We start from the raw sequence: 144,179 nt of genomic DNA, 5'->3' as shown, positions 1-144,179 counted from the left end.
TTAAAAACCTTACATAGACAACACTTTGATGGTTGCCAGATGAGAGTGGGGTTGGGGTGTGTAAAAAAGGGAAAGGGATTAAGAAGTACAAATCGGTTGTTACATAGTAGTCATAGGGATATAGGGTATAGTATAAGGAAAAACTATGTATGGTGTCAGATGGGTACTAGATCTATCGGGATGATAGATGGGAGGGGGGTTGGGGACAGGGTGAAAAAGGTGAAAGAATTAAGAAATACAAATTGGTAGTTACAAAATAGTCATGGGGATGTAAAATATAGGGACTATAATCAATAATATGGTAATTGCTATGCATAGTGACAGGTGGGTACAAGTCAGAGGGATCATTTTGTAAATTGTGTAAATGTCTAACGACGATGTTGTACACCTAAAACTAATATGAAACACAGAATGTCGACTCTAATTGAAAATTTTAAAAAGGGGGAAAAGATCAAGAAAAATAAGAGGTTCAAAGTGGTGATGTAATATACAGCATAGGAAACATAGTCCATAATATTGTGGTAGCGTGGTATGGTGTCAGATGGTTGGTTGCTGGACTTATGGCAATCACTTCTTTAGGTATATAAATGTTGAGTGACTATACAGCTGAAACTAATATAATGTTGTATGATAGCTACATTTTAATAAAAATCTTTTAAAAAAATGTGCAAAGGACTTATTGAATAAACATTTTCCAAAGAAGACATACGAACTGAAAGTTTGTTACTATAATTCTAGGGGCCTAATATACAGGACAGTGACTGTAATTTACAATACTCTATTGTATACTTGAAAGTTACTAAGAGAAGATCTTAACTGTTCTCATCATAGCTAAAAGAAAATAATTGGAATTTTTAAGTGAAAATGTTAACTAACCTTATTGTGGTAGATATTTTGTAACATATGTGTATATCGAATCACCATGTTGTACACATTAATCATATAGGATGTTTATATAAGTTATATAGCAATAAACCTAGAGGAATAAACAGATCCAGTGGAAATTCTCTTTGTTCCCTGTTTTGGTGATTGTCAAAGCTCCTGTAAAACTCTTCCTTTAGTATGGGCCCCTGAATAGATGCAAAGCATCTCCATAACACATGTTTGATATGCAGTGCAAACAACAAACATCTTTATTGGATTAAGCCACTATGTTTCAGAAGTTATTTGCCACTAGGAGCAAATCACATATGTTAAGTCTGCATAGTACATACTGCTGAATAAGAGGACATAAATATGTTTCCTTTACTCTGGCCACAAATATTGAACCTTATTCAAATACTGTCTCAGTTTTCCCATCTGTAAAGTTGAAGCAATAACATCAATATTGCCTAATTCAAAGGTACACCATGAAACTCATATAGAGGTCTAAATGTTATTTTTTAAAATATGAAATCTATGAATGGAAAAGCATTTCCATCCTTTTTCTGATCACTGCTTTGTACTATCAGCTAATTATTTCTATAAATTCAGCTGTTTTTATTTTCATATTTATTCCTCTCCTGAAAGAGTATAGCTCTTTCAGGGCCAGACATTGTCACTGATAAAACATTCTTTTCAATATGTGTCCTTTTTGAGTTATTAAAAAATACTGATTATTTTTAAAGAAATAAATCACCAAATTTGAATTGGCATCTTCTCAGTAATTGGAAGGTAGCTTCAAGGTCCTGAAAGATGGCATTCATCATAAAAATTAACTTCTGAAATGAGCCTGTTGAAAACAACGTTCCAGAAAAGGCAAGAAAATGTCTAAGAACAATAATTCACCTAAAGAGAATAGACTTTTTTTAAAATAAGGAAGAAGAAAGGTAAAAAAAATGTAATTTACAAAGAAGTTTAATCCTTTGAAGGATAATTTAAATGTCTTTTCAGTTTAAAGGCTACATTCATGAAGCCATTAGCTTGTACTTCTAAACCCAATTATTTCCTTCCCTGGCCTTTGTTTTTCTTTATTGTTTCAGTGTATATCCTAGACTTGTAAACATTCTACAGTGAGCTTTTACAACTCCATGTCTGTCATACAAACAGAGTTCTCTTCTATACCTGACACTGCTGCCAACTGTGGAAATGAGGTAAGGGAAAGCTCAGCATAGAAAAAGGTAGAACAATCACCTGACCAGCTGGCCAGCGACCATGGTTCCCAAAGAGCCACTAAGGTGTACAGTAAGGAGAAACTGCTGTGGTTTTCCCGGTAGCAGGATGTTCTTTGTAATATGTTTTCAATTTAACCTGTTTATAACATATAAGACTTTTCACATATTAGTCAATGAAACATCAGCTGTATGATCTTATTGCCTCTCTTATGCTACTATTCCACTCTAGTTGCTCTGGCTTTTTTCACTGCAATTCCCTGTTTCAGGGGCACAAAGAGCTGTTTTAAATAAGAAGCACTATCCAGGTGCCAGACAGCATGCTGGTGCTACATAGCATTCATTCCATAGTGAAACTGCAAACCAATACCTTTCTCTACTAAATGGAACTGTATCTCCTACCCTACTTCATTACAGTAGATTTCCTTCATCATACCCACTGCTTTTCTGGCACCAGACATGAAGACTAGGGTTAAACTATCCCCACTAAAAACTATTGCTGGTGTCATTGTGCCAGACGCACCAGTCGGACCTCTCTTCCATCAGACTAAGTCGGAAGGCACATCTCCTAAGGCCCGTTTTAGATTTTTTTCTAGTTTTCCCTGGATTTTGTATTTCTGCATCATTTTTGTGGGCACCGTGTTAGATAAACCAGTTGATTGCTGCTACTCACGAATGAATTTCACAGCTCTTCATGCAGAGACTTGCTGTCTTTTCTTCATGACAGCCTCCATAATGAGAATGATATAGTTCAAAGAATCACAAAGAAATAGGGAATTAATAGTTTTGATTCAAGGTGAGACAAAAGTCATTGTGTTGTAGGGAATCTGTCTCGTTACTAAAACATAGCTCTATGAGTGATTTTCAACCAGCCTTCAGTGTAAATTACTGGTATACTGAGATCACTTCTATTGTTTTAAGTGTATTTTATAACCCTTTTTCCACAAATGGAGGTATTTCATAATGTTCACTTATTTTTTTTAATTTTAGCTTTATTGTGGTATAACTGACAAATAATAATGTTCATTTCTTTACACAACTTAAAAACATAATCTTCACTGTTCCATAATGTTAAAATAAAGACAAAGTAAGACTAGCCATCTTTCACCAAAGTTGAACACCAGAAAAGGTACTTGGGCATAGGCTAAATGATTGCAAAGCAATGTGCGTTTATCTGAGTGCAAAAGAGGGAGAAAAGTACCACACCACATCTGGAGACTGTTCCTCACCTAAGAACTCTGTGTTTTAAGAACAGAAAATCAAAATCAAACTGGCTTGAGCAAAAAAAGAATCCTTTGGTTAATATACATGGGTGATGCAGAAGTAGATAGAGCTTCAGATTTCGGTTAGACTCAGCAGCTCAAGGACATCATAAAGATACTCCCTTTTCCCCATTTCTGCATTGATTTCCTATGTGTCAACTTTATTCTAAGACTGTCTAAATCACTGCCACAGGTCCAAGATCCATATCCACATACCATACCATCCAGAAAGACAGAAATTTTGAACTGCAGCCAGCTCTTGTTCCCCAGTTACTCCTTCCATGTTTTCTTGGCCCAGATCCCCTGTTCTGAAACCAATTTAACTGACACAGGAGTATCTTGAAAAGGCAGACTGAAAAGTGAGCTTTCTGAAGCATTCATTATAGCAGGAGGGAGGAGTTTGCATGATGGGGTCAAACAGGGCCCATTTGTAGGTGGGGTGGAATCAGGGTGCCCTCCAGCCCACCATCAAGTCTTTGCTGCTATGCAACGGGGGATGGTGGGAAGGGAACATGAGACAATCACAAAATCCTAGCAATAACTAAAGCCATATCTTTCACCCTCGAATCCTTGCCTAGAACTGTTTTGGGTGAATCTGTTTGACCTAAAGTCTATGCAAATCCACCTTTGTCAGAGCTCTCTCAGAACTGAGATAAGTAAGCTCCTGTTCCATATTCAGGGTACTTTTGAATTTAATTCACAAATTAGCTTAAAATATTGTATTGCATTTAATGTACAAGGTCTCCTCAACACATCAACATGCACAAAACTCCCTGTTTGAGGAACTATCTTGAGCAACTGATTTGAGAAAAACTCAGGCATAAAAACTCAGGCATAATAGTATCTCTAGGATAAAAGCTTAAACTATGGTCTTACTTTTTAAAGAAAATGCCACTATCCAAGGAATTACATAAAAATATCTACATATCTGTACATATATTCATATATCTGCACTCACACAAACATAACATGTATATACATATATATACACATATATATGAATATATGTATATGTGGGTATGACAGTGTATGTACATATGTGTGTGCTAGTATAATTATATGTGCATATATAGATATATATATGCATATATATACATTTTAATCATCAGATATATTTGTCTTCATTTATAAAGAAACAGGAGGTAAATCTTAAAGTATTCTTTAACAATTGTGACTCTCAATAAATTCTTGTTTCCGTGTGGGTATCCATCAGAGATTATAAACTGAATTTGGCCCACAAAAATGTCTTATTTCATGCTTCTCTAGACAGGCATTCTCTCTCCAATTTAACCAAAGATCCCAACGCCCTGTCTTACACCCGGCTCAATTGACAATTTATTGTTAATCCAGCCTCTAAAGATACTAGAGTACACCCATTAGAGTTGTGATCAAGATGTGGTCTCACCCTGTCTTAATGTGAAATTTAAATTAATAATCAAGCAACTCCTTGGTAAGCAAGAAAAAAAATAATACCATAGAGTGTTTAGGGCAAAATGAGTTCAATTAAAGCTATCAGAGATTTTTGCTGTCACTCTATTTTTAATTTATTTATTTATTTATTTATTTATTTATTTATTTATTTATTTATTTATTTTTACAGATAGGGTCAAACAAAATTGAGTACATGATAACTTTAGCTATGCTAAGACAGTCACCCAATAACCTAGTTGTGGAAATTTGCCATTAGGTGTTTCTAGACTCTTCAGTCATAGATTATTACTTTAGTTCAGTTATTTCTATAGCTGACTGATCTCAGTTCTTTCATGATGATTGTGTCTAATTTCATTCTCAGAGGGAAACCTTAATTCTAAGAGCCCAGGTTACCTAACTGTTACCCCCGAGATACTCACTACAATTTTCACTCTGGGTGTTAAAGTCAAGATTCAAAAATATTGGTTCAGTATCACAACATGATATTAAATTGATATTGAATTATTTTCGCTCTTTTAAACATTTTCCTAGTTTTCTCTCTGTAGGGTTATGTTTTCTCTTTAGATGAAGTATAACACATTTTTAAAGCATACAATTTCCATATATCATACTCTGTCTGACAATCTTGACATTTAAACAACTAGTGTTGGGTTCATACAGCATTTGAATATAGCAGTATTTGCTATACTACATAAAGGAGGCTGACAAAGGGCAAAAATCTATACACCTTTATGAGTTAAGTGATAGCATAAAAGTTTTGTGAACCAAGAACGATTGAGCTATATTTCTTCAGACAATGCTCAACACTGTCTTGTTAAGCATTTTGTTCCCAGTACCTAGAACAATGTCCGGCACATACAAAGTGTTTGATATATATTATTGAATGAATTAACCACAAAAGTTGAAAAAGAAGCTCAGAGAAAACATATTCTCCTGCTTACTCAGCATGCACATAGACTTCTTGAAGATCATCTTACCCAAGGCAAAAATATACATACCAGGAAAACAATGAAGTAATAACTGATTCTCCATTTGAACAAGTGTTACTTCCAAATTACTATTTAATGACCAATACTACGTTTCAAAATTCGCAGGTAGAAACAATTGTTTTCTATCATTAGTCTTAAAGTTAGATATTTTCATTTAAGGAGTCCATATTGTTAGGAAATGTTTTGTGAACTTAACCAGTAAAGTAATATTTTGCTTCATAAAGAGTGTCTTCTTAAGAGGAGAGAGATCAGTGATGAAAGTAAAACATATTTGTAAAAGTAATATGGACACTGAAGTGTCACTAGGATTATTCATGCAGTTAAGCTCTTTAGGTTTACTCAGCTGTGGCATACGTTCTAGGAGAGGACATTTTACTTTACCTGTTTTAAGTATACTCTTAAACAAATGAAGAAATTAAAATCCAAGCTAATATTATTGGGTATTACATGTTTAGATTATTAAGACATGTGGATCATAGGTATGTTTCAATTCAAAATGATTATTAAAATGCAGTAAATCTTTTTCAGGGTGGTAAAAGTTAGTTGAACAATAATTGCTCTAGAACAACATGAAAAAATACATGATAGGCCATCACCAACACCACCTATAACTTTCCTGGGTATAAGTAATTTAGAATACAACTTTATTTTACTTATAATTCCAGCTCGAATCCAAGCATCTACTACCCCAAGCATCAATGCTCTTCAATATCTAATTTCACAGTTTTCTTAACACGTAGCTCATGTTATTTATTATAGTCAGAGGCATCCCAACACCTTTGTCTATCCTTGCTACCTTTTAAATGGTTTATCTGGCAAACCATCAATCACAAATCATGAAACATATTTTAACTCAAGTAAGATCAGTTAAGAAAGAAAACAAGGCTGTGTAGGCTAATTGGAAACATTACTCACATCAATAAGTGATAAATGCTTGTTCTGGGGAAGAATATTTTTCCCTCATTTCTGTCTGTAATGTACAATATGGACAAGACTAAAATCTCCAATCACCTTCTAACTTGAGGCCATAAAGATATTGATAAAAACAACTCAAAGTTTTGTGAAGATAAAAGTTTCAAAAACTCAATTTCAGGTTCAGAAGTTTGCTTAAACAAGTAGGAATATATATTTTGTTCATGACTTATTGTCTGTTTAAAACTGGGGGGGGGGAATGCACCATCAAATTATGCACATGTTTTGGTTGTGTAACAAATTCCTTGATAAATTGGCTTACTTGGCTTTACCCTGAATGATATGTGCTAAAAGTTTTCAATGATCTGATTTGATATTTAAACTATTCACATAAACTTTATTAATGATATTATATAATGTATAAGTCAGAATTTATTGATATTATGTATAGTATTTTCTGTGTCTTGTGGAGGATGTATTAAATATGTTCCAGTAAACATATTCTCAAAGTGGGAAAAGACAAAGTTTCTTTCATGAAATTTTAATTTAAGGAACATAGATGAGCTCACTTATTCCATGAGGTCAATTGCATTACCACAACTTTGGTAACCAACCAGGTGATGTTCATTTCACTTTACAGGTAATTTATTATAACTGCAGGACTGTCACAGTGATGGTTCACACAAATAATTTAACTTAGGTAAATACCATTTTCCAGTAATGATAGGATAAAACAAACTTTGGGAGCATTTATGAACAGTAACATCTCATTCTCAGTCCACATTTGCCAACTGATCTCTGTTGTTTGCAAATGAATTAACAATGGCTTGAAAAATCATTAGAGCCATCTGCTTTGATGGTAAGGAAAGACTGCTGTGATCATTTTATTATAGGAGCAGAGACTAGGGATTATTTTAGCACACTTTAAGCATCATTTACCCTAAATTTTACATACAATCTAAACAATATTACCAGTGTTATCCATTCTCTTTGAGGCTCCTTGTAAATCCGTTGACTAAGAAACCATTTTGCATAGATAACTGTGCAGTTTTTTAGAGATGTTGAACATGACAAATGTCTATTTTCCCCCCCATTAAAATCAATCATTATATCCTAAAACTAATATAATATTGTATGTCAACAGTAATTGAAAAATAAATTTTTAAAAACTAGAAAAGAATGAATCATTATGGTTATCAAAATGCTTGATTTTTCAGTGTGTTTTAATCCCTCAAGCAAGAATTGATGAAATAAATTAAAATCAGATTAACAAATTAGTTCCTTTGGCTGATTTTAGTCAGTGGATATATTGTTCATGTTCAATATATTTTCTTGTTTAAACAATTTATATGAATGGTATTTTCAATGACACCAAATCTGAATAGCAATTTTTTTCACTTTCTTGAAAAGTAACTATCTTTACTTTAATATAGATAGTTGATCCAGAACCATGTTTATAAAGTAACTTTTAGTATTTGCTTGTATTTGGCAGATATAAAAACAGAAGGGGAAGCATATGTACATACCCTGTTTCCCCAAAAATAAGACCTAGCCAGACCATCACCTCTAATGCGTCTTTTGGACATGGTCTTATATTATGTAAGACCGGGTCCCATATTATATTAAAACAAAACCGGGTCTTATATTAATTTTTGCTCCAAAAGACGCATTAGAGCTGATGGTTCTGCTAGGTCCTATTTTTGGGGAAGCACGGTACATACATACACACCTACACACATTAAACCTATTATTGTGTCTGTCTCTCAAGGATGCTTCCATTTTTCAATAGAAAGTAATGAGAAAGAAAGGAGAGAGGGAGAGTCTGGGTCATGGGGAGAAGACAGGAGAAGGAAAGAAAGTTTACTCATGCATATCTACAATGGAAATTTTCCAATAACCACCGAGTTTAAATAATATTTGAGACATGATATTAAATACATGTTTTACCACAAAATCTTTTTTTTTTTCTTTTTTTACGATGGTGGTGGTAGAGAGATGATTGTAAAGAAGAACCTGTCCATTTTTAAGTACACTTGAATTCAGTAGACATTAAACAAGTAAACATAAGGTCAATGGATGGATAGATACATTAAACTGTATCCTTTCTAAAGCTCAATTAAAAGTTAAAGGGGAGGGGCCAGCCCGGTGGCTCAGGCAGTTAGAGCTCCATGCTCCTACACCTAAGGCTGCCGGTTAGATTCCTACATGGGCCAGTGGGCTCTTAACCACAAGGTTGCCAGTTCAATTCCTGGAGTCCCACAAGGGATGGTGGGTTCCGCCCCCTGCAGCTAAGATTGAACACTGCACCTTGAACTGAGCTGCCTCCCGGATGGCTCAGTTGTTGGTTGGAGTGCCAGCTCTCAACCACAAGGTTGCAGGTTTGACTCCTGCAAGGGATGGTCGTCTGAGCCTCCTGCAATTAGCAACGGCAAGTGGACCTGGAGCTGAGCTGTGCCCTCCACAACTAAGATTGAAAGGACAACAACTTGACTTGGAATAAAGTCCTGGAAGCACACACTGTTCCCCGATAAAGTCCTGTTCCCCTTCCCCCACTAAAGGGGAAATTTTACTTATGTACTGAAAAAGAAGTCCTCGTCAAGCTTAGAAGTGTATTTTTTCTCTTCTGTGTTTGCAGTAAGAGGGATACAAATATATATTCTAAATCTATAAGATTAGCTGTTTGACTTTTTGAATCTGTGGGGTGAAAAATATGCTAAATATATCTTCACCATAATTGCATTCAAAATTGTCTTTATCAGTAGGACATAAAAAGGAATAAGCAGGTCGATTTCACAAGTTTCTCATAACCCTAAAGGTATGTAGCAAAATAACAGATGTACTTGCTTGTGACAGTGAATATAAAAGCATATATCCCTTAAAACTTAAGTTTGTGTATTCAAAATGGAATTTCACAACCTGGCAAGGGACTTTTTTTTAACATTATTGAGAAAACCAGCATTACTTCCTAGTGAAGGCTTAAGGCTGGTGGTAAATGCCTGGCCCCTTGTTCTGGTTGGAAAGAGTTGTAAGAGAACAAGAGAGCGGGCACAAGATGGAAACCACTGTCTTTTCACAACCTAATCTTGGAAGTAACACCCCATCAGTTCTGAGATATTCATTAGAAGCAAGTCACTAGTTCCTGCTCATACTCAAAGGGAAAAAATTACACAAGGGAGTAAATATCAGGAGATGGAGATCACTGGAGACCATCTTAGAGGCTGCCTACTCTAGTTCCTTAAACCATAGTCAGCCCCTTCTCCATTTGTTCATTCCAAGGTAAAACTCTTTTCTGAATTTCAATAACTTATTTTAAATTCAAACCTGATATCAATTAACCTATCCATAGACAAATGATTCCTTCATCCTTCCTATAGATGTTAGAAAAAGAATTCTTCTCTCACCTACCCTATAGGGTTACTGAAAATATTAACTATGAAAATGAACATAACATCTGCTACAGCACCTGTGATACACAGTAGTCCTTACTAGGCCAACTCTTTTTTTTCTTTTTTAATCAACATTGTTACTTAATATTAATTCCTAAACCTATTCTGGATCCCATTTCTATTAGTTCTTGCACCATCAACCATTCTTCTGTCTACTTTAACACCAGTTATAGAAAATTTTAAGTCACTATCATTTTATTTATTCATTTTATTTTCAAATATTCTTTCTCATGTCTTTCATCTTTAGCAGTAACTACCCAATCCATCCTCAAAATCCACTTTCCTATAGAATAATAGGAACAGCCAGACCTACATTCAGCTCTCATAGCACTCTAGTCCTCCATCCCCACTATGCTTCTCTGATAATGATTGAAGGGGATCTTCTAACTGCCTAAACCAATGATATTCAAAATATGGTACCTAGATCAACAGCATCAATACTACCTATGAACTTAGAAATGCACATTTGGGGGTCCTTCCATAGACCTACTGAAAATCTGGGGCTGAGGCCCAATAATATTTGCTTTAACAAGCCCATTCTGATGCCTGCTGGTTTGAGAACCATGGGCTTAGAACATAATAGAAGAACCAGAAGCCTACAGTAATAGACTCTCTTCAGTTTTTATCTAACTTTGTTTCTGCAGCTTTCAGAAACTCTTGAAAGTCTCATCACCCACCCTCCAAAACATTCTCTTCTCTTTCTACCTCTGATAATTCATTCTTAGTGTTCTTTTTATATTTGTCTTCCCCCACTTGTCGTAAGAATGTAAGACTCATCTTAACTTTTCTTGTTTTATATTTATACATAAAAGAAGTTAATTTTGCCCATCCTATCAATTTATACATGGAACAGCTAATAACTACCAAACTCTTACCCCTTGTGCAGTCAACTCTGAGAGTGGACTTACATTTCCAATATCCAAATCAAGGTCACTAAGTATATGTCTTCTGTAAGTTCCAAATCAACATGTCTAAAGCCGAAATAATCATTTATGTTCCCATATTTCCCAAATCTGTTCCTCTTATAGTCTTCTTTTTAATTTATTTTTTAAGTGTGTTTTTCCAGGACCCATCACCTCCAAGTCAAGGAGTTGTTTCAAACTAGTTGTGGAGGGGCCAGCTCATAGTGGCCCATGTGGGGATCAAACCAGCAATCTTGTTGTTCAGAGCACCGTGCCCTAACCAACTGAGCTAACAGGCCACCCTATAGTCTTTATCATAATAAAATGCAACATAATTTTTAGAGTATCACATTCACAAAGTTGGCATTCACTTTATAGTCTACCCTCCTCCCATACTTTCATATAATCAAGACATTTTTCTAGATTGTGTCTCTTGTTATCAGAACCCTAGTCTGGGTCTTTATTGCTATGCCTGTAACTGCAGGTTTTCTTATTCAATTCTTTGAAAAGTTTTTTGTTCTTTTTTAAATAACTAATATTTTATTAAATATAACTGTATTTTTTTAAAAGTGAGAACACTGCGGTTGTTTTAAATGTTTGTGAATCTCTTTAATGTCAAGCTTAACAAAAAACAACTGGATTCTCATATCTGCTCCTGCATTCACTGATATAATTTATCATATTGGTTGAAGTAAACAAAGAAAAGCCTTTTTCATACTAATATGTAACTGAAAGATGGAGGATTATTTTAATAACCTTTGCATACAATTGTGAATATTCTTTTTTGATATCATAGCAAAACTCAACAAGTAATAGTTTATTAATAATAGTTACAATGTGGTAACTGAATTTATATCAACAAACTTTCTGTAATGTGTTATATTAAAATCTATTTGGTTTCTCATGACTTTTGAATGTATGTTATCATGTAACATCATACATTGGCCATTTGGCAAATAATTAGTGAATTAGGCAGATCTTCCAAAATTGACCCAGTTTATTACATAATATTTGTTTTTAAATCACATTCATCAATATCACCGCTAACATCATCAGAAAAGCTTTAAGTATTGGAAAGTGGTAGATACAGATTTCTCCAAATTCTAATTATCTCAACACTTAAATTTTATCACCAATAACAAATACTGTCAGTCATTTCCCTTGAAGTGATAAGCTCACTTTCTTCATTTTCAAGAAAATTTGTCAGCTACCCAAGTTTGAACAGCCAGTTTTTGTCTGTCTGCCATTTTTTCTAGTAAAACCAATGCTCCTGAAAAAAGATGACATTCTAATAGAAACAAGGTAGCTATGATACCTAGTATTTACTAGGTGGTCTTTATGAGAATTTCTCATTTCTTCACACAGTATACTAAATAGACATGAAATCAGAGACTGAGATTTAATTAAAGTTATATTTTTATGGCTGCCCCCCCTCCCATGAATCATTGGTGGTAAAGAATGCTATGACTATTAATACTGTTTGGTGCCCAGGTCTTTAGTTGTGCTAAGACACTAGGAATTTTATCCACCATTGTTTTTGTATCATCAATGCAATTGTCAACCCAGTGAAAATAAGTGAATAACCCTACTACTCGTATTGACTTTGCAAACTTTCTGAAAGGATCTCAGGGACCCTAAGGACTCCACAGACAATGCTTTGAGAACAGCCAATCTAAGCATTCTGTCTGTAAACCTCATGCACCCTAATTTTACACTCACTATCCTCCCCCATTTGGAGAGCCATTATGGTCAAGTTTCCAGGTCTATGGTCTCTGAGGTAGGAATGCTGAGATTTGAATCTGACTGTGCCATCTATTAACATCTACTAGCTATGTAACTCTAGGCAATAAATGTTACCTATAATTATTATCCCAAGGGGTGGGGGGAATCAGCCTAGTAAACTGATCAAATAGGACTTAATCCAGGTGTGTCTGCTGGTACCTACATTTAAAATCTTACATTCTTTATGTGGCATTCAGTACTCCCCATAATCAGGTTCTTGTCTAGTTTCTCACTCTGCCTCCCTCTGGTCTCACTCTACTCTCAACCACACCTCAGGCGCCCCAGTACTAAACTGCATGTAGTCTTGCCATTTACAAACATAGCAGAAGATGTATTTCACATCTGTTTGACCTATGAATACTCTCTTCATGGTCTCTGTGTCTCCAATACTAATCCCAGTACTGGGGCCCCACACACTTTTATAAGAACATTAGTGCATTTTATTCCACTTAAATGTTTACATAACTTTCTTGTGGGAAGGTATCTTTATACAATGGAATGGGTGAAATAATAATTATTTTATAACTTTCAAAGACTTCAACACACAATGTAGTTTTAATTTAAAAGATATAAAAGGAAAGGATTTATTACAAAGCACTCGCATAAATATGTTGGCTTTCAAATGAAATTATAAGAAATTTTTTAGAAAGAGCTGCAAATTTCCTCCTATCTAGAGATCAGTAGGTAGTCTTAAATGAAATCTGGCTTAATCACCGTATCTGAAGCTGGCAAAACCAAACTAAATTACCAAGTATAAAGAAAAATATGTGATGTAGACGGTGAGGATATGGAAGGCACTAATTGAAGAACTAAACTTGTGTAGAACCCAGGATGATATTCGGGAACTAGGTAAGGGAGGTTCTCCAAATGTTAACAGTGGTTTCTTTCGTTGATAGCATATGCATGCATGATTTTTTTCACCATATTTTTCTTTTGACCCAAATTTTCTACATTGGAAAGGTCATAAATGTATAATTTGAAAAAAAAATGTTATTTCTTAAAATACTTGAGAAAAACAAAATAGAGTTGACCAATCACAGTAGATAAAGGTAAAGTTTAGTAAAGGAAAATAAATTCCAGAAAGGTTACTTGTTTAATCACAGGACTGCAAACCAAAACTATTTTGCGGAAAACCAAAGGCAGGAAGGTACGTTCAATGAAATTTAACATTGACTCTCACCTATCTTAAATACACACACACACACACACACTTTCAAGCTGCTGTAATACGTAGTCCTCAGGATATACAATCACTATCCTGTGTGTCACAACCATGCCTGGCCTCTGTTAACGTGTACAGTTGAGAGATCCTGTGTGTAAGATGATCCATGCAGTATGGGTAGAAAAAGTTAAAACATACATTTATATCTAGATTTCCTCAATAATGAGAAAGGTTTAATAAAGCACCTATTGTATAGATTTGCTGCAAACGACATACAAGTTAATTCATAAAAAGCACTTAGAATCATTGGGAAGAAAGTCCCTTGATCAATAAATGGTAATACTTATTATTGTAACTATTATTATTGCTGTTATTGATTTTTTTTAATTAGACATAAGTCGAGCTGTACCTATATTTACAGAATGGGACAGCAGTGATAACTACAGAAATAACGTATCTTGAATGCTCATATTCAGAAATATTTACTGATGGGTTTCACAATCAAAATATTAGCAATCATTGACATACAGAAAAAAGACGAAACTAAATCTCACCTCCACCAAAAGTCTGCCTAAATTCAGCCAAGGTGATATGGTCTTTCTATATCTGTGCAAAAGGAATTTCTCCTGCCTGGAATTCATTTCCACCTCTTCTTATCAGCTTAGTAAATTCTTTAATCCTCAATTTAACCATCTTTGTGAACTTTCCTTTCTATTTCTCCCTTTTGTCCCATTTCTCTCTTTATAAAAATATTTATATACTACACATATTTTATAACTCCTATCTGGTATTATAATTGATTATGAATTTGTTTTTCTTACTTAATCATAAACTCCTTGAGTATAGAAACTGCCTTAGTGAACTTTACCTCTATGGAGATTAACACATTTAACAATTGTTTGTGGAATGAATAGTGAATGATCTTCCTCTCTATCTTGATGCAGCAGTGGATCAATTTCTTTCCCCATAAAGTGGTATAGGAGAAGCAAAACACACAAAAGAATCTAGAATGAATAAATGTACCTATTATATTTAATATGTATATTATCTTTTATATACCATATAGTATCTATTTATGTATAAGTTATATATATTTACTCTTTAGTTGTTTTGTATTTTAATTGTTTGTATACATACATACACACACACACATGCGCGCAAAATCTCACAGATCTCTTTTTCTTAGATTATTAAAATCTGGTCAGAGATTGATTCCATGATATATATCTCCCTGGAGGTGAAGACCTTAAGTTTTCCCCTCACTTCTGACTTTGATGTTTGACCAAGATGCTCGAACTGCTAAACTGGCAAAGGTTGCTAGGAAGGCCAGATGGTGTGGGGGAATGGATATACTTTAGAGTCATAGAAAACCTCAGTTTGTACGCTGGCTCTGCTACTTGAGAAAAGTCTTTTTATACTTTATTTTATAATTTTATCAGTACATTAAAAGAAAATTATAAAGTTTAACCCTTTTTAGCTTGCCTTTTTTTTTTTTTTTTTAAGGAATGTAACATCCCAGACACACTCTCTGGCACACTGGCATAGATTAGTTTCCTTATACATGATAAATATCACTGACACCCATGTAACACAATCAGTCTCTCCAAAAATGGGGCTTGCATTTTTAAATTATGTTTTAATGTTAGATGATTACCTCATGTCTTTATTATAGTAAGTTCCTTGATGACAGACTCAATCTCTTCCTCCTCTTTATTATTGTTCCAATGCTAAGCCTGGGACAGAGTGCTTGCTGAATCAATATTTGTTCCTTGAATTGAACTGGGGGGAGGGAGGTATGAGTTTCCTCCAGTTTGGGTTATTTTCAATGTGTGCTAATGTAACTTAGAATCTGGATGATCCCTCCCTCAAATACAGTCTATGTACCCTTGCTCAGCTTGCCAGGCTGTGATCACCAGCCAATTTTCAGCTGCAAGACCACATTTTTTTTTATTCTGGGAAGTTATAAAAATAACAATTCTGCCATCACTTTCTAATTCACAAAGTGACTTTAGTCTCCTGCTTTCTAATTCCTTTCATTTCTCCTTTATGTGACTGCCAAAAGCCTTGGCCTTTTCTGGCCTTCCATATTTAATCAGAGTAACCAATGCTGATGATTTTTACAGAGAATTAAGTCTGATTTGTTTTGAAACATTTATTTATTCCATATGGCATTTAAAGTGACTGAATTATTTTTGGTGTTGGAATGAGTTTGCATGAACTAGATTCAAATGTGCCCCCCCCAAAAAAAAAATAAAGAAAAAAAGAAAAAAAAACATGCAAAGCAAGCGCTCATAAGTAGTTCTGAGGGGAAATAAAATCCTCTGTAAAAAGAATTAACATATAATGAAGGATCAGATCGGGAGTTTTGGCAAAATTATAAAGATAATTTGGCTAAAGCTAAGTCTCCAACATAAATCTTCTCAGTCTCAGGCCAAGGTTTGCTTCCACCTTCTAGTGAGCTCTGTGGATTTCCATCCTGCGAGCACCATGTCAGTGGCGTAGTGCAGTGTTCTGGTTTGGCTGACATTGGCAGTGACACTCTCTTAGCTCTGGGGGATAAGGGGAGAGGGCTAAGAAACCGAAGCCAGTCAGTGCAGTGTTATCATTCCTGCACAGGTTCAGGAGAGTCAAGGGTCCAGACCTAAGCCCCAGCACTGTGCAGTGACTGATGATTTGGTCAGATTGAGGGATGGGACCTACTTTTGTCTAATCAGTAATTTATTCAATAATTGGATAAAGATAAAAATCTATTATTCCAGATCTTATGGTTAGAGATTGCATACCAACACCACTGTGGCCATTTTCTTACCATGACTACACAAACAAAAAAAAGAGGGAGAAAATTAAAGAAATACAGAGTTCAAACCTCATCATCAAGCACTGTCTAAAATTCACTAACCTTGATGTGAACCAAAATATTGTCCATATTGTTTAAGTAATGTGAGTTGTTTTCGTTTCTTTCTTTCTTTCTTTATTTTTATTTTTTGCGTTTCAAAAATAACAAAATATCCTGACATGTATAAGCAGAGACACAGAAAATAAATACATCATTAGTAAATACTTGTGCCAGGGTTCTTCTGCTGGGGCTAGTCAAACATGGTGTGTATTATTTCTCACATTCCCTTATTGAAATAAAATTGCCCTCAACCCTTAACCATGCTCAAGGGGAAAGACTGTGTTGGGAAGACCACTGTTCCTAATGTATGTTGCAAAGTTGATGCTCATAAGCATTTTAAACTACTTAAATGCAGCACTGTCCTTTCCCTTCTTTCACAGTTAGAGGTGTGAGTCATGTTTCCTGTTAAGCCCAGAGACAGTGCCTCTGTTTGAGGTTTTATTATTTGGTAACAAAATGGAAAGCACACTGGTGCTGTGTCAGTGAGCTGGAAGCAATCAACTGTACTAGGCTTACACACATGAGAAATGCAAATATGTTCATTTGCAGGGATATGGGTTGGTGACTTGACTCAAACAGTTTTTACCCCCAGGAAAAAGGAAGTTAAACCACAGGCTTAATTCTTGACTAAATCTTGAGGCATTTAGAACCACAAATTAGAAAATTGAAACCAAAATGGACTCTGCCATTCCAAAACTGAAGCCCTAAGCTCTTACTTCAGAGGCTGGTAAACCCCACCATCTTCACTTGATTCTTACCCACTGGTTTACTTTTATGGCCTACTGCCAGACTGTCTAATGCAGAGCTATGCAACCATGACTTTCAGCGATGGAACCAGAGACTGGGTTGCAATTAGGCTTGAGAAAGCACCAGAAGCTTCCACTAATATTTAATTGCTGAATTTCTAGGGATAGCTACAGGAGGTCTTTGGGCTGTCTTGAGAGAAAAAAGCATAATAATAATAACCTGAAAACACACATCCTTCAGAGTTGGTGTAAGAGGCATTACTTAAAAAGTTAAAGGTAATTATACTCCAGTAGATATGATAATACAGAAAAGGTAGACAGGAGGTGCACTGTCATTCAAGATGACAAGGTTCTCAGCAAACAGTAGTTGAAAATGATGATACATTAAATGTACGTGTTCCCTGAATTCTTTCTGTAAATTCCTAATTTTATTCCACAAAGATTTTGCCAGTACAGTGAGGCATTTTTAAGAAAACTGAAACAATTTTTGAGCTCTGCTAAGTTGAAAATCTTATCAATAGTATGAGCAAAACAATCCAGAGAATAGAAGTTGCTTATGATTCATTTAAAAAATTAATAATTTTCAAGAGACCAGAAATTAACCCATACACATACGGTCAAATGATATTTGACAAGGGAGCCAAGAATACTCAAAGAAGAAGACAGTCTTTTCAATAAGTAGTGCTGAGAAAGTTGTCTTTTCACATGTAAGAGACTGAAACTAAATCCCTGTCTTACATCACTCACAAATATTAACATGAAATGGATTAAAGGCTTAAATACAAGACCTGAAACCACCAAACTCCTAGAAGAAAATTTAGGAACAAAGGTTTTGATGCTGATCTTGTCAATGAATTGTTGGATATGACACCTAAAGTACAAGCAGCAAAAGCGAAAAAAAAAAAAAAAAAAAAAAAAAAGGACTATATCAAACCGAAAATCTTCTGCATGGTTAAAGAAATGATCAATAACGTGAAAAGACAACCAACAGAAAACAGAATGGGAGAAAATATTTGCAAACCACATTATCTGATAAGGGGTTAATACCAAAATATATAAAGAACTCATACAACTCAAAAACAAAACAAAACAAACAAACAAAAATACAATTTTTTAAAATGGGCAAAGGACATGAATAGATATTTTAACAAAGAAGATATATTAATGGCCAACAGATTATGGAAAGGTGTTCAACATCACTAAACATTAGGGAAATGTACATCAAAACCGCAATGAGATATTACTTCATACCTGTTAAAATGGTTATTATCAATAACATAAGACTTAATGCTGGCAAGGATGTGGAGAAAAGGGAATCCTTATGTCCCGTTGGTGGGGTTATAAAGTGGTAAGCCTCTGTGGAAAACAGTATGGAGTTTCCTCAAAAAATTGAAAAAATAGAACTACCGTATAATCCAGTAATCCCACTTCTGGGAATAAGGAAACACTATATTGAAGAGCTATCTACACCCCCATATTCATTGCAGCATTATTTATATTAGCCAAGATATGGAAGCAACCTAAGTTTCTATCAACATATGAATGGATAAAAAAGGCGTGAGATATATATTGGAATATTATTCAACCATAAAAATCAAGAAATCCTGCCACTTCCTCCAACATGGATGGAACCCGAGAGCAGTATGCTAAGTGAAAACAGTCAGAAAGAGAAAGACAAGTACTCTATACTATTATTTATATGTAGACTCTAAAAAAAGAAACACATCAGATTTGTGGTTGGTGGCAGAAAGGGAAGAGGAAATTGGATCAAGGCAGTCTAAGGTACAAACTTCCAGTTATAAGAAAATTATTAATAAGTCATGGGGGTGTAATGTACAACATAATGATTAGAGTTAACATTTTTTAAATATACCATATAGCAGTGTTAAGAGTAAATCCTAAAGGGTTCTCATCACAAGGGGAAAAATATATATATATATTTTCTTCTTTTTTGTATTTATGTCAGATGATGGATATTAACTAAACTCATTGTGGTAATCATTTATAAATATATGGCAAATCATTATGCTATACATCTTAAAATTAGACAGTGCTATATGTCAATTATATCACAATAAAACTGGAAGTAAAATTAATAATTTGGAAAGAATGCGGTAGAGAAGTTAGGTAAATAATTTTGAGAACCTACAACCTATGAATCAGTTCACAAACTCTGGTTTATTTCATACTTACAATAAAAAATAAAATAAAAATTCCTACTAATCAGAATTCCAGATATGAAGCCTGTTACTCTGTGTTTCTACAAATGTCCTGAGGTATTCTAATGAGTATTTGGAAGGTGTGAAAGCAATGTGTATTTATATATTTCATTAATTCATTAACTCATTAATTCATTCATTAACATAGTTGCTATATAGAGCTATGGAGCTACAAAAGTGAGTGGAAAAAAATAAAAACCCTGAAATTTCTGTCTCAAGAAGCTCATCACCTAGCAGCAGAAGAAAGGCGTGGAACTGTGTGCCCCTCTTTTGTATTTGGAATGCAAATTGTGTGCCCCACTTGTCTGGTCTGGAATTTGACTTTCTCTTAGTTAAAACTAGTAAATTCGCCAGTTTATGCTTCAGAGATGCTGGCAGAAGATAGACTCCTGTTTAGAGACAAAGAACTTTACTGATCATGCATAGCATAGCACCCCATGAGCATCAACAAGGTTGTGTCATTTTCTATCACCTCCTACTCAAGTTCAACAGGGTGATGTGAAGGACCCAGACAGAAGTCTTTATGCTCAGTAGATTGTGTTACTGCAGAGGGATACTTGCATAGTAAGCATGAAGCAACACTGTCACAACACCAGGAAGGATCTGGAGTACAATACTGGAAATACCATTCATTGGTTACAGCACAAACTCCAATCTCTCTCCCTTCAATGTTCAACTATCTCCCTTTCCCATATCGAGGGCTCCCATGTTCTTATACTTTTCTGAGGCAAGGAAAGAATCCAGTCTGTCAAGGACATATCTCAGGAAAATGTGGTGCTGACTGTAGGGTAAAAATATGTGGGTCACAGCATATGCAGAATATAAAGCCCAGGAGCTAAGTCTTAATTCTGTGCTTGCAAAACTAACACATTAGCCACCATAGTAATATAGTAATATAGCTAATATAAATATTAGCAACCGATAATATCTTTTAATACGGTGTATTAACTATTTCAAAATATGCCTCTAACACATTTTAAAACAAAATGGTGGTACAAGGCATTCTATTCTAAACTGCCACAAATATCTGTGAAGCTTTGGAACTCTGAGGAACCTTGCAATGCCTGGTGGTCACAAATGTATCTAGCAAAGTATCAGCATGGGTGACAGAAACTTTAATAGTCCTTAGAAAACACCAAGAGGGAAGCACTAGCATCGTGTATAGATGTGAAAAGTAGAACGGCGGTGCTGGTAGTGCTTAACATCTTTAATTAGTCCTAGCAACAACCCTAATAGAGAAGGATTATTACTATGCCCATTTCACGCATGGGGAAAACTGAGGGTTGAACAGTGGCAATGCCTAGTCCAAGACCACAGAATTACTAGACAGAAGAAAAAGTATTTTAACCCAAGCAACTGAATTTCTAGAGCTGAGAATTTTCTAAAATGCATGTTAAAAACCGTTTAAGAGCAGAGGTCAGGGATCTTTTTCTGTAAAAGACCCAATAGTATTCTCAGCTTCGGGGGCTTGATGGTCTCCATCACAAGTATTTAACTTTGCCATTATAGTACAAAAACAGCCATAGACAATATGTATATAAATGGACATGGACGCGTTCCAATAAAAGCTTATTTTCAAAAACAAGAGTCAGCCGGATTTGGCCCACAGGCCATAGTTTGCTGACCCTTGACTCCTTAACTGCTGTGGCAAATGATTAGTTAGGTCATGAAAACATGGCACTTAAACCCACATCACCTCTTTCTCCTCCTTTACTCTTAAGCCCTGTGAAACTGTTCAATGTTAGTAATCAGCGCTGATTTGTTTCACTTAGTGAAACTAGCCCTCCTTGGTAACTGAACTAGAAACAGACCCTTGATGTGAATTTTCCATAATAAATCATTAATTTTTGCAACTCGTTGCTACACTTCTCCATCACCTGCATGCTGCTTGCTTGTATTTCCCTCATCATTTCCTCCACCTGTATTAGCCAATCTCCTCTTTCCCTTTTACTTCTAAGCTAACTCCTACTTATGTTTCTGAAATTTCAAAGTTGTTTGCTGAATTTTATATATATCTAAATATATGTTATTATATATATATACATATATATGTAAATATATATGTATATATATATATTAATCTGTGGTCTTTTTTTCCATTGGCTGTTCCTATTTCCCAAATACAGCTGTGATTGCAACACATTTGTTTATTCGTATAGCATATGTGTCTCTATGCACGCCACATAAATTCTATGAACGCTTCAAATGATTAGACGATTAGCACTGAGTGGGTACACTCTTAAACATTCAGTTATTCAAAAGTTTAATTATATTAATACAGCATAAAGACTGAGAAAGAAATACAAGATAAAACCAAAAGCATCTAAAGTGAAAGTAAATTGACCACATTCCTTAAGGAGCCTCTTTACTAGAGCAGAAAGAAACATAACTACATCCCCCAGTCTCTTATAAAATAAATTCAAAGAAAGACTGAAATGAAGATATTTGGAGAAATTTACTGAACTGCTTGTAGAATTTACTGCAGAGCTGACTTGTAAATTCAAGTCTGCTGATTCATCATCTAGGCTTCTTTCTACCTAGTTAGGACCTGAAATGGTAGAAAAAAAGTATTTCTAAAATGTTCTTCCTTCTGTTGATCTAACATTGCATCATTACTCCTGGTTCTAATTTCTCAGGCAGACTGACGGGGGCTTCTTCCCTCATCTACAAGTGTAACGGTCAGAGTTAGTTACATCTTTAAAGAAAGATCATTTTTCAATATTCTTATCAATTCAAGCATCACCTTCTCTTCTTTCTTGATGACTTTCACTTGCAAAAAAATCCCAGGACATGCTAAATCTGTCCTTTGTTAGTCTTCCGACCTACAATACGAGATAAATTTTCCTAAAACAGTTCTGAAAAACACCACTCTGCTGCTCACTCAAAAAACATCCAGAGGCTGCTCACTGCTTCCTCACACTGCAAGTACTTTCTAATCTTCAAATTTTGCTTAGTTTTTTCCTTCACCTAAAACCAAAGTAAAACAAATCCATCTCTTTCTCTCTTTGCCAATATTCTTGTCAATACCCTTGTATTAGTTTGCCAGTAGTGCCCTAACAAAGTACCACAGACTTGGTGGCTTAAACAAGAGAAGAGTATTGTCTCACAGTTCTGGAGGCTGGAAGTCTGACATCAAGGTTAGCAAATTTTCAGAAGTCTACAGGTATATCTCAGGGATATTGTGGGTTCTGCTCCAGACTACAGTAATAAAGCTACCGTGTTTCCCTAAAAATAAGACCGGGTCTTATATTAAGTTTTTTTTCTCCAAAAGACACATTAGGGATTATTTACAGAAGATGTCTTAATTTTTTCATGTACAACAATCTACACTTATTCAAATACAGTCATGTCATCTTCTGGAACACCATCATAACATACTAAATGCATCTGTCTGGCTGACAATCTTAACTGAAGCTTATTTTTCGGGTCGGTCTTATTTTCAGGGAAACAAGGTAGGATTGCAGGCAATAAAGCAAATCATAACCTTTTTGCTGGTGGAGGGTGTTGCCTTTAATTTGTAAAAAAACAACACCTGTGAAATGCAATAAAGTGAGGTGCAATAAAACGAGGTGTGACTATGTTTGGTTTCTTCTGAGGACTTTGAAGAACAATCTGTTCCAACCTCTCTCTTAGATCCTGGTGGTTTGCTGGCAATCTTTAGCATTCCTTGGCTGTGGCAGCATAAATCCAATTTTTACATGGTGTTCTCCCTGTGTCTCTTATGTCCAAATATTACCTTTTTATAAAGACACCAAACATATTAAAATAGGGTCCACCCTAATGACCTCACCTTAACTTGGCTATGGCCACAAAAACCCTATTTCTAAATAAGGTCACATTTTGAGGTAAGGGGGTTAGCACTTCAACATATGAATTTGAAGGGGAGACACAATTAAACCCATAACAACCCCATTTGTGTTATAAGGCCTTATACAAAAGCCATGTCCATTTAAACAATTCCCTACCTCCCGGCTGAGGGAATATTTTCCCACACTGAGCCCCTTAGTGACAATTCCCTCTCTCTACTTTCTGGCAAATTTCTTGATTTCTTGAAATCAGGGATTGTGTTTTTCCCAATTTGGTACTTTAGCCCTGAAGTCTATCATGCTGTTTAACATGTAGTAGCATTCCCCCAAACATGTTTGCTGAATCGAAAAGGAGGTTTCTACCCATTATGGTGACAGGAATTTTTATGTGGTTGAGATCCGGTAAGCATTCTCTATCCTCTATTTCACATTTACACAACAGTGCTGAGAGTCTCTAATAACCACTAATATTGTGGTTAAGAGGATGGACTAGGTTTAAATACTGATTTTGTCACTTATATCTGTATGTAACCTGATGATGTTACTTAACATTTTGCAAACTTCTCTCAGATTTCCTCATTTATAAAACATGACCAGTAATCCATACCTTGAAGGATTTGACTAAAAGATAATACATGCAACCTCCTAAGCAATGGTACCTAATAATATTGTTTGCTGTGCAGTACAACTATGAGCTTAAAGTGCTGACATGTTTTAAAGGCTTGCAAGAAGTTTTTCAAGAATTTAGCACAACTACAGATTACAGAGACGCCTCCAAACACACAGGGGAAACGTTTTTGAGCCAGATTCACAAAGAGGAAAACAAAGTAAGAGACACTTTGTATAACATTAAGGAAACAGTGGTCACCACTGGTCAAGGAGAACAGACAGTAATTGTGCTGAATAAAGTTATAGATCCTACCTTTGGCTTTTTAGTCATGCCACACAGCCAGAGAGCCGTTTTCAAATATCAAGGGCAATACAAACAGAGTTATTATCACTCACTCTTCAAAGCAGTGACCTTTACTTTGGGCTAGTTTCTTTGGCATGGGAGTTTGGCACGAAGCTACTAAAGCAACCTTAAATAGCAAAAATCTGTTCTTGTAACTACTCTCTCTTAATGGCAATTACAAAAACACAAAAAACACCTGACGTCAGGCTCAGAGGTAAAAATGCTTAAGATAACCCACCTGAGACTCCCAGGCAATCTATTTATCAAACGAGTTAAGTCACCTTCTGAGTAATTGCTATGGAGCTGTTTTAGCACAGCAGACAGGCACATTTTCTGTGGGTTGAGCGATTGATCACTAAGTTCTAGTCACAGGTGCCTCTTGCTTCTGGTGCCCTGAAACATGACAGCCTGTAGAAAGACTATTAAAATCACTTTGCTAACAAAGAAAAATCAATTATTCTCCACAAGGAGGTGCCCTTCGGCACAATCGATACACAATAGTACAATGCTGAGCTGTAAAGCCTGTGAACAGATTTAAGATTTTGATTAGGTAAAAGGTAAAAAAAGGTACCTATTTTTCATCGCTCTGATGGACTAAATGAGATAAAGATATAGTTTGCTGCAAGTTGAATTTGGTTTTCCTTCAGTAGATCAACTTGTTAAAAGGACAGTTTTGTGTGTGTGGTTTTTCTTTCCTTTCTGGCTTTTTTTTTTTTTTTTTTTTTTTAGTGTAATCCTTTATAAAGTATCATTTTACTTGTTTTCAGTTCCAGTATGTTGGGAGAGTCAGAGTTGGTCAGAGACATACTTATGAGACTAGTCAAAGAATAAAAATAAGGAGACATGTGGAAACTGACACCATCAATTCAATTGTTAAAAGCTCTATTTGAAAGTATATAATATTTGTGATTTTTCTGCTAAATATAAAAGATATGAGTTGAGATGTTGGTAAGGTCTTGGTACTTTGCACATTTTTCTACCAACAAATCAATAATCATTTGTCATTTACAGACATTTTTTAAGAGTAGAAAAATGGCATTTTCCTGGCATTTACAACCTCTATATTTTCGTAAAGCTTTACCTGTGTGCCAACAATCTTTGAAGCAAGTACAAAGCTCAAAATAAACTCTATTTGGTCTGTTCAGATAAGAGAAAAGCACACTCTCAGTAACAAAGAACTTTATGCTGAGAACATGAGTGCCTTTTTACCCAAACAAATGTTATTGTTGAATAAAGCAGACAAAACCCACTGAACAATTGTCAGAAATTTTTTATACTTAGCTAGAGTGTATATATGTTAAAGGATATGAAATTCAATGTCAAAAAATGTTAAAGGTCTTGATTTTATAAAATCAGCAACAAAATTCAGTATTTTATAGAAAATTATATTCATTGATTGAGCATAAAACAGAAATAAAGATATTTTGTAATTTACCTGGTGTTAGAAAGCACAAATTATTTAGAGGGTAAGTTTTGTTCAACATAGATCAGCTAAGTATCATATACTATAACTTCCAACCTCATGAGTTTGAATTTAAGCAGATTAATCTCTGGTTAATTTTGTACCTGTGTGGCTGTTTTAGCCACAGAAAAGTCAAGTAGGTTGCCAGAAAAAAAGCAATGTGGTTCTCAGTCTATACATTCAAAATAAAGATCTGGATGTTTGACAGGTAGTGTTAGGAAATGAGGCCAAAATTCCAAAACAGCAGAGCGCTGCAGAGTCAGAAAACCAGGAGAAGTCTATGAAAGTATTTGCTCTAACAGTCATATAGATACTGCTGCCAACTTTTCAACTGGAATGAATTAGACATACCTATGAATTATCCCTGATCTGAATCTCCAGAAGAGAGCTGTGTTTATCTCTGATCAGACACCCTCATTGTCCATATGCCTTAATAAATTCTAAAGGGAGTTCTTCAGACAGATGAAATTAATGTAAGAGGGAAGCGTACAGATGAAGGAAAAATGTTTGGAAGAACAATATATTTGGAAAGCTATAGGCAAACCTAAATGAATATTGACAATATAAAATATAATGTTTTAGGTTTAAAATATGTAGTGTTTTAAGATCATTATATTGTCTAGAAAATGGTAAAAGTATTCATTTACATTGGACTTTAATCAGTCAAGAAAAGAGTGTTGTAATCTCTAGGTTAGATGTTAACATGTCAAGAAATGTTGTAATGGTAAAAATAGTTTAAGAATGTATAACTGATGTGTACCCACCTAATGGAAATTTAATAATTTAATTTCAGCTAATGTGAAATTTAATAATTAAACACAAATAAAATTTGACTTAGAAGGAGAAAAGATACATAGAACAGATAGAAGAAATAGAAAACAAATTATAAGATTTAAACACCAGTATATAAGCAAATTCATTAAATGTAAATGAAATAAAATTACAATTAAAAATGAAGATTAAAATACTTTAAAAAAATAAACTCAAAAGCTTCTTGCAAGAGACATGCTTTCCATATCAATATTCAGCAAGTTAAAAATAGAATGATAAAATAATTATTGAACATCACTAAGAGAAAGCTTTTGAAACTATACTAATATCAGACAAAACAGACTCTAAGTCAAGATACGTTATGAAAGATCAAAGAAATATTTCACAATGATAAAAGGGTAAAACCACTTAATAAATATAATTTTAAATTTGCATACATGAATAGCATAGCCTCAAAATAAATAATGAAAATTTCACAGAGCAACAAGGAGAAATGGTTTCATAATTATATTAAAAGACTTTAAAATATGTTTCTCATTAACTGATAGGACAAGCAAATACATCAGTAAGAATATAGAAAAGTTGACTGGCATAATTAACCAACTTGACATAATTGACAAATATAGGATATCCAACCCAACAACTACAGAATATAAACTAATTTAAAATAAAAGTAAAGGGAATTTATTGGCTTCTTCTAATTTATGATAAAAGGGAAGTCTGTGCTTGTATCTTCAGGATTCAGATGTCATTGAACCTAGGGAGTTAAAAATAGCTTGTGAATTTTTTGCAATTTTTTTTTCCTAACTCAGTTCTGCTAAATTTCACGTGTTTGATCTCATTATCTCCTGCTGCAAATAAACTGCTTTTTTTGGACCCAAAAAATGGACCCAAGCTAGTCTAAATTTTTATTATTCTGGCATTGAAATTCCAAGGGCAAGAGACAATTATCCATAGTGGCACTTACTAAAAAGATTTGGAGAGTACTCTGACCTTGCTTTCATCCCATGATAATCCCTGAATTAAACATTGAGAACAGGAAGATGGGTCAAGCATCTGTAGCAGCCCCCATTAACATCCCATATAGCAGGAGAGAAGTTTGCCAAATACAAACATTTTGTATGACTGCATAAGAAGGTCTAAACTTCCATCTTCCAGTACTGTGAACACAAAACCCACCTTTGATGCTAGATCACAATAAAAAATTTACACAAGGGGTTATAATTGGTCTATTCTGCATCACAAATTCATCTTTTTTAGGGAATATTTTATTTTTTTATCTTTTGATTTTTTATATGGAAATTATTTCAAATTTTCGTAAGTTTGCAAAATACTTTAGAAAGTTTGTTTCTAAACCATCTCAAATATATTGTAAACACCATGGCCTTTACCCTTCTCAGCCCTCATTTCCTAAACACAAGGATTTTCTTTTATATATTATAGCACAATGATCAAAATCAGGAAATTTACTACCTATACAATACTATTATATAATGTACAGTTCATATTCAAATGTATCCAATTGTTTCAATGTATTTAACCTGTTTTCCAATGTTGGATATTTTGGTTCCTCTTTTCTTTCCATATTCATTTTCATCCTATACTTTTCTTACCTCTAATACCACAGTAGACTATCTTCTGTGTCTCTTTGGTCTTGTTGCTCTCTGCTACTTCCTTCTCTTGTTTCTTTCTGCTGCCTCCTTCTCTTGTCCCTTCTTTGTGTTGCCTACATCATATTCAAGCATGCAGTCTGCAGTTCCTCCTTTCTCCTGCTATACAATAGCTACATTACTATGCTTACTGCTTTCTGATGGTAATGGTTATGTACGGGACTGCAGGTACTTTGGGATTATATGATTCTATAAACATGAGATATTATTCATTCTAATTTTTTTTTTTTCAGCAGAAGTAGAAAGGAGAATGTTCCCAGGACTTCACCAATGTTCCTTCTAAGACCAGAGCATATTTACATCTTCCTGTAGCTAGAAAAAAGACAATTACTCTAATATTCCATAAACCAACCTGAACTTCCAGCCACTTACCTTAACTGAAAAACTCATTGATTTGTTTTTGCATGGTTACCTTTTATTCGGGAATATGGCTTTGTTATTTTCTCTATAATGACCTTGACATGATTTTTTCTGCTTGTTGATTAAACTTCAGCAAAAGTTAAAATAATGGCACAAAAGCATATCCTGTGACCGAGCAATTTCACTTCTAAGAATTTAACAACAACAAATAAAACTGTAAGATAAAACTACAAAGATAAATCCAGCTGGAATTTATAATAATGCAAAACAAACATAAAATCTAAAAGCAACTAAATATCCAAATTGGAAAACTGATTAAACCATAGAACATCTATACAATTATATTATATTACTTTTAAAAATTATTATGTACAATTGTACTCTAGAACACAGAATGTTGTCTGGTCAATAAATCAAGTTATAAATAATTATTGTAGAATTACTCCTAGATTAGGTAGCAAAAGTTGGGATTAGATGGATTTCTTATTCTGGAGACAAAAGGAAAACGGTGCCTAAAGCAAAAACTAGATATATTCTTTAAAAAAATGCTGTAGACAATTTGACAGTCATTCAGAGCTTCCCCATATTTAGCCTCTGTGCTGGTCACACAAAGGATTCAACCCAGAATCTTACTAAGCTCTATGGGAGGCCAGTCTCTCAACAGTGTGCACAGTTTATATTCTTCTTCTCTCACTCATCACTATTGGTTAATTCTCTTAGGTATCCAACCTAAGCATAGTGCTGAAACAAAAAGCACAACTCTCCTTTTCCCTTCCTCCAGCCCATAGGCAAAGTTGGGGTATATCTTATGTTAGAACTAGAATGACTGAGTCCTCTTGAAGCAGAAAACAATGGACATATGAGCTCTGCAGCTGGTTATCTTATTACAGGCAAGGTAAAGAAGAGCAAGTCAGGTCTGAAATACCCAATACAGTCCAGGATGATTCTGCACATGATTTTTACTTTTATCTTCTGCTTCTAGATGACAGAGACAGGGGTTAGTAACAGACTGGTTAGTGCCTTACTTGGACCATATACAGAGGTAAAGATTACCTCTAGACTGCCCAGCTCATTCATATCCCTGATCCTCCTCAAGTCTGTATACATAAGATATTTGGAATTCCATTGCCCCATTGTCCTCTTGCTGTATTTATCAAACTAGCAATAAAGCATGACTATTCATTGTTTGCTTAATATTGTATCAAAATATGTCTTGTAGAAGGTAAAATTTAAACAAGTTATTATATCAATTCCTTTGAGACACTAATACAGAATACAGATAGAACAAGCAGGGAGACATACTTGGAGGGTGAATTTCAAAAGATTTCCCCGCATACACGTTTGTAGGGTGACTCAGGGGACAAGCACAGGGAAAGAAAGAGTTGTTAGAGGATAATTGATGAGTTCTGTTTAGGACACATTAAATTTGAGAGACTTGGAGAATATCCAATTTGAGGTGTCCAACAATAAATTTGAAATTAGGATGTGAAGCTGGGTAAAGAATTCAATTTTCAGAATACATCAGAATAAGTGGTGTAGGCATCAATGTTTTCAAAGAGATAATCAAGAGAGAATATATGAACTGAGATTAGAAAAAGGCCAAAGATGGCCACTAGAGCAAGAACTCACACAGGGAACTCACAGGAGAAACAAAAACAGCAAGACAAAGCAATACCTGGTAGTCTCCTAAAGACAGAGGAAGTAGCCAAATGTTACAAAAAGATAGTATTTGTCTCCAGATCTCACACAAGCCAACGTAGAATCAAGTTTATGAAAATATTAGAAGGATTTTCATCATAACATGCCCTCTCCATGTACAGGAGAAATTGTGCCTTCCTTCCTGGAATATCTGGTGCATGACAAGAAGAACCTTCTAGTTTTCTTTGGTGTAGACTACGTACATGGGTTAGCTGTCCTCAAACTTTAGGTCCTGTTATGATCCCTCTCGTTCCACTAGTTCCTACTTACCTGGCTGATGGGTCTTGGCCAGTTACTGCTTTTGCTTCAACTGTTCCTGCTCAGGCGGCAATGGCAGCAGACCACAGTCTACCACTTACCCGATTTCTTTCAACATTTAATTTTTTAGATATCCTTTGTTTCTCAATGCTAATTTTTCTAATAGGCCCCAAGTGATGGAGGCCTGAGGTATTAAAGGGCTTTTTTTGCTCTTTTAACTTTCTATTTTCAATGTTTTGCTCTTTATGACCTATAATTGAATTGATACATTCAAAGACATTCTACGCAATAATGCATAAAGGGTCACCTTCATCAAATTGGAATCTCCAAAACCTCAACTCTGGAATTTTCTGTCACAACAATTTGGTGGCTCATAAGGTATAAAGACTTAAGGCACACCTCAAATCTCTGATCTTCAAACCCATGCAGTATTCTATAATGAACTGCAATACTGACTAGTCCATCTCGTCTCTTCTGTCATTCATAAATGAGCCAGGATGCTACTATTGAGCTGATCCTTGAGGAAAATTTAAAGGACCCTCCAGTCAGCTTATTTCAGATCTTGATATACTGACCTCACCAGCATCACTGGCAATGTACTTAAAATCAGTGTCTCCATACCAGCATACCTATGTTCTTACTCCAGACCACGGTTGCACTCAGAATCTTCCCACACACACGTTCTTTTTGGTTTATTTCTTTCTGTCATTCAAGAATGTCCGACTTTAAGATCCTTGGAAACAGATGTGATGATGATAACTGTAATCTCCACTGTCAATTTCCCTGTGATATTAACATAGAATAAAAGACAATAATAGTGGATGGAGGACAGGGCTAGGCATAAACCCATGGCCCTTCTTTTAGGCTCTCTCCCCAGAGGAACTCACAGTTCCTAGAAAATGAGTCTCCAGGGTCTAATTATCGTCTTCATCCATCTTTTGCCTCAACTAATTGCATCTTAATTGATCAGCTCATCTCCACATTTGATAGTCCCTAGTATATCCTACATACATCTACAAAAGAACATTTTTAAAACAAAAATATCAGTCTTCACACTTCTGCTTAATAGTTTTTAATGACTCACCTTAGCCAAAGCCGCATTTCTAAAACATGCTTTATATTAAGAATCACTTGAGCCTTTTAAATTTATTTTATAAATTAAATTGGCATACTGTGTAATTGACTTTTCTTTTAGTTTACAATTCTGTGAAATTTCATGCATGTTTACATACTGTGTTTTCCCAAAAATAAGACCTAGCCAATCAGCTCTAATGCATCTTTTGGAGCAAAAATTAATATAAGACTCGGTTTTATACATCATATTATATTAATTAATTATGTTATGTTATGTTATGTTAAATACCCAGTATTATAGTAAAATAAGACTGGTTCTTATATTAATTTTTGCTCCAAAAGATGCGTTAGAGCTGATTGTACAGTTAGGTCTTATTTTCGGGGAAACACGGTAGTAGTAGGCAGAATAGTACCATCCCCAAATTTACAGCCCACCCATATTTCCTTCTCTTGCCATGGAAGAATGTCACTCTCAGTTTCAGCCACTCTCAATAACCTCAACCCCAGACATAATTCCTCATATCTTCCATCACAAAAAAGTGGATCACCTATAGCAGAACCAGGTTAGGATTCCTGGACCCTATCCCGGTCAACTAAATCTGAAACTCAGGAATCTTTAAGGCAAAGCCCCTAATGATTCTGATGTTAAAGAACCCAGCTCTAGTAGAACAAAATGTGGAGTAGTGATGGTGTTCTTACAGATTGTAGGTGCACTAGAATCATCTTGGAATCTTTATCAGGATGAGCACGCTTCCAGTTTTTTTGTTTGTTTGTTTGTTTGTTTTTTCTGTTGTGTCATTGGGAGTTAGGGGAATGGGGTGCATGATTTAAGAAAGTTTCCAGAATATTCTGACAATCGCAGATTCTTTCTCTTTTTCCCTATATTCCTCTCACCTGCCAGTCACTATTATCTACCTGAAATTGTTCACCAAATTTATATGCTTGGGTCATACATTATTTCACCTATAAAGATGTCTTCATATCCACATTCAAGTAGATTAACTGCTCAGATAACTGTACTTCAATACTTATTAAATATTTATAATACAAAATTTCACTCACTGAATTATGTCAGTGATCTCTGTGTCTTTCTTGTGTACTGGACTGTGTGTTCCTCAAAAGAAGAAGCTGTATCTTCATTGTTTTTGTCATCTCCAGAGCCTGTTCAATAAATATGTTAAATTAATTAAGAATTACATGGTTTATAAACACGACAAAACAAATATCTCAGTAACAGTAATAGGGAAGTCAGTGAGACAATTTCTAGGTTGTAACTTTGACTCTCTTGTATCCAGAAACCTCTGTATGGCCTGATACAAAGCAGTTATGTTCTAAATTTTCTTAACTTTCTTATTATGAATGTCAATGGAGCTATGACCACCTCCTTTAAAGATGTCATTTCCACTATGAGAGACTTAATGATGAATTCCAATATTATTTTCCTTGAAATTCAGAGAGGATATTAAGGGCCAAAGCAGTTTGTTTATTCATATTAAGTTCCCCCCCTTGCAGAAAGATAACTATGTATCCCCACTCTGGAACTCAAGCATGGCCAGCTGACATTCTTGACCAACGACTATAAACAGAAATGCTAATGTCATGTCTGAGTAGAAGGTCTGAGAGCCAGCAGATGGTCGCCATGTTCTTTTTCCCCATGCCATAACAACCATCAATGTTCTGGCCTGAGATTACACCATCGTAAGGAAGTCTAGAGCAGAAATGTGGCTGACCCATAGTGGATATGTAGATATAAGGCTCCTGTGACTTTGGACTCTTTCTTGGACAACCATCAGCATCTTAGAATTCCCATGCAGGAGTGACAATAAACCTGAATGTGGAAAACTTAACTATTAAGCTGGTTATAGTGAGTGTGTTTAAATTTTTTTTGAGTGCTTCTGAGGTACAGGGTGAACTTAGGTTCACTTAGAAGTGTGTGTGTGTGTGTGTGTGTGTGTGTGTGTGTGTGTGTGTGTGTGTATTTAGGGGTTTAGCTGTTATACATCCTGGAAGATCTACTGGTATGTAATGCCAGCGGTCTACAGTACACATCCTGCAAACACAAGAGAGTCTCACTCAAGAATAGTTTGGCCCAAATGCCCACTGCTCTGGTAGAGAAACACTGGACCACAAAAACCACTTGAAAACATGCAGGTTAATTTAAAAAAGAAAGAAAGGAGAGATGGGGAATGTACAGATTTAATAGTTGTACTCATAATAAATATATGTAAAGTGTATATTAAGATTTGAATTTTTATTGAAATAAGTTATTGAATCTATTCAGAAAGTCATCACATTTTTAAATTTATGCCATATTCTTGAGTTCATTCTTTAATCAAAAGGTGAAATTTGAAGACTCTCAGATATACAGTATCTCCCCTTTCCAGGATTTTAATTTTTACTAATGTGAATATAAATTTATTCCTTCTCAGCCTTTCCAATTGAGTGTGTGGGGGGGGTTGCCCTTTAGAAAATATTGACTCTCTTTTGCTGCAGATGTTGTTCACCTGCAGACTACCTCTATTTTGTTCCTTTCCCTTTTAACAATGCTATACATATTTTGATGTTTCATCATGAGCTGATCCTGCCACTTCAGGATCTTTCTTTGTTGCTATGCTCTGATTTCCCTCTGTACCTTTTCGTTATTCCAGAAAAGCGTGTTTCCAAAAGGAATAAATTCAGTCTTCCAAAAGGGACCTTAGTGTATATTCAGCAACTGATGAATCTTTTTCAACCTCATCTAATAGGTCAAACATCCTGTTACATCGCGTGGGTGATACCTGACATTGTAAACTCACATGCAAGTTGCTGTTTGCTCTCAGTGTCACCTTGTTGTATCCAGCTGAATGTTTCTCTCCTTTCCAAGTTACTCTTGTGCTTTTCATTTGATATATGCATTTCTCAGTTGCACCCAGGCACTGCTATAATTTTACTGGCCTCACTGCTTTTAGTGGCACCTCCCCATTTAGTATGAACTATGAATTTCATTGGAATGCTTCTACTCTTTGCCATTTATTTAATTAGGTACCATATTTAACTTCCACCATGAGAGCTGTATCTAACATGAAGTCTACACCATCATATAATTCGTATCCTGAACACTAAAAAGTCAGGCCACTGAGAAAGCTTGTGCTATCTTCTTCATGAATCTTTAGTATAAAGCCAGGCAGATTGGATGACTTAAAGAATTGGCTCGTTCTGAGACACAGAAAAAGATCAAATAACAGCATCATGACAGAATCTTAGAGCATTAGTGAATTAAATAATCCAGTGATATAAGTAACTATTTTCAAAAGCATAAAAATGTTTGAGGCCAAATCTATTTTCTCCTTCCTCTAAATCTGAATTGATTGTATATAATGTCTGAAATCATGGGGTGCATTCTGAATCCTTTATTTCATTTCTTTTTATCAAATCTGAGAAAGCTGTGTGAATGTTAATATGTACTGAATAAATTCTGTGATCACTATAGCACCTTATAATGATGTGTTCCCAAGCTGCCATATCACGGTTGATTATTACTTCTTTCTCTTTGCAATCCTTCATTTAATTTCCATTCCTTACCCCAGTGTTAATATTCCTGACTATTTGAATTCATCTTAGAGTTCATGAGATACTGTATCAAATGTTTTGCTAAAATCCAAATGTATTACATCTCCCACATTGCATTCATCCACTAATCTTGTAATTCAATAAAAAAAGCAATCAGATTTGTTTGGCATGATTTGTTCTGTGTAAACCCATGCTGCTTATTGCTCAATGGTGCTTAAATGATAAGCAGTGCTCAATGCAAATTTTCTCATTTAACTTCCCATTTTAGCTCAGAAATGTCTACAGTGTTTTTCTTCATAGATCTTATCCTGCCACATAGCTCATTTCTAGGTCCTAAAAACCAGAAATCAGAAAGAACCTACTAGTTTTATCTTGGTACCATTTTTCTCTTTCTGCTTTTATATTACCCATTTCCCTCATTCATTATCCCTACATCTTAATTTAGAATTTTATTAAATTTATTATGTAAGTAATCCTTTTATTCCTATTTTACTATAACATCTTTTTAGGAAAAGTATTAATTGATGGTAGGGGCGCAAGAAGACTATAAGAATAAAATTTATTTCAAACATCTCTATTTAGAATATAGAGTGATGCCTCTGTTATATTTATGCAATGTCCTTATCCATATTATTCATGTAATGTAATAAAGATATAGTTGTAATTTATTGCTTAAGTCTGAATGTCACATGTAATGGATGCTAATCATTTCATTTTAACAGATTCTTTCACTTACACTTGACCATAATTTAAATTTATGTTATGGATTGAATTGTGTCCTCCCCCCCAAAGAAAAGGTACGTGGAGTCTTGAATACAGTATGTCAGAATGTAACTTTATTTGGAATTAGGGGCTTTACAGAGGTAAGATGACATGAAGTCATTAGAATAAGCTCTAATCCAATATTACTGGTTCCCTTCTGCAAAGAGAAACAAAACATAGAGGCAGATGCAGAAGGGATTGGATGTGAAGACATGAGAAAAATCCAACTATCCGCCAAGGAGAGAGGCCTGGAACAAATCCAGTGTTCGGAAGGTGCCAGCCCTGCCAACATCTTGATTTGGGACTTCTAGTCTCCAGAACGTGTGATCATAAATTCTGCTGTTCAAACCATGCTGTTTGTGTTACTTTGTTTCAGATGCCCTAGCAAACTAATACTTTGCCTATCCTATATGCATATATTGTCATATTGTTTTATTCTCATTATTCTTCTGATACTTTTCTAGAACTTGGGAAATATTACTGCTTTTATGCACATGTACCACATCAACAGGCTTTAAAGTCTCATAGGAATCAAAACCCTCTTATGGAAAATGGAAGAAAAAAAAGGGCATTCTATATTCAGGGTTTTTCCCATTCTGAAGATTGATAGTACTATTTTTAGGGACTTTGAGAAAAACTGGACACCAAGCAGGCAATTCTACTTCTTCTTAAGTTGCCAGTTACTTAAGGGAATTACTTCTCTTTCATTATGCAAGAGCTTGATGGGACTGTAAGAAAGACGCCATCCCCTTTACAGGCAAGGAGTGAGTACACAAACCAAGGGCAAACTCTTGGGTTCTCTCTCCTGGGTTCCAAATATTGGGTAAAGGGGTACAAGAAAAAGAGATCCAAGATGGCAGAGTAAATAAACTGTGGTTGCCTCATCCTGTGAACACATCAAAATTACAACTAAATTATACAAAAATCAACCAGGAGAACCATCTGAAGCCTAATTGAACAGAAGTTTTATAACTACGGATATAAAGAAGAAGCTACATCATGACTGGTACGAGGGGCAGAGACACGAAACAAGCTAATGCCATACCCACGTGTGGTGGTTAAAAATCAGGAGAGATATCTCGACCACAGAGATTCCTCATGAAGGAGCGAGGGACCCCAGCCCCACACGAGGCTTCCCAGCCCGAAATACTGGTGCCAGGAAGAGGAGCCAACAAAGCATCTGGCTGTGAAAAATAGTATGGATACCAACTGTCTGGGTGGGACAGAAGGCTGTGAAAAACCCAGATGTCCTATTAAGGGGCCTGTGCAGGCACTCACCCTGGGCTCCATTGGAGGAACGGTGACCCGGAGGGTGTCAGAGGCATATAAGGAGACACTGAGTAGTGTAACTTTGGGGTGAGGACTAGAAAGACAGTTGCCATTTTCCCTGTGAGGGGTCCTGTTCCGTGCAGCTGTCAGATGCGCACCATCTTTCCTGGGTTGAGTCCCTCCCCAATGCCTATGGCCAAATCTGAATCTGAATTGGTATGGTGAGCTGAGATTACTCAATCCTGGTGACTCACTTAGACTCCGTCACACCCAACTCCATACTGCAGAAGGCTTTATCAGGGACTGAACCTTATGGGTGCTGGCAGGTGACAGCAGGCCTCTTATGAAGCTACTCCAGATCCAGTATTGGTGGCAGCCATCCTTGGTTCAAAATGTGGCCTCTGCCATGTGACTCCAAGTACTGCACAGCCAGTGACAAACCATGGATTGCTTTGTTGCTCCTACCAGGTACTTCTCTGCCAGTTACAAGCAGTAGCTGACATGGGCCTGCACTGGAGCACCTCCCACAAGGCCGTAAAACCAACATACTTGGAGGTTGGCTTCAGATCACAGCAGAGCACCACCCAATTAGCCCCACAAGTGGCACACCCAAAGGGCCATCTCAACAGGCACCAGACTCAGTTGTGGCAAATCCCACTCCATGCAGTTACCCCCCAACACAGCAGCCTATAAACTGTGGATGTGGTCAAACCCCACAGCAAATCAGCCTGAGGGTCAATCCCACACACTGACATGCCAATAGCAACCAAGGCTCCAATGCAACAGAAGAACACATACAACCCACACAAAGGACACTCTTGCAGCACCCACTGCAGATGACCAGGGACACTGTGCCACTGAGCCCCACAGGGCATCTACTACATAATGCCATGTGGCCAAACTGGTGTTGTAGCCTATCTATTTAATATATAGAAGCAAACACAGAGAGGTAGCCAAAATGAGGAAACAAAGAAATATTTACCAAATGAAAGAACAGGATAAAACTCCAGAAAAAGAACTAAATAAAATGGAGGGAAGCAACATACCAGATACAGAGTTCAAAACACTGGTTATAAAGATGCTCAAGAAACTTAGTGAGAACTTCAACAGAGAGATAGAAAGCATAAAAAAAAAAAAAAAAACATCAGAAGTAAAGAATATAATAACTGAAATGAAAAATACACTAGAAGGAATTACAAGCAGACTAGATGAAGCAGAGGATCAAATCAACGATTTGAAAGACAAGGTACCAGACAACACACAACCAGAACAGCTAAAGGAAAATGAAGAATCGAAAAAAATGAGGATAAGAGACCTCTGGGACACATCAAACATAACAACATTTTCATCATAGGGATAACAGAAGGAGAAGAGAGAAAGCAAAAAATTGAGAATCTATTTGAAGAAATAATAAATGAAATGTTTCCTAACCTGAAAAAAAAAAAAAAAAAAAAAGACATACAAGCTCAGGAAGTGCAGAGAGTCCCAAACAAGATGAACCCAAACAGGCCCACACCAAGACACATTATAATTAAAATGGCAAAGGTTAAAGACAAACAGAGAATCCTAAATGCAGCAAAAGAAAAGCAATTACCTACAAGGGAGCTCCCATAAGACTGTCAGCTGATTTCTAAACAGAAATTTTGCAGGTCAGAAGGGATAGGCAGGAAATAGTCAAAGTGATGAAAAGAACGGACCTACAACCAAGATTACCTTACCTAGAAAGGGAATCATTTACAATCAAAGGAGAGATAAAGAGCTTCCCAGACAAGAAAAATCTCAAGGAGTTCATCAACATCAAACCATTATTACAAGAAATCTTAGAGGGACTTCTTTAAGATGGGAAAAAAAAAAAGTTTTTTTTTTAAATTAATAAAATGGCAATAACTATATATCTATCAATAATTACTTTCCATGTAAATGGATTAAATGCTTCAATCACAAACATAGGTTGGCTGAATGCATAACAAAACAAAAGCCTTACATATGCTGCCTACAAGAGACTTCAGATTGAAAGTCATACACAGACTGAAAGTAAAGGGATGGAAAATGTTATTTCATGGAAATGAAAACAAAACAACAATGAAATAAAACTAGGGTAGCAATACTTATAGCAGACAAAATAAACTTTAAAAAAAGACAAGAGACAAAGAAGGACCCAGTGTTCCCACTTTTGAGTATTTATCCAAAGAAACCCAAAACACTACTTCAAGTGGACATGTGCATCCATATGTTCATTGAAGCATTATTTACGGTGGCCAAGATGTGGAGGCAGCCTGGGTGTCCATTGGATGAATGGACAATGAGGAGGTGGTACATATATACAATGAAATATTATTCAGCCATGGCAGGGAATAGGTTCTTGCCATCTGTGGCAGCATGGATGGACCTGGAGGGTATTATGCTGAATGGAGCATGTCAGACAGACAAATATAGATGCAATGTGATTTTGCATATACATGGAATTTAAAGGAAAAAATAAACCAACAAATAAAACAGATACGAACTTATGGATACAGAGAATATTTTGATTGTTGCCAAGATGAGAGAAGGGTTGGAAGTGGGTAAAAAGGGGGAAGGGTTTAAGAAGTACAAATTGGTTGCTACACAGTAGTCATGGGGATGTAGGGTATAATACAGAAATATAGTCAATAATATTGTAATAACTATTTGGTGTCAGATGGGCACTAGATTTTTGGGGTGATAGATGGGAGGGATGTTGCGGGGCAGGGTGGAAAAGGTGAAAAGATTAAGAAGTACAAATTGGTGGTTATAAAATAGTCTTGGGGGTGTAAAGTAAAGCATAGGAAACTGTCAATAATATGATAATAACTATGTATAGTGCCAGGTGAGCAGTAGACAAGGGGCCACTTCTTCAATTTATACAAATGTCTAACCACTATGCTGTACACCTTACATTAATATAAAATAATATTGTCAACTGTAATTGAAAAATTAAAAGGTGGGCAGGAAGGTGAAGTGCAGTAAGTAATCCAAATTTCCAGGTATAAAACAAGTCATGGGGATGTAAGATAAAGAATGGGGAATGTAGTTAGTAATATTGTTGACACCATGGCACAATGTCAGATGGTTGCTGGACTTATCCTGGTGTCAACTTCTTTAGGTATATAGATATTGAATGACTGTGGTGTACACCTGAAAATGCTATAATGTATGTTATCTATATTTTTTAATACAAACCTAAAAAAGAGAGTTGAAAAAAAAAGAATGAAATATTTATTTCAGTAATACTGACCTGAATAAATTTATGATTATTTCCTGCTATTATGATTTTTTTAAGCTAAGTTCTTTGTTATTTCTATCAGTTTTACCATCTACACACTATTCTTCTGAAGCTCCTTTTTCAATTTAAAACAGGTAGTCATGGTGCATTCATTTTCATGAGGACATATCTATAGTTCATAAACCTTAAAATCTATCTAGTTCAGCCTCACCAAAAAACATACAGATGTCTATGTCCCTTATTTCTATATATCCCATCACTCCTTGACTGATATATAACATATAGAAATATAAAAATAAAATTTATGATAACTATTGTGGACCACAGCAGATATAGAGGTGGGGGGAAAGGTCAATTTTATCAGGTAGGGGGAAGTTTCAGGGATATCTCTCCTGGAGAGATAGTGTGGTGATTCAATCACAGAAAGTATTAGAGACTTTCTGATCTAGGGTGCAGGTAAAATGAATTTATTTTCCAAATTTGAAAGTAAAATTTGGCACTGTTAATAATATGCAAGAATAAAATTGGTGCACTCTCCCAGACACACAGAGACTATCTGGAGTACCAGGGTTGGTAACAACTCATGAGCTTCCTGCTACAAAATTGTCACTAAAATGGTCTATTGGATGGAATGGGTCAAGAATTAGAATAACTCAGAAGGATGCTGTACTCATCTCTATTGCCTTTTTAAAACATCATTGGTAGGTTGAGGACAGGGGGCCATTTGTTAGGGTGTGTACCAAGCCTAACTATAGCATCTATGAATGGGGCCCCTTGGCTTTGAAAATCTCCCAATCAGTTGGTTTCTGTTGCTTGGAACTATCAAAAACTCATATAATGACCCCTTCATAATACTGTGAGGAGTCCCAGTAAGTACGTGTACACAGCAAGTGCACACATTAAATGCTTTTAATCAAGATGCTCAGGATCATGGCAGTCCAGAAGATATTGACTTGACAGCCTGCCCTTCCTTGAATTTTAGTTAAATTTTCAACATCCTCCTGTATTATGGGCCACAAAAACTAACACTAAGTGATTCATTAAATGTTTCTCTTTATAGCAACAGGCATGATTGAACTTAAACAGCCATTATGTTTGAATAAAACTATCCCTTTTCCCCACTGTAACTAGCATTAAGGCCACTTTTTAACCATACTCCCTTTGCATAGATTCTGTGCACTAAAGGATAGAATGTTTCAGCCTAATTATTATAATATACCACATTGTATAGTTCTCCAAGTATGTGTTAGATTCACATGGGTTAGTCTTATTTAGTTTTAGGGCAGGGATCACTTTTTATAAATCTATCGTATCTTCCATAGACTCTACATATTGGGGGGGAGGAGGAATTTGGATGCAGAACATAGTACGTAATCAACTGATTCTAAAGCAGTGCTTAATACCAATTTGTAGAAAATTCATATTTGGGATTCTGAAGGATTAAATGAATAGATTTCCCAACATAAAAGAAATTGAAATGAATAATCCAAAGTCTGTTCTAATATGAATGATGCAATATTCACTCAATGAATCAATCAGTGTGCAGCATATTTCTTCTTTGGAATCTAAATTATCCAAATATTTATTTTCATATTTCTCTGTGTTTTGGTTGTAGAAACACTGCTTCAGCATTTGTACATAATCACAAATTTGAGTAAAAATAAACAGTATATTTTGGGGAAGAAGTCTTTTTTCAGTTGGTTCTATTTCATAATTTGCTTGATACTGAATTTCAGAGGTAAGCATGTGAAATAATTAAAATGGCAATTTTATGGGTTATTTGTAACTACCTATTTATACCTGCAAAATCAGCTCTTTGTGAAATAAACAAGTAAAAATCAACAAAACAAATTTGGAATGTATCACATTTGGGCCTGGTATTTTCTGAGGAAAAATTAAATATAATAATAGAGTCTTACCTAATCAGATGCTGCCTTTTCAATAATAAACCAAAAGTTTACTCTGTAAGTGAATGATTCTAAACAAGTCACCTTAATTTATGTGATTAGCACCATATTTCAAGAAACAGATCTTGAAAGGAACCTATAAGAGATCTGAAAAGTCACAGAAAAATATTCAATTTGTTTTAATTTAGCAAGTTCTCAGTGCTTAGACTAAAGATATGGTGAGGGGGTGGTGGAGAGATGCCCAATTTATCTTGATAGCCTAATTTCACATTAATTAAATACTGTTATTAAAGCTAGCATGTTTCTGATTGGGAATTTTTTTTCCTTAAAAAGTTATCTGAAATTATCACTGTCTTAAAGAGTTTAAGCGTAGCTTCAGTATTGTTGTGTTTTTATAATATGTTAACGAAATTTGTCAATTCAAATGAAAGAAACATGAGTGAAAAAGATCAAGTCAGTTTGACATGGCTTGTTTTAAGGAGCTGTTTTTATTTGTTAGCATACACTTAAGTAACTGAGTTATTTCCAAAACATCCAATATGTTGGTTATCTAAATGAAGTTTTTTTCCTGCAACAATCATTGGGGCTTTGTAGAAATAATGTTTATACATAATGTGCATTTTTCACTTCTTAAATAAAACTATGAAACTATAGGCCAACCATTAATAAAAAACTAATGCGAATTGTTAGAAAGCATAAAGTTGTGTTTTTTACATTTCTAATTCAAATATAAAACAAAGTATCTCCTGTAGTATTTTTAATAATAGTTAAAGCATTATTTGGAAATAGTGGTGATGGATGTACAACTTTGTGAATGTAATAGAAGCCACTGAATTGTAAAATTAAAAATGATTAAAATAGCAAGTTTTATGTTATATATATTTTACTACAATTTTTTAAATGGAAAAAATAGAGAATTCAATGTGTAAGAGTATTTTAAGTATAAAGTGAAATATTTCTGTCAGATTAAAAGGTAGGATAGAATTTTGCAGTTTAAAACATAGTGCCACATGCATTCTTATCTTCTCATTTTATCTCCCACCACATTTTTCTTCTGCCAATAAAATTCACTTTCTACAGGACAAATAGTTTTACTGGATACACAGAAAATTAAAAGGTATGTAAGAGGTTATAATCCCCTTTGCAGCAATGTGACTTTTTTTAAGTTAAGATTTTTTTATAAACTAGTTTCTATGCTTTCAGTTCTACCTTCCACTTCAAAAATCCAGTTGTTGTTTCTTCTGAATCATGTGACTTCAAATCTTTTAGGTTTTAAAGTTTTCTGGGGAAAAGTCATAAAAGCAGTGTTAATTTTCTGAAGAGTTTGATCAGTACATCTGTCTCTGGGGATCATTAAGCTCTATCCCTGTCCAATAGGAAAAAAAAAATCACTTTGATTTCTAAATGCTTGAAGACTCAAAATACATACATACATACATACATACATACATGCATGAATGCATACATACATACATAATTATGCCTTGTGTTGGTGTTGTTTAAATAGTACTTCATTTTTTTTCAGATTTTTCTGTAGACTATTCAAAAATTGTTAAAGAAATAAATTCTATGTAAGGATGTTTAAGGAAAATGTGAGTCACGGTTACCTACATTTTTTAATTATTAAAAATTTAAATCAAGAAAGGTGCTAGGTCCAGATTACACAAAGAAAGTAGAGCTTATGAGTTTGCTTGGGATCACATGACATCTTGACACAAAGTCACTTTGTTTTTACCATTAGCCTCAGCTTCTCAGACAAAGCCAATCAAGCAATGGAGGCCGTAATGTATGTCACGTTGACTGACTCATGGGAGTTACTGAAATAATTTCGATAGTGCCTTTACCAAAATTTCTTCCCAATACAGTTGCTGAAGGGAAAGTATTTAAGGGAAAAAAAGTATTTAAAGAGATTAGAACATAGACCTAGAAAAAGTTTTATCAGGTATCCTGGGATCTGTTACCAGAAAGAGAATCATACTTGATAATTGACAGAAAGAGTACAAAGACACTACTCAAGTGCCTTGGTCATAAATTAAATGATTAAGATGTTCCAGATGCTTAGTAGCAAGTCAAAACTTTAGACAACATTTATTGGTTTTAAAATGTGCCGTCTTCCAGAGTGATCACGATAGTCTAATATTTTCAGTTTCTGGGCTTTTATTTTAGATTTAAATTTTGAGCATATTTAATTTGCTATAATCACATAAATTTCATAGCATGTTTTCTCAATCCATAGTATTATTCTAATACATCCAAGCGAATTAAAAAATTTCTTTCTCAATAGAAACATCATTTTAGAATGGAAGTAAATATCAGTCGATATGCAAAAAAAATCAACTACCTTACATGTGAATTCATAAACCATAGCTGTTCTATATATATTTTTAATTGAACATTCTCAAATGATCAATATTTCTATAAAGGCATTCACTACTCTAATCAAATTATCTCTTCTTAAACTATATTTTTCCATAATTTCTTTTTATAAATCTTTCTAAACCAAATCTTATAAGTTTAAAAACAAAAAAACAACAACAAAAACCAGCCAAGCCCTGAAAGTACTAGCTGTGTTCAGCAAATTGGGCCAAATTCTTCAGTATCATGTCCAACATTGATAGCTTATGGAAACTTGGCTGTTAGACAATTCTTATCATAAATGCTCAATATGTCCATTTGCTTTAACGTCCTCCTATTACTTTTACCCAATTATTATTTTTTAATACGTCTATTTCTCCCCTGCCTCAGATCAAACTGCAAATGGAAAATATTTCGCACTCATTTATTTTTAAGTTTTAGGTGTTCTCTTTTAAGATACCAAGAAACATTCAGATGGCCTTCTCCTCTGTAATGTTTTGTCATTATAAATTCTGAAAATGCTGCCTTATAGACAAAGCAGCTCACTTTAGAAACTCCTATAATCTGGCCAAATGCTACAATATTGGGTAATAGATTTATTTCCTTGTCATATAAAGGTAAGTTGACTCATATTCTAGAATTGTTCTTCTGAGTAACAGACATATGCTACATATTATTACCTAATAGTAATCACTTGCAGATGTTCAGACGACATAGTAACAACTCACTAGCACCAAATTTATTTAAAAAAAAATATAATCAGTCTTAGACAACAGAATTAACTGTGCTACTACTCTGTAATTATCACACCTGTGTTTTTTCCCCTATTACATAATGTTTACATGAAGGGGGATTAAATAATCTAAAAACGTGATGGGATTACCAGATGCTTCGATGAAATAGATGAACTGTAATACAGAACGCGATCTGTACCATTTATGCAGAATAAAGCAGAGACTATCTCAATGGTAAACAATGTTCTTCCGTAATTTCTAGTCACAGTTTCATCCATAGAACTTTTTAATCCATAGGGAAGTCAATCAGTATCTTTACTACACAGTGTCTTCCTGTGTGGTAGGCTGAATAAAAGTAACTCCCCACCACCACCTCCATACTCATGTCCTGATCATGGGAACATACGGATATGGTATCTGGCAAAAGGGACTTAGATGGATGTGCTTAAGTTAAAGATCTTGAGAGGGGGAGATTGTCTTGGGTTATCTGGGTGGACCCTAAATGTAATCACAAGTGTCCATATAAGACACAGGCAGAGGGAGATTTTGCTACAGTAGAGGAGAAAGGGATGTGACCATTGAAGCAGAGATTTGAATGAAGCCAGGAGCCAGGAGTCGGGAATGTCAGCAGCCTCTAAAAGTGGAAGATGCTAGAGTGGGATTCTCTGCTGGAACCTCCAAAAGAATTAAGCCCAGCAGACACCTGATTTATTCCCTTTAGACTCATTTTGGACTGATGATCTCCAGAACTGTAAGAGGATAAATTTGTGTTACTTTAAGCTAATATGTGGTAATTTGTTACATCTACAGGAAACTAATACAGGCATACCTCAGAGGTATTGTGGGTTCCTTTCCAGACCACTGTTAATAAAGCGAGTATCTCAATAGTGAGGCATAATATTTTTGCTGATGGACTGTCTTGTCCTCAGTTTGTAAAAAAAAACACAACACCTTTGAAGCACAATCAAGTGGTGTACAATAAAACTGAGGTATGCTTGTACAATCTGTAAAAAGTTTCAGTTAAATGACCTCCAAGGTCCTTCTATGATTTGAGAAAACTGCTCTGCATTATCAGCATTGTGGATTTTAATTTTTAAGCATTTTTAATAGGCATAGCTTAAGAAAAAAACTATTTTTCATTTGTTATTTGGGATGTAAAATTGTTTGCTGTTATTTGTCAGTTGAGTATTAGTATGTCATCATTAAGAGGCAGTAAACACTAGGGGAGATATTTTAGTTACTCTTACCAAGTTGAAGAAAAAATGTTTAATTTTTAGTTTATTTCTATGTTTGAGTAGCCAATTCAGTTAGAAATTCAAAACACAAGAATGTTGCAGAAATCAGCTGCCAGATTTATTAATCTATCTGAAAATAGAAACACAACCAAACAAAAAGTAGAATAAAAATAGAACTTAAAGAAAAAAAAGAAAAACCAAAAAACTTCAGATCCATTTCCCAAGAGTGTATGATGCAATGTTTTAAACCTTCTGTATTGGAAATATCCTTAATGTTGGTCAATTACTTATTTTGTTCAGTGAGTCACTACCTTAAACAGCAAAATATATAGTTTGTCCTTAAATATTATATAATTAATAAGTTTCTCTTTTGAACCCTTAAGATAACTGATCGCTCAATTTTTCCCTACTGGCAAACTAGAAGTGTAATTTTAAAAATAAAAAAAGAGAAGGAAAAAGAAAAAGAAAAAGAAGAAGAAATAGAAAAGGAATACAATTTTCATTTAAATCATATTTTAAAGACCCACTTTCAATTTTTCCTTCAAAAAAAAAAAAAAGAATTCTCCTTCAATTTCTCCAAATATAACAATTTTCCTTTCAATAAAACTTTAGCTGACTATTTTAAAACCTGTTTTTTATTCTAAGTACTATAAATGCCTACATGAGCATAGTGGGGTGAAAAAATGTTCTGATTTTTAAGGCATACTTATTAGCCCACAATTGGGCCTAATGGTATATAATGTATGTGCAGAACAATCATTGAAATCAAAGTTTACACACATGTTGAAATTATAAAATTTTTGTAGCATTAAATGTGAATAATATCAATTACGATATGTGGATTTCCCAATAACTGTTCGATTTAGAGATGTGTGGGAACATGGGTGGCTGGAACATCTTTCAACAATCTTTCCTGTGCCCATCATGAAATGGCTTTCAGGGGTTGTTTTCAAATTTGTGTTTAAAATTTTTTTTTAACATTTTGCAATAAACTCTTAAAAAACTGCTGTTCCTCTGGAATACTGATGGACTGAACAAAATTCATTTTTGTTACTTGGGTTGGTTAGCAAGTTATTCAAGAGATACCATGACACCATTCACTTATGGTTTTCTCAACGTGAATGGAACAACATATCCTGCTTTTAAAATTTTCTCCAAATGCAAAACAAAAACAAAACAAAAACCTTTGAAACTTTAAATCTTTAAATCTTCTTTCAAACAATCCAATAACATTTACATGAGTGTCAAAACAAGATGATGGATTATCAGTGCCAGCACTATGTCATACAGCAACTTCCTCATATACTTTAACAGTTTGTAAATAATTTTCCATTTCACGAAAAGTTACAAAAGTTTCCACAGTTTCCTTAGCAAGCTGAAGCTTACTCTTCATTTGTCAGTGTGCATCAAAGCTGCTTACAGCATAGCATGGCATAAGCTATTTTTTAAGCAATAAATGGTTTGAGTCATCTATTTTGTCCTGAAATGCTATCTGTAGTTAACTGCATTGCTTATAAATGGTAATAGTAAATTCAGCATGAAAGAGAATATTACAGAAAAGACAGCAGCAGAAGCATTAGCATTATCTAATATTTATATATGTTATCAACATAACACAGCAGTAAAAGGTTTAAATGCATATCAGTGGGTACCATCTCTAAAAATTACTATAGTACCTATTTAAGTGTATTGGATATTTTTCTTAAGGAATGCTTGCTGTGTCTAGAACAGCATAATATGTGATTTAGTACAGTTAATTCTTATTGATTAAATAATGTTTTATGTGCTAAAGGAAGTGAAAAGACACGAATATTTTTTGCTTCATTGTGATCCCAGATTTAACATTTAAATGAAGGTCTCAAAGGACCATGATATATCTTTATTTAACAGAAATGGGCTTCAAACTTTTTAAATGATAGTATGATTTGTATCTAAACAGCAAGGTGGCACCAGATACATGTAATGCTACTGGCCTGTGACTCAGTTTGAAGCCAGAGTCCAAAATCGTGCCCCTCATTTACAGTTGTGTTGATTAGTCAACTTCAGAGAGAATTACCCATTTTATGGTTATCCTCTGTGAGTCATATATAAAGCAAAACAAACAAACAAACAGACAAAAAAACAGCAAATGCAATCTCTAAATACCTTTCTACAAGAGGTGCAAAAACAGTTATCTCTAACAATTAAACTGCCATTTACAGATTTCTTTGTACACCTTACACTCAGAAATGATAGGGGAAGATGCCCAAGGCAAATAGTCTCCAAGTGGATATTTACACAATGTGAATTAACTGTACCATAGATACCCAGAGACAATGAACATTTTGTTGTTGTTAGGAAATCAAATAAACATGATATAGCTTCATCATACTTAAAACCTGTAGGACCCCATCCCAAGCCTAAGTAAAAAGTAATCCCCGATGCCCCCCACCCATTATCTTCCTGTTACACAGAATAAATGTTTAGATTACTCCCACCCACCCTCAAATAAAGTGCGCAGTCCATGGCAGACCATAGAATAATGCAACAGGAAAAAGCCCCTTCTTGTGTATTATTATTTTAAAATAAAATACAAACAACAAAAATCAAAGATTCAATAGAATTCAGAGATTCTCTGCATCTTGCAAAAAGACGGCAAGAGCAAGGAGGCCCTGCTTGGCTGTCACTTGTGTTAATATACGTAGCCTTCGTTGTAGGGGTGGGGGTTGCAGCAACCCCCGTCAGGCATGTAGGCCATGCTTTCATCAAAGTGAGACAGCGGCACTGTGTCCTCTTCATTGATGTGACGTTCCATGTCTGTCTTCAGTAGCGGGCGCTGGTTATCTGGAAAGGCCATCGAGAAGAGGGCTTCTGGATCACACACAAATTTGTAGACATATCTCTCTCCAGCCACCTAATGAAAACATGGAAGAGAAAAACCCATCCTTACTTATGGAGCTGGATGTGAACTAGACTTACTATGGTGATCATTTAGAAATATTTACAAATATCGAATCATTATGTTGTACACCTGAGATAAACCTAATGTTGATTGTCAGTTATACCTCAAAAAACAAACAAACAAAATCCCACACATCTTCACCATCCCAGCTGGAGAAAGAAAGGGAAGGGAAAGAACAAAAACATGGTTTAATATACCAGAAAGGATGGATCAAAGAAAGAGCAACCAAGTATTCGCAGGTACACATAAAAGAAAATAAAGGTTTTACTTTGTGAAATAAACTATGGTTCAATTGAGGGAAGTGCATAACATTAGGTAATATTTACATTTATTCCAGATATAAGTAAAAAGAGTAGCAGTTTGCATGTTTTAATATAAAGGTAATCTTACATACACTGTTGGGAAAGGGAACAATGATTTCACGCACACATCTCACACTAAAAGTTTTTTTTTCTTGTTTTAAAAGGTAATATCTATACTTGTAAAATAACTGGAACTTTAAGGTATAGTGTCTCCTTTCTGATGTTACAGTTCTGAAATTGTAGAAAACTAAACTTCCAAACCGTAAAAGTAAAATGTGCTGTGTTCCTAATAAGACTAGACTAGTGATTCACAAATTCACAGGGTGAATTGTTGTTGTTTTTTCCCCTACTATGTATTTTCATTAAAAAAAAAAAAAGATGCATACCCTTATTTAAATGAAAGATGGATCAAGACGACAGCATTATCCTGGGTACATCACTTTTAAAAATGAAAGCAAGATGCATTAGACAGAAGTTAAGGATGTGTGTAAAGTGTCAAATTGAAGTAAGAGGTGTAAAAAAGTGAAAGGAATTTAAAGTACACAACGCATAGGGAGGAAAGGAGAAAAAGAAATGTGACAGTTACTTGAAATAAAGAAATGGCATAATTTGTAGGGAACGACATGTTCCAGACTTAAATTTTGAAGAGTAATGCTTCTCTAGGAAGTTATAAACAATTGAGTGAAACAAAGATGGTCCCCCTTCGGCCCACCGCCATTAATAAACAACTCCGAGGTTCTCAAAACCGGGGAGGAAGGAGGTGTAAGGATGAATACGATTCTTTGTATTAACTTTGATAGTAACTTTTTGTGTGTATCTAGAGTTTAGTAATTTTAGAAAGGTGAAAATTAATCCTATCCATCAAATAGGCACTGCTAGTTGCTTTTTGATGTGGGGAATAATGAGTTCATGGTTTACTAACTATCTGTATATGTTTGGGGAAAAAAAGAAACAATTCCCAAAGAGCACTGCTGTTCTGGACTCAGATTTACAATATTTTTTGCTCTGGGTTTTTAACCCTGTAAGAGGAACCAATTTAGAGAATCCAAACAATATTAATACTCTTAGGTTTGGAAAACAGTCAATACTTAGTTTTTATGAATTTGGCTATGTTTCTTAAACTGCCCTCAGTTCCCCCTTTCTAAAAGTAAAATGGAGATTGGAATGGCTCCTTGGAAAGAAAGTCTGTTGTAACATTGAGATAGCAGTCCCTGGCATACTGCGTAGCAAACAGGGGACTGGCATAAATGTATTCACTTTAATCCTTTATAAAAAGCAAATTAAGTTCATAAAAGTGAAATTGTGAAATTACCATAAAAATAAAAATATCGGAAACAAAGCTAAGATGCTGAATCCTGGTTTTCCTATTTTTATTTGTTCAAAGAATTTTGAGAAAAAAATAAAATGAATGCCTCTCACACCCCAGAGCCTCAGATCATTTAATAACCTGCTTGGTTTTGTTTGAGGCTGTGGAAAAAAAGGTATTTACTTTAGGCTACTGGAGTTTTTTTTGTCCCACCTGTTGCTATTAGTTATAATTGGAAATGATTTGATAAATCAATGTGGGAAATTAAAATGTATAACATGCAACCAAGATTATAAAAACCTCTTAAGGATTCTGCCTTGACTCACTGCTTCCTTCCATTTTTCTTTTGAATAAACATTTTTAAGACTATTACTATATTTATTGGACTACGTTAAAGGCTGCAGAGTTTACAACAAGGGCTGATAACCAAAGTAAGGAAATAACAATGTCTTCCATTACTAGAGTAACAACTTCAAAATGGAAAGCATACCCAAATTGCAAAGCTGAGATAAACAAAACATGACTTTTGCAAGAGAGATGAATCAGAATAAAACAAGGAGGAGTCTTTTGAACTGTGCTTTAAAAGACTAGATATTTAAATTATGCGTTAAGTTTTTAAATTTCAGAATACAGGGATACTGGAGGAAAATGAACAATTACAGATTAAGTAACAAGAAATAATGATCTATCATTATATCTTCCACAAATTACCACTATTAAAATATTTGTATATACTTTTCCAGGTATTTCTAAATTTTGAAACAGAAGTATACACATGTACTGTCTATAAGGTATAATAAATATTATTACTCTGCCATTTCTTAATTCTTCCATGACCACTGAAATAATCTGTGTTGTGGTATTTTTTTACACATTTAGATCCACTTGGTCATTTTTATTTTATTTTTTAATCTTTCCACTTAATTTTCTATTACATGCAACACATACACAGTTTTAAATTTGTTTAACAAGTGTAGTTGTATAAACATTTTCCCTTACACATTGAAACATAATTCTACATCATAGTTGATTTTCTTTTAGAAAAAAAAAAAGGACTGCATAATTTTCCTCTGAATGACTATACTAGAATTTGCTGAACCATTGGAGTGGCAAATATGTTAACAGATAAAAACAAGGCAAGACATTCTAGAAAGCACAGATAATGAGGGAGTCAGGAGCAGCAAGCAGAAAGGCTCAACACATGTGAAGCAGAAAAGTTAATATGAACGTCCATAAAAATTGTAAAAAAGCTTGATCGTTGTGCTAGTTATAAGTAGACTTCAACTTTTGCATGTTTCATAGTAAACGACTACCTTTTCTTACGTATACAGCGACACTCCAAAAGGTCGGTCATATACGGCATTTTGCTATCCTATATTAGCTGATGAATAAATACAGAAGGTGCCAAAAACTGTAAACACATTTTAAGAAAGGAAAAAAAAGTATTAAAATTTTAATACAATGAATGACGCTAGCATTCATTTGATTAATGCACACTTTTGAGCAAATGTAATACTACACATTGCTACCGTGTAATTCAATTCAACTTCAAAAAACAATACGTACATAACATCTCTGAAAATGTGTACTTTTTTTGTCATCCTAGTACTTGCAAATAGTTTTCTTTGGCAATTAGAGCCTAGTAGGAAAAAAAATGTGAGAAGCAGCAACATTTGTATCTACATTTCAACATCTATGCCATTATTTATTTGATAGTATCTTGCCTTATTAATTTATTAAAATAGGAGGTAAATAAATGAGACAACTGGAAAAATAAATAGGAACATGGAAGTGGTGATACTAGTACTAAGAAGCATAAGTTTGAACACTTTCGAGAATATTTAAGACCAGCGATGATATCCTGGAGATATCCAGTCAAACACTGTGTCTGAAAGCAGAGGTGTGTGCGCTTAGAGATCTTTTAATACTTTTTAGTGCCCTGTGAATGATACCTTTAATGAGGGGTGTTAACAGTCGAGACACAAAAGCCAAGTATGCCTACATTGTGAGATGCACTCAGAGCTACCATTTGTTTGAGACTTTTATTGTGCCAGATACAATGCAAGTGTCTCAAACACATTATTTCATAATCACAACTTTTGAAAGGTAAGCACACTACCATTCAGCAGGAGAAGCTAGCTTATCTGTTCAAAAAGGTGATCCGATAAGAAGCTAGCATGCAAACCTAAATCATGACAGCATTTTCCTTTACTGCTGAGAAACAAAGCCCAGGGGAATTATTGAGTACCTACCATGCCAGTCCACTCGAATGTGCACCGGAATTAGAAAGATGGTGATGAAAATGAAAGGAATGGGATGCATTTGAAAGGATTTGCCTACCAATGGAAGTGGTGAATGAGAGAAAGGGAGGAATCAAAAATGACCCCGGGGTTGGGAGGGAGAAGAGAGGAGAAGTAGGTAGTAAACGCTTATACATTTTTGAAGGTAAGATTCAGAGACATGGGAAGCAACTGAGATCTAATTCAGCCTTATATTTGAAAGTATCCTGGAAGTTCTAACTTCTACCTGGCAAACTCCAGAGCACTGATTTCCTTTCGTCTAGAAAACTCAATGATGCTGTTCTCTCTGTACTAGTGTTTCATGTACCAACTGGTCTAGTTTTCTTTGGCCCAGCTATGGTGACATAAAAATATGCCATAACCATAACAGTTCATGTCCTCCCAAATGAACAAAAGATGCATAATAAAACTGTAAAGCTCACAATGGACACACTGTAAACTTAGTTCACAGTCAAGACAATTAGATTGAATACACATGCAAGGCTGAAGGATGTTATAATAACAAATGTTCAAATATTTTACTTTCATTTATTCATTTATTCATTACCTTCTTCAAAAATGTTATATTCTAAGTGTAATTCCTTGTTTTATCTCACTTTTTTAACTCTTTTGCTGGGTTGATTTCAAGGCTTTTTTCAAAATGTGTCAGAAATCCACAAAAAAAAAAGTGGTATTTTGACTATTTTATGCATTTAATAACAATTTGAGATGCTTTGCATATAAATGACATTATTTTTATGTATAAAGTTTCCTATTATTACTCATTCTTGCAAAACACAAAAATGTAGAAAAATGTAGATCTGCTTTCCTAAACTTCCTTTCTGGAAGTTCTTATCTGTACTCACGGATGGAAATATTCATTTGGATATATCCTACTATCGAGGCAAAAGCAGTAAAAAGCTCCTTTCAAAGATTAAGGGAAGCTCATTTGAAATAAAACAAAACATGTTTCGCCTAATTCTACCAACACAATTAGATCAAATACTTATTTTTAATCAATGGTTTAGGATGTTAAGCTGTCAGGTATTGAGACCAGACAAGATTTCAGGCAAGAAAAATGTTTTTCAGAATGAGAATAAGAAATGTTCTGAATGTTTTCAGAATCAAAACAAAGGGAGAAAAGTAAGAATTTGGTTAGAATTGGAATCTATAAGCAAAAGCATTTCAAAATTATATAATTCTTGAGAATAGCAGAATATTAACATCTTCTGGGGATATATACATGTAATATTAATGCAGAAACAACCTCTTTTTATGAAACACAACAAAGTAGGAACTTCCAGAAAGTCTGCTACTTGGTATATCATGTTATTAAACATTTGTCTATGATGCCCACAAACTTAGAAACAGAAAGGCTTGTAAAAGCAAAACCAAGAGCTAAGCATATGTTAAAGTGAGTGAAAGCTTGCTTCAGCAATGCAATGATATGTGGCTTTTAAGTATGACATGCAGATTTATGTGCAACATTTCAATGAATTTTAATGCTGTATTAGCTGCTCACCTTTTGCATGATTCCTTTCTCATAATAATACCGGAGTGAACGGCTAAGTTTATCATAGTTCATAGCTGGCCTATTTTTCTGAATGCCCCAACGCCGGGCCACCTGCCACCAAAACAGAATTACATTGTAGTGTTAAGTATTAACTCATCAACATATTACATAGAAATAGTTCATTCATTAATTACATCCAACCAATCAAAAAACATCCAAATCAAAGAGGCAAAAGCTATCATAATCTGAATTTCCTGTGTTCCGGTTTGCTTTTTAAACCAGGCATGCCGTGATCACTCTGAAACATCACAATAGAATTCTTTGTCATTATTGTTTTGGATACAAAATGAAATGGAAATAAGGGAATGTGTTTACAGCGGGAATGAACAGGCTACAATTCACTAAAATGAGGCAAGTTTCCCATTCTGAGATACACTGTGGGTCTTTTTTTCCCCTTCTTAGTTTTTCAGATAAAAACTATAGATTAAGAACAGCTTAGTGATCACTCTATAAAGGTGTTTTTGTGAGGTTATGATAAACCAAAGGAAACAGATATCCTGCTTGACGTTAAATAAAAGTGAACAAGTAGCACAGTGTGTGTAGCAGAGGAAACAGTATACAAATTAATAATCTGGACTATAAATGATTTCCATTGCCTGAAGCAGCATCAGAATAAAATTGTAGCCAATACCAAACTGGGGAATTAAACATTCATTTAGAGAATAGTAACTGGATGCTAAAAATAAGAAGAAAATGGAAAAGGTCACCATGTATATGGGTCCACAAACAAAAATCTCTAAAGCAGAATGTCCACTTTGTTGTTTAGCAAAAAATCATCGGAGCTTTCTATAATGTGGATTTGGAGGGGCAACTTCTTTGGCAAAGAAAGTCTTTTACAGAGCTTGAAGAAAACCTCCTTCCTCAATATTTATGTATCCCCCCCAGTCGCCCACCCCTAACCACCACCCTGGGCTAGCTGAAGCATTATACAGACCAGTGTAGCTAAAGTCACGTTCTCATTAATTTCCACTTTTTATTAGTCTGAGCAGAAACTGCAGCTGCCACTCATACCTAGCCAACCCCAAGAGAGCATTATCTAACAGGGTTAGTGTTTTCTTTCGTGTCCATGAAATTTCAAGTTGTTGCTATGTCACATATACTAAAATAGAAAAGAGAGACCACGCTGTCTCTCCACTTTATTAGCAATAAATTTTCTCCAGGGTATTTTTTTTTCTTTCGTTTTAAAAACACTGATCCTTCAGCTATTTTCTCTCTCACTGACTTGTACTCCCTCAATGAAGATACAGTGTAATTTAGTCACATGCATCAGTATATTTTTTTCAGAGCACAGAGTTGGGATTTAACAGGGACATGACTATATAGCTAAGCAAACTGTCACCGTGGCAGGTACTTCATTTTCCAAAGATACACTTCATTTTAATGTAAATGTTCTGAGCAATAGTGAAATGGCAGGGTGGCAGTACGAAATGAAAGCAATACTTGTAGAAAATAAAATGTCTTTTAAAAACCTAACAATGGACATTGCTTAATAGACATGGCAATTGAGCAGCATGTGAACCAGGAGGAGACGTGAACATAAATTATTAATATCTCCTTAAATTAAACAACGATTTCTGGAAACTTATTCATTTACAAATGATTTATTTCTAGAAACTCACCAGGATGCATCGAGAAAGTAAAATATTTGAAACAAACTTTAAAAAAACACTGTGGAAGTCTCTGGGAGAGAAAGATACATTTTTTAATACTAGAAGCAGAATTTGACTTAGGATACCAGTGAATTCTTATCCCTGTGGGTATTAGTAGACATTTTAAAACAATAAATAATGGTTTCAGAGCTGTAGCAATGTCACGTTCATTGTAAAGTTGAAGGAAACGGCCCAATATGCCTATGAGATACAGACAAGTTATACAAGGGAAGTAAGTTCTAGAACTCTGCTGTATAATCCAGTGCCTGTAGGTAACAAACAATACTACAGTGTGCACTGAAAATTTTGATGAGAGGGTATGTCCCATGTTAGGTGTTCTGAGCACAGTAAAAAGATTGAAAGTTAAAATTAGCATAAACAATTTCTAGGATAGTTCAGACCACCCACCAACTAAGAAAGTCCAATCAGCCCTGACATAGGACCCACCAATCACCACGACATCCAGCACCCCTAAAAGACAAGGTACCGTTTTCAACATAAAATGGTGCCATGGTGGCAGTAACTGCAGTGACATCCTTATAATACTCCTTCAAATGAAAACTTTGGTTGGAAGTGAGGAGAGTGAAAAGATGATGATGCTATAGGAGTCACTTTATTGTCAAATGAATTAAATAGGAAAATGTAATAGTTCACTCAAGTATTATTCAACGTATTTTTTAAAATTATGCTTGAATACGCAACAGTAAATAATGGAAACCGCAAGCAAGGCCCGACTCTCAGACTTCTTGGTAACTCTTCCACCTTAAACAAGTGTAAATATCATCAAAAACTTCTACTCTGAGTCCTACGGATGCTTTGCTATGTGAAGTGTTCCCTGGAACAATTCCCTCAGATCCATGATTGATTTGAAAATAATATCTCATTGTCTTAAATATCTCAAAAAGGAAAAGTTAAGGATGATGTGCTTGCTAAAGTTATCCAAACACATGGAGCGGATAATCAGCGCAGATCTGCAGTCTCACTCAGTATCATTTTAAACTGCAAGAGGAAATATAAATGAATTGAACCCAAGAGTTATTCCAACAAGGACAGCTTCACAGCCACCTTTCAAGAGTGTGCTGACAGCAATCCCCAACGAGCTGCTGTATAATACAGAGGGTGAACATGGGCCACGCAGGCTAAAGAAATTTCAAAAACACTTTCCAAAGAAGACATTTAAACATAAACAGCACCTTCACGGCCTGATGGAAGCAATTGCCACAGTGAACAATGCAACCATCAGAAATGGGATGTTTCATTTTGAACAAAGGCCTTAGGAGACATTTAGTGCGTATCGCACAATTGCCACTGAGTTAGTTGCTATTTGGAAACGGTCTACTGAGTCTGAATTACCCAGCCCTGTTTGCCTTTATGAGTCTGCTACAGACAAGGTGTCTAAATGTTGGTTTGTTGTATGGAACAGATGTAATTGCATTTCTTCCTTGCATTTAAAAAAAAAAATCACAGTAATTTACAATTTGATGAAATTTAGTGATCATCTGGTCAAGTCTTCTACTTAATTTAAACTTGATCGTCATAAAAATCAACAGTTGCTATATAAAGAATTTAAACACTTGCGTAAGAATTTTTACTCTTCTGAACAGATCAATAATTACTGTCATAATTCAGCAATTTCCCCTAACTTAACAATTGTATGGAAAAACATTAAAAATGTGTTTCTGCTCAACTTTATTTTAATCATATGTAGAGGGAAAGAACTGTTTGATATAAATTCCTATTGTATGCACTCAGTTCTAGCATGAACCAACTCTTGCAATGATTATTAAACAGCACATATTTCCATCATGTTAAAGGGTTTTGAAATTACTTTATGTTAAGGGTTCCTAGCCTCAATTTGTTAGCGCTTCACGTTTGCAATTCTTTCACTGACCTTACTTAAGTACATCTACACAAAAACTAATTTCCTTTGACAAATTAAGCTTTAGAAACATTACAAAATTCAAACACTCATTTAGCCCATACTAGATAACAGATACTTTCAAGTTTTAGTATTGAGCCCTCTGTATGTGTGTTCTTGGTGTGGGCAAGGGAAAGGCAGCCAGATTAATCCCTAGTGTTACCAGTGTACTGATATAACCTGGAGAAGACTTAATTGTGCTAACCGGCTCCTCTGTTTCTTAATTCTTTTGAACACATTTGACTCAGATAATCTCTTAAATCTTCATAAATTATGTGACCTTATCTTCTGGATATCAAATTAAAGCATATCATCTGATTATGACTGAATACATGGTTTCATAGGGCAGAAAATTTAAGATGTATAGGCCCATTAGCCTAAGTTGTAGTTCTCCAGTCTATATAAAACTAGTCACTTTAGGTTCAAAATTAGCTGGATACTTACTGAATTTTTCTACCTTTCTGGAGTGTTTAGATACTCTAGTCAGTATGACCAGTTATAGGTATGTCGGCTAAAAGTCTTCCATTGCTTTCTTGGCTAATGTAAACTAAAGTTGATTTTAATAATAGCAGAGAAGATGTAAACATTTTGTATAACAGTCACCTTTCTGTATGGGTCCAAAATGCTATTGGTGGGTTGTGCTGCAGTAATAAGAGTAGCCTAAAGCCTAAAGCCAGTCCTGGGAAGAAAAACAAAAAAAAACTGAACTGAGTTCTTCAGGATAATACTCCACTTGTATGTACTTGGGAATGAGGGAGCAATGGGGGACAGAGATACATAAATATGTTTTCCAGTTATCTGTATTATCTCTATCCGGAGTCCTCTCTCCTCTCGTTTTGGTAATGTCATGAATTATGGTGACATTTTAAGTTTCATCCCTACCTTCCAATGGATTGTGCATGGCTCAGTTGACTTGAAACATGTCACCAACAGTCAAAGGGAAACAATGTTCCTGCCAGGTCGGTGTCTCCTGAGAATCACTTAAGGAGTGAAAATTTCCCACTGTGGCCCTTGCATGCTTGATCCCCTCCTCCCCACAGCTGTTTCTCCCCCATCCCATATTGCAGAAACTTTAGTCTCTAAATATTCCCCTCCAACCTCCTAAACCAAATCAAACTGTCCAAATAATAACTGCTAATTTGCAAGAACAATTCCTCTATATCCAAAACAAGTTGAACCTCAGCAGACACCCCTACTCTCCTCCAAAGACTATCAAACATCTCCAACTTAGATGCTCCTTTAGAGACTTCCCAAGCCCTGCATTCGTGAATAAAGGCTTATGCTAACCATGCCCTGATTGATTTTCTTCAACATCAATTCAAAACAAGATTGCAACATATTTGTTTTTTATTTTGAATATGTGCATGCATTCTTCCCTCCCCTCCCCCCCAACTTCTGATTTGAGAGTTCTCTCTAAAGTTTTAAAATAAAGAAGGTACGTATTTGGCATGTTAATAAAATATGTTTCTTTATATTGTGAAATATCTGATTTTCCTAACTAAAATCTACTACTAAACTCACCTCTTCAGGCTCAATCAGTTTAAATTCCATGCCTCGCCCAGTCCAGGCAATGAAATGAGAATTTGAAGGGTCATCCAGAAGAGCTACCAAAAACTGCCAGAGCTGAAGTGATCCTCGCCGCTGGTATGTGGGTCCTTCCCGATACATTCCTGGCTCTTGTTTGATGTCTCCTAAATTAAAATAAAAAAATTAAAAAATTAAAGTTTCTATTATAGTATGACATAAATTTACATTAAACCAATCGCTAAAATGGCTAAACCACAAATACTTTATTGGTTTATATGAAATATAATGTTACCATTAAGTAGCGATTTAAAATACCTAACGAGTTGAATGTAAACCAGGAGTCTATACAAACTTATGCACAACTATATATAACATATAAGGTCAAAATAAATGCACACAGGTGCAGAATAAATCCACAGATGTCATTACTTATTAAAAAATTGTATTCCTTTTTTTTCCCATTGATTTCTTTAAAAACTATAGCATCTAAACATACTTTTTTGCTTTTATTGTTAATGCCATTTACTCACCGATCTAAGCAACATTGAGGAAGGAATAATCAATTTTAAACTCTGGGCTTTTTACTTGAAGAAATTATATTCTGTAAATTACAATTTATAAATATCTCACTGATTCTCACATGACAAACTATTGCAAATTTTAAGCTAATTTAATAGCATCTGAAACTCTGAATTAAGTAATCTGCATTTTATATAAATTAGGAAAATCTCATGGGCAATTCAGGGGATACTGGTTTACCATCATCTATTCCCTCCACAACTTCATACTAGTACTACCGCTTTCTCAACTGGAAACAAAGGAAAATTCTCTCTCATTTTTCTTTATTTCTAGTTTGTACTTCACCCACTTAAATTTAGTTTGCTATTTTTTATCTGAAAGTCCAGTTTAAAAGTGTACACACTAGAGCTTTCTGTAAATCTATTATTTTTCTGCAAGAAAAGTCTGTTATATTTATTTGGCATTCATATAAAGTGTAATAATCTATTAAATAGATTACAGTAATAAAAGTGCTAGTGTTGAAATGCTTCTGGTATAAATCTGGTCAAGTTATCTTGGTTTTACCAAAAAACTAAAACAAAAACAAACAAACAAAACTTGGTTCATCACTACTGATTATTTACTTCTGTCTCCAGCTGTTTCAAAAATATGTGGAATTGGTCTCAATGGGGATTGACTGTCTAGGGCCCGACAACATATCATTGTTAACGCGTGAATTTCTCCTCTCCACTAAAAAAACAATTCAGACAGAATATATTCAATCTGATCGACTCACATTAAGAATGAATTATAAAACAGACCAAATCACAAGTTTTTAAAAATCTTTCCTTTGGTCAGTAGACAGACATACACCTCTTAAAATAATTACAGAAAAAACACAACCCTTTAAAACCCTAAACCAAAGTAAAATTACTGTCAGTAGCTGCTAAAAATCATTATGTTGTTTTGGTTTAAACTAGGTCATATAGAAGCGTCTCTTCATATTGATTTCAATGACAACTTTATTTATCTCAGTTTTTCCTTCTGAGATTTACAAATTTTTCATGGGAAAACAGCAATTATGGAGACACTGAAACACTCAAATTTTATAATCTCTAGATTGCTTCTGCCTATAAATGTGACTGATTGAACTGGCCTTGTACCATGAAAAAAATTAACCTTCTGTTATTCTTTCTTCTTGTTCTCTATTCCTTATACATTGTAAAACTGAAGCTATCTTCCAAAAAAATGTTTTCTTAGTGTAAAACTGAGGAGTATTTAAGAGTCAAAGGGAATAAAAAATCAAGACAGTTAACTTCCCTAAACATTAGTATAACTTTGGCCTGTTAGATTATGTCATAATCTTCTCTACAGTTTTGAGCTATTTTTCTTCCTTATATGCACATACTGATTACCAAGGTTTCTTAAAGTTCACAAAGACTGAATGAAACTATAAAGGTCATTCCAAGAAGTAAAGGCTTTATGCTTTCTCTCAAGAGAAAAGGCTGTATTTTTAAAAATTGTAATGCTCCACTAATGTTTAAAAATAACAGATCACACGTCTGAAATGCAAAGCTTAAAATTAACATCTATTGTAGGAAAAGGCCAAAAAAGTGACTCCTACTAGAGTTTTAACCCTGTGACCTTGAGTGAATTTAGCAATTTAAAGGAAAGCTAAGGAAACAGGTCTTCCTAAGACTTACCATCCTCTTTGAGAAGTATGAGAGTAGCAAAAATGTTGAGAACAGAATAGTCCACAAGCAACTAATAGAAACTGAGAAGCAATCTGAGCATGACTTTGCTGTTTAAATAACAACAATTAAAAACTTCTGAGAAAACTCAGTACAGCCACGTTCCCCAAAGTTTGTGCAATTAGCTAATCAGAGGGTCCCTGCTCGTTTCCTGTTAAACAATCAAAGAAGGAAATATGGAGACCACTCTGAAGAACCACTAAATCAATTAACTGTTCAATTTTTACCCAAGCTTCCTTGTAGAAGCCAATTTTTGCAACCTTTGTCAAGAAAAGAAGATTCTGTCTCACTTGACACCCCTTTGAAACATCTGGGACCTTCTCATTGCAACAGCCCATGATATTACAAAAGGTAATGCTTTCCTAACTCCCTTTTAAGCAATTACAAAGTAATGCCACATTAGTAATGAACATCTTCCCAGAAATAACAAAAAAGGACTGACAATTACTAACTAAATGGGCAGCTATGTTGTTCCTGTGTTCCATAATGCATCTTTTCATGAACAATAAAAAGGAAAGAGGCTGCATTAGTCATCTGTGCACCCACAGTAGCATGCTTTCTGTTCTGCTTTGTTAATTATGGGATCAGCTTTCAATAAATCTCGAAAAACAAGCTGCATGTGCTCAGCAGGGCAATGGAAAGGCCCCTCTTATTCTACACAAAGCTCTGCAAGAACGACACTATGGTTATATTTCTACAAATGAGATGTTATGAGACAAAAGAAAAAAGCTTTTTAATGGGGGAAAGAAAAATAATTCACAAAAAGGTAAAGTTTAGCAAGAGCTGAGTGAATCATAAGTGATGTGCATAGAAATCTTTAAGTAGGGATGTCGACTGTTTTCAAGAGACTGTTTTCAAGATCGCTCCTCTACAAAAATCTTGCAGCACAATGAAAAACTTACCATCAAATTTCTCTGGGACAACACAGGTGTCATCATAGAATTGCCTGGGACCCTTTTCAAACATACAACCTGTGGGGGGAAATGGGATACATTTATTCATGATAGAAATAAGGCTCACAAACAATTGGAGTAGAAAAGGACTCTGCCATTTTTCAGCTCTGGAATCTTGGACACATTATTTAATCCCTGTGTCTCAGTTTTATCAATAAAATGGGAATAATAACAATCCACTTACTTTATAGGGATGTTGTAGGATTAAATTATTTAATATATGCAATTTAGAATAGTGCCTGGTATACAGTGATATATATATGAGAGTTAGCTATTTATATTACTACTAACCCAAGCATAGAGCTCACCTAATCACTGGCACACCTAGGATTTATAAACATATCATCTCTTTTTCCATTTTCTTCCAAGTTTTATTATTCAATGAGACAAGAAGGAAATCAAAGTGAATTACTAATATTTGCCTTGCATTATTGCCCTGATGAACTAAAAATTGATTTGGTTTAGCCCCTCCCTAGGAGAAATATATATCTGGGTTAGCCTTCTCATGTTTTTATCTTCAATAGACAAGGTAACTAAAAAAAAAAAATTAACTTTCCTTTTTTTCATAAGTCCATAAGAAAAAAATGCAAAATAAATTGACAGCTTTTCACAATTATTTTCTCCCCCAAATATCCTTGACTGTGGACCTTTTATTTAATTGCTGATATTTTTAATCACCAGGAAGAAATTTCATACAGTCATAGTTTTATTTCACAAATGTGTTTGTCTCTATTTTGGGTACATGCTAATAACAACAGCATCAACAATAATTGCATTGCATTGTGTAAAATTTTTGGTCTCAAATATTTTAGATTTACCAGCTCATTTTACTATCCTTTAAACAAAGGAATTTACTTCTATTAATATCATTCATACAAAACAACCAATATTAGACCTAACCTAAAAGAATGCATCTAAATCACCTTACTGAAAACACAGTATTTACAACATGAACCATGCATGCACATATTTCTAGAAATATTTAAATGCGGGTTATACCCAGATAAAATTATGTTTATTCATTACTTTGCAGGTATCAAACAAAGTCCATTAGATCAAAGCTTTCTCACCATGATTACCATAAACACGTCCACATTAAAATCTCCTTCTCTTGGCCTCTTATGTGAATTTCCACTCTTAACAATTACTTGTCCAAAAATGTAAAATCCAGGGTATTTAAAGGCAAATGTATTTAAATCTACTGTTTTATTTTCAAAACAATGACTCAGGGCTGTAAAGCAAAATTGAAAATTCCTCGAAGATACATTTCAGTACAGAGTAATAAGGTGGGGTAATCTATAAAGCACATGTTTTATTTCAGGAGGATGTGGTTGTTGGCAAAAAAAACACACCGACATCTACTTTTCAGCTTTTTATATGCACAGGACACTCATGTTAACCACCGAATGCAAGATATATATAATGACCTGATAAATCTTCCTTTTACTTTAAAAAGATAAACTTTAAAAATAATGGTTTAGGGAACATAAGCAATGTTTCCCATAAAATATAATGATGAAGCGGCTGCATCCTTGGGATGTGTGATGATTTTGACAGGTATTTATAAGGAATTTCAATAATGGAAAACTTAACTTCTGTTCTGCTGGGATGAGCCAGGAAGCCTTCTTGCCTCATATAAATCGAGTGGCAGCTAGGCACTTCTGAAAGAGGAAACAACAGTGGTCACACACAATCTGGAGCTGAAAACATGTTGTAACAATGGACAGAGGACAGATAGGAAAGCTACAGAAAGTGACATGAGTCTCCATGAGGGAAACTTGTCAACACATAGTGAACATTTCAGGCAGGGCCCACCTAAAAATGCAAGAATGAGAAGTTGATCATGTTGTACCAATTCTCTTGAACAGGCATGGAAATTCAAAGTTTTATCCACATCAGCTATGCTAAAGGTTGTTGGTTCTACCTACAATCCTACATGAATGTGATGGTACCTTTGAAATAAACAGTTTCATGAGTTAAAACATATTTCAGGCCATTTATGTAATAAATTTATATACCCTATGGCATCAAAGCAAAAGTCAGCAAAAAACCCATTCATAGTTTATTTCATGAACACTGGATAAAATCCTGAAAAGATAAAATCGTTAAATCTCTTAAAATTATTCCAGCTCTTTAAGGTAATTGTTTTGTTTTTTTTTCCTTAGATAAAAAAGCATGACTGGCTTTTCATTTTGTTAAGCACACAGGTCCAACTGAAAACCAATGAGGCTGTAAAACAGAAATCCAAAAATTTCATAGCAAACACTATTATTACCCTAAGAATGGGGCCTTTCCTATGTGATCTAGTTAACTCATCACTGAGAAAATAAACTTGGTTAATGATTAAACTTGAGTCATACTGATGGCTGTGTATTTGACATGTTCAGTAGCTTAGAGGAAAAAAGGACAAGAAATATGGATTACAAAACAAAATATTAAAATTCAAGTCCTTCGTTCCCCACTAATTAAGCTACATGACTTTAAACAAGCCATTTTGTTCACTGTTTCTATTAAATAAAGGGTTTGATCAGATGTTACCTAAAGTCTACTATAGTCCCAAGTTCTTTGATTTTGAGTATAGTTCACTCATATAATCAGAGATGGATTCATAGTGAAACCAATGAGGTTTAAACTTTTAAGACTCTGCACTTGCATGAGTCCATTCTGAGGCCCTGAACCTAATTTTGTATATAGAATTCCATTTTCTTTTCTTTGAGATTCCCCCAATTTTGTAAGTTTTATGTTCCACAACCCTGACCCAAAGCTGCATGTAACATATAGTTTCTATGGGAAGGTATAAATATATGTGATCAAGTTAATTCTAACTTCTGTATATATTACTAAAGTTTTAAACAACATATACAAAAATAAATTTATAAAATGTATATGAATGTGCTATTTCATATAAGAATATGTCCTCTGCCACCACTTGGAGTAAGCACACGACTTAACAAGTAATGAAGAGTATTTCAATGAATTGGAACCTAATGTCCCTTATCTCTTCTTAGCTATCCATCTATGGACTTTCATTTAATAGATAATGTGGCCCAGATGTCATTTTTCTTGATCTGGAATGTTCCATTTTTAAAATGTATTATTTATTTTTAAATTTGTGTCGTGATGAATGTCAACCAAAATATGAGATTTTTTTTTCCACAGAAATTTTATCTTATGTGGGTTTGTCAAAAATATCTTATGGCAATCCATAATAGCAAAAACATTTAAAAGTATGTAGGAGTCAATAGCTTATAAGTTGAAAACAGTGTAAAATTCATTATCAAACATTTTATTATGCCATGCCTTCTTTATATAAAGTATTATGTAGTATACATAATACCCTACATATACATATACATATACCCTACAAAAGGCAGCGTGAACCTTGTTTCCGCATATCAGAATTTATAATAGGTGGCAATGTAGTTGATCTTTTGGGTTACCAAATAGCTAGCAATCCATTTTATCCCAACATTTTAACCAATGGTACTTCAACTTAATTTTTAATATTATTTTGACTTATTACCAGGGATAAGGTCCCTCAAAGCAGCTGGGTCTGAAAGGGACAGTGTTAATGACTCTGCCATCAGCTCAGCAGCTGCTTAGAGGCAAGCATTTTGTTGTACCAATGTTGACACCCTGCCACAAAATACTTTTACTGACGCTGCCCAGCTGGAGTGTAGCTGTAAAACAGCTGGCTGGCTCTGGAGGCAGCTAGAGGAAAACATATAGGCTAAACTCTATTATATATAAGCTTGTGACTAAATGTAGTCTTTCCTCCCCAGAGGGCAAGAAAAAGAGAAAGAGAGGAAATGCAAGTTTTTCTGAGAAACTCACTATTCAAAGTGGAAGGAACATTTTATAAAAGTGTTCTAACACAAAATAAGCATTAATCCTGGAAAGCTAGACATTTGACATCAAAGATAGGATTTGATGGATAATTTTACTTAAACTCATGTATCTTCTGAATGGGTTGATTTCTTGTTTGCACTTAGTCTGGAATGTTTATTAATCTATGATATTTAAAGAATACTGATTTAAAATACACAAAAAAATTAATGACATAATAAAGATAAAGCCAGAAACTCCATTACATTTCCAAAGGCACTTGGTATCTAAGTTCTAAAAAACAGAACTGAATGGCAATTTAGGGGGAAAAAAATAATGAGAATATAATTGTGTCTTTGCCAGTTCTTAATACTATTTATTATACCCCAGAGTGAATAAAATTAACATTTAGCTCTTAAAATTGAGACACTGAGCTAGCACTGTTTAAATCCAGTCTATCTTTAAAATCAGTATCTTTCATACAGTCCAGAGAAGCCTGAAAAAATATGGCTAATAGGAGTTTATTCCCCTAAAGTAACTAAAGTCATGTTATCCTAAAGTGATATCAGTTAATTTATGACTATCAGAGTAGGTCAGACTCTAATCAAATTGTAGAAACATTTCCAAAGTGATTATTCAATCAAATGACTAACATGGTTAATTAGGAGCCATAAACATTGCTCTGAAGTTCATCAAAGTAATGACTTGCCCAGAAAAATTACTGCTAATTAAATTGCCTGCTGCTTTCATTTCTACCTTATCTAATAAAAAATCTAGCCAATGAAGTTTGGCATTACATTTTAACTTTTGCTAAATGCTCATCTAAGACCCAGTTAGCTAAGCAGTGACTTCAAAGGCAAATGTTTTGTGGAACAGAATGGAGGCATTGCATTATGTGTTCACTTATATTTTTTCATGGAATAAAATTCAGCACCAACGATGAGCTGTAGTTTAACCTATGCACAAATGTTAATATGACAGCATTTTTGCATTGCACTCATCTATAGATTATAATCTTAGCATTATTAGTATAGCCCAGTATTACAACTGTGCACCTTGTCATTAATTAGGCCTGGTTTTGAATCTCATTTATGACATTTTGTGGGAGTAGGACATTTTGTTAGTTATTTAACATCTCTAACTCTCAACCTTCACATCTGTAAAATGGGAATCATGATAGTGAAATCCTTCAAAGGGTTGTTGGGAGGACCATATGGATAAGTGATAGACATTTCACCCAATATCTTTAAATAGTGAGGATTCCACATATGGTAATTATTACTAATAAAATAATCTATTTTTAAATGAACTTCACAAGTATTTAAACAGAATGAACTATAGGATTTAAAACTAGAAATAATTATACACATCCAAATTATTTTGTATCTCGATTTGCTGTTCCTATGTGACATATCTATTGAGATAGTTGATTTGTTGATCATTAGTGTACATATTAAGTAATACTCTTCACAAATCTAGTAACCTGTGATAGTTAAAATATGTTAATTTTAAATTCATTAGAAATGTATTCTTTGTGAATTTTAATTGAGAATCTCCATTGCATTTTAAAACTATTTGGAGATACCTCTTTTTAGCTTCTTTTTATAGTATCACTTCTCGATATTTGGTACTAAATAACCTTGGTTTAAAAAGTTTTAAATTCTATCTGTAAATCAAATTATGTAAATTCAATTTAAGACAAAGGATTTTTTATTATTTTGAAATGTACGGATCAAAGAACCCTACAACATGACATTAGTACTGGGTGAAATCAGGATGCAGAAACTGAACTGCCTATAATTTGTCACAGATGAGTTCATGGTGATGAAAGCTGATCTAATATACTGCAAAAATTCAAAGCAGAAAAGCACTGCTGTCATTTGAATGCACTAGTCAGAGGAGGAGGGAGTTAAGAAGAATTGTAAACTAACACTCCAAGTTACCCAATTTGATTAGTCTTCATCTGTAGTAACATTGTTAAAATTCTCTTTAAATTAAGTGAAACTAAAAAGTTGTCTCTTGATTTGCATTTTAAAGCTATATTGGGAAATATACTGATTTGGGAAATTTGATCAAGAGTTTGACCACAAAATGTAGTTTTGAATTTGCACATATACTACTACTAGGCACTGCTCTGATTTGCATATCTGCTGCCTAGTCACAAAGAATGAAGATTTCCCTGAAGGGCATGGTTTGCCTAAAGTTTCTAGTAGCAACATCAGGTCTGATCAGAAAAAGATGTTTGTCATGACTGTTTGAGCTATCCCTACAATATGTTGAAATTGTTATCAAATAGTATACAAACCTGGATATATTTCAGATAGTAAACTCTGAACATGGAGGGGGAAAAAATACACCTCTCTTTCATTTGATGCTTCTGGTTTCACACCTGTAGCAACTATCAATGTGATAACTTAAGAGTAAGTCTCTAAAAGTAAATGAGAAAACCCAGCAAGTTAGGAATAAGTTTGATGTTGCATTTTCATAAGATTTTGCTTTCACATGCATGTCCAAAACAAGGACAGATTGAGTATACACTTGACTAACTGTTTGAGGAGGTAATATGACAAAATCAACTGCACCTCAACTTGTGTATTACATGTTTATGATAGTGGGAACCTTGACACAGTAAATGTCCAGAGCCAAAATGTGTGGGTGGACATATACTTGGTGAAAAATATGTGTATGTGCATGTTTGTATTTCAATGTACACATAGGAGTTTTAATAAGTGTTTTTAAAAACATGTGTCTATTATCTAAAGAAATATTGAGTAGTATCAAGAACTAGTGACACCAATCTCATTCAAGATAAGCATTGTGGCATATCTTGTCTAAGTTTTATCTGTGCTAAACTTCATACTTTACTGTTTTGTTTGTTGTTTTCCTCATTTCCTGCAATCTCAGGTAATATTTAAAATCCAAAGATTTTCTAGAGTACATAAATAACATGAGTTTTATGAATATGTGTTTAAATGCAAATACATTCACATACATCCTAGCATAACATCCTTTTGCTCTACTATCTGCACGTGTACATGAATAGATTTTATGTAGCTAATTGAGAAAACTTTATAATGCTTCCTAAAAAGGATGCTAATGGGAGGAAAGTTTTTATTCCCACATGATCTCTCTATTACAGATCAAACCTAAAAGTAAGCAACTCTAAAAATAAGGCCTAGTATTAGTATGTCTGAATTCATTTGAAAAATAAATAAATAAGTATGACACCAAAACAGTCGAGTTTTATAAGGCCTATTTGTTGTCACTCACAACAAGCCTTGTTTCCCCGAAAATAAGACCTAGCCGGACAATCAGCACTAATGCGTCTTTTGGAGCAAAAATTAATATAAGACCCGGTATGTTATGTTATGTTATGTTATGTTATGTTATGTTATGTTATGTTATGTTATGTTATGTTTTATGTTATGTTATGTTATGTTATGTTATGTTATGTTATGTTATGTTATGTTATATTTTATACCCGGTCTTATTGTAAAATAAGACTGGGTCTTTTATTAATTTTTGCCCCAAAAGACGCACTAGCGCTCACTGTCCAGCTAGGTCTCATTTTCAAGGAAATACAGTATAGCAACTTAGTCATTGAATCTGAAGTGAAGGCAGGAAAAATTGGAATTGGCTGAAATCTTAAGAAAGTGATGAATTCAGTATTACCTCATTCACACTTCGATGCAATTTTTTCCATTAGGATTTGTAGTAAACCGTGAATATATAAAACTGCAGAGCTATCTATCGCTTTCACCACAGCTCAGGTGGATTGAATCTACTACTGTTGATAGACTTGGATGACAGAAAGAGAATGTGCCCAGCATAATATTTGCAAAATTAAAAAAAAAAAAAAGTTATGCAGTCATCTGCGTTTAGATGCTTTTAAAACTTAAAATCTATATAATGTGAAAATAAATAAATAAAATTTTATTCACTGATATGTGGTATGTAGACCAAAAAGAACAAGACAGACAAGTGGGAGGCGGAAACTCATAGACACAGACAGTGATTTGGTGGTTGCCAGAGGGTAGGGGGGTGGGGGGTGGGTGATGAGGGTGAAGGGGATCGGATGTATGGTGATGGAAGGAGAACTGACTCTGGGTGGTGGACACGCAATGGGATTTATAGACGATGTAGTACGGAGTTGTACACCTGAAATCTATGTGAGTTTACTGACAATTGTCACCCCAATAAAATTAATTAAAAAAAAATAAATAAAAACCAAAAAAAAAAAAAAATTTTAAACAAAAAACCTTAAAGGCTACATAATGTGAAATAACAGTGTAGAATTTTACTTACAAAACTACAAGCATCTGGGTTTTTTTTGGGGGGGGGGTAGGGAGGGCAGTGTTCTATACAAATAAGGACCAGATTCAAACACAATTAGTTTATTTGATGTAATAGGCTCAAAATTTTACAAGTTTTACAAGGCTGGAAGGTGATATTAGAGTTAAAAAGTTGAAGTGATAGGAAACATAAGCACAATTGTAACTTTGACTATTTATTAGATAATGTTGTACTCTGACAATTAATAGATGTTTGAAAGAAAATACGAGAAAAGATGCCATTAGCTGCCCAAATAGGCCAGAAAAAAATTGTAAAGAGGTGGAAGTTTTAATGTTGAGCTTCAATACTGAATCATCCACCTTCTGGACTCTACATGATTTGAAACAAATGCATCATGGGTTGCTTTGTCCTCTCACTTTCATTTCTCCTTGGATTACCACAACATTCAGATGATTTATTCTACTTGCTTTGTACATGAAACTACTAGTTTTCAAGAAGTTCAGTATGATTGTTTCATTATCAGAAACAACATAAGAGTACAGTTGTCATGTTTGCCTTGCACAACACGATCGTTTAAACATAAGGATATGTCTCCTATTTTCTTATCTCCTCTAGCCCCAAAAAGTGTATTCATAAATATTAGAAATAAGAACGGCATCTTATTCAAACACTTGCAGTCTTTGAGGATGTCTCTGGAAGTCAAGATAAAATTGGAACAGAATTCCTTTATTATTGCCTCTACCAGTAATGCTATATCTGTAACTTTACAAACATAACCATATTTAATCCTTACAGAAACAGAAAAGTATGAGAATTATTTGGCCCCTTTCATAAATGAGGAAATTGAGGACAAAAGAAGTAACAAAACAAGCTCAGTGTGACGTAGATAGTAAACAGACATTAGGCCCAGGAGTCAGTATAATATTTTCAGTGTCATACAAAGTGGGTGGTTTTATTTTTTAATGCTAAAAATAACAAAAACATGCAGATGAGGCAGTGAACTGTGAGGGAGAGCACACGGAAAAGAAGGATCATCAGAATGGGGCAAGGATACTTTTCTAAATTTAAGAGAATAGCAAATAAATCATAAGAATACATGCTTTCAATCTTTGGGTTTTGTTTTGTTTGTTTGTATCGACCCTTGTAAAATGTTCCAGAATTAGAAACAATTGACTAAAAAATTCATACACACACAAACAACACGTGATAAAAACAATCATCTATTTAATCTGACAAAACTTCCTTGAAAAGGTCTAAATTAAGTTATTTGTATCCTAGGTAAAAATATTTTATGAAACAAAAAAAGTATTGTCCTCTAAACTATTAAATAGTTAACTCTCTTATTTAGAGAAATCCTTTAAGTGTAAAAAAAATTCTCTAACTATATTCTAAATCTAAACTTTTAAAAAGTAAATAATATTTAGCTCCCCTTTCCTGTTCACATTCATAAAACACACACTCACACACACACACTCACACACAAAGGAAGAGATCCGAATATGCACGCTTAAACTGTCTCATTTAATTACAAATCTTAGTTGCACATATAAAAACAGTTATTCATTTCATCCACTCTTAATACGCAGTCCTGGGCGGAAGCATCCTGGCTGTTTTCTTTAAAAAGAAACTAAAATTCTCACACTATAAAAGTACTTTCTCCTCCCCTTTCTAGTTCCCTTTTTTAAAGCCCGTATAACTCACAAGCAGATTAGCCCTCCCTGCCCCCTTTCCTGCCTGTAAAATCCAAGTTAGACAAACACTGTGTGGCTGAAATGACATATTTGAATGGAATTCAGACCCACCAGTTCCTGTTTATGTTTCTGATTTGAGAATGTTGTCTTCTCATTCACTATACATTAGGAACGCTGCAAGGCCATAAATAGTGTCGGGTTACATGCAGGCAGGACCAATGAGCATTAATCATTACTTCCAGTCAACTGGCAAACGCAGCAGCTGATGGAACACTACACCCTTCAGCTCTGTATAAATGAACATTCCAAAGAGTAAGAGAGTGAATGTGTGTGTGTGTGTGTGTGTGTGTGTGTGTGTGTGTGTGTGTGTGTGTTTCCTTTCAGTCTCCATTTTATGAATGAAACTCCAGGCTCTATAGAGTCCATTCATGTAAGAGAAATGCTTACGGATTTGCCCCTAGGGTCCAATTCATCATGGGGAAAACTGATGTGATTGGTTTAAGACAGCCTTCAGCCTTCCATTACTGATTTAAATGCAGTCCCTGTCCATTTGACCTGTGTTAATGCATAAAGAGTAAATCCAGACCGTAGTCTCAATTCTCAAATCAAATCACTAGCCAATGCCACTTACTGTAACCGTAGATTTACAGCATATTTAAGTATTTCTTAGAAAAACTGACAGAGTGGACCAGAGTACTGCTTTGGGAGAGTTGCTATTTTAACTCATAAAGGAATGAGGAAAACCCATCTGAGATACACTAAACAATAAAAAAGCAAAGTCAAATCGTGAGGCCTATCCATGACCTCTATTGTAATAACAAAAATCAATTAGGAAGACATCACTGTCACTTTTCACAATTGAGGCACCTAAAAATCAGAGATCACATGATCCACAAATCACTGGCTGAGTAAAAGAAAATTATCTTTCAATGTTAGAGAATCAGGTAAGATGTTAACATTTTCTAAAGGATCAATGGCTCATTCCTTTAAATTCCAAAGAGTTTTTCCACTTGAATTTCTTGAAGCGATAAAGTTAGGAGGGTAAATAAATGAGCTGCCATGTTTCAGGAGAAAGTGTGGGCTAAGAAAATGATGCTTAGTAATGGGATAGGGCAAAGGCTCAGCTTTTGGTAGTGTTATATATCAGGTACAAAAAGCCAAAGTTCATGGAACCATAACCATCATTGTCCTAGAAATTACTAAAGATGGTTATATTTAAAAATATTTACAGTTTTGAGGAGGGAAAAAAAGGCAACTTATGAGAAATTATGGAACTGATTTGTGAAGAGTCAGTCCTATACTGAACAGTGTTAAACATACACAGTTTATCAGCCATCTGTAATTTGATCCTTCACTCCAGAGGGAAGAAAACACTTCTCTCTTCCAGTGAACTGAATCCACATAGGAAAACAGTTGCAGTCAAAATCCCTATATATGTCTCTAAACTATTTCTCAGAGGGTCTTTACCATGCCTGTAGAAGGAATGAGGAGAAACATTGAAAATGCCTGGTTTTTGCTTTTAAACCTACGAAGGATTATCTACTATGATGTTATGACAGCTTATCTTGTAAATTTCTAATATTTAGTAAATAAAATGGCAGAGGATAAAGTTACTACCATATTTTGGAGTTCAAAATTGAAATACTTGACACAGCCAGATGTGGAGGAGATAAGGGCTCCTCTAATCTAACATCCAGAGAAAAGATGAAACAAAGTGAGACCACTGAAGAAGAAACACACATAGAATTATTAATTCCTAAATAACATTTTTTTAAAGACTTTAGAAAAATTCAGTATACTTTTAGGAATTACTTTTTACAGTGATTCAAACATATGTAAATGAAAATGAGGAAAAGAGGCTAAATATTTTCAAATGTAATATTTCATATTTTTAAAAATTTAAATTATAATTATTAATCATGGGGCTTTCCACTTTGGAAATGACAAGCTGCTAGTTTATGGTAGGACTAAATGTTCAAAATAAATATCAGGACCTTTACTTCCACTCCCTTTTTGCCATCTGACTTTAATTAGCATTTTTCAAGTTTCCTTTTGTAATCACTGTATTCCGTGTGTTTTGTGAACAATATTTTTGATTATGTGCAACTCTATTTCCAAAGGACATAAGGAAATTTATTAGAATATATGCATGAGTTCAATTTCCCTATAATGTATAGCTCCTCTTATAAATAAATATATACATAAATACATAAATAAAAATTAAAAAAATAATATGCCCTAATGACAGAATTTCTGAGATATTGATAAAGTAATAATAGTAATAATCATAATGGTAATCATTTAGAGGTAAACTTATACTGAGTAATTTTAGCCTTCTTAGTTTTTAAAAATTTTGTGCAAGTTGAGTTAGTTGATTGTGGCCCTGACAAATCATGCCCAAATATAAAAGCACAATTTATATTTCTATGTGGCTGACGAAAATAACTATGTTCTTGCTCTGATATCCACTGATTTCATCCTAAAACTTTCACTTTAAAACCATATTATACTACTCTGCCATAAGAACAGATGAAATAGTGCCATTTGCCACGACATGGATGGATCTTGAGATTATGCTAAGCGAAATAAGTCAGACAGAGAAAGTTAAGAACCATATAACTTCACCGATACATAGAAAATAAAACAAAGGAACAAGACAAACAAATAAAGAAACAAAAACTCATAGACACAGACAATACTTCAGTGGTTACCAGAGGGTAAGGGGGGAGGGACGTGGTAGAAGAGGGAAAAGAAGGTCAAATATGGTGATGGAAGGAGAACTGACTCTGGCTGGTGAACACACAATGTGATATATAGATGATATATTATGGAATTGTACATTTGAAACCTATATAATTTTACTAACCATTGTCACCCCAATACATTTTAATTAAGAAAAAGAAAATGTGTATGCTAAATAAAAAATGGATGTTTATAATTGGAAAAAAAAATTATAAACTCTGCAAGAGGAATCCCAAGCAATGCTTATTAGAAGTAACATTAGGAATTACTTCCTTATTTTCCATACTGTTTGATTAAGATATGTACCCACCGATACAGCAAAACACAGAATAGCATTTACAACAAACAAAATTCCTCTCTTGTCCTTTCAGAAGCCCATGAGTATTTAACTCTCTTGACTAAAGTGCCAGCTTGGGCCTACATGATGAGTAGCAGGTAAACTGGTCAGTGCTGACAGACGAAAGTTACATGTATTCCCAGTTTTAACCTATTTAACATGAGGTAAATATTTTTCAGTATTTGTTTTATCATTTCTCATTCTATACGTAAATTTTTGACATGCTAAGGACAGTTATTCTTTCTCTAAATTTAAAGTTGCGTACTGGCCTTCATCAAAGTCCCCCCGAAAAGAAAGTGTGTGGGGAACTTGGGAGGGGTTGTTTAGGTGAAGAATTAATGAATTTATAAATGGAAGATAGAAAAGGGACATCTTATTCTTCCAAATGAAAACTTTCCTTACATCTGTTTTATACATTGCAGTCTCTTTTAAGCTTCCTGGTGAAAAATGGATTCAGCTGACAAAAGTTTAAAATGACTAGTTAAATTTTAAGCTATCAAGCTATCAGCGATTTTAACAAAGAGTGAAGTCCAATAAGAAACTTCAAACAAACTCAAAGTTCATTTAGTCAAAGAATTTTAGATCTGGATGGGCCATTAATTTACCACTTTCCTTCTAATTATTAATTCAGCCATTTCCAGAGAAACTATTAGGAAAAGTCTCTTCCTCAACAATCTCAAATCCTGACACTATGTATTTTTTAAAAGAAAATAGAATGCAATGCTAACTATCATTTGAGGTCTTATATTTTCCTATCTCTCAACAGTGAATACCTAACAATTAACCTAAAATTTGGGGACCATCTAATGTGAAATGTATACCTCCAGTTTAGGAAAAGCATATCCTCAGTCATAGCACAGATGCGTTTGTTGCCCTGGATCATATAGAGCTTTAAAAGCCATAGAAAAACATTTAGTCCTAAATTAGAGAAAAGGATCAATAATGTATGTAACTGATAATGTGTTAAAGTACTTATTTGGACAATTATATGGAAAGACTATGAACTATGCATTAAACTAAAAATAGGAAAACCTTGGTTCTAGTTTTGGCTGTTTCACAAAACATTGATGTTACTGTTAACTTGACATAGTATATGTTCAACTGAGATTTGGATAAAGAATTTGAACTAGGTAATCTCCAAGAGTTTTCATGAGTTTAAAGATTCATAATTCTATGACTCAAATTTGTGCCAATTTCCCAATTTAAAATAGTGCTAACATTTGTCACAGCATCAATATTACATGCCTCCAAATGAAAGGAGGCTGCATCAGTAGCCACAGGAGTAGCCACAAAAAATAAATTAAATTAAAAAATACAAACACATTTTCTTCTGGAAGCACATGTCAGCTGTCTCCTGTACCCTCTACTTCTGCCTCTTTTCCCCAAGCTCAAGGCAAGCACTTCTCCCTTTTTTTCATTCCAGCAATAGTCTCATGTCCCTGAAAGTTCTCCTTTCACCTCTTCACTCCCAGCTCTCAGATTATTACTCTAATTCAGGGGTGTCCAAACTTTTTTTAACGTTTTTCACCAAGGGCCATATGCGGTAAAATACACAAACAGCCGGGCCACTCACTAGAGGTGAAGTACCTATTGCCTCACCTGGTTTATTTAAGTAAACTAAATATATTTTGGAATTTGCTGCGGGACAATTAACAATGGATCATGGGCAGCAGTTGGCCCCCTGGGTGGACACCCCTACTCTAGTTTAAGGGATGCCACTTGGTTGTAAAACTTTAGTTTCATTTGTCCACCAATCCTTTAAAATACTGCCCTAAGCTATCAAAATAAATAAGTAAAGAAATAAAACAACAATAATAATAACGAAACAAACACAAGACCAACCAATCAACTAGCACAATTCTAACAACATGGTGTTAAGAATACCTCAAATAATTGTCTCATGGGGCATTCTGGACCTGCAGAACCTCATAGGTGAGCATGAAATAGGAAAAATAACCACAATTCTATGAAAATGGAGCACTGCCTAAGGTACTCCAAATTAAGCATTCAACGCATATTCAACTCTTTTTATGTAGTCATTTGGCCCTAGGGGCAAGAAAGAGAAAATTATGTTGGATTCAGGAAAAACAACCAACCAACAAAAAATCTGTGTACTGCTTGGTGCTGCACCATTAGGTTACAGAATAAGGGTGAAAAACAATACTAGATATAATAGGACTAGTTCAAATTTAATAGCACAGTACAATCACGATCACATCCTACAGGTTCAGCAAATTGGCTCCAGCTATTGATGTTTTATCTCCTCAGTGTCTTTTGATCCAAGTGCATTTTTTTTCTCTTTCCTTGAATAAAAATTTCTACTCCACTAAGATAATATTTTGCATTTTTTAGCTTAAATATTCAGCAGTCGAAATTGCATTCCTGTAATTATAATTATAACAAATAGACCTTCCATTTCCCATGTCATAATTAACGTCAGGCTTTATTATAAGTATAATCATGCTGCCTTTTCACTTATACAGCTTCTTTTATTTTCACAACATTTACATTGTTATATTAAATTAAGCAATAGAATTCTGATGACCTTCTGAAAGGACAACCTTTGATCACAGATGCTGAGAAAACTGACTATGAAACATTTTTGACATTGTTTTCAAATCACATAAAATATTTCCTAATGTGCTCTCCCTAATGTTTTCAATATCAATAAGTGAAGTAAGAAATCAACGATTCAGTGATAAATACATTAGATGCCCTATAAAATTTATTTAATGTGCCGTCAGCAAAGATAAAAGAACTAATGACAACAAAACAAAATATCTGGATATACTTGTTGACTCCAATGTATGACATAGAGACGCGCCAACTTAATTGCGGCAATTTGGTGGCACAATGTAGTAAAGTACATTTTGATACCCACTGATTAATTTTTCATAAGTCTTTGTTTCACTGTTATTACAGTTCTTTTAGATCACATCCAGAAGACACTACTTTACTAGTCAACTATTCAAGCAAAACAGAACTGTATCCTATGGGCAATATTAAAATTAGAATTCAAAGGTGTTGTACAGCTTTAGCAATTTGAAATGTAATTTAGAGGGGGGAAGTTACATAAATTAACAGCTTCTCAAATATTCTCAAGTATTCTACAAGGTATGTGGTACACTTATAAAAGAGATGACCTCCATACTTTTAAAATGGATACAGGAACTGTTATGGACTGAATGATTGTGAAGCCATAATGCCCAATACAATGGTATTTTGAGGTGTGGCCTTTGAGAGAAAATTAATCTTAGATTAGTTCATGAGAGTGGGGCCCCCATGATGGGATTAGTGTCCTTACAAGAAGAGGAAGAGAGACCAGAGCTCACTCACTATCTCCCTCCGCCATGTGGGGACACAGTGAGAAAGTGGCCATCTACAAGCCAGCAAGAGGTCCCTCACCAGGAACTCAATCTGCTGCCACCTTGATCTTGGTCTTCCCAGCCTACAGAACTGTGAGAACTACATTTTGGTTGCTTGATCGTATTTTATTATAACATCCTCAGTTAAGACATGGGCTATGCTTTTGAGGTTATAAGTGACTGAATCTGTGCTTTTGAGGGTCAGACAATGACTGACTGGAGTTGCTATTAGTGTAACCCATAAATAATGCAGTTAAATCTTACGGCACCAGGTCCTATTTTTTGCCATCATTGGATTATTTAAACCTCTTCTTGTTTGGACCACGTCTTCTCACGAAGTTACACATCCTCAACACCATGTGATGGGTCTTTTTATATATAATATAAATATGAGGAATATATATGTAACCACACAATCAAAAAAAATGGCTTCAATGTTAAACATTTCTAAAACACACAAAGAAACTTTTTAAAATGCTATGCTTTGCAAGTGCTTTGAGCTACTTATTTGAGCTGTTTTATATGGTTTATACAGTGAATTCAAAAAACTGAAGCAAAGTAAAATGTGGTTTGGAGAATAAGGATAACATCAGTTAACAGGATTTGAAATTTACAGAGAAAAAAATAAATCTTATCTATAATAAAGTGCATTGTAATTCAGGGCTCTTAATTATGGATATAAATTATGGAAAACATAAAAGGTCCTAAACTGAACCCACTAAGGTACATTTCAGGATAGTCGCCAAATTACAGGGTTTGGGGCAAGCATTCAACTAAAGGCCTTCACACCATATGTTCAAATGTTTTTCTTTACAAACAAGCCAAACAAACTAATACATACGTTGTCTCCTACCATTCCTTGAAAATATATCATCATAAAAACCTGGAAGGCTGGGTCAAATCTAGAATTTGGGTAAATCTCTAAAATTAGCACAGGAATAGGATGGTGTGGAGCGCACTTCCAGCCTTCAGATCCCAGCATACCCCACTTCCTGCCTCTCTTCCTATCATTCAACCCCTCATTGTGCCGTACCATGGGGTCCTGACATGTAAGCATATGAGACATTGAGCTCCATCCTCACCCTCTCACAAACAGACGTCCCTTAGCTATCTCCTTGAACCTAGAGGCACACACAGGTTCAGTGTGCTCTGCCTTCAGAAAATAGGGCCAGGGAAGATCCTGCTCAGGCCCCGAAAGTGGACTCAGGGCCTGCTTGGCAAGGAACACATGGGTCTTGAGGAGCTGGTGCACTTTCCAGAAATGGAGGCAAAGCCTCTGAGTGGGTGATTCCTCTTAGGCCTTTGAACTTCTTGCCCAATGAGGCAAGGTGGCTAGAGGGAGATTCTCAGTTCTAGGGCCCTTCTTGCCAACCTTTAAAGGGCAATTCATAATAAATCAAGTAATTTTATGCAACTTGGAAACTCAAGACCCAGAAACAACACTCTTTCCTCAAGTAGAACTGACACAAAAACTCAGCAGAGCTTTTCCTAGAGAAGCCATAGTTCTTTCATAAAGAACATCCATAAATTTATATATAAACAAAAAAAAATTATGTTGTTTTCAAATATTCCCAAGTCCACAACCGTCTATTGACCACAGTCACAATGTTAATATTTTGCAAATACATGGTGTCCCTCTTGTCAGTATTAGTTTTTATTTCATACAAAAACAAATAAATAAAATAAAACCCTGAGATATTTGAAAAGCAGACGCCCTGATTGTGAAATTGTAACAGGAGACACAGCACAAATGAGTTAAGTAATCCATCTAAGGTTTCAAGGTCAAATTTGGTGGTAACATTTGCAATAGATTTAAGAGTTTCTTACTTTTAGGAAAACTCCCTTTTCCATGTTGACATACTACTTTGTGGGGCCATTCTGGCTCAGTGAGCCTCCAGCTAAGCTCTATGAATAAACCATAATCTTTATTTTTGTATTCTTCGTCTAATATGTAAGAATCTTATTTCTGAAACCTTGGAAACTTGCCACCAATAAAGGAAAAAGCAAACAGTTATCAGTAATAAGTGACCCAGTATAGAAGAATGTCACCTTCTTTAAACACAGTTATTAAATAGAGCTGTAGTAGCAAAATAGAAAGAAAAGAAAAAAAGCCAGAACCTAGAAAAGAATGATAATGTTACTCTCTTGGGCTGAGAGTGGGCCTAATTTTACAAATTGCACTCATCTTTGGACTGGTTTCATTTCTAGACACTATTTCAACCATCGGCTTATGCCAAAATGGTTTGATAGTCCCACCCTTCACATACAGACAAAGATTCAAAGAAGGGGTAACATCTGAAAGATCACACACACACAAAATGTCAGAAGCCACCCAGTCGGATGCCAATACTAATCCAAGTGACAAGCCAGTGAAAAAAATGTGTTAAATGTAACTTAAAGCATGGGCCTACCTGAATCATATGCAAAATCTCTGGGTTCCTGTTTAATCATCAGAGGCGGGGGGAAGCTTTGGCTGGGCGCACCACCAACCATGGTGTTGTGTTCATACACTGGGTCGTGGTACTCCTGCTTAAAGCCTTGAGGTGGGAAGGGGATGTTTGGCTCAGACATCTGCCGTTGGTACATAGGTCGTCCTTCCCTCGGCATTGTCGGCAAAGGAGGAAAGGAATTACAGGGTTCAGAAAGCTGGCGGCGAAATCTGGGGAATAAGAGAGCATGTTTCAAATAAAACAGTAACAGGGAATACTCTTTAAAACATTGGTATGATTTATAACTGTTTAGTTGATGAACATAATACCAACTGACAGGAAGTGTAAATCTTTAACGGAGACTGGATTTCTCCCTCTTAGGTCAGTAACACCTAAGTGCGTCTTAATCATAACATGACTTGTGTTCCCCCCCTTCTAATTAGTCCTTTGCAGAATCATTTGGTACATTACAGTAAGTTGAAGGTGTGCTTTGAGTAGGGCTGGGAGTGCAGTGCACTATTTTGAGGAAATACATACCATAACAGTAAAAATACCCAATTCTAAATCAATTGCATCATTTTTCAAATTTCCATATTAATAGAGGTTCTCAAATAATTATATACTAAAAAAAGAAAAGGGAAAAAACAGAAAGAAGCTGATCTTAAACTGCAACCTCCATCTTTTAATTCTGTTACCCAAATAATCAACAAACAAACAAACAAACAAACCCCAACCAAATAAAACCTGCTTATTGGTTTTCATTCCCTCACCAACAGTTAATGAGGAAACAAGAGAGGAATGACTCTCTTCTCAAACGGACAGGGCTCTTAAATCTTCAACAGTGTTCTAAATAATATGGTATTCTAGTGATAAATAAAACTGTGAAGTAGAGAGACTAATCCAAGCTGGCTTTTAAAAGACCATGTCTTCACTGTCAAACAGTAGCACACAACACACTGACTTCCAAAAGCTTCAAACAAACAAACAAAAAAGATTGATAAAAATAAGCTTAAAATATACAGCAGCCCTCAAAAGATGGAAATGACACATATGTGTTGCATAGATTTGGGACAGGTCACGCTGTTAGGAGATGAGGAAGTTCTGAGGCCTTGGCAGAAAGCTGAGAGTAAGACTTGCCGCTCCTTCCTTCTTGGTTATACCCTGTAGTGATTGGCTAATCATCATAATCGTTGGGTTCTGTGTTTCTCATCCATAACATCATTGACCTACCACAAAGATATGGATTAATTAAAGATTTAAAAGTGCTCTAAAAATGCCCAGGAGTGTTTAAAAATAACCTATCAAACATCACTGTGAGCTAAGATAAGGCTTTTAACTCCCTTCCCCCACACTAATCACATTCTGGAGACTTTAATTTGGAAAGTTAACATTTAATTTTGGTAACGTTAAATGAAAATAAAGTAAATCTAAAGAACTGCAAAGCAGTTGCTTTAGCATTTCTGAGAACACTCCATCCTGTGTTTTAACCCTCACCTCACTGGCTGCCCTAGAAAGCACTGACATTCCACCTACACCTGCAGAAAATAAGCTTAGAAACTTGGATATTGCAAAACTGTTAGGCTTGCTGGCACTGCATTCATATGCCTTCCCTTGCTTATTTCATTAGTCAAAAAAAGGAAACAGAATTTATCATTAAGAACTGTCAAAGAGTGAATCAGAAAATTGTAACTTGAAGTTAAAATAAGAAAGCAGCTCACTTGTGAAGCCTTAAAAGGAAGTTAACAATACTTAAACTAAAAGCTTTAAGGAATCAGCCATTTGTTTTTACAAATCAACCTGATTCCAGTTGGTACTTGCTGAGGACCACGTTATATATCAAACAGACATGCTTCATAGGAAGCTACACGATTTGGGTGCCATTCTTGTGAGCTGCCAAACAATTATAAAGAGAAAGTGACTCAAGAAGCTTCTGGAAGAGAGCTAAAGATAAGGAGAGCATGCCGATGAGCTCTGGGATAAAGAAAAACAGCATATAAGTGGTGGGGAACACTGAGAAAAAAGAGACAGGGCTCCTGCACAGTAGGTTCAGGAAAAAGTGCCAAAGGGCTCGCCTGAGGAGCAGAATGAGCCTGAGGAAAGGAAGCAGGGTGCAGCCCAGTTGGCCATAAAGCATTCCCAGAGTGAGGTGGGGTGCCTAGGCTGGAGGGGGCTATTTGGGGAAAGGATCTGTTCCCAGAGCAAATTTGCCATTTATAACTGAGGGACTGTCATTTGTTGGCTGGAGCCCTCCAAGAAATCCTCCTCAGAAACATACGGCTCCAAAGATTTTCCTGGGATTGGCCAGCTGGTACTGTCCTCAAAACACAATGGGGGGCACTGGGAAAAGACCCTGAGCTTCCCTCTTACAGTTCCGGACCGGCTGTTCTCAGTCTCAAATATTTGACTTCAAGTAGAGAAACTAAAATGGGTTTGGCTAAAGCATTTCAAGTTAGGTCATCTAAAAGCAAGCACACTGCTTGTTTAGCCATCACCTTCCATAAAAAATAACTACTCTGCATAAAAAGCAAACCCTACAATCCAGAATTCCGGCACTCATTTGAAGAGCGAGAGACTCGGGTATCAAGAATTCTGGGAAGTCACCAGAGTGGACAAAATAAAATTTGCTCTTTTGTTTATACTTTTTTTTTCCCTCTTAGCCCCGCACAATGTGCATCTGTTTAACCCACCCTGCACTAAGATTTCTTTCATCTGTATTTACAAAACTGTTTACACAGATGCACATAACCATTATGCTCTGACAATGTCTTAAGTCTACAGGGTGAGAAGGGAAAGATAATAGGAAACATTTAATAACTAAAGCAAAAGAGGACGGACGTAGTGATGGAAACAAAGATACAGCTTAGTTTCACATTGGAAAGAATGTTTTCATCTTATCCCTTCACACCAAAAGAGAGTTACTGAATTTGAGATTGGGTAGCATTAAGTAACTTTTAAAAAGCAGATTTGAGTATTCCCTCATTTTCAGCAAGTTGCCAGTGGCACATCCTCCAGTTTCCTCTGCTAATCTAGAGAATTCCTTAGCCTGAGTTATTTTTGTAATGGTGTGTCAGAGCCAGGTTGCACTAGCTTATTGTTAAATTTGCAGAAATGCTGTGAGTACGTTGTTAAACAGCCATTATTAAGAAGTAAACTATGTAAATTTGTAATTTAACATATATATATATATATATATATATATATATATATATATATATAACAAATGCAATTAATACTGAAAATTCATAACTTCCTACTTACTGTACTACATTTTACTACCAATTAAGATCTTGAGGTTATGACTGTAGTATCTGTATGGTAGAAATACTACACAATGGCGTGCTACTGCACATCTCTTTCCAATTCCACATTCAAGGTTGTCACATTGGTAACTTGGAGTCAACCATGGGGGTAATATTTACATCACAGATTCACCAAATGCTACATATTAGGTCTTTTGGATTTTCTCCCTTAGAGCCTGTTGTTAAACATTTACCAGCACATCACTAGCTCTATATAAGTACAGGGAGAAGGGGAAGGAAGGATGCTGTATGTAATCAACCTGTGTTTTAAGTTATATTAGCAAGACCTCTAAAGGTCTCCCAATATTTTATTTAAATATGAATTAACTCATCTCTAGGAATCAAGAATTACCCACTACAGAATCCTCCCTAGCTCCTCGCTCTAGTTCTTGCCTCACTCCTTTCTAAGTAATAATAATGTGGTCTCTATTGCCTTAACTTTATACTCTCAGTGTCCAGGGTCATGCATCTACTGACATTAAATATTCGTCACTTGGAAAGGATAGAACATACTTTTAATCAAATAAGTTCTGTTCTGCAAAACTGTGCATGCCATTCAATATAAGGTAGAGAAACTAATTCCATAAGCCACCTACTAAAATTAGTCTAACTTTATAGAACAAGTACACACATATGCTCATAAAAATGGGATGATCTGATTTAAAGTTTAAGTGAAGCAATTTAATTCAGGCAAAGCGAAAGGGAAATGTTCAAATGTCAGTATATAGATTAATTTTTCCATTTTAGCAATACGTTTAAATGTTTATAAAAGGAATGTTTATAAATGACCTTCTCCACAAATGACAACTATAGATAAAGGTCTTTCTAAAATTAGTTTTCACAGATGTGCAAAATTAATATGCTCACCTTAAATCTAGTATAGGTCATAGGAATTGGTACAATAATAGGATTTGCTGTATACCTGTGGTCCATGGGGTAGCTGCTGTCTTGCATGGACTGCGATGGAGGCAGGTGAGCTGGGAAAGCGCGGTCTGGTTTTGGAGTATGAGTTGAGTTTGGAGATGCATGATGTAATGGGGACACTGGAGTGCTGGATGGTGTTGGGGGGTTGGAGGGCCTCATTCCCACTTGTGGCTTCTGATCATAGGCACTATCCAAGGAACAAAAGAGAGAGAGAGAGAGACAGAGACAGAGAGAGAGAGAAAAAAAAAATTGTTTCTTTGGAGCAAAAAAAAAAAAAAGGAAAAAGAAAATTCTAACCCAGGGAAATAAAAACATTTTAGCCTTAAGTCATAAGGAAGTTAGAATTTTATGTTCTTGGTTTTTTGTAATTCTAGAACGTGCAATTTTAAATCACCACACACTTAAATAGAAAGTAGGATACTTAATATATAACTTGGTAATAGCATAAATATAAAATGTACATATTTGTAATACATACAAACAACTTAGTATAAGGAAAATCACTACTTATGAAAGTGTTATTATTTCCATCTGTTCTTGGTATGTCTCCTTGAGCAAATTGCACAGACCTTTTCTACATCATTAAATATTTCTGGTATAATTCTTCTATATTAAATTAGATTTCACAACAAGAACAAACACCAGTTAAATAAGATGGAGATCATACCTGGCATGAAGTTGTGGAAGAATTTTAAGAAGGAGATGCTGTTGCCTTATTTTCATTATTTTTATATAAAATAAATGATGCTTGGCATTGACTTCCTCACATGGGATAATAAAAATCAATGAGGCAAATTAAAATCCCTCTGATATATTTAAACATTTTTGGAGTATAAGAATAAGTACAAAATCATAATGTTCTTAAGAACAAAGCCCTATTGTCACGGTCTAACTTCTAAACACTCACAAATGAATAAAATAAGGTCATTTATTATGAATTTCAGTTGATTTCCTATGTGTAGCTTTTGAGAATGTGATTTAACTTATTTTTGTAATATAAATATTTTACTAAAAACAAATTTTACTTAAATTTCCAAACAAAAAGATATTTCTAGGTTATAATACTGTATTTCTTTGTAAAATAAAAAGCATTCATCAATACATACTTTTATTTAAAAAAGGAAACTTTTTTTTGCATTGACTTATGTGATAATTTATTCTGTTGCTCCATTTATACAAGAGAATTACAACCAAGTACAAAAATACTTCACAGAATTGAAGGAGTATGTGCTGTATAAGTCTAGTCTTACCTTAAAGTCAATAGTATTTATATAAAGAACATTACGTTTGGTTCTTCTTATTTTCTTTATCAATATTTCTAAATGAGAATCTACTTCTTTTATAAAATGGTTCACCTCTCATATCCCCGCCCCCCAAAAAAAGATACATCTTTTGCTCTAGGACATTACTTTGTCCCCTATGAAAGGTTGTATTTATATTGTTTGCATAGAGAAGGAGAATATAGTCCATATTTCACTGTTATTGATTCCCAGGGAGAACTTCAAAATATTCAGGCAATTCCTCTACTGTTAATTTATGGATGTTAGATGTGTCACACAAGGTGTGATCAGAAAATATGGTGAATGATTAAAATTAAAATATATATATGTATCTGTAAAAGACACACTGCCATTAATCCCTCTCACTTCAAACACACTTATCCCATCGTCCTTGCCACTTTCTAAAGCAGTTCTGGAAGTCCTCTTTCGTGAGTTCTTTAGTTGCGCTGTTGTGGCTGCTTTGATGTCTTGAATTGATTCAAAACGTTTACCTTTCATTGTCAATTTGACTTTAGGGTAGGGCCAGAAGTTGCATGGTGCCAGATCCAGTGAATAAGGTGGATGAGGACACACCGTAATGTTTTTATGTGACAGAAATTCCCGTACCAGAAGTGATGTGTGACATGGAGCCTTTCCGTTGTGACCAAAGAATACGGTGAATGCTGCTGCCGAGTGCCATTCAACGGAAAGACAGGTATCTTCAATTCAGAAGCGGTGTGGCGAACCTTAGTAACAGTGAGTGACAAGTTTCATCTTGTTCACTGCAATCAGTCAGATGTGAGCTACAGTTGAGAATAGGTGTGTTTTAAAGTGCACGGGAAATCATCCTCCATCATGACAATGCTCAGTGTCACGCATCGTTTCTGGTATACAATTTCTGTCAAATAAAAACATTACAGTCTGTCCTCATCCGTCCTTATTCATTACAGTCTGTCCTCATCTGTCCTTATTCATTGGATCTGGCAATCAGCTACTTCTGGCTCTTCCCCAAAGTCAAAATGATTTAGGGCATTGAGGCAGCTATGACAGTGCAACTAAAGACATTCACAAAAGAGGACTTCCAGAACTGCTTCAGAAAGTGGCAAGAATAATGGGATAAGTGTGTTTGAAGTTAGGGAAAGTATTTTGAGAGGTATTAATGGCAATGTATCTTCTACTGTAATTTTTTTTTAACATTCACTGTATTGTTTGATCACACCTCATGTATAACACTAGTTATTTCAGTCACATTTCTGATCAATGCTGAAATGCAATGACAATTCTATATTTATTTGGTTCATTAATTAAAAATTCTTTAATATATTAAATAATTATTCTGTGAACACATAATACTCTTAAGGAGAAAACACAAAAATTAAAAACACTAAAATAAAACTTAGAATGCTCAATATTGTTTTATGTGAACCAAGTATGCTTTAATAGTTAGCTTCTCTACAAGACATCTTTGCTTCTACAAGACAGCTTTTCTATAAAAGCTTGGTAGTTTTAATTGAACTGGCTCGTAATTTCAGACTGGTGAACCTCCTAGAAAAGCAGATATAAAGACAAGTTTGCAAGAATAAATAGTAATCAAATATGCAAATACTGTTTAGCTTCCAAGAAACTGCACAAATCTAAGTTTTTTGAATCTTATATATCCTGGATCTAGAGAGTACAATAGCAAACATATGAAGAAATCGAAGACCTCTTTGGATAATAATGTATTACAAACTTGAATCAACGTAACTTATAAAGCTGCAAAAATTTGTAATCACATTTTTAAGTTTCCAAACTAACTCCTTTTAAGAACTAAGTGTTTACTATAATTGAGAGTAATAATACTCAATATGCAGAGCCAACTTCTTCCTTATGCAATTAGAGGCCAATGTGAAAAATAGCAGAATGCAATTTACTATGAAGGGTTTTTAATGAACATGTATGTTATCAAATTTGATAACAAATGAACAATGTACTTTTACTGCTCCACCCTTTATTATCAGAAGGAACACTGGCTTTTTAGTACATAATAGCTTCTAATAAGGCTTATAAAATCCTAACTTTATTGTAATTGTTCATGAATGCATCTTATAGATCATCTGCAAAGCCTGTCAGATAACTAATGTACTGCTGAGACCTGCCAAATGTTTCTTTTTTTTTTTCCCCCATAAACTCTATCTAAAGTGCATAATGCATTCATTTTAATGAGAACTTTCAATAACTGCTCAGGCCAAGTAAGACCCTCTTTTCAAACCCAGGATACGTCACTACAGTAGAAAAGCAACCAACAATGCAGATGAAAAATACTGCTTTAAAATTATACTAAAATTACCTTATTAGTTTATTATTTTTCATTAGTAATAGTGAAATAACAATAGCAATATGTGATCAGATGGTACATGGTTCTTTGGAGATCTGCTAAACATATTACCTAATTAGCTTGTTATATACTGAAGATGTAAGTCTTATGAAATATGATGAGATTTTATGTTATTCCGAACTTTTTGTTTCCATAAGAACCACCATCCTCTATATATATATACACCTGATTGCTTTACCTGACATTGTACAGGCACTTTTCTCCATAGCTGAATTTAAAGGGCTGTTCTTGACTGCAGGCAGAGCCAAGTTCTGAACAGGGACTGTGGGGTTCTTTCTTGATTTTCAGTGGTAGGCCATGAAAAGCCACTAGAAACAAAACAAAAATACCCATAAAAATGAAATGCAGGTAGCAATTAAAAATATTAACCTGACCTACTTCTCTTGGTTAAAATGCCATTAAAATGTCATATTAACTTACATATATAAAAAAATCAGATTTCATGAAACTTCATGGAAGATTCTGGAGAAATCTCTGTATACTCCTTTTCTGTTTTTGCTAAGAAAATATTTGCCTGAAAGTGCTCTCATTATTTAAAGTGAACCACTTATAATTTGCTTAGCTGATATCAATAATACTAGAAGCTCAGTTTTCAGAAACTACGTTTTGAAAACATTTCAGAAAGATTTCCAGTGATTAAAGTGGAAAAAATACAACTGGTTATACAAGAATTAATGGAAGATTGGAACACAGTTTTAAGCATTATTGAAAGGAAAATATCTCAAATCCATCAATGGTAATGGTTTAATGGAATGACAACTGAACTAGGAGAAAGAAAATCCAGGTGCAACTGATGTCAATTTGGTAACATCTTTGAGGCCAATGCTCATCTATAAAGTAGAGAGAAAAGCAGATGCCTACCTACCTCTCAGAATTGTGAGGAAGAAATGTGCGAAGTATGTGAAAGTTGTCACATGTAATCCACCATAAAACAATTATTCTCTATCAAATAATATTTTGTCCTTTTTCATGTCTTTTACGTGGTTATATTTATTTGCATTCATTAATGCTTAATATAATACAAAGAACATATAAAATATGAAAGCAAAAAGACATGTAAATTTGAAGAGAACCATTGCTTTAAAAACAATAAATAAACACTATGTAGTTTTTTTATTTTTCTATATGAAATTGAAAAAATACCTATTAGATATCTTGTCAGAATAACTGAAGTTTTAGTATAAACAGAAAATCGGTAAAACAATAAAGCAGACATGAAAATGGATTTTATTTTTATGTATAATATTCACAAGTATGACTAATCAAAGAATAAATGTAAGAAGTACACATGTTCTAGAGATTTATAGTAACTAGTATAAAAACTAGAATTAAAACAAAATATTAAGTCTGTATTCTATAAAAAGGTGACAAGAGAAACCTTGTAGTTTATGATACCATTCGATCTTGATTATGATATTATGTCATAATCAACTTGTACCAGTCTGAATGTTATATATAATTTTAATATAAGAATTTGATATCAAGAACTACTAGCTACAGGAAAATAAATGCTATTTGTTTTACATGTACATAATTTTGACAAAATTGTTCAATGTTACTCAAGAGCCATCTGAAACATCATAGAAAACAAATTTGCCTAAGAAACAAATTTCACCAAAATCAATCGTTTAAGGAGAACTTAACAAATAATAACAAAATAATTTTACTCAGAGGTCTGTTTCAAAGAATTTTCTTGACATAATGTGTGTTTAATATGCCGATTCACTGTAGAGAGTAGAAGAATAGAAACAAAGGGAAAATTACATATGTCTTCATATGCCAAGGGTGCTCATGTTCATTAACTTTACCAAGTCAGAAAGTTATAATGTATTAATCATTCTGATAGGAGAGATTTAAGAACCTCAAGAATCAATTATAATATACAGACTTGTTAGGGTTCTGATTTGAACAACTAGGTAGAGAAAGAAAACTTTGCAACAAATAAGACATTTGGTGTTAGATATTTAATAAATTATTGTTAATTTTGTTGGATGTAATAATAATGGAATGGCAGTTGTACAAAAAAGGTTTAAAGTTAGAGAATCACAAAGTATTTCCAGAAAATAATAAGGTATCTGGGATTTTCTTTAAAATAGTCTAGAAAAAATGATGGAGGATGATGCAAATTAGGAAAATGTTGATAAATGTTAAAATCTAATTGACGGGTAGATAGAAGTTCATTTCTTATTCTCTGCTTTTATCCACGTCCCAAATCTGCATGATGAAAAGTCTTCATAATGTGAAAAAAAACAAAAAGGATTTAAAGTCATATGTATAAAAAAAATTATCTTCCTGTGTGTGCATCTACTACTTAGAATGACAAATATTGTATACACAACCATTAGCCACATATTTGTTGCTTTCTTAACAGATCATTTTAACTATTTATTGCATCTTTGCACATATACAGAAAATTGGATATTCAAGTTTAGCACTTGGGATTAAGTTTTAAGTTCTATATTTTTCTAAAGAAAAAAAATCAGTAGTCACATATAAGGAACTCATTCAACAAAGTAACAGATTATTATACCTGAGAGATCAGATCTAATTTATAAGAATAAATTTGATAAGACCAAAAGTGTTAAATATGTAGTATGATGCAGTTTACAACATTTGTCAAAATGTCCAGTATATCAGAGACTAAATGTCTTTGGGACCATGAGGTAGAATAAGATAAGTGAACAGGACACAAAAATCACTAATCATATAAGAAAATAATCTGAACAGTAGGCTTCACTGAAATTTAAAACTTCTCTTCATCAAAATACACTATTAAGAGAAGAAAGTAAGCTACTGACTGCAGTGTAATACAAAGATCTAACGACTCATATTCAACATAGTACAAATCATATTCAACTGCTACAAATTAATAAGACAAAACTAATAACCCAATTAAAAATGGACAGAAGACATGAACAGGCAGTTAATAAAAAAAGACACCCAAATGGCAAAACAAACAAATGAAGAGCATAAAAAGCATATATGAAAAGGTATTCAACATCTTTACTCATCAGGAAAATGCAAATAAAACCACATGAGATTATTACTATATACCTACCAGAATGGCTGAACTACAAAAGCTTGGCATTATCAAGACCGAAGACCTAAAGCAACAGAAACTTATATATGCTACTGAGATTGTAAACTGATAAATAGACTTTGAAAAATATTTTGGCAGTAGCTTCTAAGGCTCATAAATCTACCTTATGTCCAATAACTACACTCTAAGGTATGTATCCAAGAGAAAGGACTGCATGTGTTCACCGAAAGACGTATATAAGAATGTTCATAGCAGCTTTATTCATAATGGCAAAAACTGGAAAATTCAAATGTTCATTAGAAGGAAATAGATAAATAATGTGTGGCACATTCGTACAATGGAATACTATGCAGGAATAACAAAGAACACATTACTGACACATGCAGAAACATAGATGGTCTCACAGATGTGAGGTTGAGTAAAAGCAGCCAAGCATGAAAGTGTGTGGAGTATATGAATTTCTAAAACAGACCAAACTAACTGATAATGAAAGAATCCCTTTCTATTGGTGGATGCAAGTGATAATACCTGAGAAAGGGCATGAGTAACCTGCTACACTGCTGGAAATATTTTATACCTTGCTCCGGGTGGTGGTTTTATGAATATATAAATCTGAAACAGTCATCAAGCTGCACACGTAAGGTTTGCATTATAATAAATGCACATCTCAACAATAAGTTTTTAAAACGTGAGGACCATCAAGCAATGCTATACATATTAAGATATTTGAACATGTCTGGCCTCCTGTTCCAGCAGAGACATCTGAGAATGTGCTTCAGATTCATAGGATAAGTAATTCCAGATGAGTGAGGGGAGGAATGACAAGTTTGAAGCACCATGAGGAATGGTTGCTACCACGACAGTAGCCTTCTACCAAAACATCCACTGGCATCAAACAAAAAGCAAAAGGCGTGATCCATCCCAGCGGATACACTGTCTGTCTGAAGCTCTGGGGCTTTCAGATTGGACCATGAACTCCCTGAATTGACTTGAGACGAAAGGACATACGGATTCCCAAAGTGCCATCAGAGGCAAGTTCATCCCTACAGTCTGGATCCCCAAATCTAACTCATCATCAAATTGCCCAGGCAACTTTTGAAAAAACAAAGATTCCCAGACCCCATATGTTATAGGATGAATTGTGTCCCCCCTAAAAATCAAATATTGAAGTCCTAATACCAGTACTTCAGTATGTGACCTTATTTGGAAGGTTAATTAAGATGAGGCCATTAGGGTGGGATCTAATCCAGTATGATTGATGTCCTTATGAAATGGGGGAATTAGGGTACAGAACTACTCACAAAAGAACGCCATGTGAAGACGAAGGTGGAGATCAGAGCAATGCTTCTACAACCCGAGGAATGCCAAAGATTGCCAGCAAATCACCAAAAGCTGGGGGGAGGCATAGAATAGATTCTCTTTCACAGCCTTCAGAATCCTGCCGACACCTTCATCTCAGACTTGTAGCCTCCAGGACTCTGAGACAATAAATGTCGGGGGTCTTTTTAAGCCACCCAGTCTGTGGTACTTTGTTATGGCAGCCCTAGCATTAATATACCATTTCCAGAAGTTCTGATTCAAGAAGTTCTGGTCAAGAAGACTGTCTGATTCAAGACATATATATATGTGACATATATATGTCAATGCATAGATAAGGATTCTGTATCTTATAACATTTTTAGGTGATTCTCATAACCAGGCTAATTTCAAATCCCTTGTGATGCTTAGCAACACCTGGATTGACTTGAGACGTGCATTACAGTGCACTACAGTGTGCACTACATTGAAATTCGTCCAGTAATTGGAAAGACTTTAAAAAAACAACATTAACAACATTGTCCTTTTCGTCAGATGTTGACACTCAAGAATTCTCACAGTTCCCCTACTTCCAGAAGTTCAGAGCTTCCCTACTTTTTCCAAAACCCATTCAATGTGTGTGGGCCTCTTAATCATTATGGGCCCTTGGAACTGTGATTGTATTTTTCTAATCATAAGCCAAATAAGTAATCCAATGAATTTGAGTTGGCTAGATTTTTTTTTTTTTTAATTGTTGTGGGCGAGGAAAACAAGGAGAGAAGCCACCCTAAAGATCTTACCATTTTGCACAAGAACCACATGTTATTTTCCTCCTTTTCACTTTCCTGCTTCCTGGAGATTCTATATCACAACAGTGACTTCTCTTATTTATTCTTAAATAAGGGTAGTGCAGAGACTCCTACCAGAGAGGGCTGAGCTGAGAACGTGTTGGATATTTCATCACAGGGCTGAGAGTCTGAACGTCTGCTAACAGGCAGTTTTCCAGCTCACTGGCACAGGCGCAAGTGAAAGCAGCACATTCATTTTGTGCAATTTGCTTTACCTTCCCACATGGAGTTGGTGCATGTAAAAGGCTGTTAAGTACTAAATTATTCCTTATCAAATCACCATCATCTGGAGTCATGATCAACACTAATTAAATTACTTTCGCTGAACACGGCTCCAGCCTACTGCAGAGGCTGCGAGGTACATTTCATTTCTCTGACTGTACCATCCTTGCTGGGTCTGGAAGAGAGAGCTACAGGCGTCTGCATTGTTTGTAGTTTTAATTAAAGTGAATTTTTCCTACTTCAAGTGCATCCAATCAAGTGAGTTAACTCCTTCATTTCATTTACAAAGAAGTGATGGTTCAAAATGATATCACATTATATCTTGATCCCTGACTTCAGACATTCAGTTAAATTATCTTTGAATTCCGCAGTCTTCCTGAGGCACTCCTTGAACACATTTCCATGTAAACTTTAATGACCTGAAACTCCTTTGGACAATCCAGAATTTTTTTTGCTTCTCTTTAGGAGAAGAAGCAGAAAGAACACGCAAGAGCTGCATCTTGCATTTTTTCTTTGATAGCAGCTTGACCTTTCAAACCACGTCTTAAGGCTGACTAAATGATGACGGTTCTTCTAATAGATAAACTTAAAAGCTCCAAAATACCAGGACTTTAAAAAAAAAAAAAAAAGTACTTCCCAACTAAACTTAACCACTTCTTAATTCAAAAAGTTTACTTGGGATTATAGCATTCATTATAAAGTATTTGTTTAATTAGTAATTGTTTTCATTTTAGATTTATGAACTATGAGACATCGTCTTGCTTCCATTTTTTTCTGCGTACATTTTAGAACAGAGGCGCAAACTTGCCCTCATTCTACTGCAGCATAGAAATGCCATTGGCTTTCCAAGTGCAACAACTCTGGTATAGAACCACGTCTTTGGCTGATGGTAGATATATAATAAATCACATTTAAACACCTACAATATACATGAAGATAATGAATTTAAAGATTTGCTTATAGAAGAATAATTTCTAAACAATCAGGATACTGGAGCATTCTTTTTGTACTTTATATTAAAAACTGATCATGTTTGTTATAACTGACTGGTTAATGTTCAGTCCAAAGAATAAACAATGTAACCTATGAATTGAGTTTTGGTTTGCATTTCTATGGTTGTAAATTTAAGAAAGATAATATGTTTCACTGTAAGTGTCAACTTATTCAATTGTGGTTGAGTTTGGAACTGTGATAGAAAACACTAGCTGTAATGCTTAAAAAAAAACAACCTCAAGTTTACATAGTATTACAAAGTTTGCAAGGAAGCTTCACCTATATTATGTTTGATTCTCATTTGAAACCACAAAAATATTTATTTTTATCTTCCCGTTTTGCAAATTTAAAAGAAAACAACAACAGCAAGAAAAAATAATTAAGGAGCTAAGCTTCACGTCTAACTAAAGACCTAGAACTAACTTATAACAGGTTAAGAATTAGAGAGCCCTGAGCTTTTGGCTGCAACTCTTGAATCCTTGAGCATATAATCAAATTTATTTTGAATAAACACACTTATGATTTCTTTCATGCATGAGCAGCAGTATAAAATTTTATCAGATGTTTTTTCATCCATTCATTTTTTTCATAATTCACTCATTTACTGTGGCTCAGATACTATGGCAGGTGCTGAGAGGAGGAGGGAATATGGAGCTATAGAAAGAAGATGAAAAGTAAGGTTTACCATCAAGAGCTCACAGAAGTCCAATGAAAGCTTTATTTAGGTGTTTTGTGTTTTTTTAAAGGAGTTTTCTCTAATAAAGATATTGGCAAGTCTTCTTTAAGTTTGATTAATTCATGTGTATGTGATGCATATTTCTGTATACATGACCTTAATGATATAGTCTACGTACTTGTATCTGAATGAACATATTTCTCAGAGCATTTGTGTTTGCTTTTAGGCATTCTGACTTGTTTCAGTTTATTACTGTGACCAAAGGCATTTAAAAAGTCCCATCACTCATAGTCCACTGAAGGAAAAATGGTGCTATCCAGCATCTAAAGCTTCCCCTAGACTCTGACAACCAAAATGTCACCACTGATGGGTCCCCTTCTGTATGTGGACAGCGATGTAAATAAAACATGTTGTCTTGGTGCTGACCTTCCACTGTTTTCCTCTCAACTCTTACCATAAGAGTGAAATAGAGTAGCAATTTCTGTGAGTACAAAACAGTTACCCTAGGAAGAGAAACATATCACATATTTAATTAGTTCTCTAAACAGAACCATGTTTTTAAATCAAATCTGTAGGGTTTTGTTTTTGTTTTTTCAGTAAAACTAGCTAGGAATACAGAACCTTGATGAGAGTCATGGATTTTGATGTTGAGATTTCTGGTCTGCTCAAAAATTCTGTTCCAGAGTAGTTTACTGTATGATGTTCTAGAATGGGGGTTGGCAAATTACAGTCTGTGGGCCAAATCTGCCTTCCCGACTGTTCTGGTAAATGGAGTTTTATTAGGACATTGTCCCACCCATTCATTTAAATGTAGTCGAGCACTACTTTAAGTTACAACGGAATTTTGTGGTATACTTCCTATGAGCTGCAAAGCCTAAAATATTTATTCTCTGACCCTTTGCAGAAGAAAGTTTGCTGATCCTTATTCTACATTATGGTCTACAATGAAAAAGGAGAAAGAAAACATGAAAGTGGCGGAATGGTACAGTGACATCTGCTAATGACAGGGTGCGGCTAAATTAGTTAACAAAGGACATTTAATTTTGCTTTATTAACTTTGTTTGTTTTGACTCCAAATCAAGTGTGCAGCTTGTATAGCCAATCAATGGGTATATATATACAAACAAGATGATGAAAAAAAGATACAATATTGAGCCTCTAAAACACTACAAATGTATGTATGTGATTTGAGGAATTTCAAGGCATTTACTTAGACCATGGCTATGTATGATGTAGATAATTTTTTTTTACACTTGTCTACAAAGTATAACTGAGAAAGTCAAAACAAATTCTGTGGACACTCAAGTGCTTGTAAAAAAATTTTTCACTTGGCTATAGAGGTGAATTAAGATATATATATATTTATATATATATTATATCTGTAAAAGGGTAAAAAAGTAAACAGTATACATAAATTAGATTATTTAAGACCTGATACAAGCATGGCATGAAAAAATGCATGCAGCCTTTTATACAAATATATAGAGATAGTTAGGGATACACTCACTGGTTGCAAAACATTCACTTTAAGTTAGTATCACTTCAAATTCAGGTGATAAATGGATAGCAATGACCTCAATTAGTACTCAGTTAAATTCCAGAGGCAAAGAGGAAGGCTTGTGTACAAATAGACAATAATGTCACATCCTCTGTAAATCCATCTTCCAAGAAAGACACACAAAGAAAGCAGTAGGCACTGCTTCCACATCCTTGGCTCACAAAGATTCTTTTCCAGTGCATTTATCTCTTCCGAGCCCCCCCCCACACACACACACACACACACTGTACACACATATCATTCACACATACACACACCAACATCCATTACTAAAGGGCCTAATCTCAGCTATCAGCAGACTGCCTTTATGGGGCCATTAAACCATTTCTCTTGTTTACAGTGCCTGAAGAAAGATGTGAATTATGTCTGTGACAAAACAAGCGATAACATTTCTAAACTGCTATCAAAATGCAAACTGAATCACATTTAAGGACAGGGACCCTGATTCAAGTTTTCATGATTTTCCATTTTTTGAATCATTTGGAAATACATTCACCTATAACATTTCTGAGACAGGAATTTAGACCATAGCACAGCAATCTGATACTTTTTTAAAAATGATATTCTTTAAGTAGAGCAGTTATAGAATAGATGATACCGTGTTTTTAAAGGACTATTATCAGTTGGGATAGATCCCAAACCTAGTTTGCTCTTTGTTGTTATTTTGGCCACACAAAATACGCTATTTAGTAGTCATCACAAAGGCAAAGGAAGGGGGACTTTCACCCCGTGTTATACATCTCAGAATTTTTCAATTGAAGAGGATATTAGATATGAACACGTTTTAGGAATTGAGTTAGTGTTTGTACGCGGAAACCTTCGTATGACAGGAATCATAAATGGAAGGCCAACGGGTAAACGGATAAAAAACAGAAGCTACTTTTATTAGAGGAAGGCAAACGGTCATCAATATTCCCCTACCTTGCTCCCAGAAGTAAATATTCAGAATCTGTAAGGAACTTTCTGGGCAGTTTTGAAACCAAAACTGAGTCTCTCAGAAATCAAACACATTTCTCAGAAGAGGATATCAAACCTTTTTTTTCTAATACCAAACTCCTACAGTAAGAGAGATTGCACATTCTGCTGTAGGGACTCCTGAATGGTCTTTCCAGGGGAGTGCTTGGTACAGGAGGAGATGTAGATGTAAAAAGTCCCCGAGGTGATCCTGCACCTCACCAGAATTGGAACTAGTGCTGAGGACACAGCTGAAATCAGAAGCCAGGAGTCCACAGAGTAAAGCCTACTAATTAGGTTATAGCTTCAGAAGACAATTATTTCTTAAAAGTATATTTCATAATTCAACTTTCTCTACACTGCAGAGTAACGTTATGCCATCTTTATAGAATAGAATAGACCTGAAACACAGGGTTTGGCTCGTCTTCCTTCTCTTCAAAAACAGTGATAGTGAAATGCAGCCAGCTCTCTCATCTGAAGGTCACTTACCGTGTTTCCCCGAAAATAAGACCTAGCTGGCCAATCAGCTCTAATGCGTCTTTTGGAGCAAAAATTAATATACGGCCTGGTATTTTATATTATATTGTATTATATTGTATTGTATTGTATTACATTATATTATACTATATAAGACCCAGTCTTATGTTACAGTAAAATAAGACTGGGTCTTATATTAACTTTTGCTCCAAAAGACACATTATAGCTGATGGTCTGGCTAGGTCTTATTTTCTGGGAAACACGGTACCTACCAGTCTTGATGATCTAAACCAGAGGTTGCCAATGTTTCTGTTTGGTTCACAGATGGTTTCAGATTAATTTCAATTAGTTGAGATGATTTAAAAATCAGCTTCAAAACCTTTTTTCTGGTTTAAAAATCTAAACTTCTGGATTCTCTAGAAAAAACACTATATCCAGCAACACTGAGTCCACTTTCCAGACTGAAAAGCTGGGCAGCCGTTGGCTGAGCCCATTATCAGCTGTCTCTTTTGCCAGCATCTATAGTTTACTGTTTGCTACAATCCCCACCATCCCCACCACTCCACACCTCATTATCTTTTGTACTAAATAACTTCAATCACTTATATGCTTGCAATGAGTGTTTTCTACCCCTCGTTTAACACACACCTAAGAAATCATTAGTGAATGTGTTTCCACATGTGGACCTGCATGTGTGCACACACACACCACCTCTAGTCAGCAAATATAAATATTACAAAATGCACATTACCCTGTGGCTCAGATACTCAAATAGTTTTTATTCCTAGGCAATAAGGCATAGTGGCAAAGCTGGCAGTCACTCAAATCTGCCTAATTTCTAATCTCGCCACTGCCACTTACCAGCTATAAGACTGGGCAAGCCACTTAACCTCTCTCTGTGCTTCAGTTTCCTCACCTATAAAATGAGGATAATAACATTCACCTCACATTTACTGATAGGATTAAATGAGACGCTATGTATAAAGTGTATAGTACCGTAAGTGCTCAACAATGTTAACTGTTGGTGACGTTATTTTTCAATCCCAGAAGCATTAGGCATTACAGCTAAAGCAGATCATCCAGAAACTAGAGTGGTTAAGCACAGGGACACTGAATCTTGGCTTTGCTACTTACTAGCAAAAGAACTCCTGGTAAACCAGGTAACTGCTCTGTGACTTAGTTTCTCCCTAGGTAATAATATGACGTTTATCACAGACCTTCCTCCTGGGGTTTGTGTGAGACTTAAATGAGGTAATTCACATGAGACTAGTACCGGGCACATTGTAAGTACTCAGTAAATGTTAGTTATTACCATTATTCATCCCCAACCACTTCCTTTCACAGAGGATAAACTGAGACTCAAGGAAGTAAAGTGACTTATGATAGTAGCAGGACTCCTGGCCATCAGACAGTCACTTCAGTAATTTTTCTATTTCATCTTGTACCCAATTTCACTTTCTGTCAACTACACATTAAGAGCAAAGAAAAAAAAGTACACAAGGAGAAGAATCTGTAGGGAAAGGTACCTTGACTGAAGGAAAAAGTAAATGTGTGGCCTGGTAGAATGAGCACTGGACTAGGAGTAAATTAATCATACCTAGATCCTACCCCATCCCTAACTGGTTGTGTGACCATGGACAAACTGTACAACCTCTCAGGGCTTCTGTCCCTAATCTACAAAATAAAGGCATTGGACTAAGCAACCTTTCCTTGTAGCTCCAAAATTGAATGTCTGGGTATAAGTGCCTGCTTATCAATGTCAGAAGAGAAAAATGTAAAGATCTAATGTAATTCAGAGGGCATAATGGTCTGAGGACACACAGGCGTCTACACACCTCAATAATAACAGAGGGCGTTAACTGCATTTTAGCAAACAGTGGTCACTGAAATTCATGAAGAGGAGCCTTAATCATCATGAAAAAGCAAAATTGGGTATAACCTACTATATTCAAGAAGGGCGGGTCCATAATGCACATTAGAAAGCTGTACATGCAATATGGTTAACATTTTAAAACACTTGATGTTTAAAAGGTGTTTCATGGACCATCTACTTTACAGATGATGTCAGAAAGTAATGTTATTATATTAATAAAACAAAAGGCAGAATCAAGGACAAAGTTGCTCTTCTAATTTTAAAAGCATCAAACGCACCTTTAATTTAAAAATAAAGAAACAAAGTACAGAACGTACTGATTCATTCTTCTAAGTTGTAAAGCCCAATCCTGCTATCGTAGGGCTTCAGCAATAGTGGTACTAAATGAACTTCATCTTCACAGTCTAATTGCCTAGAGAAAGTGCCCTGGGAGGAAACTAGTTCTTCCATCTGGAAAAAGGTGAGGACAGGGAAAGTAAAGCCTAATGTATGAACAATCCAAATCTAATCAGTTTTGCATTTTGCATTGGCTTCGAATCAGATCTTCCTACCCCTACTGGTCCAGTAGATGGAAAGCAGCACGACACTATTTTTTTGGAAACAAATTCTGTACTGTGAGCCCAAACATACAGGACTTTATATCCAACTGGCAGGAATAAAACCTGAACAAGCTGCAGCTATTTGAGAAACAGACCTAATAAACTGAAATGAAGTTCTGAATCAAGATGCCCACCCCAAACCCACACTTCTCAAAAATTGCTCTACTTAATAAATTCCCTCATTCTGCTTATGACTTTTATGAATACGGACAACACGTCTTCTGCAGAAATTGGTCTACTTTGCTTTAATATAGTCTTGGTAGCCCTACAAAGTTACAAAAATAAATAGTACTTCTCGGCCTAGTCATTCTGCAGTTTCTTTCCAATGATGGGCAACACCATTTGGGAAAGGCTTCCTAGTAACTATTATTATTCCTAGGGAAGGAGGGGTTGGAAGATGCCAGCACTACCTAGTGTTCTTCAATGTAGCCCCAAGAAGTTCTGAGGAATGCTATGACAGATGGGCCCTGCAGAATACCCAGACACCACGGGTGCTCAGCCCACGCCACTGTGGAACCAGAAAGACAGACAGGTCCTTCCCACAGTTAGAACACGTATTAATAACCATAGGTAGGCTTCCTCTGTCCTGCCTCCCCTGCCTCTCCCTCCTCCAGAACGAACCCCCGAGCTCCACCCTTTGTACACTATCTGTATAGATCTCTAACAAATGGCTCCAAAAAAAAAAAGTTGTTAAAAAATTATCATTTAAAATCCACTTATACAAAAAAAGAAGGCAGATAATAGTCATCAGAGAAGAATTAATGCAGATGGTAAGATTTAAAGATGTTTTATTTATAAGTAATAAACAATGAATGTGCTCTTCAATTTTCCTTCTTTATTAAATCACAAATAGAGGAGTTCCAACCTAAAATTTTATATTAACTACTCTATAGACCATAAAAAACCTAAAAAACAAACAAAATTAAGCTAATTATTTCATTGCCGAAGAAGACTGCCAATTACTAATATGCCTGTCATCATTTTGGAAAAATAATCCCTAAATGGACCAGCAGTTTCTATGATTTGTAGGTTTTACTAAGAACAAGCAGACAAATAAATAAGTTTTTATGAAATAGAGTGTAGTCACTTCATCCAGCATTATTTTAAAAGCAATTAAACAAGTTATTAGTGATGCAAATACTTGCTTAAATGAATTTATTACTGTGGTCTTCAGAACTGGAACAGTATTAACTCAAAATTTAGAATTCATCTCACATGCATCTACATGATCTGGAAAAGTCTTTTTAAGTAAGCCCAGAGATCAGAAAAATGGTACATGGCCTACAGTGTGAATACCACCACCAAGACCTACTAAACCTACAAACCTGCATACCACACTCCCGAGTCTAACAAAATCCTATTATTGTTCCATTTCTTCAAATGTTTGAGCTTTGCTTGTTTTGGTATTTACCCCCCGAAAAGGATCTTTCAATTTTGATTTGCTAAGCCTGTACTGCTTGAAAAATTCTATTTTCTTTCAAGTTAGTGAATCCTGACTTTTGATTCATAATTTCAACATACTTTTTTTTTTTCCAGGCTGCATGTGAAAAGAGCCTGTAATTTGCATGGTCTGAAATCGATCAGTTCATTCCAGAAATGATACACTAGAATAAGTAGGAAGCAACACTTATATTGAAGTACACCTGCAGCATTCTGAGGTCACTCCACTATAGACAGGATTGAGATCAATCCACATTATTAGCCACTTGGCTCCTTGCTCAAAAAGACCCCATTAGTAGACAATCAAAGTTGAAAATATGTTCTTAATAGCAGAGCTAGAAAAGTTTGCCCAAAAAAAGCAAGCCAAATGGCTAAGCCAAAAAAGTATTTTTCAGGAAATGCCAATAAAACTCTACATGCTGTCAAAACAGCAAAGATAGAGTGATTACAAAGGAAACTTTACAATTTTCCTAACAATAAACACCTTCTTAAAAAAAATTATCTGCCACTTGGCCTCAATTGTGATAGCTATTAATATTAGCTAGGGCAAATCCTGCAAACACATTTAACTTAAACCAACTACTTACTAATTTGGTGCAATGTTTTTAAATTTCTTCCCCAAAATGAATTTGGGGATTTTCTTCAAAATTGGCTTATAATATTTAATTTTGTATATATTAGAGCCGCTTCCATGAGGAATCACCACTCTACGGAAAAACTTTTACCCAAAGTATTTTGCCCTTCTTGGAAAATGTTCACTTTATCAGATTAAGAATCAACTCAAAAGGAACAGGGAACAAGCATAAAATATAAAAGTACAAAAAAAAACAAAAAAGCTACGATTTGGGAGCCACATTTTTGAAGCCCAAAAATAGCCTTTGTGAAGAAAAAAAGCCATCGTGATAATGTAGAAACCTTTAGAGAAGTGCACTGTTCTTCATGCAGCAGATAATATTGATGTTGGCCAAAATTCCTTATGAAAATCCATGAGACTTTTTAAAAAAGTGAGACTCATAGGTAAGTAGCAGTATTGGCTTCCTAAACTGTGACAATACCCCTCATCGGCACACCACCAGATGCCAGTCAAGTCATTTTGTCATTTCTTAACAATAAATATTAACTTAAAAATATCTAAAGCACAAGAGTGACATCAGAATAATTAACTATAGTCTCTTCTGACATAAGCCGAGACTTAACCAGTAAAACAAGAAGCAAACAAGCCAAACGTTGACAAAGAAAACCAACCAAGAGAGCCCTTAGGCTTAACATGGCTATGAGATTAGTCAAGGAACACCATGTAAGATACACTACACATAAGGTACTGATTTTACTGTGTGAGTGATGAAAGAAGTCAATATAAATGATCAGTGTTTATACACAGATCACATTTCCATAGCCAAAGGATAAAATCCTAAGAAAACTGTTACTGGAATGAAGAGTTTTAGAATTAAATTACCATTTTGTGATTACTTAACATACTCATTTTTAATAGATTGTGTCCTTTAAATATAACCTTCTTTTTAAAAATGTGTTATATTTGAGATGAAAAAGTTATTTTTTTTCCCTACAGGAACACATCTCTAATTTTTCATTGGCATAACAGTTGGGAGTTATGACTCACAAATAAATGCACCAAGTCAGATTGCAAGATTTCAGAAGGAATTTAAGAGTTTACTCTGGTCCATCTTCACAATCTTTACAATGAGCAGCTATTGAGAAATACTTTAATCATGGATATACAGCTTGTTAAATCTGACTTCTATGCCTTGCAGGCCAATTTACATTAAGACCTGTTTAAATGAAGTTACAATTATATTTGACTTAGTTGATATGATCTAGGGATATAAAATTGCTAGAACAGCTGAAAATATAAAATCAAGTGTGATGCAATTATTCATTAGTTATATACACATGTAACCTAAGACGTTTTCTCAATTTTCATCCTATTTACAGTATTCCAGAAAGGTTTCTTAAATGTGTACAAACTGATCCTTAAATTTTTATTATGCATTAATTTTTATATAACTTCTGAGTGGCTAGTTCAAAGGATGTCGGCTTCTTTTTTTCCCTACTCTAGAGCCTTCCTATGGCACCATCCCACAAGTCCATCCTTGAGGCTATATTACAGGGGAAAGCTCCGTATAGTAAGGTCATTTGATCCTTCAGGAAACAGGCCCTGTCTAATGGGAACCAAGATATCTCACTAGATACTAAATGTGGCTCCATGCAATAGTGCCATGGCAACATTCCAACGCACGGGATTTATTTTATTTTTTTTACTTTGACTTGCTAACTGCGAATAAGGTGAAATTAGATAACCATCATTAAACATAAAATATAGAGCATGACTAGGTAGCAGTGTTACAGGTGTTATTGGATATAGACAATTACAGCACAGAGGCAATAATACATGAAGATTACAAATCTTTTTCCTTCAATCTTGGGCAGATCATTTCATGATAACATCAAAATACATATAAAATCATACCAATCCTTGTGCAATGCAAATCTTTGTTATCCACAATATATAGATGTACTAACTGGGAAATAAATTCTGCATTTGATTTAATTTTCACATGAATTTCACTTAAACAAATAGTAGTTAACTAATCCTTGTGGATTTTTAAATTTTAGGATGTGAGTTACACATAAATGGATCTCTAATCTTAAATGAGGTAGCATATTCGAACACTCAATATATTCTTTCTTTTAAACTGTCAAAACTACATTTACTGCTATGTCAACCTAAAGCATCTACAATTTAAATTTAACCTTTTTGAGACACCTAGAGGTTAACAGTATGCTCACATGAATGCAGATATTATAATGCCTGCCATAGATCACAGAATATACAGGAATAATGATTTTTCTATAACTTAGTGATCAGAGAACATAATACACAGTAACGACAAACAGCATTCTTTCAAGTCTTTCCCTCAATAGTTTACCAAACGCAACATAATGTAGGAAATTCAGGTGTAGAACGGATTTATTTTTTCACATTTCCTTTTCATTTTATATTCTGAAATACAATCTAATTCTTTAGAACACAGAGCCCTGCCACTGTCTCTGCTGTAACTCCAGGTAGAAGAGGACTGTTAGGTGTGTCAAATACTGTAGCCAGTTGATATATTCAGCAGCTTACATTATCACTTAAACACACAAAGAAGATTTATACAGACCTCCTTTGTAACTGATCGTTCCAAAAATCTAGACAAATATGAAGATGAAAGTACTTTGGTTTCCTCCCATGTGTGCAAATAGAAAAGATGAGCTTTGGAGAAACACATGGATACCACCTGCAAAACAACTGTATGATTACAAACATAATAGGCCTGGTTTGCATTCTCCTCCTCACCCCTTTGAAGTTAATAAGAGCTTTGTAAATTCAGGGTGTGCATAGGGATAAATATTAAGTCAGATGAAGTTTGAGTCTCCTCTTCCCTTAAAATACATACATATATTCTTAGCCAGTGCACATTTCTTTGAATTACCAAATTAGATTCCACTGACATAATTATAATGTCTGAAACATATGGATTATTTAGTATGTATTTGTTCTAAATATGGTTAACTACAGTGTGCCTATATGGTAAAACACATTTACAAAAAAATGTATTATACCCCTTTGTTTTTTCCTCTCCCTTTTCTCTTCCTCAATAACATGACATCTAATTTCATACTCAGAAATTTCCAGGCTGGGACAGTTGTTCTTAGGAATAAATCCCAAGTGTATCTGATTGACTTTTACATACTCACAAAATATGACTGACTTTGATCTTTCAAACTTCTTCTTTACCACTATTCCAATGCACACCTCTATCTCCCAATACTGCACCTTTTCCCTGTTGAGGGACAGAAAATGCCCATGACTACTTCAGAGCAATTAACACTTGTTCTTCATGTTCCCTAACAGGCTGTCCCTTCACCACTGGGTAATTCATACAAATCTTAAAGAGCCAACGAGGTGTCATAAGCAACAATATTGAAAATCAGGGGCCAAGGAAAATTAATTCCACCTCTGTCACTTACTACTTGGGTACTAACTAGTTGTCACCTTGGACAAACTGTTTTGCCCCTGCCACCTTATCTTTGGCACACAGCTCTATCTGAAACAGTGTAGGATACCGTTACAAGTGTAAACTCCAGAGTCAGGTCTGCAACTTTGTCGTTAGGTGACCAGAACAATCCCTTTAACTATTATGTGCCTCAATTTTTTCATCTGATAAAAAAGAGATAATACTGTGTTTCCCTGAAAATAAGACCTAACTGGAAAGTAAGCCCTAGCATGATTTTTCAGGATGACATCCCCTGAACATAAGCCCTAATGTGCCTTTTGGAACAAAAATTAATGTAAGACCAGGTCTTAGTTTAGGAGAAACACAGTAGCTCCCACTAAATAGATCACAGAATATACAGGAATAATGATTCCCACTAAGTAAGGTTGAAAATTGGATGCATTAAGGTATATATAAAGTGCTTAGAAGAGCAGCACACAGTAAATACTATGAAAGTATTGGTTATTACTGTTCATTAAGGGTGGATGATCTCTAGATTCATTTCATTTCTAATTATTTCATGAGCCTGGGTTTCTAGTTCCAAGTCATGTTTCATTTTCTTCATGAAGCCATTCTCAACTATTCCTTTCTATATTGATCTTTTACTTTAAAAACCAAAAGAAACAACAACAACAACAACAACAAAAACCTATAGAATTTATGGTCTGTACTATTCATTTAATTTACAATCATATAGTATTTTTATTATTAATCTTATAGTAATGGTGTCAATAATTATGAATGCCCTGACTTCTTTTATCTTTGTTCCACATCTACAGCATCCTTACTATTAGGTGCGCCTTTGCAAGCTGAGAAAATGGAAATACTGGGAGACTAAGTGACTCACCAAGGTCACCCAGCTAAAAAAGTAGCAGACAGGGGGCATGGTGCCTAACTAGTAGCACTCCAGAACCTGCATGCTTGGCTGTTATATTTACTCCTCACTCTACTGTATCTTAACTATCGTCAGCATGTTTGCCCCTCTTTGTCCAAACTTCCTAGTAGGCTTCTTGAAGTCAAGGATCATGAGTCTTTTTTTTTTATACATATTTTTGTTCATGCAAATTTTATCCTATGTAAATAAATACTTAAATATCTAACTATATTTACCTTGGCATTAAAACTACGCAAGTAATTAGTGCAGTTTCTAAAATGAAATGACTCTCTAAGCCATGGTTTAAAAATAGTTTGGTCTGTGGAACCATTTTTTTTTTCCAGTTAGTAGTCATGAATACAGTGTTCATCCTTTTTTTTTTTTTTTTTTAAGTGTGTTTTTCCAGGACTCATCAGGTCCAAGTCAAGTAGTTGTTTCAATTTACTTGAGGTCATGGAAGGCTCAGCTCACAATGGCCCATATCAGAATTGAACTGGCAACCCTGTTGTTAAGAACACTGTACTCTAAACAACTGAGCCATCCGGCTGCCCCCACAGTGTCCATCCTTTTAATTAAACGAAATATTTAGAGCAGTGTATATAGACAACCTACTACACAAATTAGAGAAAGAACAGGGTCTTCCACAAATTTGTAATGTATATGCTACCACAGCTGTAGAGTTTCCTCCTTTTGGATTGGTACAAGGAGTATAATGGAAAGGAGTGTGATATTTACTTTTTGGAGAAAAATCTATTCATTATATCTATCTGGGGAAGATATACCAACTACCTGCTTGTGGTAGGGAGCAGGAATATCACAAACCAACATTTTTCAATGCTAGCCCAAACAAATGCAATCATTCTGAGTTATTTTTAACTGTATTATTGGCATTACTGTTCTGAAACTGTTACTGTAGCTTACGAAATTCTCTGTCCTCAGAAGGGTGCATGTATTAAATAGATATTGATAATGTCTTACTCTATAGAGCTACTGAGTTATCAAACACTAACCTGTGTGCCAAAATCTTGACATAAAATATCTCATTTAATCATTGCATTAACCCATTTACTTTTGACTTTTGCTTACAAGGTTTAAAGATGTTAGATAATAGCCCAAGATCACTAATATGATAAATAGGGGAACTAAGATTTGAACCTAGACATGTTGGATCCAAAGCTGACATGTTGCTTTGTGAAATTATAGCTACTTTAAGATCTTCAGTGCTGAACAATCCTCTGATGTTAGTAATTCTAGTTTTTGTTTGTTTATCTTTTTGGTTTTTTTTTTAGGTATAACTAGAATCTACTTTTCTTAAATTTAGCATGCAGTGTCCAATTGTTGGGTTAAACATATCTGGTCCGGTAGAAGTTCAGCCACTGCCTGATAATTGATTCATTGTAGTAGCTATTTTATAAGGATGATCTTAGGTCATTCACAATTTAAGCAGCCAATTACTTTGAAATGAGTTTCCAGAGGCCACACCTAAAGCTGAATATCATTCCATTGCAAGTAGTATTACAACAAGGGTTCTGTGGATTCATTTTTATTATTTAAATAAGAAATGATCATAACATTAGCACCTTTCTAATATAGTTCTCATTTTGATTATTGCTATTTAACTAGTAAAATTTGTTTTTCAGGCTGAGTGAACACTATAATTATTATTGCTTTGCATTGTAAAGGTTGCATCTTAATTGAAAAATCAACGCTTTTTTTTCCCTTTCAATGACTACATCAGTTTCCAAATCAACAAAAATATTGAAGATGCAGGCAATTTTCCTAGACCCACAAATTAGGGTGTCCTTGATCAATCAGAATCCATAACCTGTAATCTTAAACATAACATGGTAACTGATCTTACAAGCAGGCCTGTATTTCAAGTACAAAATGTCTCCAGCTCAACTTTCTCTTCATGAATTCTCATTGTCAAAAATGATAGCAGGCTTGAACAAACAACACTTCTAAGCATCTTCTGACAGCATCACTGTGTATATGCACTGAGTTGCCTAACGTGATAAACCGTAAAAGGACAAGCTGTTCTCATAACTATTTCACAGTATGTGTTGATACAGCCTATAAGCTGGTAGGTATAGTTTTAATTTCTGAGCACGGCAAAAACAAACAAATTAAAAAAAAAAAAAGTTAAGTGGATCAAAATGAATGCATTTGTGATATATGAATTATGTATTTTGTATATATTTGAATATATATAGAAAATGTATATAGAATGCTTGCTATTTGCCAGACATATGTAGCACTTACATATTTCATATAAACATGCACAATTTACCCTAATACTCAAATTACCCTAGGGAAAAGTAACATTATTATTTCTGTTTGAAGTAAGAGGACACTGAGGCTCAATGATCTTAAATTGCTTATATCGTACAAGGTCACACACCTAGTAAAGAGCAGAAATTGGAACTCAAATGTCCTAGGTCCAATACCTTGCTCTTATACAGTACACCATATTCAGTCCCCTGAAAGAATTACATCACATTTATATTATGACTGTAGTGCATAAGCACTAATACTATAAAATGACATGGATAGATATTTTTAAAAGCAGTATCAGACAAAATGCCAAATACAATGTTCACTTAATCTCAGTATAATATTAGCAAATGTTTCCGGCCAAATTATACAATGTCCAAAGACAAAGTGTCCAAAATGAAAATTTAAAAATTTTCCTTTGAGAGCATAATTATTTTGTTAAGCAAACGTTCAGGATTCCTAAAGCTCATGGCTTCTGTATACATAGGACTTAACCACACTTCTACAATTCAAAGCATGGGGATGAAGATTTCCATAGCGTTACAGGGAACTTAGAGGGCTGTCTAACTAGAAGAACTCCATAAACAATAAGAAATATTTTTGGCGCTTTCCATTTTCCTTGATCTTATACAAACATAAATTTCAGTATGCATACATGCATATGGCAAAAATATTTGTATGTGTTTTATTCACTTGTATAGTCATAGCATTTGAATGAATGATTAGTACATTTTGTTGGGATGTAACCAGAGAAAAATGTTGCAAGCTGAGTCCTGGTTCTGCCATTCACTATCTGAGACTTTGGGAATCACAATAAACCTGTATGAGGCTTAGATCTGCCCCGCTTACATTCCAGGGCCAATGTGAGAAGCAAGTAAGATGTGGGATGTGAAAAAGATCTATGAATTTAAATTGCTAAACAAATATAAGAGATTAGTATTATCACTAATATTATTTTTATCTTTTATTCCATAGCACCTAGTATAATGTGTGGCACTATGAATATCTGTTAAACTTAGTTTTCATATTTAAAAAAAAAAAAGCCATGGAAGAAATTTAACTAAAAGAACAAGCTGCATTTTACCAAAATAAAGATGTCAAATCTTAACATTCTAAAACTATTATCCATTTAACTATATAATTAATATTAAAATAAGAGTAGATATTTTATTTCATAATCACAGCACCTGTATCTATTTCACAACGTGTATAATTACTGAAATTTTACGGTAGAGATTTAGGAAGTATTTTAATACCAGTTCTAACCTGCCCCCCCAAAAAAAGAAAAAGTTTTATATATTTAGAAAAAGAGAAGTTTGCTGATGATTAGAATTTGACAAAAATGTTAAGAAAAGTGAGAATGCAATATTTTAAATTAAAGGCAGATGAAGTCATTTGTATGTGTAGATCTGTTTCTGTGTCCATCACACATACAAAAATCCCTATGACTACATCCAAATGTACATAAGATAGGTCTATACATTCCATAAGCACATTCTCCAAATCTCCAGAAATTGCCATTTAAAAACTAAGGACCTAAATTTCTACTTTGATCAACGGGACACCTTTATCACAAGATGGGCATGACTGAAGTTTATTGATTAGCTGATAACCTTCTAATATACCAATCTTTAATCTGCAATACAACAGTGAAGGAGAGCAGAGTTTTCAAAAAGGAAAACAGGGTTTGATTACCCTAGAAGAAAACAAGAACATGAAGAGACTCAGGAAGGCAAAAACATCCAGAAAAACAGAGCAAGACATCCAGTTACTTAACTTTCCCTGCAGATCGTGAGTTGAGATAACTGTGTCACCTGACAGTCTAGCCTCAGTGCCAAGGACTAGAGAGTCAAATCAAATCAACATAATAAGGCTGTTGTGTCCAGGAGGATGGAGAAAAACAACCTCAAACAGCAGCAAAAGTTCATTTCACAGCATGACCGTCATTTCAAAGGAAAAGCTAACATTAATAAAGGGTTTACTTCAATGTTATCCATACATCTTGATAGGAATGAGCCACTTTTAATGGAGTCCAGTGACTTGGTAGTGTTTGACAGAATTTTCACAGACAACTCTATGGCTGGAAGGAAATCTAAGAAGAGCATCTTATGGTTAAGGACTGAATGTCAGTGTTAAAAGTTCAGGGGGAAAAGTAAACAAAGGGGGAGATAAAGTTTCTTTCTGATCAAAATGTATCCAGAAGTTTGAACTGGTTTGTAAATCTTGACCATACTTAATGTGAAAAACTTAACAGTATCTAGACCTACACTAAAATTGGTAGTTAAACAAAAGCATGGCATAAAGATGTGTCAAACTGAATTCATTCCTTTACCCAACAAATACATATATTGTGCTAGTGAGACAAAGGAGTTTAAAAGGGCCTTCTTTAACAAGAAAACAGTTGAAAACATATTTCTTATTCTAGTCACTAATCGGTGAAAGTATATGGGTTCGTATAATTCTTAATTTGCTATTTCCCCAACACACAAGTAAGAACATACAATATTTCTTGTAAAATTAGACAGACCAATAACCTTTTTGGATTTCAGTTTGTCACCTTAAAATAGGAGTTTTAATATCATTAATCTACAATGTCTCTGCAAGCTGCAGCATTAGGATTTTCATGAATATTTACTACCACTTTGGGAATTCCATGAATACTGCTACTATGACTAGTACTCTACTACTACATCTACTGCTGCTACTAGTATTACTGTATTAATTGTTCAAACAGACCTTCTCCCCCAGTGAGAAAAATGTTCCATGTCTGAAATATTTCAGAGGTCAAAAACTGTACATAAACAATATGTAAGTTCTAGACAAGTAAGATAAAATCTTTGAGGCAGGGAAATACAAGCACTGTAGCCTAGATGAGAATCGGCGCAGTTCCCCAGTACCAAGTCCTCCCATCTTGCTTTCTCACAGCTATTAGCTCAAACAAGTACCCAGAAAATCTTGAGACAAACCCCTATGAAAAAGTTCTCTAGGTCTCTCTCAGTTATATCATACCTGGATAGAAAACTTTTCAAACAACATCAATGTTCTGTATGAATAACATTCTTCTTGGTAATGTAGATTTTTTTTTTCAAGAGTAAAACAGTTTTGAAACCTTCAAGTGGGCTGAGTACTGGCTCTTAGAGAAGGAAGACCTCCACAGAGTAAGCAAGTATCAGCTGGGGAGCCAAGCCAGTAATTTCAGTCATCCCCTGCCTCAGTCAGTCATACAATTATTTTCTATATAAAATGGGGATAATACCAAGTCATTTCAGAGTATTTGTACTAAGTAGAAATTACTGAGAAATGTATTGTGAGTCTCAAATAACATTTATTAGTCAGCCCTAATCTGATAAATGAGACTTAGCTCTAATGTTACATAAATGCAAACAGCTTCCCATTACCCCTCAAAGAAAAATGAAACATGTGGAAAATAAAGGCAGGTATGTGTATTAGATTTCAAACAACTTAATATGAAATGAATATATTAAAAAGAAAAGTTTCTAAATACCAAAAAGCTATTCATTCAATTCAATTCAATATTCACTGAGCACCCACAACATGTGAATTGTAGGAGGATAAGTAGGACATGATCCATCCTCTACAAGTCAACTGAAAGAATTGAAATTGAGATGTATATAAAGCACTTATGGGCGCATAGAAATCATTAATTCTGACTAAAGTAATCAGAGAATAATGACATCTGAACTGAATCTTAAAGAACAAGTATGATCTCAAAAAGTAGGAGAGGTCAATATTCTGTGTATACAATGATTAACATCAGAGTACATAATGTCTAGAGAGCTATAAGATATTTTTCTTAGTCTCCCATCACAGGGATTTAGGCATAGGCGAAAGAGGCATGAACACAGACACGGAGAGTCGTCCACTGGAAAATCCAGTGGCCACACCTTTAAGCAGAGCACATTTTCTTCAGAATGTAAAAGATCAGCATCTGAATATACAATGATTATGTGTAGATACTGACCCCTATACAATTTCACATCCCTTGACCTAGGATGAATTAAGACTATATATCAGTTACATACAGTTAAGAACGTAAGTTGCACGAGAGCAGAGGTACTTTTCTTGTCTGTTCACCAATGTATCACCAGTGCCTAGACAGAACATGACATAATAGGCTCAAAATATATTTGGTGACTAAATAAACTTTTAGGGTCTTAGAAACTTATAAACCTACTTAGCATCCTCAAAAAAAAAATCCCTCTGTAGAAATATGTATCAATAAATAAATGAAATGAAAATCTCATAAGTAGAATAAGAATTGTTACACTACGAAGACTTATTTTTCCTATTTTTAAATCATAAAAATTAAGAAAATGACCGGGCTTGCATGAGTAAGAATACAAGCATTGTAATTTTGCAAACAGAAATATGAATATAAGATTTCCCTATAAGAAAACATAAATAAAGGAACATTCACAATTCAAACTTCTTCTCCAGGATCTAAAAATCACTCCTAACAGGATTACACAGCCAAAAGCTAGGAGGAACCATGAAACAAACCTCTGAATGATTTAACAATGTGGCATCTATAGCAAAATGAACCTCTTTGCTGAACCTTAGATTTAAATAAGGCTTAAAGATAGCATTAAAAATGATTACACCAAAGAACTTTTTCTTAAAGTTTAATCAGACATTGTATAAACAGGATTTTTAATCTAGCTTTTCATGATACATTGTTAATAATTGAGTTCTTGAGTTAACATCTCCCTCACCTAACATCAAATGCAAGTAGTCCTTATTGGGGTATAATTAATTACATTTTAGAAAGCAACCATATAACACCAACCATTTTACTCACTGAGACACAACACAAACTTTCATTAGGAGAAAATTCAATAACAGACAGAAGCAAATATGCACTGTGCATATTAAGTGCATGTTCAATGTTATAAAAGAGAAACAATGGGGAAAAGAATTATATAAAAACCCATAAAAACACTAAACATGCAATTATGACATAAAGATTAAATTTAACTTAGATTATTTCCTCTTTATATCTGATTTCATGAAATTTACATATTCTATGAAATGACGGCCCCAAAACATACTTATTTTCATGACTACTTTGGCTTTATTTGCAAATACTAATAAATGTGTTGGAACACTATACTTAAGTGTATGTATATGTATTAAAAATCCTGAAACAAAGAATATTTGGTTCTGCAAATAATTTTCCACCTTCATCCTTCACCTAATTTTCCAACAAATACTGTTTGGGTCTTAGACTAATAAGTCCAGTTAATGTATAACAATATACTTATTTAATATTGAGTAAGGTTCAACCAACGATGGCACAGACCTTTTTCTCAAAATAATTTGTTACTAATTATAGGCAGGGCGAGTGAAAAGTATTTGTTGACATACGTCCTTTGAGCATGCTTCTAAGGTCAATTTCTAGTATGATTTGTTATACTAAAGACAAAATTAAGAGGATAAATAAAATAGGAAAGAAAAAGCTAAAAACCTGTGATATATAATTTCAGCTTTCAGCTATAAATGGAGCAAACCTCAGTTTTGCGGGGGGTTGGGGGAGGTTGTTGCTTTGTTTTTTTCAGTTTTTATTTTGGCATTAAGCCTGAACTACTATCCATCTTAGGAAGAATTAACAAGTAAAACAATTGTTTTAAAAAAGGCTCTATTAATACAAACTTTATTAACATGGATGTAATTTTCTAGCTATAAGTACATTGTCATTTATAATAATTTCTATTTCTCCATTTGTTCCCATTCATTATGTTTTTTCTAAAGTTCACTTTTAAATCCGAGCAAGAATTCACCACCATACTTAGATATTACAGTTTTATTTTTTTCCAAGTGTGGAAAAAATATTATAGGAAAGCATGTCCTGTGCCTGAGAGATTATTTCTTTGTCATAAGTAAATAAAGGTTAACTGACATGCCCGTGGTGTATGATTTAGATTTTGTTTCTTCTATTGAACTTAATCTATACCTGGGAGCTTATCTAAAACAACATTTCTTGCAAGATATAGCTTTTATCCCCACTAGGTTTCTCTTTTGATTTGAAAAGTATGTTCCTTGTGAAACAATCAAACACCAAACTAAAATGTCTGTTTTGCTGAAAAGGGGACCACTGGACTCTAACCTGTGACAAGACACGGGGCAGATGGGCACCACCCATGGAAACGTGAGCTACCGGATGACGAGACGTCCTACTGATTGAGCCTGGAACAGGGTGGTTCCTCAGGGCTCTTCAACCAGAGTTGGGAAGATTTCACACGTTTACTAGTCTTTCTGACTTCAAATTGATTCTAGTATGACAGGGATCTAGAGTCTGCAGTGACTTTCTCATAGCTAAGGGTAAGAGAAAATAAATAGAAACCAGTCTTTGGAATTGGAAAATACAACTAACTCTAGCAAAGACGACAAAAATAAAGAAAGTATTTTAACAATATCATTTTTGCATACACTTCATTTCTAATTTCCTAGAATATTCAAATAATACAATGACAATATATTACTTATATAAATAATTTCAGAAAGTGTATTGCATAATGAATTGTGCACGTGTATGAGGAGCAGTGTCCATCTCACGACTTAATGGCAAAAGACTGACACTGCCCACTTTATTCTACAAATAAGTAAATAAATGACAGAACAAGTAAAATGTCTAACTTTGTGTTCCACGGAACGCCTGCATCAGAATCATCAAAAAGCTCGTTAGAAATCTGGGGGCCCAATTTCAAACCTAAAAAGTCAAACTCTCACAAGATCAGAAACACAAAACTGCATTTGAACAAGCTTCCCAAATGATTCTTAGTCATAGTCACATGTAAAATTACTGGACTCCTGCAGAATTACATAATTCATCACTTCCAGGAAAATAATTAAAACTCACCCACAGTGTTTCTCTATAAGGCAACAGATAAAATCTGATAAATCAAGAAGTTGTAGTACAAGCATATTACTTAGTGGTTGCCTATATAGAATAAAAATGGGGAACGATTTTGTGGGGTTGTTTTCCTACTCTATGAATATATTGTTTTGATACAATTTAAACTAGAAAAAAAGAAAAAAAGCCGAAGACAAAAAACAAAGCAACAAACGGACACCAACCAAAATAACAACAAAAACCCATCCACACAGGACCCAGAACCTTTAAGAGCCAGCTATTGCTTCGAGCTCAGGCACGCTATCTCAGATGAGGAAACAGGAGACAATTCATCTCTGAATGGAAAGCTTGAGTCTGACTGCAGTGACATGTTTAAATAGGTCTCTTTTTTTTTTTTTAAGAAAACAAAACATAGTAACAAATTCATGTCCTCAAATCTCAGAAATGGAATTACTCTGAATGTGTGCTCACCTTCTGGTAAAAGCAGTCAGAGGAATGAAAAGACAAAGTCTTTCTCATCAATCATACCCCAAAATTTAATCAGGCAAGAAAGGTTTTCAAATTAGTAACAAAAAGTAAAGTTTTATAAACTACTCACTGTATGTGTAGAAAGGAACAGAAGGCAGCAAGGCAGCTTAGAATAAAGGCAAAAAATTAAGAAACAAACTATATATGGAACTTTTCCTCTCTGGGGCAAGCCCATGTTAATGTAAATTATTCAGTGAGGGTCTACATAGGTGAGGTCTACATAGGTGAGGGTCTACATAGGTGAGGTCTACAATCAGTGAGGTCTGATTTCAGTTTTTTTTAAGAAGCAGATTTGTAACAATAATCTAAGTTATTTTTTCCCCACTTCACCGTTCAAGAAAAGTGTGACCCTCTAAAAAAATCCCTAAGAAAATGAAGCCTAGCTATGCCTTCTGTTCACTTGAACAAAGCATCACCCATGTATGGCTTTAAACAGTCAAGTACCCACATACCAGTTTGTCTTGATTATTTTCAGATGGGTCACTAGGATTGTAGGACAAATTTCAGTGAAAGCATAGAAATTTGCAAACTTTCTATATTTACTCTATAAATATGTCAGAGAAGAGTCAAGATTATTTTTCCTTTAATGACATTATTCACATTGACTTGCATCCCAGTGTCCTTTCTTTAGTATAAGAAAAAGGACTAGAGTTACAAGGATCTGTCCTGCCAGACATTTTATAGAACCCTGGATATACCCCCGCGATTGTTCTGTGAGGATGCAGCATGTAAATGTGAACATCAACTATTACATGAATCACTATAAAGAAAACACTGAAAGGAACTAATGCAACTGATGGAAACAAACTAGAAAAGTAGTAACACATAACTTTGAAATGAAGAAAATGAGAGGTGGTAGATTTTAAAAGATTAGTGATATGACTAAATTTAAAGTATATAATGTAACATATAAGATCACTGATATATTAAAACACAGGATTTAGAAAAACTCAGTTTACAAACAAATTTGTATTTTGGAAAAATAAGGCTCATCCATGTTCTAAATAATTTTTAAATTCTCTTTTCTGAAGAGATACAATTCTACTTCCTCTGGAGTAAAGCACATCCTAAGGTAATTCTTTTCTTTTTCCCCCAGGAGAGTGCCTGAGTTCTAAAAAGATTTGTTTCTAAGAAACAAATAATTTGTTAGAGTTACATAATTGTTTCTCTTAGCCTTCATGCATTTCTTAGGAGGTACTTATAGGAAGGTTTGTTTTTTTGTTTGTTTTCGTATGTCTATACGTGCTTCAAAAGTCAGCATCCTTCAAAGGTTAGCAAGCTATCGTGTAACACCATTAGACTCCAGATTTCCAATTGATATATTCCATAAATAAAAATAAAGAATGCTCGGGAATATTTTTAGAAAATGCCCAAGTGTTATGGTTTAATCTCACTTTCACAATTTTTGAATGCTCTATTCTGTAATCTTCTATATATATTCACACATGTTATAGTCAAATGTATGTTCTATAATCTGGTGTTGAGCAGAATTTTGCAGTTCATTTTCCTAACCTATATTTACCAAAGGGCTAAAGCAGTAAAAGCAAAAGCAAAAGCATTTTATTTGATTGAGGCATGAAAGAAAATCTGATTATTCACATTTGAAAAAATAGGCCCATAGAATTTATAAACAGGCCACACAGGTGGAAGGGAGTTTCTTTCTATCCCGAGAGATAGGATGCCTCTGTCCATTCCCAGATAGACAAGATTCAAACATTTGTAAAGGGCATTTAGGAGACAATACAACCTTCCAGTTCCAATATTTGATAAACTTCTCCATCCAAAAATCCTCCTTAGAATAGAATCCATATAACCTATTGCTCTTTTTTAAAAATTTCTCTCTTGTTCCGTCTTCAATGAAGAAGATTGAAACTAGATGGTCATCATCATCTTAACAATAGTCCTTTATGTCAGTCAAACCTTGAAATAAAGCATGCCTCCACTTTCTTTTCAGTAGACTGTTTCAGATTTCATTTTACCTTTGTTTACAGGTTCCCTTTATGATTAGTTGCTTTATTCACAAGTCTCACAGTCCTATTTGTTAAACTGTAAATATTCACTAATTGAAGTAAACTAAAATTTCGGCATTCTGAAATTGTTTGGTTAAACATTCATGGGTTCAGCATCTTTTTCTAGAATGAGATTATATGTATTCCTTGAAGGCACGATCATGTTTCTACCTTAATAAGGGAATTAAGACTTTGAAAATACCTAGGAGGAAATAAGCACTAAACAGCTGACTGTGATTTTGATGACAATTTTACTTATTGTGCTTTTATAACATGCAAGCCATACTGAATATAACATACGCCTAATTCTCAAGAAGTTCAGACTTATCAAAGACATGTATCTAAAATATTATACTATAATAAACACAACATACGAGATGGTATAAAGTCTAACTCTGTAGGGTAAAGATGGCAAAGGAAAGGTCAAGAAAGATTTCAATGAGATGAAGTCTAAACTGAGTCTGCAGAATCATCAGACCGTGAGGCAAAAGTGAAAAAAAGTATTCAAGCAAAACTAACATGTGCAAAGACAAAAAGGCATAAAATAGCTCACTCTAAAGAACTGAAAAATAAGAAGGGCTCGAGCTCAGAGAATGGGGAGAAACAGGGTGCTGGAATAACAAGAGTTAAAACTAAAACTGTAGTCCAGGTTCAGGTCATAGAAAAATGTTCTGTATAGTTAAAGACTTAGGACTTTGTCCTGAAAGAAGTTTCAGGAGAAAATTAACAAGGGTAGACGGCTGTGTGATAATGCCTCTTCAGAGAATAGACTGGAAGGAGGGAAAATGGAAAGCAAGGCGGATTCACAAGTTCAGTCTAAGCAGACTGCAGGTATGAACTAAGAAAGTAAAACAAAGATGGAGTAAGGCCATGAGATTAAGATATTTTTGAAAGGTAGACTCAACAGTTTGGCAGCAATTGGAAGTTAATGGTAAAGAACGGAAGGGACTGAAGATAAATCAAAGGTTTTCAGCTTGAATGGTGAGGCCATCAACTTAGAAAGGCAACAACAGAACAAGAAGAGAGATGTTAGTCAGAAAAAATAATGATTTCAACATTGGATTTACTGAGTGAATTGTCTGTGGAGCAGCACATTGATGGTTGGGGTTGCTGTGTGAATCGTGTTTTATGCTGTCACTAAGCTGAGGGCTGAGGGGTGAGTCCAGCGGTGTCGCTTTTTTCTAATTTGCACAAGGACCCCAGTGATGGGTCAGGGAAGATGCCCAGTAGGTAGGGCAGAGTGAGACCCAGGCTAGAGGTAACAATGTGGGAGAGCTAGCCACATGTGTCTATTTAAATTTAAAGTCACAATAACTAAATAAAATTAAAAATTCATTTCTTCAGTCCCATTAGCCACATTCCATGTGTTCAGTGACCATTGTGATTAAGGCTACTGTATCAAATGGTATAGATATAGGTTATTTCCATCATCACAGAAAGATTTGTGGGACAGTGCTGGCATGGCACATGTGAAATAAGAGGAAAGGCCTGGGAACAGAACCCCAGGAATGAGAAGGCAAGGAAGATGAGCAGAGTAAGGAGAAGGAATTGAAGGAATAAACAAAGAAAGGGAGGATCATACCCCGTGACCAAGAGAAGAGTGTTCAAGGAGACGGAATGGTGAAGAATAAGAAAAGCTGAAAAAAGGTCAAATAAGGAGTAAACAATTCCTTAAGATAGCTATTTTACCCTGGCATTTGGTATAGTGTTAGAACCATGACCAATTTCTTCAGATGTAAAATGACTCAATGAGATGAATTCTCCCACTCAGATGATAGGCTTAGCTTTTAGAAAGAACTCAAGTGCCCCACAGGAAGAAAAATATTGGAAATGTGACCATTCTCTTCCCACACTTTAATGAAGGGGAGGCCTTGCCTAGCCGTCATCCTTAGCTATCATCCTTCTGGGAGTTTCTAAGAGTCTCTAATTAAGGTATATATCATTATGGTATAGATTTCTTGAAATCATATAGCTAATAACTATATCCAGACATCAAGCAACACACAAAATTCTCTTCTCATATCAAAAATCAAGAGGCTAGAATAGCAGTTACCACGGGCTAGGGGAAGGGGCGAATGAGGAGTTATTTTTTCAGTAAGTACAGTTTCACTATGGGATCATGAGAAAGTTCTGGAGATGGGTGGTGTTTAGGTTTGGACAGCAAGGTGAGTGCCACTGAACTACACACTTAAAAATGGTTAAAATGGCAAATTTTCTGTTATATGTATTTTACCACAAGCGGGGAGGGGGGGGTGGGGAAACAGTGAAGCTGAACTAAAAACATTTAACATGGAAGAGAATCTGGAAGAAATCTCTTACAACTCTTGACACATGGAAAATTTAAGATACCAAACATAAAAGTTGAAAACAATGCTCATAAACATCTGTTACTTAAAGTAACATAGGTGTTTGTAATAGATTTATGATGTTGGACGTAAAAATATGGGTTTGATAAGTTGTCAGATATCAAGCATATTTTGTTGCTGTTGATATTGCCTCATGTGAAAACGTCAATGGTCTGGAAAAATGAAAACAAGTTAGAGCTTTAAATGGTGCTAACAGAACAAAAATGTATTAGGTCAGTTACATAATCAAGATGGTATTTAAACCCTTTTCTTTGCTATTGGCACCTCAGGTCAGTAGCAGCAGTTAGCTGGTAGAACCACAAAGCAAAAATATCAGAAGTAAACCCCAAGGCAACCATGTTTGTACAGGCAAAATGATCACTCTGCAATTACAGGATGGCAAGTACCCATGAATCACTCCTCCTGCATTCTCTGACAAGCCCAGAGCAAGGCTCAGGGAAACAAACTCTGAAGGGATCCTCAGAGAAGCCAATGGCTACTTCCATTTGTGTTAGTGCAACCAGGAAGCAGAAAATGAGGCTAAAAATTAAATCAAAGCAGGTGGAAGCTCATGAATGCAAAATAATACAATAAGCTAATGACTGTTAGGCCCAGCAGTTTTAGAAGTTACACAATAAATAATTTCATATGGATTTTTAACTACTGACTATCTCCCATCAATATCCAGACTTTTCCTTGGGAACATATTGAAAAACTGAAGTAAACACTTGCAGATTCATAGATCTCCCTTTGTTTTTTCTCCAAGAATATTGATCAGATACAGAGAACAGGACGATCCTATAATCAAATCAGTTTTCCTTAGCCATTATTTGGAGTTCTGCTCAGATCATACAGGGATTCTGCTGATGTCAGAACCTAATAAAGAAAATCACCTCATGACTATAAGCTACAAACACACTGACAAAATGCAAGAACAGACACTGGGAGTGGAAACCAACCAATGGCAGAGAACGAAAGAAAAAAGAGAAAAACTCAAGAGATGAGTCAAACTTTACTTACAACTTTCAGCCTGATAGTCTGGCACAAACTGCTCATCATTGTCAGGTACCTGAGCTGAAGGGGAAAAAATGAAAAAAATTAAGAGAAAACCTGCCAAGACAAGGAATATCAACTAAGATCTTTCATGTAAGATCTTTTTTAGGCTGAGATAAAATGTATTACTATTTGCCCATGAGCTCCTATTTAAAATGGTATTGATAGCAATACTTGGAAGGGGAAATAGAAATAATCATTGATGTCAACTGGAACACATGTGTCAGAAATATAATGGTGGCAGTCCCTCTGAATTTCACCTGCCAGGTAGAAATAAAAGATACATGCAAAATAAAAGAAGCTGCAGGATTTCTATGAGGTGCAGGGTTTCTTTTTGCAAGAATGGAGTAAAAAGTATTTGAATTCACCCACTGTCAGTGCTTAAGCAGCCCATTTAATGTAACCATATAATTCTTTCAAATGATGTACAGTTAACACACACACCTCTCTGCTTTATGGAAATGTCTGCTTTTGGTGTGTTCTGTCAAGTGCAAATAGACTACCATGATTAAAAACGTTTGCCTTAAATTTGGCCAAAATATGCGACCAAGTTTCTTAAATTACTGTCATTGATTTTGATCATATATAATAAAATGTTATATTTCAATTATTATGGTCATAATAATGCAAATAAGAAAAAAACTCCGTCTTTTCACGCAAAATATTTTTCTAGTGACTACCATTAACAAAAAAGAATACCATTATTTCATCAGTCCTAATGTCAAATGACTTCCTTATTTTTAGTAAAGGAAAAAATATTACTGAATAAAAAGGACTAATCACATTTGGCAGCAATCAAAACACAAGTAAACTTTTTCACTTTTACAATCATTTCATCATGGTTGATTTAAACATTAAAATAGCCTATTCCAAAATGACAGAATATTAGATAAACAAGTTTTCACATGAACACAAATGTGCATACACACACACATACAAACTACATAAAATAGAAGTTAGATTACTTTTAATTTGGTAAAAATACATGAGTGTCCTAATTAACTTTAACAGTGATCTGATCAGCTAGTTAGTATTATTTTATTAATATCTAATAATGAAACTTTTTTATCCAATCACATCATGTTAAAACAGATGTCAATTAATTTTTTTAAAAGAGCTTATTCTGTATGAGGAATGCTCATTAAAATAATCAGTCTCCGCTGAAAATGTCATGGGTTGGTAACTGAATGAGTTAAGAAAAATTCTACATAAAAAGAAAGTCTATATTTGGAAATTCTAATAAAAAGGATTACAACACACACAGAATTAAAGGTTCTTTTTACCGGCTTATTTAATAGTATTTTTTAAAATAGAATTATTTGGCTAAATAAAATTTGTTACATTATTAAGAGGAGAACTAATGATAATCTTGCCTATTATCAAAATATATGCAGCTTGACATTCAACCATTTTCTAACAACTTTCTTCTTTACACCAGTATTTAAGTTCACTAAAGGCAAATTCCGTCCTCTGTCACAAAATGAAACCAAACAAATTAAGAACTTTTTTCCAAATTATAACTGATGGCTATTTCTTCAGCCTATATTAGAAGTGTTTTCCTATTCTACTACTGTCTGATATCTAACTAACTAAAGTCATGCAAACTTCAAATCATAGTTCTATGACTTGCTAGCTGTATAAACCGTGCAACATTAGTTAACCTCTTTAACTGCATTTCACTCCTCGTTCAGTAGTGATCATACAGTTTTTTTTATAAGTATTAAACAAAATATTCTAAAGAAAATGCGAGGCAATGCCAGATATTCAAGGAAAGTTAGTTTCTTCTTTCCAAGTCTCCACCACCCACCCATTATTTTTCCATTTCACATGCAAAAAACTACTTATTAGAATGCAACTTTAGTATCTTCTAATGAGTTATATTGGACACGGATAAAAACAACTGCTAAAATTTATACATTAGCATTCTCTTAGCTATAAACATTTTTCCTGACATGACAGTAAGCTTGAGTTTTCTCAGACTTCCAAATTAAAACTGGAGGAGTAACCCTCAAAAGTTATAAAAATGTTTTTAATATCTATTTAATAAATAAAAGGAAGTAAACAGAATCAAATCCCGCATACTTTTCCCATCATAGCCACATGTTTTGGTTGTCCTTCTAAATTAAGATCTAAATAAATGTAAGTATTGAGATGCAAAAATTATCAACCACAACAATTACTATGCTTTTCAAAAACCAACATTTACAAGAACCTAATAAAAATGTAATATCCCTTTACAGGAATAGTTAAAAATAGCTGATGAGTAACAAAAGTATATTTGTAACTGAATATGCTCGTATGAATGTACTACAGGCCAGACTTTTTTTCTTACTATCATAAAACCAAGTTGCAAATCCATGATACATATCACTTCAAGAAAGACATAAAAATCTCTGATGGGTGTGTGGTGTGTGTGTTGGGACATATGTGTAAAAAAAGGCAAAACTTTAGGAACAGAAGAAACTAGAAGTTATACCTCACAAATACACAGAAAATAGCTGCATACTCGCAATTTGTAAAAAAGAATAAGAATTGCTATTTCTGTTCTAACTCCTTAACATACTGAATAAATACTTCACACTTATGCTTGAACATATTACAGAATTTTAACAAAAAACATATGACTCACATTTTCACAGAAGCTAATCTTCAGAAACTGAATAGACTAAATGAAGCAGCATGCTACTTAAACAGACAAAGGCTTAAGTCTACCTCTAATTTGAAGTTAGAGTAAAAGGAAAGCAGTTAACGAAAAACACAAGTTGGATCTGGACAAGGAAAATATGACAAAGTATTGCCACACTCGTATCATAGATTTCCTTTTTTTCCCTCTCAATTCTCGGGAATTCTGTGAAGTAGCAAACTGCAGCTGCCTAAAAATTTGTGACAAGTCATACCAACTACAAAATGGAAAATTAACAATAGAGGCCAACCTAAAAAAAGAAAAAAAGAAAGTTTGTTTTCACTACTAACTATTATAAACTATGCTTGGAATAATCACCTTTGAGAAATGAAAATGTTTCCCCACACTATGTAATTAAAGAGGAAAGGGAAGGGGAAGAAAGGAGAAGAGGGGAAAGTATATACCAAAAGACCAATAAAAGGCTTTCAAGGAGATTAAGCAGGTGGATTTTATTGGTAATAGCTGGAGCTGCTCTAGCAGTTCATTGCACATTAATACACAAGTGGCCATCAAGTCTCAGGACTTCGGCTTTAAAAGGGTAGTGTCTGCACTCTCAGCTATTTGCTTTACCTAGATTATTATCCAAAGTTCCTTCTCTCTTTCTCTTTCTCTCTCTCTCTCTCTCTCTCTCTCTCTCTCTCTCTCTCTCTCTCTCAATTTCTCCCTCCCGCACCCCCCACCCTCCCCACCCCCCACCCCCCCCACCCCGGCCTGCAGTACATATCATGATAAACTCATGAAAGTATTAATTCTGATTTAGATGCCATAGAATCACTATCCTTTATATTTAATTGTATTATATACTTTTTAAACTAACATTTCCTGCGAGGGTGGGGGTGCGGGGGTAAATAGAGCTTGTCCTTATGCATAGTTTAAACTTTCAAATAAAATAATAAGCATTACTTAGGAAAACGTTGAGTGTTTAAATATTTTCCAAGGTTGGCTGCAGGCAGTTAAAAAACTCCTTTTTTCTTACAAACTAGTCTCCTGTTGGGTTTTCTTTTAAAGCTAAGGGGAAAAATTACAAAGGAAACAAATTGTCAAGTATAAAAGGGGTTAATATTTAATTAAAACCAGTTCTATCCACTGTAACAATGACCTGGAGCCAAACAAGGCGGAAGATGTATGAGTCATTCTTTCTGCCCGTGAATGAGACAGCTGATCTCCTCAGCAATTCCTCCAGACAAGCAGGCAGAACTGGAGTTCTGCCTCCATTCACAAAAACACAGTCCAGCATGAGCCATGTGGCCCAACCACAATCTTTTCATGTCACACCCTTCTAGAGAGCTGAAGCAAGTCAACTTGAACTTGCAATATAAACACAATCTTATTGCTCTATCAAATACCGTTCAGATCCATTAAGGCATACATTTAAATAAATGGCAAGTTTACAAAATTAAATCCATGTATTTTACATATTTAACCCATCCTGCTTTATAGGGTAACTTGTCAAAGAAACTTAAATGTACAAAACTAAGAAGGAATGGAGAAAAGAGGTGAAGAAAAAAAAGATGAAATGATGGAAGGAAGGAGACACACCCTTTTCAAAATGCCTTATTTTTTTGGCCTATTATTCAAAGTTTCTGTATCCTAAGATTCTAACAGATTACTGCTGACTCTGTAACATTTCACTTTCAATCGAAGGGTTAAAAAAAACTTTCTCTGAAGAAATCTAAATCTTCAGTAAAAGTAAAACAACAAGAAAATCAACCTTCATACAGTGGTATTTTGTTTAATGCTAAAATGAAGCTTCAGGCTATGGAATAAAATAATCATGAGGCCACTAAGCCTGGTTTTATACCACATCCCCTTTTAACATTAAAATTATTGCACCAATGTATAAGCATTAATTAATGCAGAAGTATAAACATATTTAAACAAACCAAAAAAAGGGGGCTATTTCCCCATAACAGGAACATCTTTTATATTTTGATAAAGACATTCTATTTGTTCTAAAAGAAAACAGCACGTTTTAGTTGTCTTTAGTCTCAAATTAGTTCCAATTCCTAACTCTAAACTGACCTATTATAATGACTTGAACATTTAAGAGTAGCTCAGACCTGTTGTTTTCAGACAATATTTTTTTATTATTTTAATTACAAGTTTGTACACAGGTCAAAGGAAATGAAGTTATATCATGAATTTCAAGAAATTACACATTTCTTGTAACTGAACTAGAAAAGCTTAGCAATATTTCATAAACATTTGGTAAGGCCCTCTGGAAAAACTATATTATGCTACACCGAATCCAAATTCTATTCTTAAACATTTCTATTTTGTAAATAGATCTCAAATGAAAGGCATTTCTATAATTCCAATGAATATTTAGAAATATAATACATTACTCTACCTATCTTTTAATCAAGTACAAAGGCGAAGTCTTTCTTTCACATTTTCGAGTATTTTCTGGTACAATGCAAAGAGGGGTAGTAGCCCCACCCACCCCAAAATGACTCTTGCTCAATTCTAAGAAATAGTATAGACTTCTGTTATTTTGATGTTTAAATTCTCAATTCCTTTTTTATGTAAACCACATAAAATAATGTTTTAAAAGGTTTTATTCTTTACTGTATCACAGGGAAACAAACATACATGAGCACGTATCCAATTTATGTTCCATTAAATAAAAAGGCATAAGTTTTGAAAAATAGAAATGAGTACTTTATAACTGCTGAGTACTGCTGGATAACAATATGTATACCAAAAACAACAGCACATAATCTTTAAGGAACTTCATAATAAATGACTTTGAATATAAACATTATCACCACTGAAGTGAACTGATAAGATACAAGGATAGCTCTACTTTTAAGTCAACCTGGTTATTATTTGAAGGTCACATAAAACAAAAGAAAAAAATTTAAAAAAAACAGCCTTTTCTACATGAGGTAAGAAACTTTGATGTAGAAAGGTTGTTCTTAAAAGATAAAAAATTGACTCAAGCGTGGTGGCAGCATGAAACCTGACTTACTACAACTCCATGGAAAAACATTTTGCCCTAATGGCAGCGAATCGTTGATGACTTTTTCCCTTAATATTACTGACAAAAGGGAACCTCAAGAACAATCTAGACCAACAGCAAAAATAAGTACTATGCATTTTTATTAGATACATACGAAATTTATTATTTCTCTTTAGGTTGTGTTAGTAGGTAAACTTTAATAAGCAACTTTATTAGAATGTAATCTGTTTAGAACTCAAATTAGCATACTTCTATTTCTGTCCCCCACATATAAAAGGGTCCATTTTAACTATGAATTTCTGGGCATCATTCGCTAATGCACCACTTAAAACAGGTTGTGAAGAACGACGTTACCGTGATGTTGATAGGATTGATATCTGAACTCATTGTTTCATGGGATCAAATAATTGAAATTGCCTTCCTGTCAGTAGCAATCTATTTCAAAAGGCAAAGAATCAATAAAGAGTTGTACATAGTTAAAGTTACAATATTAAGTAGCTATAACAAAATTTAAAATAGATACATTTTCTACTTTTTTTTATTTTTAAACTGCTACTGTGGTCACTAAAAACATTACCTTTTTGATTTCCTTCAGAATGAAACATGGTTATTTTAAATTGTGGTATATATGTTAAAAATCTTTAAATTGCAGCATTAGCACTTGTAAAGTGATACTAATATAAAGTTACAATCTTCACAAACAGGTTTTTAATCCCTGTTTGAAAATAAATTTTTTGAGAGAATGGAAGTCTATTTTTAGAGATAACTTTAATGAATTGAAAAAGAACTGATTCCAAACCCACCCTCAAATAGTCCTGCCTTATTACCCAATTTCTCATTAGACATAAAACATATTTCTTACTCCATAGTAATTTACCTAAGACCAATCCATATGTTGCACTTTTGGTCTAATTCATAAAATTCTTATAGGAAAAATAAACATGCTAGGATATATCATCTCCCAAGTATTTAGTGACTTCGATAATTTTTCTTTTTTTAAGTGATTTTCATATGACACAGGACAACTAACTTGACTCTCAGGTCCAATAAGATTTTTTGACCTGGTTAACTTCCCAGTGGGATTCTAACTCATAGGAGAAACTTGGTTAATTGTCAATGATCTTCTTTAAAAGGGTCAAGATGGTTTAAAATTCCATGGTCAGTTTCTTGGCTACAAATTATTATGAAAAGAAATATGTACACGGTGCATGGTCAGCCAATTTGGCAAGGTTATAATTTCTGAATGTCCAGAGGGACATAAATGGACAAATCTAGCTACGAATAAACTAGTGTAATTTTGAGATCTCTTCTTAGCTAATATTGTTCAAGAGTGGAATAAGTCAAGTTAAAATGCTAATGCCAGTAATACTTAGATATAATTGCTAAAAATAAGAATAAATATGCAGTATAACAAGTATTAAAAACAAACTTCTCACTATTGGATTTAAAAAAAATCATAGTAACAACTTTTTGCTTATATCATGATGGGATAAGTTAATGTAAACTATTTTGAAAAATGTTACAATTATTTTAAATGCAATCGTATCTCTAGTTGGTAAATAGTAGCCCACCTGGGTATTTAATTCTTGAATTTGGGGATTAATTCCTGAACTTATTTAACCTTATGAATTGTTTTCTAAGTAAAAGTCCATGAATTGTTTTCTAAGTAAAAGTCCATGTTTCTTCAAATACATCAGTCATTTTCTAGGTTTATTTTATAAAAAGCTAAATCTTCAGATTTGATTTGCAGGCATGTTAATACACATGGGTAAGAATAGTCAGTATAGAGTTTTGAAAGATAAACTCGGATAAATTATTCAAATCACTTATCCAAGGCACAAAGAAACAAAACAAGTCCAAAGAAAAAAATTGTACTGAAACTGATTATAAAATGGTAAGAGTCTGTCACAGATTCCACATTTTAAAATTCCAGGAACAGAGTTGCTATGCACATTCAAAATCTGCCAGCAAGTGCACTGACTTGGAATCAATGAGACTTAAACATCTTAAAGAAGAAACCTACCTTCCAGAACAATTAAAATAGATATTTTAAGTTATTTGGGGTAAGCAAATAAATTCTCTCATAAATGTAATGTTCTCAAAACCTTCAACTTTACAGACTAACAGAAAAAAGTTAATACAAGAACCTCTGGGCATTTTTTTCTTGAAAAAGTTACATTGAAGTATATGGCTTATGTTGCAATAATAAGTGATGTATTGCAATAAGTTTCATTTACAGAGACAAGCAAAATGACCTCTAAATATAACTAAAACTTTCATTAATACTTACCTTTCATTAACATACAAATACAAGCACCCTTTCCGAAGAGCTCCAAGGAAAGCTATTTTACTTAAAAGATTAAAAAAGACTACTGCAAAAGCTCTTTGGAGACTTAGAATATCAGCAAAACAAAGAAACTTATTTTACATGCTAACAGCAACTTGATCAACTGCAAGCAAGACCACCGATAAAACACAGCAGTCGGCCTCAAATAGCGACAGCAACACTTGGGTTCCATTTAAAGAGACCCTGCCTCTTCTTTTAAACACCTTAAAAATATGTTCTAAAAACTACGTTTCCCACATAATGTAAAAACAGAAATAAGACAGTTATACTCAATGCTTAAATATCTTTAACTTTCTGTTTCCCACAAAACACATAATAGTACAAAATTAATATTTCACGTTTATTAGGACAGATCCAAAAGAAAAATTTCAAATTATGGACATCAACAAAAAGTCCCTCAACATTAGACATTTCTCAAGTTGTATAAAGCTGTACTGAAGCGGTATCTCATTGTTCCTCTAAAATAAAGTTTACGCAATAAAAGGTACCATAGATTACAACACAATTTTTTTATCAAAAAGTAGTCAAAAATAAAAGTAATGCCTTTAAATGTCTCCTTGCTGTATTAAATAAATCCTAATAGAAGTGGCATACTAGCAAAAGTCATTTTCAACAAACATCACATCATAGTAACAACAAATAGAAAACATTTTAAAATTCCTCAAATCCCCCAAAGATATATTTTAAAGCCATAGATTTTTCTAAGTATTGGATACACACCTAACGTTCTGTGTTGTGAACAAGGTGGAAAGAAGACACTTGCACTTAAATCTTGAAGCATCCCGTCCTGATGAACCCAGAGAAACTAATTTCTGCCATCAGAAAAGTCCTCCACCAGAACACCAAATAATGATATGCACTGCTCTAAAGGAAACAGCAAGCTGGGTTCTGGCTCTAGGAGGTCTCTCGAGGTACAATAATATAAACCTGATCAATTGCAATTAAAATCTGAACAGAGGCTTAGAACTTGAAGTCTTGGTGCATTAGTTCTTGCCAAAAGCAGATGTGATTGTGAGTTGGAAGCAATTTCTCCTGGTAATTTGTGATGACACTGGGTAGTGCAGCCCCAGATTCCCCAAAGACAAACTCATCAGAGGCTCTAATGTATGCATGACACATGAGGTGGCTCTTTTAGAGCTCAATTAATTGGGCTGAACATTAAGACAGCAAGTTCAGGACTTCCCCCCCTTTGAGTTGTCTTTCCCCTCCTTTTAAAGGAATTTTATTTTATTTTATTTTGCCTTACCTTCTGCAAGCCATGTTTCCTGTAATTGACTTAGATCTTGAAAGAGTTCTAAAAAACAAGTGAAAGATAAAAGATGTGCATACCTTTAGGCTTCATTAAATGGAAATGTTTGTCATACAACTGGATACACACACACACACACACACACACACACAAACACACACACACATATATCAATTTATTTGGGGGAGGTCAATATAAAAAGAAAACAGAATTCATAACTTAAATATCTCAATAATCCCACTCCTTTTGATGGCTATTAAACAATACTTTTTAAAGAAATTATTGCAATCAACTAAATAATAAAGTCAACATATTTCCCCCCCTTTTTCAAATAGCTTAATAAGTTTAGGGACACCAAACAACTCACATACACTAAGATTCAAAAACAAGGCTGAAGTGAAGATGTACCTATCCATGGAAACCTTTCTTAAATATATTCAACTCTTGTAAAATAGTAACAGGGAAAGGATTAAAGACTGAAAAACATTTTATTTATATCTTCCGAATTTTATATGAAAGATGTAACAGTATATGGTATAATTCTCAAAGTACTGTACGTTTTCGGGTTCAAAGATAAAAGGGACAACTATTAAATACTAGTTTTCAGAAGAAAATTTCTATATTAATAAGTTTACAAAAGTCAAAGAAAGATAATTCCCTGGCACCTGTTTATTATCAAGTGCAAAACTTTGTATTCTGTCATAGTGGGGAGGGAGAGAGGTGTCCAGTAATTATGAAGATTTCAGGAAGTTTCAGAATTCAATATACCTAATCTAAATGGCAGACTGAACTTTGATAATTAAATCTAAGTATATTAAGTTTATTATTAATGCTCCCATATGGCTGGAATAATTTATAATACATTGACTTCCTACCAACAGTTCATAAAAAGAACCTGTAATCTAATTTTCCAAATAGGTATTATAATTATTAATTAGGCCTTAATTATAATTCAGTGAATACTTTAATACCTACAAACAAAATATTATGAACTCGCCATGGAGTCATAGAAATCACCCATGAAAAGTTTGATAGCAGTATATCGTTTTAGTGTAAGGGGGATGGGAAATCAAACAATAATTTATATTGTTTAACTTCTAATAAAGTAGAAAGGAGAAATTAAGCGGTGTGCATTGCTCCTCGATTTGTCCCACTGTGTTGGATATTTTAAAATTGTTACCTTAGTGTATGGGAATAGTTATATGCCATATGGGCAAGGGTATTTAAACATAAAAGAATGATTGAAAGAAGGACGTCACTGTTAACTTTTTATTTCCTTCTTTCATTAGTTTGTGGCAGGGCCATGAAAAATCCTCCAATGCAAACTGTCACATTATGGTAATTGTTCTAAGTAAAAAAAAAAAAAATCTTAGTTAAATACAGTAATTTGAATGTTCATTATTTTTAAGCAAAGATTGAAGTGCTCCTCTTCTTTGTGACGGTGGGAAATATAGGGAAAGGGGGAATTCAGCCCAAAATAAAACCTCACCTTCTGAATCATGAGCCAGATCTCTGTTAATGAATTTTCTTTTCCTGACATTTGTTGGTTTCTCGTTACAATTTCTCCCACGCTGATTCTACAAAGGGAAAGATAAAATCCTTTAAAAGAATGTAAACCTCAAATGTCACACACACACAAAAAAACACATGCATACATACGTCTACTGAATCCTCTCTCTAGATAGAAAAACTAAGGTCCACAGTATCAATTCTAATATTCATTTTCTGCATTAATTTGACAGTGAAAGCTTATGCTGGGATTTCAACAGCCCGGGAGGGTGTCTTCCCAGAGCCGATCCTAACACACTACTAGTTATTGGTTATATATTCATGGTATCTTAGCATCAAAACAACAGTAAGCAATTACACTTCAAGTCGTTTTTAAGCTTGGTCAAAGCTAGATTAAAATACAATGAATTTTATCCTGATACCCCGCTCAAAAAAAAAAAAAAGAGTAGTGAAATGAAAAAAATACAAGAGAGAAAAAGACGGAGAAAAAAAAGAAACAAAAACACCCCATGTAAACAGAAAGTGTCAGTATTTGTCTCAACTTCATTCTTTTCAATGTGGCAGATAATCCCAGCCAAAAACTTTGAGTGCCGCAGCTGCTGCTGCCCTCCATCTACTCTTCCACTCATCTTGGACACTTTAATCAAGAAAAAAAAGGGGGGGGGGGTCTTAAAAATAAAACTATGCCTTATCCAAATCACTGAAAGGTAAGCTCATTTTGAAGATTGAGCTTCTAGAAGCAGAGTCGCCCTACAGTGGCAACAAAGCAGATAAAATATCTGCAATCCCAACCCCCTTGCCCCCTCCCTTCTCATTCTATCCCCCCCGCCCCCCCCCGGAGTCAAGTTTATAAACAGCAACTTTCGAACTGATCACTCACATTGGTGACCATGTAAGGCACTTGCTGGTCATAAAATCCATCCATTCTGCTGCTCTTCGCAAATCTCAGCTCAGTGTTTTATATTTTGAGCATTTAGCAGGAGATTTCCTCGGGATCTGTACTTCTGTCAACCTAGAGGGGAACAAGATGGCTTTTAGGCTAAAAAAAAAAAAAAAATCATGAATGAAGCTCTTAAATTTGCATAGCTAATTACCCTCCGACAGTCCCATTCACAAAAATAACCCTCCCTACACCGCCTCCTTCACCTGGATCCAAAGAGAGCCAAGAGTTCACAATTTACATATTTTCGGCGGTAGCAAAAATCCGAACAAGAGACGATGTATTTATGTACACTCTCGATGTTTCCCTGGGCGGTCGGTGTACCCCGGGCAGCTCTGATTCGCAAACGTGTGCAAAACTAGCAATGGCGATCAACGAGACTTGCTTTGCACCTAACGGGACTAAAGAGACGGAGACACCTCTTTCATAAGGATAGTTTTTGCAACCCAGAACCATGCAATTATCTGGAGAGACATAAAAAGTTGTTGGAAAGACCCACCTGAAGGCCACGCTAGGCGAACTGCTGCAAAAAATTCCCTCCAAATTTAATAAAAACATTAATTATTGCCCAGCACTTCCCCTTGGAAGCCGAAAGCGCCTCTGACAGAGCTCAATTCGGTGGTTTTTCCTCTACTTCTCCTCCAGGGGCCTCCAATCCAAACTGATGGATCGCTGCCTCCCATTGGCTCCGCGTCTCTTTCACAAGATCAGATTTCGGGCTGTCAATCAGGCGGCTTGCTGCCCCTTCTCCAGGATCTCGCGCGCCCCTCTGTCCAAGCCCGTGCTTGGTGGACTGGTGCAGGGTCCACAGCCTGAAAACGGCACAGAGGAACCTCGGCTGCCTTCCTAACCCGCTGCTTATTGTTAAGGCGCCGGGGGACCCTGGATCCATGTGTACCGAGTCCTCAGTTTTTACTGGTGTTTGGTCCACGATTGAGCTGATTTCCTAAAACACTTTTGTTCAGTTCGGGTATATACTCTGAAGCCTGATCCACTAAGCCCGTGCCTCCTTACTCCCCCGCCTCCCCTCCCCTCCCTCAAGATCACCATCCCCCCCCCAACACACACACACACACACACACACACACACACACACACACACACTTTTAATCTGATGAGCCCACCTCGGTCTGTTGCGTTGTTCCCACTAAGTTTTGGGGCCAAGTTCTTTTGCCGTTTCAACACCACCACCATCACTATGGTTTATCAAAAACTTTTTTTTTTTTTTTAACGGCCTTCCTCAAGTAAAACAAGACCTATCGTTCCGGGAGCAGTAAAATAAAGGAGCTATGGGGAAAGCACTTGGGAAAAGCAGAGGGGTTGCTTGTTCGGCGGGGTTGCGCTGGGAGGGAGAACTGGGAGGGCTCCGGAGCAATCTAGGGGAGGACAAGTATAAAAGTCAAATTTCTCCCCCATGTGCACTGGGACAAGGTGCTGGCAGTCCACGGTGGAGGTGGGGAGGCACAGGGAGGGGAGGAGGTGGCTCGGATATCCTAGGGACCCGCACATTTCCTGAGCTTTTGTTATGTATACACGGAGACCGAGGGTGTCACTTACTGTACTTGACGCTTTCACTTCCTCTTCAGCTTTTAAACGCCACAACCCAGAGTTGGGGGCGAGCAGTGAGGGAGCTCGGGTTTCAAGGACAATGACTAGGACGTTACAAAGTGAGGGCTGCAACTCTGAAACCAATCGCCCTGACCCTCGTGTGGGGCTGGGCGCGCTGGACTCACTTAGGAAACCACGGCCCAGCAGGGGCTGGGGCTGGGGCTGGGGCTGGGGATGGGGCCGGGGCCGGGGCCGGGGCCGGGGATGGGGCTGGGACCGGGGACTCAGTGGTGTTGAAATCCACTTGTGATCCTAGTGGCGACCAGAGCTAGAGACCAAAGGCTGTTTCCGGCAGCTGTTCCGCCCGTTGGGAAACATGCTGCAGTTCTCAATTTCGATTTGAAAGTTGCCTTCCTTAAATGGAACGGCAGGGAGACGCATTAAAATGGAGTGTGAGCGCACAAGACTCCACAGGAACCAGAAGGGGAAAGATTTTTAAAATAGATTTTTAAAGAAAACGTATTTCTGGAGAAACACCAACAACTGAACAGCGAGGACACAGACCCTGCATTCCCTGAAACTCATAAATCATGGTAGCGGGTGCTAACGCGCGCACCTCCGAGCATTTTTTTTTTAGCGGGAATTGCACTTTAACCCCAGCCAGGAGGGGTTCCGGCTACAGCCAGCGCCTGGAGGCTGGGATACGGAGGCTCTTGGGAACTTTCTGAGGGTGCAATCAGGCCGTGAGCCAATAGCAAGGGTGTCCCTCCGCCAAGCACTCCCGGGATAACCCAGCCTCTGTAATCTGAGCAACAGTTTCCAAAGACCTTCTCAGCGGTCGGAGCCTGACAAGTATCCAGGGTAACGGGGAGGGGGCGGAGCTTCAGCTCAGGGCCCCGCGCGGTTCTCGCCGCAGCCAATAATATACCGTATGTTCCCAGCCTATTGTTGTTTATTGCTGACCCCGCAGCGCTCCGCTAGGTGATTGGCCGCTTTAGGGAAAGGGGAGGAGCCTCTCCCCGCCCCTGCAACCACCTTTCAGTTCCATTCACAAAATTCCGGCCTGTCCTGGTCACGTGGCTGGGGGCGTGGAGGTGCAGGGGAAATGACACAACAAAGGCCTAAGTTTCTCAAACCACGAAACTTCTGCCTTGCAACCGCCTCTATGTACCATTACTGAACAAATACTAGAAGATGAGAAAAAGGTGCCTTAGTGCTGGGAGCAACAAGAGAAAAAAAAAAAAAAGTCTCATAGGGGAATAATTCCAGGGTGCACTGCAAGAAAAGCTGCGATAAAAGGGATGTAAGAGAATTAAGAAGAGGGGCGAGAACGCTTTAAGGACTGACTGCTTCAAGGCATTGCCTTTAGAAGTACCAACAGTAGTTCCATTGTAGACGGATTTTTTTTTTCTCACTTAACGTTCTGCAACTTTCATTTCTACTTTTGATTTATCCCACAGGTTCTTGTTAACTTTTTTAAAGCTCCTTTTAGGAATATCGTAGGGTTTCTCTGGCTGACAGTTTTAGTTTCCATTTCCCAAATCCACACTCATTCACAGCCACCCCCCCCCCAAGCACTCCTCCTCCCCACTAATACTGGATTGGCAAACAAGCGGGCCCTAATCCTCCGATTTTACTCCATATTTCCCCTTCGGATTCTTTAAGTGAATCCAGCCTTTAACTGTTTGATCTTAACAGTGATTGAAAATTATGTTATGTAGTCAGCCAGTCTCGCTACAGCTCACTTGTGAAACGGCATACAATTTTGAGACAAATGTGCCCCTCTAGAAAGTAAACTGTTGGACCAAGGTCCTTTCTCTCTTCCACTTTCTCTTCTGCCCTTTCTCTTTCTGTCCTCTGAGTGCCGTGATACTTAGTAAGACACTAGCTTTTAGTTTGACTGCTATCTTCTGTGCTTGGCACTAGCAAAAACCAATAGACCTAGTGGTTTAAGATTCGTTTTTCAGAAAATATTACCATTGTGGAAAATGTCTACAGAGGAGTCTATTCTATCCACAGAGAGGGACTCAAAAGTTGCACAAAGTTTCCACTACTTTTGAAAGTGAGTCTTTAAAAACATCACTTTAGTAAATGCCAGTCCTTGAATGGAAAATTTCATTTTGGCAGGATTTCAGGCATAGAATGGCAGAGCAGAGGCCAAGAGGCTTTGACATTTATTTACTTGTATTTTGAAATCCCATTTGGGTTTTGAAATAAGAGCTCTTGAGGGAAAGCTACCCCCCAAAAAAAGAAAATCCGTTTCTGAGTTTGGAAAGTTTTTAACTTGCATGTAAAGCTATTTAAATCTTTATAGTTCCTTTAGTGTTATTTAATAAAGTAAAATATTCATTAGTGGCTTTTCTGCAGTTAAGTTATAGAATCATACTGAAAATACAAATTATGTTAAATAAAACAAATTTCTAAAAGCAGCAAAATAAAAAAATCTAAAATGGCACTCTTTGTTTTAAATGGTTAATATGATTAAAATTAAATACAATTTATTCAAATTGGGTTAATTATTAAATAAAATAGTAACGTACACAGCTTGTTTTTTTTAAAAAATACTGTATAAAGCAAATTTTTAATGACCAAGTTTAGATAAAGAAAAGGTAGACAATTAGATATACCAAATAGATAAAGAAAAATAGATAACAAAATAGATAAAGAAATACATAAAGAAAAGGTAGACAATTAAATAGCCAAATGGGCAAAGTAAATGAACAGGTGAATATAATTCCAAAGGAAAACTTAGAGGCCTGCCATTATGGTAAAAAATAATTAGTGGTTTTAGTGGTCTCCCTGTAGGAAGAGAAGCAGGGATTTGAGAGGAGGGTAGAGCCTAGAAGAAGGTAAGCAAGGAAACTGACACTCTGTAGGTGTTGGCTCCCATTCTCAACCCTGACCTTGTCAACTAGCGAATATCCACAAACTTCCTGAGTAGAGGAAATGCAAACATATGATTAAAAAAAAAATTCTTAACTGCACTAGAAGTCAGGATATTATACATTATAAAAATACAGAACATTTTTATCCCATTAAGTTGGAAAAAAAATCTAATAACCAGGGACATCTATGTTGGGATAAGGACACTAACATGTAAGGTTACAATATAACGTACTGCAACTTTTTAAAAGTAAGTTTATAATATCACTAGACCCTAAAATATTCAATATGTATTATACCCTAAAATTAGACCCAATAATCTTAATTTGGGAAACTCATCTCATAAAAATAAAAGCAATGTGCATGAGGATATTTACTGCAGCACTATTAATGGAGGAAAAAATTTAGAAGCGACTACAATACCCACCAATAAGGGAATGGTTTAAACAAAGTATGATAGTTATAATAGTTTTATTCTTTCAAATTTCTTATTATGTATCAAAATTCTTATTATGTAGCTGTTAAAAAGTATGTTATATCCTTGGTTCTCAAACTTGAGATTGCATAAGAAACTTCTTGTTAAAAATTCAGATTCTTAGGTGGATCCATCGAGTTACTGATTCAGTAAGCTTGAGCTGGGGTCCAGCAAGCATATCACGTGAAAATTCTGTTACAGAGGATTTTATTGTAGTTGATCTCTCAATCTTTTTGAGAATATGTGGGTTGGAATTCTACCAGAAGTTCAAAAGAAGGCCTACAATGTTTATTTGGGCAGCCATGTTTTGAGTGACTCACATGTTGACTCTCATGGGGAATTCATAGTCAATATTTAAAATTCAGATTTCCGGTATTGCTTGTCAAATCAGAAAATATGATAACACGAGGCTCAAATTCACACATGGCAACCATCAGCCTGAAGATGAGTATGGCTACCTCTTGTAAGGAAGCATGGGCTCTCAATTTTGCCATCGTCCACACTCTTCCCCAATCTCTGTATTATTTTTGTTTATGTTACCCACCCGACCCCTGTTATCATTTGCATGTCTCAACCCTGAGTTAAATAGGATATAGCATGTTAAACGAAAAAAAGCAAGAGACAGAATAGAGTATCACATATCCTGCTTTTTTTCAAAACAAACAAAAACTAGTGTACATAAAGGTGTACGTATATATAGACGCATACAGATATATGTATATGTACATAGATATCAGTGTTTCTCAACATTTTCTTATTATTCCCATTAAGGATCCTTTTTAGACATTTTTTTATTAATAATTACTCTCCTCCTATTAAATTTTAATACCACAGATATACTATATATCTGTTTATATCCTATAATCCTTTGGAGGGTCACAAATCACTCCAATAGGTAACATCCATCCCTTCAAGAACTAATTATCAACATTTGGGGGCAATCTCACCCCCATTGAAAATGTATAATATATACCTATACTTTTTTTTGAATAGATACTATATTTACCTATAAATATTGATTTTTGTCATAAAAAAGATATTCATTTTTTATTAATTACATGTATCTCTAGTATGTCTGATTGGAGGTGTAAAAGAACATAATTAAATTTATCTTTTGTTTTGGGGGTGATTTGTTACAACATGTTTGTATCACAGTCATATTTTTTAATCCATTAAAGGGATGAAAAAATAAGTAGTTTAAATTAAAGTTAATGTTGTAAGAACCACAAATATTTTCAACAAACAAAACAAGGAACAAAACGTAAATCCTTTACCTTTCTTTAGAAAGACCACTTGCATTTTTTTTAGACTTGAATGCCTGTTGTTGATAACTTTAAAATAAATGGTAAAACATCATCAGAGTTCACCAATCTCCACTCTTGTAGTTGTCTAGAGATATAAGTATGGTTGCTGTGCTTTCCTGAAAAGTAAAAGACAGATTATTAACAAAGCCAAAAAAAAAAGATTCAAAAGTATGTTTCAAAATAGAATTTTATTCTCCTGGGACACCACTTGATTTAGAATGATCTAAATCACTAACAATAAAGTTAACCGTTTATGTGTATTATATAATTCACTGGGAGGACTATTATTTTCAGGATAGCTTCCCAAATACCTCGGGGGGTGAGGAGGGGAGTCTTCCTAGAAATTGTTTTCCCCAGTTCTGGACTCGAAAGTAGCATTAGGGGAACTCCTTCATGTGGGCTTTCAAAGCCGGCATTTTCCCATAGCTCTAAATTCTGTGTAAATGGTTATTATTGTCCTTCATTGGATAAACTCCTTAGGACCTTGATTACACTTGTGTTTTAGCTACTGGCATATAGAAACTGCTAATACTTGCCGTGAGATGAATACATCAATGAATGAATAGCATGCTTCTGAACAGCCTTGCTCTGCAAATATAAACAAATTTCAAATATTAGCTAAGCCATGTTGTAGGCAATGACTGTTCAGAAAACAAACAAAAACTTACTGGAAACTGTGAAGCATTGAATACCCAAGTACAAATGGCTTTAAGATAAAAGTTTGCTCTTAAAATTATTGTCGAAAAGAAAATTAAAAGCTGCACTGAGCTAAATATATTTCTCGTGAGTGTAGATTCATTTCTGTTTCTTTTTTTTTTTTGTGACACAGAAAAACATTCTTTGTGACTTCTAAGGGTGTGATATTTATATCACCAACAGCAGAGTATCTGAAGTATATAATTCAGGATCATAGTACCAATGTGAACTTTAAAAAAAATAAATAAATAAATGAAAGGTTTGTACTAGATGCCCTTGAGACTCCTTATGAAATAAATCCCCTGATTTTCTTATTTTTAATCAGTTGTTGTGTTGGATTCACTCACAGAAAGAAAAACAAACAAACAAATAAAAGGGATATAGTGGAAAGAGGATTTGGCATCAGACAGTCATGGATTTTAATACTGGCTCCAACACAGGCCAAATTACTTCATCTCTCTGAGTCTCAGTTTCCACATCTGTATGATGGATATGAAACCTATTTTTTAAGATTACTGTGAGGAAGAAATGAGCTAATGTTGTTTAAACTGCCTAGCAGAGTTATTCTCCATAAAAGTCATGTTTCTTGTCCCTGAGAGCTTTTCTCTAACATAAGCAGATAGATCTCTCCTGTCTGGATCAGTCATTATTGGCCTGATGCCATAAATCTGTCTGCATCACCTTCCGGATGACTTTTAGAACTGTCCTTGACATCTAGGCACAATCGGCTGGACTTCCTGTCTATGATTAAAACAATTTTCCAGCTTCCCATCTAGGTGGGTGTCAATTCCTAGTTTCTAATACTTCCCCCTCTTGGGCAGTGGACTGATACATAAGAGTCCTCTCCCAACTAACTTGATGCCTGACAGAAGTAGTCAATTTATCTTGCAGTTAAGATCTCCTTACTGAGTTCATGATAGTTGAAGGAGAAAGAAAATGTTGTTTTACAAGAAAGTGCAACAGAAGAATCAGTCTCAAGAAAGTAAAACTGAGTAATGGTCCAAAACAGAAGTTTCTGAACAGGGGAAGTGGGGGGAAAGGCAAAAGAGAGCAGTTTCTGAAAAGGGAGCAAAAGAATGGCCTCACATCCATCACTTTCTTAAAACCTAGAACGTCGTCCCTGAATGAGAGTCACCACTGATACTTAAGTCAAGCTTCTTGGTATTTGAAGAACAATGTGTCTTTGAACTTTGTAATAGTGATTTCATTTCTTTGTGATCTTGCTGAATTCTCTTTTATATTTAAAATGTTCCTTTTGTCCTGAATTTCTTCTCAAGTTTAAAAATAACCGTTTGACTACAGGCATTTCATGTGAGCACATCAAAGAAAGCTACAAATCTTTGTGTCTGTATGACACAACCTAAATAAAACTCAGGTTTTCACTCTTGGTTCGGTTTTATGTTCTAAATTGAAA

The 144,179-nt window shown here is 34.9% G+C and overlaps 1 protein-coding gene across 7 annotated transcripts; it reads right to left on the bottom strand.

Annotated features, from left to right (window-relative positions):
- Positions 1-44,762: 44,762 nt before the first annotated feature.
- ETV1 (ETS variant transcription factor 1) lies at positions 44,763-136,827 on the bottom strand. 7 transcript variants are annotated; one of them, XM_081079175.1, is made up of 15 exons: positions 136,359-136,827; positions 136,066-136,260; positions 135,800-135,931; positions 134,900-134,987; positions 133,408-133,455; positions 124,137-124,190; positions 118,833-118,868; positions 90,360-90,489; positions 86,544-86,732; positions 82,305-82,552; positions 65,235-65,301; positions 63,590-63,660; positions 60,433-60,602; positions 55,294-55,395; positions 44,763-49,836 (listed from the first exon to the last, which is right to left on the bottom strand). In XM_081079175.1, the coding sequence occupies exons 3-15, from the start codon at positions 135,842-135,844 to the stop codon at positions 49,615-49,617; spliced, it is 1,470 nt and encodes a 489-aa protein (XP_080935301.1). In that variant the 5' UTR covers positions 135,845-135,931; positions 136,066-136,260; positions 136,359-136,827; the 3' UTR covers positions 44,763-49,614. The 7 variants fall into 7 exon arrangements, with proteins under 7 accessions (XP_080935301.1, XP_080935303.1, XP_080935302.1 ...); XM_081079177.1 differs by lacking the exon at positions 118,833-118,868; XM_081079176.1 differs by lacking the exon at positions 136,066-136,260 and having other exon boundaries at positions 136,359-136,491.
- Positions 136,828-144,179: the final 7,352 nt, after the last annotated feature.

This window comes from Rhinolophus hipposideros, assembly GCF_964194185.1.
Source record: "Rhinolophus hipposideros genome assembly, chromosome: 18".
Taxonomy (NCBI): domain Eukaryota; kingdom Metazoa; phylum Chordata; class Mammalia; order Chiroptera; family Rhinolophidae; genus Rhinolophus; species Rhinolophus hipposideros.
This window is presented reverse-complemented; position numbering and strand designations above follow the sequence as displayed.

Excerpts from the sequence above, each read along its gene's own strand:
- ETV1 (XM_081079173.1), bottom strand. The coding sequence starts at position 135,548 with ATGAGTGGAAGAGTAGATGGAGGGCAGCAGCAGCTGCGGCACTCAAAG. Across the intron at positions 134,988-135,461 it reads GCCACATTGAAAAGAATGAA|AATCAGCGTGGGAGAAATTG; the intron begins GTTGAGACAAAT and ends TTCCCTTTGTAG. Across the intron at positions 82,553-86,543 it reads AGCTACCCCATGGACCACAG|ATTTCGCCGCCAGCTTTCTG; the intron begins GTATACAGCAAA and ends CTTATTCCCCAG.